The sequence below is a fragment of the Sphaerodactylus townsendi genome, linkage group LG17 (assembly GCF_021028975.2).
Source record: "Sphaerodactylus townsendi isolate TG3544 linkage group LG17, MPM_Stown_v2.3, whole genome shotgun sequence".
NCBI lineage: Eukaryota > Metazoa > Chordata > Lepidosauria > Squamata > Sphaerodactylidae > Sphaerodactylus > Sphaerodactylus townsendi.
The window spans coordinates 18,498,189-18,609,442 of NC_059441.1; the positions used below are offsets into that span (position 1 = coordinate 18,498,189).

Below are 111,254 nucleotides of genomic sequence, written 5' to 3' on the forward strand. Positions count from 1 at the left end.
CTCCATGAACCAAACCTCACCAAACTTGGGGGGTAGCATAAGGACAGTCTCCTGATGATACGCTCAAGGATTTGGTGCTGCTAACTTACTAGGCACCCCCTGCAGGCCAAAAATGGAAAACCATTAAAATACCCAAAAACGAACCCAGCATTTTGATGCCCCCCACAAGGTGATGCCCTGGGCAGCTGCCCACCTTGCCCAATGGGCATTACGCCAGTGAAACCAACCAAACCCTGGGTGACTGCTGGTTATTTTAAAAGTTACAATTTGGGGGCAGCGTTGTGAACAAATTAGATGCCTGTTTGCTGAGCATTCGAGGGTTTACTGATAACCCACCTCTTGCAATGCCCAAGGAGTCTGCAGATGGGATCGCTGTGCATTGCCAAACAATGTAGAAGAAGAGGAGTTTGGAATTATACCTCACTTCTCTCAACTGTGACCTTGGGCTAGTCACGGTTCTCTCAGAACACTTTCAGCCCCACCTACCTCTGTTGTGGGGAGAAGGGAAGGAGTTTGTAAGCCACTTTGAGACCCCTTATGGTTGAGAAAAGCGGGGTATAGGTCCAAACTCTTCTTCTCTGTCACCTTGTTTCTACATAACCTATTTGTGATCACGAAGATAACTCAAAGGCGTTTGCAAAGGCACAGACGTTTCATGTGTCAGGACCATGCCTGTCAGTATCTTGATGTCTTGCTGTGTGTGATTTGCAATTGTTTTCCTGTTTCCCTCTTCCCTTCCTAGCAATCTCCTGTTAGCAATCTCCTGGCGCCAGCCCATCCTCAAAGAGGTGTGAAAGGTTCCCAGGTCCTTTGTAGCTTTGTAGTAGAAACTGCAATGGACATTTGGTGTGGGGCGAAACGGGGGAATTAAAAGATATAAGTCCTGGATCACAGGCTCTCTGGCTCAGATCACCACTTCTATACAATGAAATTACTCTTCGCATCACCTGGAATAAACTGCTTTTGGACTTTCCTACGGTCTCTGTTATTTCCACGTTCGAGAAATTAAGCATCTTGTGCCTAGAATGGATTCAAATAACCAGTTCCACGCGCCAGTCTAATAGGGTCTTCCACCCCACAAATTCTGCCCATTTTTTTTATAAAGTTGTAACGGAAATCCTTTTTAAAAAGTCAGAATATGAGACCTTGATATAACTGGTCTGCCCATTAAGGAATGAAAACAAAACTCACGCTCCATGGATATGTGCTAACTGGCTAGACCTGGGACTACCCACAAAACTTTCCCGATGTACGGAACAAAAAAGAAAAAGCAGCTATTAGGGGCAGTTTGTTTTGTTTTTTGGCACCATCAAGGCACAGCCAAGTCATGGTGACCCCGTAGGGTTTTCAAGGCAAGAGAAATTGAGAGGTGGTTTGCCATTGTAGTAATAGTAATAGTAATAAATGTTTATTAGCCAAGGGCCATATTCGCATACATGATCTTCCAACAGTAACCCAAAGAAACATTTAGCCTAAAAAGTTTAAAATACTAAATACATGAACTGGTAATAAAATCTAAATCTGATTGCACTTTGATGTAAGATAAATGGTTCAGTTAACTATTACTAATTTAACAACATGTAACACATGAAAAACATTCACCAAGAAAACTGAAGAAAAAATAATACATAAACATGACATAACATCTGGTTATTCATAACAAAATGGGTCTGTAGGAACCAGACTTATCACACTTAGCTTTTATAACAAAAGATACAATTTTCATTTAATTAATAACTGAAATTAATAACTTTTAACCCCTTAAAAGCATTTAGGCTCAATTTTTTTTTAATTACCGGAACCTAGAAACCGTGGAGTGCCTCAGTTGTTCAAATACCCTGTTCAAATACTAACTTGGGCCAAGCCTGCTTAGCTTACTAGATCAGATGAGACAGGGCTAGCCTGGACCATTCAGATCAGGGTGTCGCTGTTTAAAAAAGAAAATGGGGAAAAAAGAAACATACAAAAGCAATCTGGTGGCTGTTAAGAACATAAGAAAGAGCCTGCTGGATCAGACCAGAATCCATCTAGTCCAGCACTCTGCTACTCGCAGTGGCCCACCAGATGCCTTTGGTGCTAGCTCACATGCAGGATGTGAAAGCAACGGCCTTCTGCTGCTGCTGCCGCCGAGCACCTGGTCTGCTAAGGCCTTTGCAATCTCAGATCAAGGAGGATCAAGATTGGTAGCCAAAGATCGACTTCTCCATAAATCTGTCCAAGCCCCCTTTAAAGCTATCCAGGTTAGTGGCCATCACCACCTCCTGTGGCATTACATGAAGAAATGTTTCCCTTTATTAGTCCTAATTCCGTGCCCCCCCCCCCCCCCGCACCATTTTCAATGTATGCCCCTTGGTTCTAGTATTGTGAGAGAGATAAATTTCTCTCTGTCAACATTTTCTATCCCATACACTTCAATCATATCCCCCTCAAATGTCTCCTCTCCAAACTGAAGAGTCCTAAACGCTGCAGCCTATTCTGCTGTGTATGTGGATTTACACAGTCACTAGAAACCCGAGGATAACATTATTCCCATCAAGCCCCGTCCTTCCCTTTACTGACACAAGAACTGAGCTGAAAGCATGCTGCCAGGAGACATTTCGAGGCTCTCATGGACATCCTCTTGGTGCAGAATGGGTGCGGCGACACACAACCGACGCTATAAAATTACCTCCAACGAGCCAACCAGAACTGCTGAGAGCTCAGCGAACTGAGAGGTACAGAAAAGCCAGCGGAGCTTAATTTAAACTCCGCAGGATTTTCATTAAAAAAAGGTAAAGATAAAGCCACATATCTTGCGGCTCCAGATATCTGTCACCGTAGGGGACCCAAGAAAGCATCTTGCCAATGGCCCGTTTCATCAGGCTTTGGAAATTTACATCACGAAGGATATATGTTGCCTCCGCCAAAAGATATTTTAGGCATTAATCGGAAGGGGAGGGGTGGGGGAGATTTTTTTCAAACATTACGTGGTAGGTGGTAATTCCCAAATTTTGCGCTGCAAGGAATTTATTCATAAAAAAAAAAATCAACACAAGCCCGGGAGCTCAAATTAACTATCCAAAAGGTAATTTAATCCATGCTAAAGCAGAAGATAATGAGGACTGCTTTGCTGACCTTCCTGGTAATTCATAGAATCATAGAATTGGAAGCGTGCAGGCAGCCTCAGGAGAGGCCGGCGGACGACAGGCGGCTCCGCATGGAGCCACCTCTGCCCCCTTCCCTTCCCCACTCCCCTTCCCTTTCCTCCAGGGGTCGGAGGACAGTGAGGGAGGGGCTTCGGAGGCCAGCAGGCCGACGATGGGGACAAGGTGAGTGGGAAAGGGAAGGGAAACAGCGTGTTCCCAGCGGTGCCGTTCGCACCGCGCCGCCGGGAACACGCTGTTGGGGCAAACACAACCCTTTAAAGGGTTGTTTTTTAGGGCGGCCTGACGCCGCCCTGGGGGAGGGGGAGCGAAGCCAGGTCGGCGCCGCTGTGTTGCAGCAGGCGCCGCCCAGCCTCGTGTGGAAAATGGCTCCCTGGGAACGGTGTTTTTGCTGTCTTCAGGGCGCCATAAAAGGGCTGTGTGGAAACGGCCTTAGAGTCTTGATTGTTCAGGAGATAATTCAGTTTGGAGAAAACGGGAGTGCCAGAATTGGGGTCTTCAGAAAAAAGCTAGGTCTAACTTCTGTTAAACTAGAGCAGGCAAATAAAATATGCTCTAAAGTCTCTTCAGAGGATGCAGCATTCATACATAGGCTCGCACCGTCTCGCACAGCTTGACAACATTTTGTCCCTCACAGCATTTGGCCGGATAAAGTTGTTCAGGGGGTTGAAATTCAGCCAGCCGCCTGCCCCGTGAGTCATCCCTGATTTAGAAGAATACTTTGCAAGAGCGCAACGCAGGCTTTCAGGTGCCCTTGGGCTTTGAAAGAGCTTTGGAGTAGCAGCAACCTGGATTTTAGAAGCAAGGTGACTGGGCAAAAATAGAAATCCTTATTATTAGGCAGAAATTAGCTGCATCAGATCTACTGAAGATGCCTCCTGCGACCCCAGCAGAGAGCAGCAGGGTCTCTAATGGAGTTGCAGAGGAAAATTGAAAGACTATCAAGTTATTAACAGGCTGCCTTAGACTTTCTCTGTTAAAAAGACTGCCAAGGGCTACCTTTAGATGCTACTGTACTGCTCTCCACTAAGGAAGAAAGGCCTTCTGGTAGCTTTCTTGCAATTTCCCTTCCAGCGGGATATAGCTGGCCTAGACTTGAAACGTACTCCGGACTCTAAACTGTCAGAAGCATTAGAAGCAGTGAAAGGTGCACTTAGCTAAAGGGGAAATGCCTGGCAGGGAATTGCTGGTTCTAAAAGACAGGACGAACCAGTCTTCGGTTGATGATGCACAGGAGGCAGCTTGCTAAATCTGCATGTTGGCTGAAAGACCCCTCCATAAATGGGCAGACATTTAACAAGCAAATTTACATGAGGCACACAAACCAAGGAGGGAGAGAAGTTGCTATGGGGAACAGGGCGGGCTTCTGTCTATGCCAAAATTCTTAAGGCAGTCTAGTTATGTGCTGCTGCATGCCGAGGTCAGAGATCCTTATGTATCTCAATTTCTCTCTGTCTTCTTCAAACCAAGTTCTTAGCCCTTAAGGCTCTCAACATAGAATCATAGAGTTGGAAGAGGCCCCAAGGGTCATCTAGTCCAACCCCCTACCATGCAGGAACACACAATCAAAGCACTCCTGACAAATGGCCATCCAGCCTCTCTTTAAAAACCTCCAAAGAAGGAGACTCCACCACACTCCGAGGCAGAGAATTCCACTGTTGAACAGCCCTGACAGTCAGGAAGTTCTTCCTGATGTTTAGGTGGAATCGCTTTTCCTTCACCTTGAACCCATGACTCCTGGTCCTAGTCTCTGGGGCAGCAGAAAACAAGCTTGCTCCCTCACCAACATGAGATCCCTCCAAATATCTAAACATGGCTTTAATGTCACCTCTTCACCTTCTCTTCACCAAACCAAACATCCCCAACCGCAAACGAAACATCTCTCATTGTAAGGCATGGATTCCAGACTTTTTATCATTTTGGTTGCCCTCCTCTGGACCAACTTGTCAATATCCTTCTTGAATTGCGGTGCCCAGAACTGTTTAAGTATACAGGAAGTCACCCAAGGGCTTAAATAAGGTCTCCAGTACTCAAAGACAGAGTGTCTAGCAAAATCCCAGCAAACATACCACTGGAAAAAATTATCACACACAGGAGGTATTTCAGGTTTGCTGAAACAAAGAGAAATTGCGCACATCTGCTCAATGTATACGACTTTTTTTGGGGGGGGGAGTTGTGTCACAGAGTTTTAAAATATGCATCACCCTGCAAGAGGGGCAGGGACAAGCCAGGAGGTTCAGATGGTGGCTCAGGGAAGGCTTTGCTGGGAGGACAGGACAAGGGGTTTATTTAGCAAGAAAAGAAAGGCAGCACCAGCTAGCCTCTCAGGATGGTTGTTGTGAAAATAACATGAAGGAGGAAAGACTAATATTGTGAACCACTTTGAGTTCTCACTGGGGAGAAAAGCAGGGGATAAATTTGTAAATAAATATGGGGACTGTCTGACTTATAGGACTGTTGTAAAAATTACCAAGACCAAACGTTGAAAACCTAGCCACAGAAACGTTAGTGATTTGCTACAGCATTCAAGGACCCTGAATGTGATCCCGTGTCTTTCATACAATCCCCACAGCAATGGAGGGCACTCCTGCAGTAAGGGTGGTAACTTTAGCAGACCAGGCAAGAAAGAGGGATACCTACCAAACCACCTGGCCTGGGAATTGAATTGGCTATTACTGCTCACTGCTGCAGTCTTTGGGTATGTAAACAACTGTGTCCCTATGCAAAGGGGGTGAAAATCCAGGTTAAAAAATGTGCCGACTGAGCAAAACATCTCCCTTTACAGGGAGAGAGGGATTAAGATGTTCAGACGAAGAACAGAGAAAGCTGAAGCAAAGCAGAGTTCAGCTGGCTCAGGATATTTAAGATGCACACAAGGAGGAAATAATGAGGATAAAGCAAAGTAATGAAGACAAAGCTTTCGCCTTTTTCACGGCCGGAAGAAGATATTAGAAGGCGCACTTCCCCGCTGCAAGTTATTGAAAAAGCTGTCAATTTCAAGGGCTTATTGAGATAGATGAAGCAGAGGATGGAGACCTAAAGGACTTCAGAGAAGGGCCTGTGGGTATGTTGTGAACAGAGCAGGGAGAGATACGGAGGCAAGAGATAATAAAAGGTGGGCTGAATCAGAGAGGAAGAGAGCCAAGAATAATTGAATGTCCTTAATTAGTCAGCAAGAGCGACTAAATGCGTACAGTCATTTGGGGTGAATCTTGGGGGAGGAGGAAGGGAGCGAGTATCTATTAGTGGTGGTAGAAAATGCCATCAAGTCACAGCTGTCTCATCACAATCCTGTAGGATTTTCAAGGCAAGAGACATTCAGCGGTGGTTTGTTACTGCCTGCTTCTGTGTAGCAACTGGATAGGACTTCTGTGGTGGTCTCCCATACAAGTAATGTGGAGAGCCAGCGTGGTGTGGTGGTTATGAGAAGGTGGATTCTAATCTGGAGAACCAGGTTTGATTCCCCACTCCTCCACCTGAGTGGCAGAGGCTTATCTGGTGAACCAGATGTGTTTCCATACTCCTACATTCCTGCTGGAAGACCTGGGGCTAGTCACAGTTCTTTGGAACTCTCTCAGCCCCACCTGCCTCACAAGGTGTCTGTTGTGGGGAGAGGAAGGGAAAGGAGCTTGGAAGCCACCATGAGTCTCCTTACAGAAGAGAAAGGTGGGGTATAAATCCATCCATCTTCTCCATCATCTCCTCCTCTTCTTCTAACAAGGTCTGACCTAGCTTATCTTCTGAGACCTGACCAAATCAGGCTTGCCTGGGACATCCAGGTTAGGTTAAGTGCCTATTAATAGGTTAGAGTGAGTGCCTATTAATCAGAGAATTTCTTTCCTTCTGCCCCTTATGATTTCAAAGGTGTGTTTAAAAGTGCAAGGAACAGCTAGTGGATCTCAGAAGCCAAGTCCTTCTTGTGTGTCCTGAGCAGCTTATTATCCCTCCCCATCAATACCAGAGTACTGGGAAAGACCCTGTGCACATGGCAGAATTATATAAAATAAACTATGCAAATAGATTTCAGACTGTGACGCCACCTGTGCTTACACAGCCCCACTGAGCTCCAGTGGACTTCACACGGGATGCTGCTTTATACCAGTCCAGACCACTGGGCCACTCAGCCTAGATCAGGGGTAGGGAACCTGCGGCTCTCCAGATGTTCAGGAACTACAATTCCCATCAGCCCCTACCAGCACGGCCAATTGGCCATGCTGACAGAGGCTGATGGGAATTGTAGTTCCTGAACATCTGGAGAGCCGCAGGTTCCCTACCCCTGGCCTAGATGATCCATTGAGATCAGCAGCAGTTCTCCAAAGTCTCAGGATCCAGCGGAGTGCAGTGGTTAAGAGCAGGTTCACTCTATTCTGGAGAATCGGGTTTGATTCCCTGCACTGCCACTTGAGCTGTGGATACTTATCCAGTGAACCAGATTAGCTTTTGCACTCCAACACATGCCAGTTGGTTACCTTGGGCTAGTCACAGATCTTTGGAGCTCTCTCAGCCCCACCCACTTTCACAGGGTGTTCGTTGTGGTGGTGGGGGGGAGGAGATTGTCAGCCCCTTTGAGTCCCCTTACAGGAGAGAAGGGGGGGGATATAAATCCAAACACTTTTCCTTCTTCTAGCCTGTATTCCTTTTGAAAATACGGAATGGAGCTGGGAGTTCTTGCGTGCAAAGCGTCTCTCCACCACTCTGCAGGGAAAGTGGAACGCAGCAGCATGAATTTTGTTTCCTTCAGCTTCTCCACTCTTTCCCGCCTTTTTGAGACCGAGTGCCCAAATTGCAACCCAAACCCCAATTATTTATCGCAAAGTGCCAACCCGGCAATTTAACCTGAATGCTGAGTTTTAGTTTAGAAAAAATTAGTTGGCTCCCTCTTCCTCTGCCCCACCTGCTCAGGCAGGGGCCAACCTGCTCTAGCCTCCAGCAAGTCCCACGCACACCACTCTGTGCCTCTCTAGCATCTCTGCCTCCTCTGCCTCCTCTGCGTCCCCCCCCCCCGCTCTCGGGCAGCAGCCACCCGGAGCACAGGCACCAGGCCCGCCAGCCGAGTCCTCCCTGCTCACTGTGGTGAACACACGTCGTGCTCAGTGGCGCAGGCCAGTCTAGATGTGTGTTGGGGGGGGGGGTGATTTTCTGTCCCCCACATGACGAACTCTGTGTGCGTGTCCCCACAGAGAGGGCTTCGAGTGCCACCTCTAGCACCCGTGCCATAGGTTCGCCATCACTGATCTATCCCATGAGCACAGATGGAAGGCACGGCCATTTTACAAAATAATTAATTAAGATACAGGCAGCAAACTATCACCCAAACCTGAAGCAGGAGAAGCAGGGAGCAGGAAAACGGCAGCTAAACTTGATGGGAAGCAGTGAGGCACCTTCTCATGTATAAACCAGGAAATGTGGGGAGACCCCACTGAGAAGCACAAAGCTGCAGAGAAAACAGTAAGTGCTCAAAGGGCCAGTGAACACTTGGATTTGGTTCAATGACCCCTTAAGTAGCCATACTGAAGAAACCATAGAACAGTCATATTATCAGTAGAACAAACGGAAGGCTCCGACAGGCACAAACAATCAATCTGATGGCGTGACAGACTCCATTTATTTTAAAGTTAACCAGTACTTGTGGCAGCATGGTGTGAAAAAAAAAGAAAGAAATCCAGAACACTCAGCTGTGGAGTAGTCAGAAAACACTAATGCCAATGGCAAGTCAGGAAGCTCTTTGGTAGAATGAGCAAAAGCAAAATTTAAGCAGTCGAAAAAATATCCCTTGACCTCAGGAAGGACACAGGCCCTTAATGGTTGTTTCCCTAAACCAAACCAAACAGGAACAGAACTCAGACTATCTGCACTCTGTGATTTATTCATGCATACCAAGGAACCATGAGCTGGAATATGAGTATAACTTTCAGTCTCTGTGGAGGGAAAAAACTGTTACAAACAGGAAAATTGTCTAGATACCAAGTGTGACGACACTCAGTTGATTCTGTTGACAGTGGTATCAAAGAGGAATCATTGCTGCTTGGGGGATAAGTTGCTCTTTGTGTTTTGCCGTTGCAGTCAAACAAGTATTGGGTAGGTTATTGAAACAGTGCAAAAATGGGCCAAGAGGCCAAGGGGTAATAATGCCTCTCATGACACCTGCCACCAAAAATATTTTCAGGCTAGATTTGCTATTTTGACAGGATCCCAATCACTGATACAAGTAACATCACAACATGAAGGCTGGTGAAGAGTTTTCAGGTCACAGCACCTTTCTGAGATTATTCTAAATGAACCTACAGTATGCATACATTACCCGCGCTTGCCATATGCCTTACAGTCAATTCAATTCAACCTTTAATGGCATATAATGCCTTACAGCCTCTGAAAGGAGTTAAATGTTCTCCTGCTGCCCATTGTTGTGTGCGCTGACTTCCTCTTTTTGCCACATCCAGTGAAAGGACTCACTAAAACACGACATGTTCATCAGCGTTCCTGGATGGTCTCAGCTCCCCGCTTCTTTTCTCAGCTGCTCCAAGACTGCCTCGGGAGTCACGGGTGCCAGAATCTTCACTACTTTTTCTCGTGATTTAGCACCCTGTCTCAACACATTTTTAAAGAAAGGGTCTTAGACAGTTTCCCAGGTTAAGATTCACAGAACACCGGGGTATTTTGAAAACAATTGATTGACCGTGTGATTCCAAGGGAGGGAGGGACAGTGTTCAATTGTGTAAAGAAATACAGCCACGGTCAATCAATTGGTCACATTTAAGTCAAGTATTTAAAACAACAAATCAACAGAATGTAACAACAGAATTATGCTAATACCTAAAACTGCCTACTGTAGGGGTCTGCAACCTGCGGCTCTCCAGATGTTCATGGACTAAAATTCCCATCAGCCCCTGCCACCATGGCCAATTGTGGTCCATGAACATCTGGAGAGCCGCAGCTTGCAGACCCCTGGCCTACAGCCTTCTACAAAATGGTGGAGGGGATAGACCACAGTCCAACAGTAGTCCCACTATGTTCTTGATGGTTGATGGGATTGTTGCACAGTAGACGATGTGGACTTGGTGTAATTCAATGTGCCATTTTTAGGCCTTTAAACAAGAGTGCAGAGTCTGCATTGTCTAATGTTGATCTGCTATATCTTCAGAAATCCTGAGGATGCCCCTTTGCTTTTAAATTTAGCACATACAAGTGGATCACAGGGATGCTAGTTAAGAAACAACATTGTAAAACAACAATGTTTTAACTGTGCGTAAGAAGAGCCCTTGAGGACAGTGGTAAGCTGCAGTACTGTTGTCCGAGCTCTGCTCATGACCTGAGTTCGATCCCGACAGAAGTCGGTTTCAGATAGCCAGCTCAAGACTGACTCAGCCTTCCAAAGTTGGTAAAATGAGTACCCAGCTTTCTGGGGGTAATGTGTAGACGACTGGGGAAGGCAATGGCAAACCAATAACATAAACATAGTCTGCCTAGTAAACTCTGTGATGTGATTCACCCCATGGGTCAGTAATGACCTGGTGCTTGTCATGAGGAAAGAAAGGCGAGATGAAAATATTTTAATAAACACCCTAAATCACATGAAGGCTCTTCCTCGCTTCAGCAGGTTAAATGAACTCATACTGGTGAAACAAATGCTGTCACAGTGGCCCCTCTCTACTAAATGTGGCATAAGTTTCAACAGCCCAGGATAATTAAATGATCTAAGGACCATGCAACTTTCAAGGCAAGAGATGAGCCATTCCCACATAGCAATGCTGCACTTCCCATCCAAATACTAACCATGGCCAACCCTGCTTACAGCTATGCTTGGACAAGACTGGGCAAGTCCAGGCTGCTACAGAAGCCATGCTATAACAGAACTCAGCACGCCGTACCTTTTCCAACACCACCTCGCTTTTCTTAACTTCAAGGACCTTTGCAAGATAGCGACACAGCTCTGCATTGGCCTCCCCTTCGGATGGAGGTGCGGCAATTGCTACGGCCACTGCTTCTGTTGTCACATCTGTATTTAAAGAATTCCACCCCCCACAAACATAATTTTTTTAAATGAGTGCAATACCCCCAGAGGATGATTTGGTCAAGATGATTTTAAGCCACATTACTCCCAACAGAAATGTATTACATGATGTATTAAATGATGTATTAAATAGTAATAGTAATGTATTACATAGTAATGTATTAGTAGTATTGTATTAATAGTAATGTATTACATTAGTAGTGCTCCTGCTAAACAAATCTTGTACATTGAACAACTGTGACCTTTATGGCAATGAATGACATCCTGTATCAATTCAATAAAAAGCAAACAGAAAGTTTGACTGTTCTATATAGTTAGTTGCATTGGCATAAGCCAGTGATGGCAAACCTTTTTGAGACCGAGTGCCCAAATTGCAACCCAAACCCCAGTTATTTATCGCAAAGTGCCAACCCGGCAATTTAACCTGAATGCTGAGTTTTAGTTTAGAAAAAATGGGTGGTTTGGCTCCCTCCTTCCTCTGCTGCCCCACCTGCTCAAGGCAGAGGCCAGCTCTGCTTCTAGCCTCCCAGCAAGTCCCCGGCGCTTTTGACACCGCTCTGTGCCTCTCTTGAAGCATCTCTACCTCCTCTGCAGGTTCCCCCCCCCTCTCTCGGGCAGCAGCGCCACCCAGGAGCACAGGCACCCAGGCCCGCCAACCGAAGTCCTCCCCTGCTCACTGTAGTTGCACACACACACTCCATGCTCAAGTGGCTGAGGCCAGTGCCTAGATGTGTGTGTTGGGGGGGGTGATTTTCCGTCCCCCACATGACGAACTCTGTGTGCGTGTGCCCACAGAGAGGGCTTCGAGTGCCCCCTCTGGCACCCGTGCCATAGGTTCGCCATCACTGGTATAAGCCTTTCTGGGATAGACCCAACCCGGATCTACATGATGTCTCTGGCAGAGACCATGTTTCTAGATGTCAGGCATTTTATAAAATCACTGGGTATGAGCAGATCACCTCTTCTGTTCTCCCACAGTAAAGTCCCACCTTGCAATAATTGTTATGAAAGCCTTAAAAATTAAGAGGGTTTATGTCTTGCAGATATCAACGTCCTTCAAACAAATTTATCTTAAGAAATTATATTTGGCAGCTGCAGAAACAGGATCTATAAAAATGAGGGCTTCAGATTTATCATATACCTGTTACAGCATTTTGTTTAGATCCAGGTTTGGCATGAACAGCAATGGTAATACAGCCAGTTTTATCAGTTGCCACAGGGCTTGAAGGAACATGAGACGTTGCTGCATCCTTACTCTCAGCTTTCCCCTGAAAAAGAGAGCAAAGAAAACAGTGCTACCTACCTGAAATTTTAGCCAGTTGTACTAGAAGCTGACCACCTAATCAAAACAATTCCAAGAGTTTTTGAAACAAGTCACACTTTTTCTTAGATTTTTCTGCAATGGCTGACAAACGCAAATCGAGAAAGAGAAAACAAGGACAACCTGCCTCACACTATGCCCAACTTCTAGAAGATAAATAACATTCACATGATGCTGTAGAGTATTCAAAGTTTTTGCAATTCTGCAGCCAGTATTATTATCCCATGATGCAGATCTCTCTGTTGCCAAAGCTCAGGGTAAAAAGAGTGTGTTGAATAAGAACATAAGAAGAGAAATGCTGGATTTGGGGCCATTCGTCCATCCAGTCAAGCACCCTGTTTTCTTCAGTGGTCAATCAGTTGCACTGGAGGGCTAGCAAACCCTGATGCTGCTTCCTGGCGTGGAGATCCAGAAGTTTACTGCCTCTTTATGTGGTGATTCGAATGGTATCATCTGCAAATTGCTCCCCTTAATTCCAAATAATTTATGAATAAATTACCTAACACCAAATGGCTGCTTTGGAGGATGGCCTCTACTTATTATACCCCACTGATGTCCCTCTATTCTCGAAACTCTTCCCTTTTCAGGCTGCACCCGCTGAAATCTCCAGGCATTTCCAACCTAGCATTGAGAACTCCAGTTGTAGGGGTTTTATGTGCAATTTCTATGGCATACAGAGGAATAAGGTAGGTGAAATGCTCTATTTTTAAAAAGAGGTTAACACTTTCTCAAGGAGCAGCACAGCAAGAAAAAGAGGTGTGTGGAAGCTTTCCACGTGCACAGCAAGTTTTCCTGTTTATAGGGATATTCCTTTTTAATGGAAAGCAATATCCTAAGCGGGAATCCATTACTGGCGCTCCATTCAATGCAGACTCCGACATTGCCACTACAGGCAATTCTCTCTGGCGCCGCTCTTTCCCTGCCGCCTCTATGCTTTCCCCAGAGCATCCACTTCCGTTTAAAACCGGAAGTGTCCCTTGGTTTATTTCACTTTCCTAATCTGGTCGTTATTCTCCCCCCTCTGAGCGCCAGTCCGACTCGAGGCTCAAAGTCATCTTGCAAAAGCTCACGCCCCGTCTTTACTACCGACCTTCCGGGGCATGGTGTCCCCAAATCGTTCCCTCGCAGAACCCCGAAGAAGCTGACACAAACAGGGACTCCGACGGGAAGCAAAACGGGTCAAACCTAGCATCGCCCCTTTCGCAAATGCAGCGCAATTTGTTCCGCGCATGCGTAGAATAGTGCCGGATTGTACTGCGCTTGCGCAAAGCTTCTCAGCGGGATGTCGCAGAGGCAGGAAAAGAAGGATTTTAAATTGACTCGGGTGAAACTTTGAAGAAACTTTGGCAAATTGCCTGTTCGCTAAGTCTTCCCCCCACCGCAATCCATTTGAACTGAAAAGCGTTGTCCTTGCATATTAGCATATCTGCACATTCACGATGTATGCATTCCTTAACATCCATGATTGTAATCCTGTTGAGTATTTCTGTGCTTTTATAGAATATTATTGGTATCGTCATGTTGGCTTTTAAGTTTCCAGAACTGTAATTAATTTAGATCTGTTCTGTTTATATTATTTTTATTCTTGTAACGCATTATTTCATATAGATGTTTCTCTTTGTTATTAGTGAAAATTAAAAAACATATACCTTATAAGTATCAGTGCTCAAACCTACTAGTTCAAGGAAAGCCCCCGCTCCATCATGACAGGGTTCAACTCCAGACCAAATATTTGAATGGAATTTTAACCACAGCCCATCCATTCATATTTACCAGGAAGATTCTTAGGTTTAAGTACAGTCCCTCCCCTTCCTCAAGGAATTAGGTGCGTCTATTTCACTACTGCAACCTTTTAGGAGCCTGCCACTGAGTTTGTCAGGGCAAAAATTACTAATCAGAACCAGGGGAAAATCTCAGCATTATCTCTTCCCAAACCCAGAATTGTGCAACTAGTTCCATAAAGCCAAGGAGAATGTATACTTTTCACACAGCAGTCCTGCCTGACAAACGTACAGGACTGGGGCAGTTTGAAACACAGAATGAGAAGAGTTTGTTTGTTGAAAGCTTTACGACATTGTAATATCATGCCCCTACACTAAGATCTAATTCTGTTCCACAGAAAGATGATTTTGGCCAGCTGAGGTGCAGCGGTTGAGAAATCTGTATACTTCTGCATTAGAATATAATTCTGAATGAATATAATTCATTTTTGCGTGAAGCCTATATTAAAGCCATTATTTTACGCGCTATTCAACATGGTGCTTTGATACAAGAGTATTTATGCCATAACACATTTTTATTTTCAAACAGATGGGGGGAGCAAGGCTAGGTAGATACTAGGCTCAGGCAGAGGATTCTACAACAAGTTTTGTTGTGCAGTGGAGGAATATACCACCCCACTATCATCTTTCTGTGGAACAGAGTATAGCACTCACTAAGGCTTGTGCATGGACTATTCAAATAGACACCACTTGGGGGCTCCCATGACCACATTTTCTCCGTTGAGAATGTTAGGAAGAAAGCTAGCCTTCTCCCTGACATTTATGCAGAGGGATTTTCAGAAAATGTACAAACAGCATTTCATTATATGAGCCCCCACACCAGCAACAGCGGCATATAGCCCAACCACAAAGGTATAGTTCCGGTAACATTCGGGTCTTCAGGATTTAGAGGAATAATAACAAGCTGGACACAAGATTGCACATTTAATAAAGCTGAGTAGAGGACAGAAAAACCCTGCAAAGCCAAACACCCCCCCCTCCCCACCATATCTCTTTCCCCAGATATATTGCGAGAGGCAACAGAGGTTTGGCTATTAACTTTAAAGCAACAGGCAGAGTTACATTATCTGCAACAGAAGCCGGCTGGGGGACCTTGGGCCGGTTACATTCTCTCAGCCTATCTCACAGGGCTGTTGTGAGGAGGAAATGGGGAGGGGAATGATGTAAGTTGCCTTGAGTCCTGACTGGGGAGAAAGGTGGGATACAAATGAAGTTGATTTAAAAATGTGCTTCTCTGTGAACTTGTAAATTTGAAGTGTTTACATGCTAAGTAAGGCATTCAGACCTGGAAAAACCACCTTCTGATCTTCACTTTATATTTTAAGAATAAATTCATACAACTGCCTTGTGTGATACCAATTTTTTCCAAATACACAGCAATACCCCCCTATTTATGTACAATGTAATTATTAAATTCACAAATGCAATTTGTATGTGATAATTCTGCTTTCCTTTATGACTCAAACTTAAAGAATGCCAGGTTAGTTGTACTGGGCAGAAATACAGTCATACCATCCACAGAGGTCACAACAAGTATAATACAGAAAAAAAATTACAAATACTCTGCTTCAGCTTCCAGGTTATGGGTAGTAACATGTTCAAGAGATTAAGTTAAATACTTATATACACGTAAGAGTACTTTGAGAAGAATTCAACTGCATATACTGCTGCCGGAAGTAGTAAATACTAGTTTAGTGCTTGTCACAAACAATGCTTCAATTTTGTACACATTTGAGATATTATTTACACAGCTGCACAGTATCTTCCAACTGTCCTTTTATAATTTGATCTCTGCTTCATCTTGGTTATCCAAAATTACGTATAAAAAATGATTTCTGGTATTTGTCCATCTTCTATTGAGGTACCATTGTTATTACCTGGTGAACTAAAAAAGAAAAAGCAAGTCTTGCTTGAAGTAGGAGACTCGTGGATTACTTTCTTCAATCCCTTTGTGCCATAGTGAGAATCAGGGCCCTAAATACAATAAATAAATAATTAAAATTACTTTGTCACCTACTAATGTTAGTAATTACTATACAAATCATTAAAGGCTCCATAGCCTGAGGTTAATTCACATCAAAGTATTACAGTAGTAGAAGAAAATCAACACTCTGCAGCGGTGGAGGATCTATTAAGATGATCCACCCCCAGAGCCAGATGGATCCACATAGCTTTCTGATGGCTCTAAGGCAGGGGTAGGGAACCTGCGGCTCTCCAATTGGCCATGCTGGTAGGGGCTGATGGGAATTGTAGTTCCTGAACATCTGGAGAGCCGCAGGTTCCCTACCCCTGCTCTAAGGGATTTTCCTGTTAATATGATTGGTCCTCCTGTTGATGTCCTATGGAATCCGGAAATAACCTAGAAAACTGACACATTCATTCCCACGTGCCTTCTCTCAGGTGTTACAACACAGACAGCCCCTCGGTTTACTGAGGGGCTTTGGGTGATGAAAAGACAAGGGAGATGGCTAGAGCAACAGCGGAGGGAGTGGCTCAGGCTAAATTGAATAGGCTCAGGCTAAATTGAATAGGCCCGCTGTGGTGGCGAACCTTTGGCACTCCAGATGTTATGGACTACGATTCCCATCAGCCCCTGCCAGCATGGCCAATTGGGGCTGATGGGAATTGTAGTCCATAACATCTGGAGTGCCAAAGGTTCGCCACCACTGGATGGGGGAAAGCTCATTTTAAAGCATGGCAGTGAGGGAGGCAAGGAAACACCTTCCCAGCGCTATTATGTTTGCACAGTGTGGGTCAGTGAAGCTGTTCGGCATGGTCACAGGAGGAGGTGGCCTGCTCAGTGGCCTGCTGTAACTATTTTCTTCAGCACTTGGCAGATAACATTTCTTGGATCTATTCCAACTTGGACTCTATTAGCATTGACAGGGTCAGATGGTGCCAGCTTGTCTAATTTTGTGGAATACTTTGCAAAGTATTCACTGAGGATGTAGACAAGTTCCTTGGAGGTTTGAGGCCTTCTACCTGCTTATATGACCCTTGCCCTTTCTGGTGACTTAATTCCTTCAGGGGAGGGCTTCTGGGTTCGAAAGGTAGCTAATGGTCATCCCAGCTTTGAAACAGTAGTGGTGTGCCCACTTCTGAAGAAGCCTGCTCTTGACCTAGAAGATCCCAACAATTCTCGACCAGTCTCAAAGGTTTCACTCTTGAGCGAAGCAATCTTTTGTTTTGTTTGCCATTCGCACAACAATCCCTCCTTCCAAACCAAGGGTTTGTATGTATTTTAACTCTGTTTCAAACTCTCTTCAAAGTTGTTTTAATAAGGTATTCTGGAGAAGAGGGGTTATTTTTAAATGTTTTATAATATACGTTTTATTTAAATTGCTGGCCGCCTTCACAGGCCATGCAATGGCAGAAAGGAAGGCATAAATTGTTAGTAAATAAATAAAAAGGTATAATCTGTATAACACACAAATATTTTAAATGTAGTTGCCCATGTGCAGATTCATACAAGGAAAAAAACACCCTAAACATCTTACTTTCAGGGTCGCGCAAGCAGTGTAGCACACTGTCGGCAGAATCTCTATAGGTTCTTTGAACATGACTCTGAAGGTACTGGCAGTTCCATCGCAGCTAAATCCAGTGTCGTTCTGCCCAAGTGTTTGGTTTTTCTCATATTCAATTATCTGCATTAAGGCAAAATAAGATGTTTGTGAATGGCATGTTTCTAAAAGCCCTTTTCACGTATTTTCAGGATTTGTAACTGGCAAATTAGAATTTTAAACTTGTTACCACTAAGGAATCTGTTGCTCATCTAAACACATGTTCTGTTACCACTAACAGAATCTGTTGCTCATCTAAACACATGTTCTGACAAGATATGGCTAAGTGATTGGGTCCTAAACAGAACTCCCTGGATAATTTCATTAAATTACTGAAACCTTGGAATATCTATATATCTTTTATGATGGTCAGCTGCAAATGTCAATTCATTAATGAGTTACAGACACAGGTAACCTTTAATGGTATAACTTACAAGATTTAAAATAAAGTACAAAAATTAAAAGATAAAGTGCAAAGCAAAATTAAGATCATTTGTTTATGACTGTGCATAAAAACCTGGCCGTTTGCTCTAGAGCATCTCTGGATTCGTTGTTTAGCAAATAAACAGTCTTCAGCAGTCTGTCCAGCACTCTAAGCCCATCAATAAGGTTGAGAGAAACTTTGTTCTGGCCCTGTTATGGGGGCAATAATGCAGAACATGATGTACAGTTTCTGCAGTTTTCAATGAGCAGATGCAAAAATGTTCACTATGAGGTGTTTTGGAGCCTTTTTCATTCCTTAAAACAGAAGGAAGCACATTGCATCTGGCCAAAGTGAAACATATTAGCGAACAACCTTCCGAGGTCCTCCCATTCCCTATCAAGCTTAATGATAAGCCCATCCACCTATCATCAAAGGAACGGGGGAATGCACTGGGCTTGAAGGAAAACTTCTCACCTTACCCAACATTTATCCCCTTCCTCCTCGTATTTTATGCTGAACTTCCAGCCTATTGAAGAACCTTTTCTCGCTGATCTACACTTTTTGGGTCAACTGGTAATAAAGCATATGATCCTACTGGTAGTTTTCTGATTTGCTGTCATTAATATGACTGCCAGCAATTTTTGCCTGTTGAGAGTTCTCAGAAAACATTGTAAAACTGTAATACCTGAATATTAACTTGATAGTCTGTGGGTCCATGAATAGATCCGTATAATCCAAATCCCACTATGGAAATTCTTCTGTTGACAGTGAACCTTTTTAAAAAGAGATGGAGGTCAATGCATTTCAAACCCAAACAGACAAGATTAGAGATTTACCTGCTTCATCAAAACAGGGGAGGATCTGATTAGATCTCTCATTTCTTAAAACATTAGAAAGCAGCCCTCCTCTGGGAGGTGCGGGGTTTGAGAGACAGATTTGGCTTGGGAACACAGCACTCAGTTGGAATGGTGGGAGGGGGAATAACCTCCCCAACACCATTTCTCCACAATGTAAATCACACCTCTGGAGATACTATTTGGTCTGGCAAGAAAAATGTATATTTAGTTCACGTTTTCCCTGTTGGGACAGAAAGCTAGTTGACGAGCAGGAAAATGCTGCAGGAGAGTGCAAGAAGCACTCAAAACCACCCCAGCATTGTATCCCTGATGCAAATTGCACCCCCTACTCTGGCTGCTATTTGTGCAAGTTTAAAGAGATGGACAACCCAAGTACAGATTTCTATGTCTTAGCTACTCTGCTCTAAAGATTCATGAAGGACTGAAATCTATAAATTCCTATAAGTGCTTTCCAGAGGTTTTCCGGTATACAAATAGCAGCATCTCAACAGATGTGAACAGATACTTCTTGCTATTTTAAAAGGAGGCCCAGTTTAATAAAGTGACCACTTTCACACTTAGAAGCTTAGCCACGCAGAAGGGTGTTCTAAGAAACTGCTCCAAATTCACTTTGTGTCTGACTTCAGACGACTGGGAGAAGGAGCATGGCCTTCTCAGTAGTGGCCCCCTCTCCCTGGAATCCCCCTCCTTGCATAGGAAGCATTCCAGCTGTTTGCCCTTACCTTCCAAAAATAAATTAAAACTTCCATCAGGCACTGATTTGGGGGGGGGGGGGGGGGGGAGTTATTTAAAAGAAAGCCCAAAGTAAAAAAAAGTTAGGCTCTGCACTCCAATTCATCCTAGATGTCAGCCCCCATGCTTAGCCAGGGCACTGACAGTACAGCTGCTGCTGCCATTCACCAAATGATCCAGCAAATCATCAGCCTGAAGGGATTTACTTCCAAGCACAACTGTGATAAATGGACGACACAATTTTCCTTGTAAAAGGGTAACCAAATACCTGATGCGATCACTTGTCCCGCTGTATCCCCAGCGACTCTCCACTTGCTGGAATCTATTGATGCTGCATTCCTTTCCTCTAAGGCAGCATCTTGGCCGGTCAATATAGTCAACTCTAGGTTTAGGGTTGACTGTAAAATGCAGAAAGAGATTTACTACTTCCCGATCTGACAAAATTCCAGATTGAGCAGGACCTAGAAAAAGAGGCAGAGCCACTAAGCTGATGTCATACTTTTAAATGTTTTTTCTCCTACAAGGCAAACTGTAAAAGGTGCTTGAGAAGAGATTACTAGTTTACAAACCTACTTGCATATCACTTATTTACTCCACTGGATTAACTAACTTGGATTAACTAACACGGGGCATAGAAGAAAGAATGCCTATAAGGTAAAAACCAAACTCTCGCATGTGTGCATTCACTCATACGTATACATGTTAGTGGGATATGAAGTGAATTGAGGACGACTGCTGCTCTGGCATAAAACAGACTGAGTTGCCCTCCTCAGCTAAACTGAAACTAGCCGAATTAACCACAAAACCTTTGCTAAATGGGCTTGCATACATAGACCACATGGGTTATATACGAGAACTCTTTGTGCTGGTTAGCTTTAATTTGGCAACTAGGGTTCTCTCAAATGTGCCTGTATTTATTTTGTGAATTGATCAGCTGTCTCTTGAGAAACTTTCTTAAAGTAAACAACACAACATTAGAAAAACAATTTTAAATCCAGCAGTAAGGCAAGCAAACTGTAATGACAAAGCAGCATTAAAAATGATATTCAGCTAAGTAATAAGTTTTATATATAGATGATAAATTCACTAACTATTAGCTGTATGTTGCAATATTAATACATTTCTTTTTAACTAAAGAAAAATGACATTCAGCAACATAACAGTGTAATGCTTAAAACATTCAGCAACATAAAATCATAATCCTTCAGCTACACACCTGGGTAAAGAGAAATGTTTTGGCCTGGATTCTAAAAGACAACACAGATGTCTTTTACTAGATGAATAATTTCCCTCAGTAAGTGCTCTATAATAGGTGTGCCAGCTGCAACAGGATTAAATGGGCTCTAATTGCATTATTCTGGTTTCTCTGGTTTTTCTCACACACAAAACAATTTCCTGTGGTGGAGTAGCACTTTTACTTAGCTCAACCTATTAACTAGCTTACACTCTCTCAGATTTGAATTTTAATTTGAAGTATGGTTTTCAGAATGTGCCATTCATGAAAGATACACTTCAGCGCACTTGAATAACTCAACATTCTTTGTTTGTTTCCAAAACAAACATGCCAAACCAAAACTGCTGATTTATTTTCATTTCTTATCCGTTACTTAACCCAGGACATTAGAAGGTTATTTAACCCTGCTAAGAACCAACTCTACAGACAGCCTTCATTGGAAAGTCTTTGACAAGATCTCAAGTTGCTGGTTCAGTATGTATTACATACTTTTTCTCAGCAATTCATCCAGCAAAAAAAATTACCTTTTAAAAAAAAAGCAGAATAGAATAGAATGCAATTTATTAGAGAAAAGTGTGTGCAGGAATGGGTTCAAAGCACAGCCAAACAGTATATATTCTGCTGAACTAACAGCTGACAGTAAAGCGGCAATTTTATGCATGCTTAGTTGGAAGCATTTTCTAGGGAAGTTAATCAGATTTATGATTACACACGCTGAGGCCCAAGAGTCCCACCAGACTGCCACAAAGCCAAGCTCTTTTAGAAGTCGTTATGACTCACATTCTGTCATTCTTCCTTGCTTCTTAGGCTCCCCATGCAAACATGCTGCCAAACAGAAAAATGCCTCTCCAGCACATGCACGCAGGAGTGGAGCTTTAAAATATACTGGTGGCTTTTGTACATTAAGATGCATCAGCTTTCCCCTTTCCCGACAGGACTGACGTGATCCACAACATTACCTGCTGCAAACTCTTCAATAGTCATCAGCGGAAAACGGATTAAGGAGAGGGCTTTGCCAAGCACTTTCTGCTTATTTGCAGAAGTGACAGGTAACTGTTGTCTTTGACATTCTGCTTCAGCCCAGCGGACGACAGCTCCGAAGAGTCGACTCTCTCGAATGCTGAGTGTGTCTCTTTCCAACACTGCGCATAAAGTGTCTGCAGGAGGGGGGGATCATCAAGTTACCAGCAGATATGGAGCTTTCTTTCCAAAGTTAACAATTCCTTGAATGTTTTTTTCAAGAAATGGTTAAATAAAACTATTTCAGCAATGTATTAACCTGCATATTATTTGGGTAAGGGAGCAACAGCCATGTGGGGCGGCTTCAAGCCTTAAAGAACAAAAACCAGATTGCTATTGGGGGTGGGTAGGGTATCTGTGTAAAAAGAGTGAATGGTGAGGCTTGAGGCTAGCCTGGCCCAGTCACACCTGATTGGCAATAGCTCCTGCCATACAACCCAGGAGGGTTGGGCAATCTTCAGGGAGGCAGGAAGAGGAAAGGGCGGGCATGCCCCAGGGAGAACAGAGTAGCCATCCGGCTAGCTGACCCACCACAGAAGAGGGCAGTAGAAAGAGAGGAGAAAGACCAAGGATGCTCTCCAGACTGGGGTTGTTGAGGCCTTCAGGAGGGACACTGGCGGGTGTGTGGGCCCAACTTAACCCTGGTGGTGCAGCAGGCACTCACAAACATGTGTAATGTGGAGGCCAGAAAGGCAACCAAAACAACCAGCATCAGAGAAGTGGCCAGTGGAGGTTCTCTCAGAGTTCACATTCAGCTTCTGTAGGGCAACTTACCTATGTCAATATCTGTGAAGCCTTCTGCGCTTATTGCATCGGTCGTACTTTTGTCGATTGTATCAAGGCAGAGACTAGCCAGCTGTGGCTCATCGAATAAGCGAGCCTACGCAAAGATATGCTTAGAGTCACTGTGCAAATTCCATATTGCATGAAGCAAAATAATGGAGACAGAGGTTCTAAACTGAAAGCCCAGCTCAAGTTCACTTACTTTACTTTAGACATTTTTGAAATATTATCAAAGAATAAAACATGGCAAAAAAACAGAATGAAATAATGAAGATATGGACAAGTTATGAGAATTGGATGGAGACGGGAGTCAAAGAAGACATATGGATAAGAAGACAACAACGAATGAACTTACTGCTGTTTGGTTAAAGAAAAGTGAAACATAATATTAGGGGAGGGTGGGAGGAAAAAAAGGGAAAATGTATTGTTTGGAAATTATGTCAGAAAGATGTAAATAGAACTATTATTTCAAACTATACAATAAAAAGGCTAGCATCTGTGGCTAGCATCTTCAGAGGATCTCTGAAAGAGGATCCTCTGAAGATGCCAGCCACAGATGCAGGCGAAACGTCAGGAGAGAATGCTGCTAGAACACGGCCATACAGCCCGGAAACCACACAGCACCCAAGTGATTCCGACTGTGAAAGCCTTTGACAATACATTATACAATAAAAATATATTTCTTAAAGTTTACTTACTTTAGAGCTTTTTTAAAATATTGAGATATTAGTCATATTAGTGCAACAGAAAGGGACTTTCCTACCAAGCAGGCTGAAATGCACAACCCTTTGGCCAGCCCCCAGTCCCTTTACTACACTTTGTTCACCTGCAATAGCCATGAGACTTAAAACATGAATAAGTGTATAAGTGTATTGCTGAAAGCTTTCATGGCCGGAATCACTAGGATGTTGTGGGTTTTCCAGGTTGTATGGCCATGTTCCAGTAGTATTTTCTCCTGATGTTTTGCCTGCATCTGTAGCTGGCATATTTAGAGGATCCTCTTTCAGAGATCGTCTGAAGATGCTAGCCACAGATGCTAGCCACAAAACATCAGGAGAAAATAGTACTGTAACACGGTCATACAACCCGGAAAACCCACAACACCCTAATTCTAAGTGTGCTTACTCAGAAGTCAGTTCCATTGAGTCTACTGGAACTCATTCCATGTGAGTGAGCAACTACTTTCAAACAGGAAATGTGGGTCTGAAAGAACTCATAGTAAGGCAGAACGTTGTGCTAAAGACACATAAATTACAGGTAAGAAATTTGGTTTCTCAATATTAGAGGCAGTTAATCCCAAAGCTTATTGTCTACAACTGACCTGATATTTTCCTGCAAGGTCAATTTTAGTGTCACATTTCCCCAATTACAACAACAAACTAAAATATGGCAATGAAAAACTCATGACTGGCTCATGATGCATTTTTCCCCTTAGTGATGAACAAAGATCTCATGTATTGTCAACTGTGAAGAGCCACTGCATTGAGATAAACAAATACCCCATGATTATGTAGTGGACTGACATGCACCTCAAAGTATCCTTAAAGTAACTATGCAATACGGAGCTTGGACAAAAAGCCAGCAGAAAAGTAGACAAATGTTTTAATAGTGCATTTTTCCTAAGATGGTGTCATAGATTGAAATCTTCTGTAGAAGCCAAACAGGAAGTTGTGTTCAGCTTTCTATTTTCCACTAGCATTCACACGGCACAAAAGCCCCTGCAGCTAGGCAATTAATATAACACTCCTAATTAGTTCATTAACTTCACAGCAGCATCTATAACAAGTCAAAAGTTAAAGCAATTACCTGAGTTAGCAGCATAAAAGCATTATCTGCCCGAAGATGCTTCGTGAGAAATTCTACACAATGAGCTTCCAGGGCTGGGACGGCATACTTCTTGGCTGTGTAGAGCGTGGTCATAACGGTTTCAGGCCCAATCTGTACTTCGTCTGAATACAAAAACCTAGAAGTCAAAGTGAAGGGTAAGAAGAAGATCCAGGCCAGCTAAACTGTCAGTAATTAAAAGGAACACACAATAAAAACGAAAGCAGTCAGTTCACTACTTCTCAATTTGCATATAATTTAAAAACCCCAAGGAGCAGAGGGGGTTTCCCTGCCTGGCACCGCTGCCTCCTGCAGCACAAGAGGCAGTGGCACTGGGGAGGCCGCGGCCGCCATCCCCCCTCTGCCCCATCCCCATCCCTGCCTGGCGTCTCCGCCTTCCAGTGCTGGAAGGAAAGATGAGTGGAGGGGCCGAACTGGAGCCTCTCTGGCTCTATAGATCTTCGGGGCCGTGGAAAACAGGTGCAAATGGCTCTTTGGGTGGTAAAGGTTGCCGACCCCTGGACTAGATGAAACAGGTAGAAGCTAGAAGTGAGCTCTGCTGTTTTTAAACATGCTCTATAGTCTCTAATCTGAAACAGAAGTTGCCAATTCAAAGGTCAGTACTAATTTCCTGTATAGTTCTAAGAACATGCACATCTTCCAGTCATAAATAAGAGAACTTCGTGTATATGCATGAGTACACTCACTAAACATGTAATTACCTCAAAAGGGTGTTTTTGTTTTTATGATTTTATAACAATATATTTGGGGATGATAATGAACTCCTTCCAATCTGGCTTCAGGATGGGGTTTGGAACAGAAACTGCTTTGGTGTCCTTGATCGATGACCTCTACTGAGAACTAAACAGAGGGAACATGACCCTGCTAGTTTTGCTGGAACTCTCAATGGCTGTCAATATTATCAGCCATCATATCTTACTAAAGGCACCCCTTGTCACTGGGACTGGGGTGGGGGCATCATGTTATACTTGTTTGTGTCCTATCTGGGTGGGGGAGGACAGTAAATACCACCATCAACACCTGCCAGCAATTAAAGCTAAAACCTTTCTGCATGTGTACTTCCACTGACCTTGTCGGGGCTTTCCTCCAAATAAATCCACAAAGAATTGGACTGCAAGTCTCTCAAAAAAGTGAAATCTTTTGATTTGCTGACCAACCGCAAGTTCAAAGACTATATAGCAGATTGAAAACGTGCAAAATGTTCAGCAGCTTCCCCCTACTTGAAAGGTCAGGCACTGTCTTTGGGAATGTAATCTGTCCAGTTCCTTTACTACTCAGATCAGAGGGAATACAGTCCTTATTGTCACTAGAGAGAACACAGGGACTCCAGACTGACGGGAGTGATGAATGGGGTACTGTTGGAGAAACCCTGAATTCACTGCAGTGCTCATACCAGAATGCAATAATTACTGCCTTCTTGCCAGACTGACAAACCCCCTGAACACCCCCCCCAATAATGCTATAGCCATGGGACTCAACCCCCTGAACACTCCCCCCCCATAATGCTATAGCCATGGGACTCAACTACTATAACATGTTTTACATGAGGCAGCTACTTAAGGCACACCATATGATGCACAGACCTACTGAAGGCAAGAAGTGGAAAAATGGACAGCACACGGTTGCAAGGCTTCTAAAAGGAAGCATAGCCTATTTAAAGCAAAAATATATGGGTTCCAGTTGTTGCAGATGCGCCAAGTGAAAAGCATAAACCAACACCAAAGCTTGACTTCTCTGATATGCACCTTAAGCCTTTGTTATCAACATTTAATTGGGATTCCATATTGAAGCTTATTGTACTGCTCATGGGCCACTTGCAACAGGACTGCATGCCACTCCTCCAGTATAAAAAGCAAGAATACCATACCCGTTAATGCTGAACAAGTTTATGTTCTATTTTTCATGCTCGATGTTCATTAATACATAGCATTTCTGAGCAACAGCTGTACTTTCTGGCTACTTCTCACCTTATGCGGACGCATCCTAAAATTTGCCACTGAGCCTTTCAAAACTGATTCTCCCAGCTAGCTCTGTTTCCACCCCCAACCTGTGAGTGAGCTGCAACCTACTTTTGGGTCCTGACTCACAGCCTAAGAACTACTGCCTTGAGGTCTAAGATTACATTCCTCCACGCAAAAGTCAATAGCCCTATTCAAAATCTGTACCAAACCACTCTGTTAACAAGTGAACTGGTGATGCTGCATCTAGACAACTCTCTCTCAAAAAGAGACTACCACAGCCAGCTCTGCACATAGCGTTTATCTTTCTGAGGAGTCGGTGGAGCCCAGCTGCTCAATTCACAAGTCAGGAAATCCCTTGTTCCATTCTCCACTCAGCCATGAAGATTATGAATCAGGTGGCCTCAGGAAAGCCAGCCCCATTTAGATATCACTGTCCTCACAATCGGGATGACAATACTAATACCATGAACCAAGCAGATCATTGCTTTTATTAAATAACTCTGATGCTACAATCTGCAAAATGGCTGCAAATTTTCTATTGGAAGTGTCCCATAAGCAATAGTATGTATGAATCAAGTCTATTTGCTATATGTTACAAGTTTGTATTTTGATGTGATTTTATATCGGTTATGCCAAATAAAAAGCTGAATGAATGAAATACTAATACTGGGCTAGCCTATAAGATTGTCTTATGGAATACCAGAATAATATACGTGTACTATTTGGTCACTGGAAGCCTGCATCCCTCCCTTCCCAGGAAGAGCAGCCCAGCCATGGAAAGTAGCCAGAAAAGAAATAGTTAAAAAGAGCAGGGTCTATCCAACATCACCAGAAAATGTTGCTCTGCTGTCACTGCCTGGTAAGGATATTCTGGTTTCTGCCATCAGTCAGATTTCTGAGGAGCACCAAGAGATTGCATCTCCTCCCTCTCAGGAACACCAATGAGGGCCAATCTACTAAGCACCGGCTGGGTATAGAAGAAGAGTTTGGATTTACACCCTGCCTTTTTCTGAAGAAGACTCAAGGTGCATTATAACCTCCTTTCCCTTCCTCTCCCCACAACAAATAGCTTGCGAAGAAGGTGGGGCTGAAACAGTTCTGAAGAACTGTGACTAGTGAGTCCAAGGTCACCCAGCAGGCTCCATGTGGAGGAGCAGGGAAACAGATAAAGAGTCCACCACTCATGTGAAGGAGTGGGGAATCAAACCCGGTTCTTCAGATTAGAGTCCAGATTAGTGCTCTTAACTGCTACACCTTGGTAGTTTGCTATACGCTGGGTCTAGGATTATGTTTAACTGTTTTTTAATGTTTTATATTGTAAGCTGCCCTGAGCCTGGAAGGGGAGGGTAATTAAATTGAATCAATCAATAAACAAAAATATATGAAAAGCATAATATAAACAAGAACATCCGCCAACTGCTACCATTTTACTTTGCACCTTGCCCTCCTACAACTCTCTCCAAAACCAGAAACCAAATCCATGTGATACATTTATTTTATTAGTGAGGTTAGCCCTAATAAAAGGTACCGAACACATGAAACTGCTTATACTGAATCAGATGCTCATGGTCATTACTGTCGACTCGGACTGGCAGCAACTCCCCAGGGTTTCAAACTGGAGGTCACGGTAACCAGAAACGCCAGGAATTGAACCTGGGACTGTCTGCATGCCAAGGCGATGCTCTACTACAGAGCCCTGTTTGGTTTCTGGTTCTGGAATAAAAACAGCACCAGTCTTTAAGGAACTACAAGAAGACTCCTGTTTTCCCCACACCCTAGTTGGCCATTCCAGCACTCAACCACTACCCAACACTAGTCCTGTTCACAATTTATAACAACGGCACATACAGTCTGAATACAGAATAACCTTGATTTTTCTTCATATTCACATAAAGCAATTCTCGCATTGTGTTCAAAGCTTCTGCAGACCAACATATCATTCGAACTGCACTTTTTACCCAGGCATGGCTCCCTGGTTTCCTTTGCAATGTGGTCTCCTCTGTGAGGTGAACATGCATTCGCTCTGTATCACAAACAGGTTTTCACACTAGGGTGTTGTGGGTTTTCAGAGGCCACAGATGCCAGCTGGAAGATGCCAGCCACAGATGCAGGCAAAACATCAGGAGAAAATGCTACTGGAACATGGCCATACAACCCAGAAAACCTGCAACACCCTAGTGATTCTGGCCACAAAAGCCTTCAACAATACAGGTTTCACTCTACTGTTTTTACTACTGCTGCCTCCCTGCTTCTCTCACCCTGCTGGTCCCCATCAATTATTTATCATGCCCCTCCAACCAGCACTAGAGTTGGAGTGAAACCTATCACAAGTCTTTCAAGTGTAAATTCTCCATGGTAAAAAAAGAGGAAGGAGCTGAGGTAAAAAGGTGTGAATCCTCTCATAAAACTTCCAGATGTGAATATGCAACTAGATAGAATTAACAGTTAATAGGAGAGAAGGGTCCTAATTTAAAAAGCCTGGGGGGACGACATAGAATGTCTGAAACTGTTTTGCACTTTTCTAACTTTTGTAATCCTAGATCTATCGCAGAGTTAACAAGATCCATCATGATATTCAATTACCGTACATACCCTTATGCCAGGGGCCTCCAACTTATGGCTGTCCTGATGTTCACAGACTACCATTGCCATCAGACCCTACAAGCCCAGTCAATTGGCAGAACTGATGGGAATCACAGTCCATGAACATCTGGAGGGCCATAGGTTGGAGACCCTTGCTTTATACCATGTATCCATTTTGAGTCTCAAGTACAAAATGGGTCAATAAAGAATAATAATAATAATGGAAATAAACAATAATGGGTTGATCATCACTGTACTCACTTACCCTCCTATTGAAAATTTCCTGGCTATAGGCATGGTCCTAGCTGACCCCTCCAACACTGAACCACTACCCAACACTACTCCTGTTCGTAATGACAGCACATACAACCCAAATAGTTCCTATGAATGTTCCTACGTGGGTTTTCTGCCATCTTGTTGGTAATTGGTTTTAACTGTAAGAAATAATGCACCGCACTCAGGCTGATAAGTGGACTGTATTTCTGATAAATCTCAGAACCATGTCACATTCAAATGCTATGTATAATCAATTGTCTTATTGCCCTTATTTTTCTATTATCTAAGTACATCTTATTCTTCTGTAATCTAAATCAAATTATTAAATTCAGTATATACACACTAATATCTAAGCATACATATCATCATATAACATTATACATTAAGATTGCCAACTGTTCTCAATATCATAGTCAAACACTATGCAAAGGAATGACCCACGTGCACTCAGTTGGATCAAAGTCAGTTCAATAGTTGCCGTGACTGGGGAAATTTAAAGGTATAGTGCCATCTATAGTCCGTGTCCATTCATAATTCTGTGCTCTCTCTTATCAAATAATACATCATGACCTGTATGCTGCTAATACAAATATTATTTGTGATCCTGGGAGTTCCCTTCCACGTTCGTCCTCAGAACTGTTGGGAAACTCCCCGGTTGAATTTCTGTCTGACGATCAATACAAGGGATGTATAGAACGCATCACTCCGTTTTCGGAAAACCTTCAATAGTATCTCTTTTCAATAATTATTTTGCCATCTAATGGGCAAAATAATTGTTTATAGACTTAATTGGTTGCACCTGAGGTATTTAACTTACCTGCTCCATGCTTCTCTTATTCTCTTGAAGTCTTAAAGTGAATTAATAAATGATATTAAGAACAGTTGGCAATCTTAATGTATAATGTTATATGATGATATGTATGCTTAGATATTAGTGTGTATATACTGAATTTAATAATTTGATTTAGATTCCAGAAGAATAAGAATGTATGTACTTAGATAATAGAAAAATAAGGGCAATAAGACAATTGTATATACATAGCACTTGAGTGTGACATGGTTCTGGGATTTATCAGAAATACAGTCCACTTATCAGCCTGAGTGCGGTACGTTGTTTCTTACAGTATGTTTTGCATTGCACTCCCATTTGGTAATTGGTTGTAATCCTTATACCTTTTCTCCTGTTTTTATATTATTGTATTGTTTTACCATATGTTCGTATGTAAGCCGCCTTGAGTCCCTCTGGGAGACTGGCGTAGTGGAAATGTAAAACTATGGACCTATATGGATTTAGATCTGTTGACTGGGACTTCGCAAATTAACGACACACAAGAAGATTGGTCACTTCTGAAAGAGTATTCTGAGACAACATTTTCTGTATCCTAAAACAAATTATTATGAAAGTTATTTGTTCACTCACCTGTTTTTGGTTTTCTTATACGGTATTCTAATTGAGCATAGTAAACTAAGTTAAGTTTAAAAATATATGAGTTAAGAAGCTAGCAATGGAAATCTAAGTTAAAGTTGGAGTAAAATAACAACGATTGGTTGAAGTCTAAACAGTTTTGAATATAAGTTTGAATAACAGTTTTGAATATAATATATACATTAAGACAAACCCCGGTATGGGGTATGTAAATTGAAACGGATTATTGCTTATTTTAAATGATATTAGATGGCTATTTGTATGTATTAAAATATTTGAAACTCAATAAAAAATTAAAAAAAGAAATGTAAAATATTCATATATAAAAACACAGAATACCCTTCTTTAATTCACACCAAGCCATTTCCGCGTTGCACTGAACGCTTCTGCAGCTCAAGATGAGATCCCAACCCTGCTTTTTAAGCCCGATTTCCTGCGCGCGAAGTGAATGCGCGTTGGCTCTTTCTCACGAACGGCGTCCACGCGTCCGCCGTCACGTGCAGCCGGGGCTGCGGCCTGCCCGCTCCCCTCGCCACAGACGGACCTGAGCAAGGCCAAGAAGGCGGCGGGCTCCACGTCGGGCAGCTCGATCTCGGCCGAAGTGGTGGCCATGCCGCCGTTGAACATGGCGTCGAAGACGGCGCTGCCGGCAGCCAGGACGAAGCGGTGGGCGGGGATGCGCTGCTGGCCGGGCCCGGGGCCTCCTCCGCCGGTCCTCGACCCGCCTTTGCCCACCACGAAGCGCACGTCGCTGAGCAGCTCGTTGGCGAAGAGGAAGGCGAAGCGCTCCCGCAGCGACCGCTTCGTGGCTTGCCAGTTGTACACCGGCTCTCGCTGCACCACCACCGGAGCCGGGGGGGAGGCGGCGGCGGCAGCGGCAACGGCCGCCATCCCCTCAGACTCCGCCGCAGCCGCGGCCGCGGCCGCCGTCGCCTCAGGGCCGCCCGCGGCCGCCATTGCTCAGATCGCCTCAGCGGGACGCGGCGATCTGCGCATGCGCTCCCTGAACCGATTATTACCCGTTCATGCGCCCCTCCGTTTCTTCTGCGCAGGCGCAGCGGCCGGTGAACGACCTGCATTTCTTCTGCGCAGGCGCAGCCGAAGAAAAAACAAGAAAGGGTCATAGAGAGTAGCAAAAAGAGTTCTTTAGCACCACAGGTCTGGTTGGACGCTTCCTGTCCGGCGCTGAGCTTATGTATTCAATGACAGCCAATGGAAGACTCCACTCTAATGGAGGTGGCCGCGAGACAGCCATACGGCTCTCCCCTTCCGCTGATGAGGTTGCCTTTTCCATGTTTACCAGGCTTTAAGGCAGTGCGAAATTGTATTTCTGTTTTGTATTTCTAGGGGGCGGCCTGTTGTGACGCAGGCGCAGTAGATGTTTGGTGGGTATGAATGAAGACAATTGCATTACGGCAGCCTGGATTGTCAATTCATGTTGAAAATAATTTAAAAAAAATTAAATTCATGTGAATTTTTAAATTCAGGAGCAGCAGTGGCGTAGTGGTTAAGAGAAGGTGCATTCTAATCTGGAGGAACCGGGTTTGATTCCCCGCTCTGCCGCTTGAGTTACGGATGCTTATCTGAGGAATTCAGATTATCTGGGGAGTTCAGCTGGGTGACCTTGGGCTAGTCACAGTTCTTCGGAGCACTCTCAGCTCCACCTACCTCACAGGGTGTTTGTTGTGAGGGGGGAAAGGAAAGGAGATTGTAAACCCCTTTTCCTACAGGAGAGAAAGGGGGGATATAAATCCAAACTCCTCTTCTTCGTCTTAAAAGTAAAATGCATGATGCTGATTCGTGTGACTTTAATTTAAAAAAAATAATTTTTTATTTAATAAATTATTTTTAATAAATTATGTTTTAAAGGGGTAAACATGACAGTTTTTGAGAGGAAGTAATTCCAAAGGGATAGTCTTATAGGCAGACTAATTCCAGACTAAGCTCACCTATTGATTTCATGGTGCGTTTCAGAAGTCTTGCTGTGCCTTAAGAACTAACATTTTAGTTCTTTATTTAGCACTTACATTTAATTTAGCAAGGTTTATTTTAGCATAAACCTTCGGAGAGTCAGGCACCGCTTCCTCAAGTGATTTTGCAATCACCTAGATCCACACTGTTTGCTTTGCTTCTCTTAAAAGCGCTCCTCTCGTTTACTTCTGAGTGCCAAGATAGGCCTTGGTCTTGCCATGTCTCCAGGTGAGGATGGGAGAATGTGGCATCCTGGCTGTTGCTGCCAGTAATAGTGTTATTTAGAGCTATGTTATGCTATGTAGAAATGTGCGGGCTAATTGTACTTGCAATTTAAGGGAGTTTGAACCTGGGTCCTTACAGCATGGTCTTGGCCGCTGGTGGGAAGATGAATATGTGCTATTCTGCTCTCCGTACATTATCTTCTACTGTTTTACTACTGTTTTTCTGAATAGTATAACATAAAATGTCTCATATGTTATGCTTTGTTTCCAATTTCTATAATCCTGGTTCTACATGGTTTATTAGTTGTCTCATCCTATTGACTACATCGTTTTATGCTGTGTTATCCGTCCTGGGTCTTGGTGAGAAAGGTGGACTATAAAGTAAACAAGTGCTACTGTTGCTGTTTGGAAGAACAAGAGATATGACATCCACCAGAACCTAATGATACCTCATTTTGTATCAGACAAGATTTTGGGAGAGGTGGGATAAAAAATGTCCTCAGCAAACAAATAATTGTGCTGCAGAGATACTAATTAACCAAATCTGCGTTATGGTAAGCAATTGATCTGCATCAGCAGGAAACCAACTCAAGCCTTATTACTTGAGATGTGCTTGAGTGGGAAGTCTGCTTTTTCCAACACAGAGATCTCTTTTGCCATCTGCTGGATAGTTTTGGAGTACTTTTAAAATGTTCCTGGACCCTGATAGTATTTGCTGTCTTGACTTGGCCAGGTCTGTGGTAGACTTTGCTTAACTGTGAAAAGCACTGAGGTTCTATCTAGGCAAAATTCAGACTCTCTTTGAGAAAGCAAAAATTACTTTAAGAATACCTTCCATGCAGTGCAAGAAATTGCTTTGTATTGAGCTGGGCTTAGGGGAAAATAAGGAAAGATTGCTGCAACTCCTTTCCCCCACTAGTGGTAGGAAAATCCATGTGGGCGATTCAGAGCATTCAAGAATAACAGCAGGAATCTTTTTAATCTTTGGCTGGAAACGAATGCCAGAATATTGTTGCCAGTACGCTGAACATTTGGGGAACCACTTGACATTCTTTCCTGCTTAGAGCTCTACCTCATTAGAGCGCATTAATACATATGTTTCCTCTTTCCGACACAGGATGTTTGGTTAGCGGGTTGTTTCCTTCACCATGCGCAAAATACTTCTTGAAGTTTGCAACGCGGCCAGTTTCTTGGCTCAGAAGAACAGCCTGATTATCGTTCTCTCCATCCTCCCCAGTGTACGCATCTCCTCCTGGGGATGCTGCTTTTCAGATCGCTATAAGCAACAGTCGACTTGAAGGTTTAATGCTCCAAGATTATGAAACAGTTCTATGGAATGGCTCTGGCACAAAGGTTCACTTGCAAAGGATCAGCTGTGGTCAAACAGAGCTCCCCAACATGTACAGTAGAGTTATTCTAAGATCACAGCCCTTGGGAACAAATTCCACTGAATTCACTGGGACTGACTTCTGCCTAAATATGCTTAGGGGAGGGGTTCCAGTAGACAACTCTGTTTAAAACTGGAAAGCAGCAGTGGCGTAGGAGGTTAAGAGCTCATGTATCTAATCTGGAGGAACCGGGTTTGATTCCCAGCTCTGCCACCTGAGTTGTGGAGGCTTATCTGGGGAATTCAGATTAGCCTGTACACTCCCACACACGCCAGCTGGGTGACCTTGGGCTAGTCACAGCTTCTCGGAGCTCTCAGCCCCACCTACCTCACAGGGTGTTTGTTGTGAGGGGGAAGGGCAAGGAGATTGTAAGCCCCTTTGAGTCTCCTACAGGAGAGAAAGGGGGGATATAAATCCAAACTCCTCCTTCTCCTCCTCCTCCTCCTTCTTCTACAGTAGAGCTATTCTAAGACCACAGCCCTTGGGAACAAATTCCACTGAATTCACTGGGACTGACTTCTGCCTAAACATGCTTAGGGGCGGGGTTCCAGTAGACAGCTCTGTATAAAACTGGAAAATGGTACTTCTGCTCATGTACAGAGTTGCCTATTAACCTGGCTCCTTAGCAGCAGCCTGAATAATCATCTTCCAGTGGCTGCAGATTGGTGGTGCAAAAAGTCGTCATATCGCAGCTGGCTTATAGAGGGACCCCACGGGGTTTTGTAGGCAAGAAATGTTTGGAGGTGGTCCGCCATGACCTGCCTCTGAAGATTTCTAGAAGACAGATGGGAGCAGGCAGAAGGGTGCGTGTGAAGAAACAGCAGTCAGTGTTTGGCACGGACAAAAATATTTAAAGAGGAAGTACCTTTAGATCAAGGGTCTCCCTATCCGGATCGGATATGGGGTGGCAGATCAGCTGGTTTGTAGGCGTGCTTTTCTGCAGAGCAGGATTCACACACAAACTGAATAAGCCACCTTGCAGCCTCTGTTTACGAAGGCCTTTTTATAGGGCTTCTTAATCTTGACATAGCTTAGGATCTCAGTATGTCTTAATCAGAGACGTACTGGGCAAAAATGGCACCTGGGGCATGACCGGCTCCCAGCGCGCCCCCCCTTGCCCAGCTCCCCATGCCCCCCTCCCAGCGCCCCACTTACAGCAGCCAGCGGGAAGGCCGGGGGGAGGGGCTCGGTGGTGGGCTGGGGTGGCTGGGGGAGGGGCTCGGCTTCAAGCCACCAAGCCCCACCCCCGGTCTTCCTGCCCCCCCAGATATGGAGGGCAGGAGCTGGTCATGTGGGGAGGTGCACCGCATTATTGTAGGCATACTCCGCGTAAGGTAACAGATCCGCCCAATTATCTTGATGATAATTAGTATAGCTTATCTTCTCCATATCTGGGGAGGGCAGGAGCTGGCCTGCAGGGAGGCAGGGGGGTTAACCCGGCCAGTGAGCAGCGCCCCGCCATGTGGGCAGCACCAGCTGGGGTGCCACAGTGCGGGAGAGGCAAGGCGCAGGGACCCGCCCAGCGTGCGCCTGGTGACATGGAACACCCTGGCTTAATTTGGTCCTGCTTCTATTCTTCCATTTCAGCTCCATCTGTGTATCTGTCAATCAAGCAACTATAACAAGGCACCGCAATGCTCCAGTCATGTCTCTCCTCCAAAGGAAGCCAAACCCAGGTAGCCCTTCCTCCGGAAATTCTTACTGCTTAAGGACACAAACCTCCCGTGCAGTTTTGACCCAGTCTGGACTCTGGCTTACCTAAGCAAAGCATATTCCCAGGGGATAGACGTGCCAATCTGTTAAACCAAAACCGCAATAGCGAAGTATCTTGCGGCACACTCAAGACTTACTGGGAGAAACGTTTGTCAGATGCATAGAAGTGTTATCTGCAGGTGATTTTATACACATGCAGGACTAGAGAAAAAAGACCCGACACCCCCCCACCCTTTGTGATTTTTGTATTGCATCTATCTGCCAAATAGAAAACGTGGCTCCTGCTCCACAAACATGGAAGTCACAGTAAAGCTGTTCGTCTTTACAAGAGGCTTGGTTGCAGGCAGGGGCTCCTTCCGCACATGCAGAATAATGCACTTTCCAACTGCTTTCAATGCTCTTTGAAGCTGTGCGGAATGGCAAAATCCACTTGCAAACAGTTGTGAAAGTGGTTTGAAAACGCATTATTCTGCGTGTGCGGAAGGGCCCAGGGTTTCAAGTCAGTTAGCAAGTCCATTATCACCATTAACCCTTAGGGGGTTGTTAGCCAATAACTGGTCCTGAAATCTCCCTCCAATTACAGACCCAGCTTGGTAAAAAGAAAAAAAACACACCTTTTTTGCCGGCAAGAGGGAGAACACAAGCAACTAGCCTTACCCATTCATTCACTCCTTTGGAAATGCATCAGCCGGAGCTTTGGAGGAGGGTTTTTTGGTAAGAAGCAGGATAATGTTTTAGCTTTGGACGCTTCCCTCCCCTCCCTTGCATGCCACCCCTCACTCTCCCCTCCCCCACCCTCCGCCAGGTTCCGATGCCAGGCCCCCTCCCTCCCTTGCATGCAGAATAATGCACTTTCAAAGCACTTTGCAGCTGGATTTTACTGTGCCGAATAGCAAAATCCACTTTCGAACAATTGTGAAAGTGGATTGAAAGTGCATTATTCTGCATGTGCGGAAAGGGCCTTTGAGAGCCACCAGTTTCATTTATGTATTTGTTCCATTTGCTATGCTTCCGCCCCCCCCCCCCCAAAGGGCTCTGGGTGTCATACAACAGAATACTGAACATCAAATATAACACTCCATAAAAATAGCATAAAGCCATTAAGTTTAAAACAGTAGAACGGCGCAAAGTCTTCAGATAGCGATCAACATTTCGTCCCTCGAGGGCAGTCCAGATGTTACAGTCCCCAGAGTAAAATAAAGGTAGAATAGAACAAAATTACAGAATGACAGGAATGGCACATAATCAATGGCTACCCCCCCCCCTCCAAAAAACCCGGTGGGACAGTTCTGTTTTACAAGCCCTGCGGAATTGTTTTCCCTGTTGGTGGGACATTTTTGTAATCCGCCGGGGGCCATGGCCAGAAAGGCGGCTTATAAAGAAAACAAAACCGCCCCAGAGTGCCCGGGCGCAGCCCCGCTGGCCGCCCGTTCCTCTGGCAAAACCGGCCTCACCGCGGGGAGCCCCCTGCTGCCCTCCTCCGCAGCCTCGTTTTCCCAGCCCGGGGCGCGGCGCCAGGAGGGTCCCGGGCCTGTGGGCACCCCCGAGCTAGGCCCCGCCTCGTCCCCGCCCGCTGGGAGGAGGCGAGAGGAGCGCGGGGGCGCCGGCTGAGTCGGGGGGCGGCCAGTCCCGGCCGGGCGGCGGCAGGATGCGGCTGGGAGGCGCGGCGCTGCTCGGGAGGCGGCGCGCCCTCGGAGGGACCTCGCCTCTCCAAGCGCGCCCGGGCCAGGGAGGCGGCTCGGGCTGACCCGGCTGAGCAGGGCAGGATGAGCGCCTCGGCCGCCACCGGCGTCTTCGTCTTGTCCCTCTCGGCCATCCCGGTCACCTACCTGGTCAACGCCTGGCCGGCCGCGGGCAGGTAAGCCACCGGACCGGGGAGAGAGAGGGAGTGAAGGGCGCTTTGCGCGTCTGGAAAGCGGGCTCGGGTCAGGGCAAGGAGGCTTTTGCGCGCGTCTGTGCCTCGGGCTGCGCAGCGCTCCCGGGTCTGGGTGGCAGGGAAGCTCTCCAAGGGGCGCGTATTTGCGCTTCTCGCAACTTGGTGGATGACCTGTGCAGGTCGCGGTTTATCTGCCCCGTGCTTCATCGCCTTGCTTCCGAGTAAGCGCAGAAGACGCGTGGATCTTGCCTGGAATCGGGATCTTGGTTGGATCTTGGCTGGGTGCGGCGCGCACGTTTGCTCTTTTATGTTTTCACGTAGGTTTTGTGCCATCTTGTTTGTAATGGGTTTCAATGTTTATATCTTTTATCGTGCCTTATGTTGTTGTATTGTTTTATTATATGTCCATATGTAAGCTGCCTCGAGTCCTCTTGGGAGATTGGCGGGGTAGAAATGTAAAATAGAAACAAACAAACAAACAAACAGTTTTTTGGCTTCCAGGGGTCAGTGCTTCTGCTTGGGTTCAGTTTCTACAGCGCCACTTATTCCTCCTGACTGGCACTGTTCAGACGTGGCGAAACCACCCACAAGAGGCTTAAGGAGCTTATTTTAGGCATGAAGGGGGGCAAACCCATGTCTGTTGTTGGATTCCCCCAGTCTTAGCGTCCCTGGCACAATACGTAGAAATATAGCATTGGACGTGACCTCTGAGGTCATCTAGTCCAACCCCCTTCACAACATAGGATATTCACAATGACTCTCCCCATCCCCGCAGTGACCCCTGATATATATGGCAAAAGACTACCCTCTGTATCCAGGCATATGGATCGAAGATCGCAGCGCTTCTACAGTTCCCTGTGAAAATGCTCTAGCGCATAGGTGTCAAACTCGCAGCCCTCCAGATGTTATGGACTACAGTTCCCATCATCCCCTGCCAGTGCCATCCTAAGCAGAGTTATGCATTTTAAAATTATGATCAGTGTGCTTAGATAGGCTGGTAACTCGGCTTGGGAGTACAGTGTAGAAATGCTTTCCCGCTTTCGTGGCATCGCTATAAACCTGGGGACATCACTAGAATATATATTCCATTAAAAAAAAAAGTATTTTCTGTTTTTCCTTCCCCATAAGTGTACAAATGCTGAAAAATACAATATTATTTTAATAATGACATTTGAAGACATATCCTTTCTCAAGGGATGTGCGTGACCTTTCAGAATAGTTGCTTTTGCTCCTTTGTAACCTGTGATAGCCAGAGAACTTTCTCAGTAGGTGTGCTTTAAGTCCAAGATAGCAGGCCTGTTCAACCCACTTTAAAAAACAACTAAAACCTGGGAAGTATATTATAACACAGTGGGAGTAATGGATGTTTTTGTGTGGATTGGTTTTCATTTCCCCCTGCACACTGTTTCTGTCCACCATGTTTTTATCTTGCCCTTCCCACAAAGAGCCCTCCTTTTTTTATCTTGACAACAACCTGGCGAGGAAGGCAATGCTGAGGGAGACTGCTGGGCCCAAGATCACCCAATAAACTTCTTGATGTGAGCATTTGAACCTGCGGCTCCTGAGTTCTAGTCTGACGCTCTACCACACCACACCTATCTCTTGACAGCTGTTTGTTTCTTATTGCTTCCTTCACATCTGTAGATCTTTGACTGCAAAGGCCAAAATGTGCAAATTACCTCCTTGGAATTCTAAATGCATTAAATGCAAAACCCAGTTTAAATGGTGTGCTTGGAAACTACCTCAAACTACCTGCAAAGTAGCCAAAGGATGGCAAAAGTAGATACTGTTCGTTTGTTAGGTTGCTTACATAAGCACTGGTGGTATTTTTAGAAGCAGTGTTGTGTAGCCTGCAAGGGACATTGTGTGAAGAGAGGAACAATAGCTAGTGGCTGGCTTCATAGCCGGAAGTGGCAGGATAGTCACTGATCCAGAACAGGGCTCGGCGTCTGGACCTGTCTGGAAGCCCTAACTCAATATTTAAGGTTTCACACTTATTGGTAAGCAGTGAGAAGAAAGTATGTGTTCCAGAGACTCTCCACTGCTTCTTTGCCTTTTAAAGCTCAGCAGTGGCATAAAAGGATCCTAGCTGCCATAAAAAAAACACAGCTAGACTACTGCAATCCTATCTGTATGGGTCAGTCCTTGTAGAGTGTTCAGAATCTGCAACTGATCCAGAATGATTCACTTTGAATGTTAGTGGTGACTTTCCTTGAGGAGCATATTTCATCTCTGCTTCAAAACTGTCATTGATTACCAGTTTCTAGGCCTAACGATACCACAAATGCTCTGGCACCAGTATGGATCAAGCCATAAATGGCCTGGCGCCTAACCCTATGTGAATCATTCCAGACCCATAGCTCCTAAGATGATGGTTGTTAGAGACCTTCTGGTTGCAGGATCTCTCATTGCATGATGTAGTGGGTTAAGAGCAGGTGTACTCTCATTTGGAGAACCGGGTTTGATTTCCTGCTTTGCCACTTGGGATGTGGAGGCTTATCTGGTGAACCAGATTTGCTTGTGCACTCCAAAACATGCCTGGTGGGTGACCTTGGGCTAGTCACAGTTCTTTGGAGCTTTCTCAGCCCCACCTACTTCACAGGGTGTTTGTTGGGGGTGGGGGGGAAGGGAAAGGAGATTGTAAGCCCCTTTGAGTCTCCTTCCAGGAGAAAAAGCGGGAATATAAATCCAAAGTCATCGTCCTCCTTCTTCTCCTTCTCCTTCTTCTTCTCCTTCTGCTTCTCTCCTCCTCCTCCTTTTCTTTCTGTGGGATTTTAATGCGAGGTGGTAGATCTGCAGCCCTTTAGAAGCATGTAGTGGTGAGAAATGTTTCTCTCCATGGCACACATCTTACCTTGACCTGCCTCTGGAGATGCCAGCCATAGATGTGACTAAAATGTTAGGAGCGAAAACTACCAGACCATGGCCACGTAGCCCAGAAACCCCACAACAGCCATGTGATTCCGGTTGTGAAAGTCTTTGACAGTACATAGCCCTTGTCATTTACATTGTTGTGCACTTGCTATGGTCAGCCCATGTCTGGCCCAGGACATGGGATGCTTCCTCTCCTCTTTTCCCCCTCCCTTTCCATTGCTGTGGTTGGGTGTATTTTCTCACTCTTTATACGTTGGCTTTGCAAACCAGGGGCGTACCTAGGCGAACTTGAGCCCTGGGCAAAACCTGAGTTTGATGCCCCCCCCCATGGGTGGCCACCCTCCCCCACCATGACCAAACAATGATTTTTTCCACCAGGTCGTTTCAAAGTCACCATCACATTATAGAACATCCCCCAACTCACAAATCTGAACATAGCAATGGGCCATGCCACACAGCTGAAATAATATTTGGAAAACATTTTCAAAATGCTTTCAAAATGTTTTATTACTGCTATGAAAACATTTTATGGTGTTGTATCCAGTCCCCCCAGTTGGGGGAAACAGCATCACTTTCAAGCTCATTGAAACCGGGGGGGCCCAGATTCTCCCTTTAAGGTGGATTTAAAAGGAGAATCTGGGCTCCCTAGTTTAAACAAGTGATGCTGGAATCCACCCCCAAACAGCATCATTTAAAATGGTGCTTAAACTGGGGACCTCAGATTCTCCCTTTAAATCCATGCCGAAGGGGGTAGATTTAATAACAACAACAACAACAACAACAACCTTTATTAGGCACTGAGAGAATAAAAGAAAGAAAGAAAACAAGCATTGGTGGGAAGGGAGTGAATTTAAAAAGAGAATCTGGAGAAATTTAGGGGGTGCCTGTTGTCAGGGGTGCAATTATTAAGATAGCAGCACCAAAATTTCAGAGTATCTTCGTGAGACCCTACTGATGATACCACTCAGATTTGGTGAAGTCTGGTTCAGGGGGTCCAAAGTTATGGACCCTCAAAGGTGTAGCCCCCATCTCCTATTAGCTCCCATTGGAAACAATGGGGGATGGGGGCACTCCCTTTGGGAGTCCATAACTTTGGACTCCCTAAACCAAACCTCACCAAACCTGGGTGATATCATCAGGAGAGTCTCCCAAAAAATCCCTGGAATCCCTCACAAACCTGCAATTTTGTCGCCCACCACAAGGTGGCGCCCAGGGCAGCTGCCCACTTTGCCCAATGGGAGGTACGCCTCTGTTGCAAACACTGTGTTATCAACTCATTCGACACCTGCTGTTGCACTTCTGTCAGTGGTGTGCAATGTAGGTGGTTGTTTTTTATTTTAAAAAATAAACTTTATTCATCACATTTCAACATGTAACAACGTCAGAGTGATACAATCACTAAAATTCCGTCAGGTAATATCAACTAAATAAAATGTTCCAAATTTGGTTTCCCTTATAGCTTCAAGAAACTAACTGATTCCTATCGTCTGCAATCTTACAAATTCCATTCTTTACCATATTACTTATTAATTAATTGGTTAACCAAGGATACACCGATCTTACACTGCAAGATAGGTTGTTTTGACCCTGGGGAAGGCCATCTTGTCTTTGGGCCGTGGGACTGGTGAGGGGCCATTCCCCTTTGGGAACGGGTAGTCTAGGGTGGTATCCTGTTACAGGGGGCATGATGTGTGGTATAATGGAGGGCGCCTGTCTGCTTTTGCTCTTGTTTTGGCAATAGATGTCTAAATATTTATTCTCGATGCTGCGTCATAATAAAGATATCATCTGAACACAGAGTCTTGTTATTGAGCAGTTCAGGGGCATGATCTTGAGGTTCGTGTTCTTAGGTACGAGCATTTTGTGGCAGACATACCAATTGTTATGTTCTGGAAAATATTTTTCCCCAAGGCTGAAAATCTGCAAAGGTCTTACATCTATTTTAGCATGTGAAAGGTTGCTTTTTAAAAAACCCATAACCATCTGCAAACTGCTTGCTGCTATCACAGGTTTTAAGAAATGCCTCCTTGAAGCAAGAGAAAATACTAAAATAGTTTTATCGGCCGTTTGGGAGGTCTGTCAAAAATAGAATCATTTTGCATGCTGAAATCTATGAAGCATCTTGGATAACAAAATGCTGCTATTAACTACTGGCACATAAGCAGCAACAAAAGAGAGTCTTTGATAGTGGTAAGGTAAGAACGGAGAGTCACGATGGTGTAAGGGTTAAAGTGCCGGACTAGGATTTAGGAAACTCGGGTTCGAATCCCCGCTCTGCCATGGAAACTTGTTGGGTGACCCTGGGCCAGTCACACACTTTCAGCCTTGATCCTGGCAAGCACTTGGATGGGAAACCTCTAAGGAATACCAGGGATGTGACATGGAGGCAGGCAATGGCAAACCACCTCCAAACCTGTCATGCCTTGAAAACCCCAGCAGGGGTCACCAAAGTCAGCTGTGACTTAATGCAAAAAGAAGAGGTAAGAATAAGGTAACCTCAGTAGAGGTATCCTACCACATAGCTAGCTTCCATCCCCCACTGGCTTAACATTATGCTTAACTCTGGTGTGTGCCAGCCACAGCTTAGTAGCTAACCTAAACTATAACTTGAAACTCCAGATGTATAGGCCAGCTGTGGCTTAGAAGAGGAGGAGGAGGAGTTTGGATTTATACCCTGCCTTTCTCTCCTGTAAGGAATCTCAACGCAACTTACAAACTCCTTTCCTTCCCTCTCCCCACAACAGACATCTTGAGAGGCAGCTGGGGATGGGAGACTTCAGAGAGAACTGAGATGAGCCCAAGGCTTCATGTGTAGGAGTGGGGAAACAAACCGGGTTCACCACATAAGAGTCCGCCACTTATGTGTAGAAGTGGGGAATTAAACCCGGTTCTCCAGATTAGAGTCCACTACTTTTAACCACTATTATCACCACGCTGCACGGCTGCTTTTGGTTTTCAGGACTTTTTGTTTCTCAGTGTAGGGACCTTTGGTAGTAGAAAAGCTTAACTGCAGTTTGTCAGCCCTGCACCAAACTGTGGTTTGTGCTTCTGTTTATCACCTGAACCAGTTAGCTGGTTTGAGACATTCCACTGAAGCATAATTAAATGTAGTGTGGTGAGACGTCTGAAATGAACTGGTGAAACATGGCCACAATATCCGCCTAGTTCTACATCCTTTTATGGACTTGACACTTGCTTTGGTGAAAAAGGGGAAGTGGTGCCCAAGAGTTGTTCCCAAATGCAATTTCCTTTGTCAGTACTGGTACCAGTCAGTTAAGCTGCCTGTCAGAGAATCGTATCCGTTCCCATTGAGAAATTTTTGCTAAGCTTCCACGAAACTGCAGCTTTTTTTAGAACATAGTCAACACGTCATCTTCTGATTTTGGTTGTTATCTGAGGGGATGACCTAGAGAAATCATAAAGATGAGCTTTCCCCCCCCCCCCCCTTCTTCTGGTATTCTTTGTTGTCTCTGTTGCAGTTCCTGGACCATCCTAGCTGTGGGATTGCTGGTCCTGCTCTTAGTGGCTCTCGCAGCTCGATTTTTGGTGAAGAGGAAACCACCCCAAGACCCACTGTTTTATGGTATGTGTTGGTTCCGTACCCTGACCTGGATGGACCAAGTCTTGCTTCAGTCTTGTCAGATCTCAAGGGCTAAGCAGAGTTGGCCCGGGATAGTACTTGGACGGGAAATCACCAAGGGAGTCCAAGGTATTTGGCTTTCAGATGTAACAGCCCTCTGAAATCCTTCAGTTTGTGCGCTCAAGAAACTTTCCTATATTTGTCTGCAGATTTATACCTGTGTTTGCTAATGTCAGTGGGATTTACTTAAAACATTTTAAATTGTTTTTCAATATATAGTAAACAAAACAGGAAAAAAGCAAAAGAAGTCATAGAAAACAGTCAAGATTACATGAAAGCAGAAATCTACCCATCACTATATTAAGTGCCTATTACATAATTGATTCCAGCATAACATTTTCTGTTCATTGGAGAGACCTTATAAGGTCTTAGAATCTTTATCATTTGTTTACTCCTAGGCTTTTTTTACTAGTCCAATTACTATATCTTAAACAGTATTGATTTTTCAGTCCTTGAGTTGTTTAGGTTTCACATAAGTCAGTTCAGATTGAAGACTCCGTTTCTCCTCAAATTTGTCTTTGGAGCGTCGATTTACAAGATTAGTTAGTTTGGCCATAGTAGCATATTCTCTGATTTTGTCTTCCCAGCATTCTATTGTGAGACCTTTATCAGATCTCCAACTTGTTATTAAGTACCAGCACAGTTCATTCAATATTGGGATTTACTTTTGAGGAAGTTGTGTTCGAATTGCAGCCCTGATGTCCTATCCACACTATATTAGATGGCATGTTATGATGCCTACAACGAATGTGTGTATGTATTTCTCTTCTTCTGTTGCTGCAGTCTATGCGGTGTTTGCTTTCACCAGCGTTGTGAACCTTATCATTGGGCTTGAACAAGATGGCGTCATAGATGGATTCATGGCCCATTATTTGAAAGAGGTAGATAAATAACGTTTTGAATAAGCATAACGGTTGGAGTGGATTGGTGGGTGATCGGGGTTTAACTCTTGTTCAAATATTTACTTGAAAGGGGAAGGCGGGGTAAGATAAGGCTTTGAATAAGTCCAGGGAGGTAATTTATGATTGTTTGCTTTCAATGCAGGTGATGAAATGGCTAATGTGATTTGCTTACCTGAAAGCTGCAAAGTATACATTTACATATGGTTTGAGCCTTTTGGTTTAACAGACTGTAATGTTGATGCATAGTTATATTTACAGATCATATTTGGGTAGAACCATAAATCCATCTGTCCCTAAGCTGAAAAGTCCCATTTTCTGAGCTCACTCTCCATTCCCCCTCGCCTGTTTTTTGAACATTTTGAGCATTTCTGTGTGTTTTATTATTTGGGAGGGGTAATCTTTGACGCAACGAGTGTACGAGCGCAGCACGTGGCATATGAAGCACTGAAGTGTCAATTCAACAACATAGTAAAAAAAAAGGGGGGGGGAGCCCACAAAATGGCAGTCAGGAATCATTTCGAGGGGGTGAGTGTGGACCTACATCGTGGTAAAGGGGGGATTGAAAACATTTTGAAAATGTTTTCAGAAATTTGTTCGGAAAGGGCTGTCAAGTTTTATACAGCAAAGCCTCCATTCCAAATTTAAGGACTCGTTTATTAAAGGAAACCAAGGCCCCTTCCGCACACGCGAAATAATGTGTTTTCAAACCACTTTCACAACTGTTTGCAAGTGGATTTTGCTATTCCGCACAGCTTTAAAGAGCACTGAAAGCAGTTTGAAAGTGCATTATTCTGCATGTGCAGAATGAGCCCAAGATAAAACACCTTAAAACAAACTTCCCCATTTCTGGATGCTATTTCTAGTTTCCACATCCTAGTTTTTGTATACCTCCTTCCCTAGCAACACGTTCTCTTAAAACAACATCCTTGAACACTACTTAAGCCCCATTGACTTCGACGGGTTTTTCCTTCAACTTGCTGTGTGTTGTGTTTTTTAAAAGTTTACATTGGAGGAATACGCATAGCTGTACCAAATACGCTTTATGCAGGACAGCCCAGGGTTGTTTTTATTTGTACATCTTTGCATTGCTTTTTAATGACATGACATTAGGTTGCCTGTACGTTTGTTTTCTTAGGGTGAACCCTACCTGAACACAGCATACGGCCATATGATTTGCTATTGGGATGGCTCCGTGCACTATCTGATGTATCTCTTAATGGTGGCAGCTATTGCTTGGGAGTAAGTCAGGGTTTTTTTCCCCCCTGCACTGTTTGTATATGTTGCACACGTTCTGGAAATCAACCCGGAACTGGCTTTCCAGCCATCTTGGGGGGTGGGCAGGCTTTGGAGCCCCCTGCCAGGGCACGATTTTTTCTCAGCTACTTTTTAAAGAAAAACTTGAAACTTTGGGTAAATCAACAGTATTTCAGGTTCTGCATTTATCTGGTCTGTTGATGTGCCTCCTGAAAACACAAGACACTTTCCCCAAACACTAGAAAACGTAATTTTTTCAAAAATTGGTATCCATCTATATATATAAAAATCTATCAGTGCATTTTTCTGCTGAAAGGTAATCTCCCAAACTACTGGACCGATTGCTTTGAAATTTTCACACAATGTCTCATTTGTGTGCGGCCAGGTTTCTATACTGTTTCCACACCTCCTGTTGTGTACATGTCACAACTGTGCCAGTTATTGTGTACATGCCACACATGTGACAGTTGGAACCACAGTTCTGTTCCGCAACAGTGCCATCTGCTGGCCATCAAAGCAACACCCTCTGATACAAGGGAAACCATGCCTTCTTTGAAAACCGCTGCCATCTGGAGTGAAAGGGATGGCCTCACCGTCTGGACATGGCCAGCCCACCCTAGCGGAGGAAGGGGAAGGTAGGGGAGAGTCCGGGGTTTTGCTGGACCAAACGCTCTGAAATTTGAATACAACGTAGCTCATGCCTCCCAGTGTGTTTTAAGCTACTTACCTAGCTCATGTACCTCACTGGCCAAGGTAAACCATGATAACAAGCTACGTTCCACCCAGTTCTCCCACACACACACAGGAACCAAAAGCCAAGTAGAAATGGATAACCTTTCATACACACATCTCTTAGGGGTGCGTTTCAGTCGAACTGTGAGAGGTATTGTGTACCTGCCACACCTGTGACAGTTGGAACCATGATATGGTTCCACAGTAGCGCCATCTGATGGACATCAACAGCAACACACTTCGCCTGCAAGGGAACGGAATGAAAGGAACAGGGTTTGCCATCTGGACATGGGCCACCCACCCTAACAGAAGAAGGGGAACGTTAGGGAGGGAGGGGGCGGGATGCCATGCAAGGGAACGGGAGAGAGGGAGGGGAGCGAGGGGTCCCTTGCCCCTCCCCTCCCTTGGAAGCATTGTTCAATGACACATGTTTGAACCGTTCGCTTTCCCTTTTCTTTCTTTTTCACTTCACCAGACTGAAGCCACAGCAACGCGTGGCCGGGCACACTAGTTGCTCATAAATAGTTACTGATCAGACTTTGGGTTGTTTCCTAGCAACAATAGAATGTCTTTCCTTCAGAATTAAATTGCTATTTGTTGCTCCACAAAGAAGATATGTGCTCATGGCAGTATTATGGGAGCTGTCTAGCACAATGTAATTCAAGGAGACATGCATAATTTTTAGGCCAGGATCATGCTATGCTAATTTGCTTTGGTTTTACATCAATTAACCTTCTATGTCTTGCCCCAGAGAGTCCCGGGGATTGTAGTTTGGTGCAAGTGCCAAGAAATCTTTAGTGCCTCCCTGACAGAGCAATGCCCAAGAGATTAGGAAACAACAATTAAAAATGTATAATTTTGTAGTAATAGATATGAATTTATTAGTTAAGCCTTTAAGAACTTTGTATTGTAGCATTCCATGCCAAAAAATCCTAAAAGCTTATCCTATGGTGTACATTGAGTTGATAGGTAGAAATATTGGATTGGGAAGTGACTTCACAAAACACCGCAAGTCAATGTAAAACAGCAAAAAACCTTAATAAATGCTTTGGGTTGATTCTGATTATTCCCACTATAAAAGAAGAATCTCCCTCTGGAAAATCCACAGAGTTTAAGCCATTAGAATAAAGTGGTTTTGAATGGAGTAACTCAGAGTTGTGCTAAAAGATTTCTTTGGCAGTGGTCTCCCGTTCACTGGGAAGAATATGTGGATCCAACCCCTTTAAGTGTAATATTCTTAAGGATTGCTTATAAAGATCATCCCAGTAAAAGATAGAATCAGGGTTGCTTCTTAATGAGCAATTGTGTATAATCAAGTGTGCATGTCTTCCTATTTGTATTCATTAGGGAAACAGCTGCTCCTGAAACACGGAAATTGAGGGAAGGAATCTAGAATATTTTGTGGGAAGACTATGCCCCTACCTATTGCTAGAATCCTGCATAAAACATCTTATGTTTTCACATGCATTGTTCTGGAAGTCAGATTATTTTGGAACTCAGTAGTATATGGATATGTAAACCCCAGATCTCTCTCTTGCAGTGAGACCTACCGGAATATTGGTCTATATTGGCTGGGATCCATAATGATGAGTGTTATTGTCTTTGTGCCTGGAAATGTTGTAGGTAAGAAGATCACTTAATCCTCTCTGTGCCATGCCAAGACTGACTTATATTAGGATCCTGCATTTGATGTGACCACAAGAATATTTTCTGACTAAAACTCAGACAATAATACACGGTTGCATAACTGAATACCTCTTTGCGTGACTTGGTAAACCAACAAGAAATCAGAAGGACCGTAGATTTTGATCTTGTACCTAGAGGGCATGCATATTTGTGTTTCATGCCTCCTGGAGTAGAGGGGGTGGTGTGGAATGACTCTTTTGTTTGTTCCATGATCAGTTAAGCCTTGAAAGAAAATTCACTTGGGTCTGGTGCAGATAGATGTCCGTAAATTGTTTCACGTGGGGTAACCTGAGAAGAACTGTCCGCCCCGCACCATTTGCTGCTTCGGTTGTTGAGCATTTGTTCTGCCTGCAGAAGATTGCTGGTTCAGTCCTGGGGATCTCTGTTTACAATATATCAAGTAGGAGGTACAGGGAACACAACAGCTTCAGGACACGATAGACCAGTGATGGCGAACCTTTTCGAGACCAAGTGCCCAAATTGCAACCCAAACCCACTTAATTTATCGCAGAGTGCGAACACGGCAATTTAACCTGAATACTGAGGTTTTAGTTTAGAAAAAAACGGTCAGCTCCAAGGCATGCGTTACTCGGGAGTAAGCTTGGTGGTAGTCGGTGGCTCTGCTTTGAAGCAACCGTGCAACTTTTCCAAAGGGTGAATCACGACCCTAGGAGGGTTTACTCAGAAGCAAGCCCCATTGCCAGCAACCGAGCTTATTCCCAGGTAAAGGATCGCGCTTTAGTTCTTCGCATGAAAATCAGTGGGGTTCAACAGCGCTTATCAGGGTTACCCACACTGCTTCCCCAAAACTAGGTCTTAGGTTTAATGCTAGTAATCGAGCCCAACGGCCCAGGCCAGCCTAGATGTGTGTGTGTGGGGGGATGACTCTGTTTGTGTGTGCCCACAGGGAGGGCTCTGAGTGCCACCTTTGGCACCCGTGCCATAGGTTCGCCACCACTGCGATAGACTGATGGTCTGTCAATAGAAGGCAATTTCAGTTAGGGGTTCACACATCTCCAGTTTGTAAAAGTGATGGCTGATGGTTTCCAGCATGGAACATTGGATAAGGTGAACTGCAGGGGTATAGCACCTGGGCAAGGAGTGAAAGTGTCCTGCCCTGTCCCCCGGTCCTGTGTGGTCCCCACTCCACTGAGCAACACGTCTGGATTCTGATTGGCTAGATAGCAACTGCACTAAACTTGGGAGCATGGATTTCTAGGGAAGCGTGTGCGGGATTGGGCTCATTGCCTGCTTTCTCCACCTCCTTTTTTTTGTCAAAGGAGACGCCAGGGTTCCAGCCACCGTCTCAAGCAGAACAAACTCTTTTGCCTGGAAAGAAGCTTGCTGTGAAACGAAAGCCCACCAAAATGCTTTCTTCGTTGTCCAGCCTTACATAATAATGGGGAATACCATAGCATGAAATGCCTTGACCTTGTTTGCCAGCGGTGCATCTCTTACACTTAACAATCTTTTCTAGATCCTTCATGGTTGCTTTTCCCGGTCTGAATCTCCCTCTGATTTCTTGGTCGCAGTCTTCCATTTGGTTGATGATGAAGCCAAGGTGTAGGACAGTGGTGGCGAACCTATGGCACAGGTGCCAGAGGTGGCACTCAGAGCCCTCTCTTTGGGCACACACAAACAAAGTGCCCCCCCACACACATCCAGGCTGGCCTGGGCCGCTGGGCTCGATTATTAGCATTAAACCTAAGACCTAGTTTTGGGGAAGCAGTGTAGGCAACCGTGTTAAGCGCTGTTAAACCCCACTGATTTTCATATGAAGAACTAAAGCGCAATCCTTTACCTGGGAATAAGCTCGGTTGCTGGCAATGGGGCTTGCTTCTGAGTAAACCCTCCTAGGGTCATGATTCACCCGTTGAAAGAGTTGCACGGGTTGCTTCAAAGCAAAGCCACCGACTACCACCAAGCTTACTCCCGAGTAACGCACACCTCGGAGCCAACCGTTTTTTCCTAAACTAAAACCTCAGTATTCAAGTTAAATTGCCGTGTTGGCACTTTGCGATAAATAAGTGGGTTTTGGATTGCGGTTTGGGCACTCGGTCTCGAAAAGTTTCGCCATCACTGGAATAGGAAGTCTTTGGTCCCTTCCACGCATGCAGAATAATGCACTTTCAATCCACTTTCAATGCCCTTTGCAGCTGGATTTTACTTTTCGGAATAGCAAAATCTGCTTGCAGACAATTGTGAAAGTGGATTGAAAGTGCATTATTCTGCATGTGCGGAAGGAGCCTTTGACAATTTCCGTTCCTTCATCGTCAACCTTAAAGTTGTGTGAATCTACTAAGAGTTCCTAAATTGACTAACAGCCCTATTTACTAACGGTTTTCATTGTTGCTGAACAGGGAAGTATGGAACGAGAGTCTGTCCTGCGTCTTTATTAAGTATACCGTACGTTTGTCTTCCAACGTGGGCTGGATTCAGGATCTATAATCAACCGCCAGCGATGTGCAGCTCTACAGCCAAGGTAACGTTCTGGTTTTTTTTTTAAGAAAAGAAAAAGCCAACGAAACGCATCTCTTTTTGATTTCAACATTGAGTCCGTTGTAATCAACAATTCCTTGGAAAGCACAAAAATAGAATATGCTTTAGGGCCTCTCGTCCTTCGTATGTTTAAATAAGGAGGTGAACGATTAAGGATGACCAGGCTTCTATATACAGCACCATACAATTTGTCTATCGAGCTCAATAGTGCCTCCCACCCATTTCAAGAAATCTCGTGTCGAGGATGTCTCTGTTAATGCTAAATGGAAAAGAAATTGAATTAGCTTTGCAGTGTTTGCTAACGACAGCTAAATTATATGGGACAGCTTATATCCCAAGCGCCTGAAAAGCCTTACTTTAATATTAGATTAAAAGGTTTTTGACCATGTGTTAATCAAATGTTTTTGCCTGAATTGTTGGTATTAAAGTAACAGTGTGGGAAGGAGACTCATTTGTTATTTCGTTCAGCCTTGTCAGATTTTAATTGATGAGCCTTTGCCCTGGGTGAAATTGAACATTTCAGCCACCTATCAACCGAGGCCAAGTTTGTGTCTGCAATGGGATGCTAAATATAGGGCCCTCTTATTTGATCCTCTTGGCTTTTTTTGGCTATCCTCCTATGAAATCTGCGTTTCCTCTGGGAAAGAACTTGGTTCTTATCATTCAATTTATGGCTTCTGTAGCAGACGAGAATAGCGGGACTCTAATTCGGGTGCTTAAATGGTCAGGAAGCTCAAACAAAATGACCTGAAATTACTCTCCCAATAAACTGTTGGTTAGAATAGGGGGCACTGTAAGCAAGGATAGGAATCAAACTCCCAGATCCGGACCTAGCCCAATATCCTAGCCACTCCATCACACTGCCTCTTGTATACTGCTGGCATTTGTGGAGCATTTTAACTATTCACATCCATCGTAATCCTTACAACAGTTCTATAAAGTAGGCCAGCATGGTGTAGTGGTTAAGAGCAGGTGCACTCTAATCTGGAGAGCTGGGTTTGATTCCCTGCTCTGCCATTTGAGCTGTGGAGGCTTATCTGGTGAACCAGATTAGCTTGTGAACTCCAACACGTGCCAGCTGGGTGACCTTGGGCTGGTCACAGTCCTTCGGAGCTCTCTCAGCCCCACCTGAGTCTCCTTACAGGAGAAAAAGGGGAGATATAAATCCAAACTTCTACTCCTACTCCTCTTCTTTATTGTTGCTTTGCAGAGCCGGTGCTCAGAGCAACTGGTCAGGCGGAGTTCAGCCGGCGAGACCATCTCAGAGGAGAGATTTGAAATGGGGTCTTTTGGGATTGCAGCTTGTTAACCATGCTGTACCAGCAAGGCTGGGAAAGACCCCTAGGCAAGCTAGGGATGCCAACCTCCAGGTGGGATGTGGGGATCTCCTGGAATTATAGCTCCTCTCTAGGCTGCAGAGAAGAAGAAGAGTTTGGATTTGTACTCTGCCTTTCTTTCCTGTAAAGAATCTCAAAGCAGCTGACAAATTCCTTTCCCTTCCTCTGCCCACAACAGACACCTTGTGAGGTAGATGGGACTCAGAGAGTGGTTAGGAGTCGGCGCTCTAGAATGCCTCATTCTGGACATTTTTGCACTCCTAAAGAAGGTATACAGCTATTGTAACCACTAACTAAGAACTCATAGATTACAATTGTTCCTATGTATACAGTTGTCTTTTCTGTATAGGTGTATTGTTAGTGGTTTGTATTTTTTTAACTTTCGGCTATGTGTACTCACAGCTGTTTTAGATAATAGACAACTGTGCACGTTTTCACTTTTTGACTCACTTAGTAAATTAGTAGTAAGTATCGAAGTTTCTCCAGTTCTCCAGGTAAAGTCCACCGCTCATGTGGGGGAATGGGGAATCACGCCAGGGCTCTCCAAATTATAGTCCACCTCTCTTAAACACTATACCACGCTGGCTGTCAGTTCTACTAGAGCAGGGGCCTGCAACCTGTGGCTCTCCAGATGTTCATGGACTACAAATCCCATCAGCCGATTGGCCATGCTGGCAGGGGCTGATGGGACTTGTAGTCCACGAACATCTGGAGAGCCACAAGTTACAGACCCCTGTGCTAGAGAAAATGGATGCTTCGGAGAGTGGACTCCGTGGCATTGTACCCCAGTGATGTCCCTCTCTTCCCAAGGCTCCAATCCCTAATCACCCAAAGTTTTCTAACTTAAATCTGGTAACTCTATCTCCCAACTCCACTAGGGGCAGGGGCAACCTGGCAGATGACTGACTATGAGGCAGCTTTGGGCCAGTCCCAGGGTCTGCTTAGAGAGCACCGAGCACAGTAACCTCGTTAAGCGTGAACAGATTGGCGTCTGATCGGCGACTTGCTGGAAGACCTCCAGGGAATCCCATGAATCCCAGCTAGAGTTGTATGACGGGAGAAAGGTGGAATATGAAGTGAGAGCCAGCGTGGTGTAGTGGTTGATTCTAATCTGGAGAGCTGGGTTTGATTTCCCCCTCCTCCACTTGAGTGGTAGAGGCTTATCTGGTGTACCAGATGTGTTTCCGCACTCCTGCATTCCTGCTGGGTGAACCTGGGCTAGTCACAGTTCTCTCCCAACTCTCTCAGCCCCACCTGTCTCACAAGGTGTCTGTTGTGGCGGAGAGGAAGGGAATGGAGCTTGTAAGCCATCTTGAGTCCTTACAGGAGATAAAGGTGGGATATAAATCCAAACTCTTCTTTTTCTCTTCTCTAAGGCCCCTTCCGCAGACGCAAAATAATGTGTTTTCAAACCACTTTCACAACTGTTTGCATGTGGATTTTGCTATTCCGCACAGCTTCAAAGAGCACTGAAAGCAGTTTGAAAGTGCATTATTCTGCCTGTGCAGAATGAGCCCAAGTTTGTTCAGTTCTCAGAATTTAGGTACCAGAAAGGTACCCTTTCTTCTGTGGTCTGCACATGGAGCCTGTTTGCGTATGTGGAGCACGCAAGTTAACGTAGGTGCTTACCACACACATGGTGTAAGGAGAACTAGCGTGCTCCAGTAGTGGCATCGTCTCTCCCTTCCCTCTGGTTGTTTGCTTGTTTCAAAACACAGCATGCATTTAGGGACGGATGACAACTGCTAACTAGGCTGGCTCTCGAGTAGGCATTGATAGACAAGGCCACCCTGTTGGCAGATGTTCGAATGATTGCTTGCGCAGCCAGCGTTTTATGAGTGTCACGCAGCCATTGCTCCGCCCAGCCCTGTGTGTTGCTGGGTTGGATAGTAAACTGGCCGGCTCCCCTGTGTGGATGACTGGCCCGCAGCAGGGCCCCCATAGACATGGTTGAGGTCCTTCATGTGTGTGTGTGTTGGGGGGGCTTTCCCCTAACATGCAGAAGAGCATGCCCATAGTTTTAATAATAAAGAACTTTCAGCTGTGGTTAGATTATTTGTACTTCAAATGAATTTTTAACAAAGTCATATTTGTTTGTATGCTTATTGAGTCTCCAGAGATATCACAGGGTATGAATGTAAACAGACAGACAAGACAGACAGACAGACAGACAGGTACATGTTTCATAACCGCTGGAGCAAAGCTGAAATTTAATAGGTATTCAGAGGGAAGTGTCTGCTCACCTGCCCCCCCCCCCCCCGCCCCATTTGTTTCACTGTAGAAGAAGAAGAGTTTGGATTGATATCTCACCGTTCTCTCCTGTATGGAGACTCAAGGGGGCTTACAAGCTCCTTTCCCTTCTTCTCCCCACAACAGACACCTTGGGAGGTAGGTGGGGCTGAGAGAGTTCTGAGAGAATTGTGACTAGCCCAAGGTCACCCAGCAGGAATGTAGGAGGGCAGAAACACATCTGGTTCACCAGAGAAGCCTCTGCCACTCAGGTGGCGGAATGGGGAATCAAATCCGCATCTCCAGATTAGAATCCACCCGCTCTTAACCACTACACCACGCTGGCTCTGTATGGGGCCGTCAGCTGACATATAAAACAAAAATATGCGGTGTAGAGAAGCTGGTTGCAGTGGTAAAAACCCCCCAACAATTTAACTCCAATATTCTTCATATGATAAGATATCTACACAATTCAATTGTTAAGGAGACTTAAGGGTAGAATATCCATACACATCGTGGCAAATGTTTTGCTGTTTGCAAAACGGACTTGCCTTTTTTTCTGTACTGTCTTGTTTAGGTTAAGCAAGGACAAAAGGACATTCTCTGTATAGCTTCCTCTAGGGACAGCCACGCAGTTTCTGCCAGTGACTGCAGATCCTGTTTCTGAAATGTCAACTACCCTAGTTGACAAGTTTGTCTTTTTAAAAAATCCATTGTAAGCCCCGCTAGAGATGCTTCTGGTCATTCGTATTTTTATCTTCGTTATGCTTCCATTTTGCTTCTCCAGTTCAAACCTCCTGGTGCAGTTTCTAACGACAACCAACATTTTGCAGTAAAAAACCAACCTGAACACTTGATCTTAACCTGTGGAAGAGGACATTGTTTATTTATTGATTCATTTGTGTTCTGTCTTGCAATCCAAACATTATCTAGGCAATGTACAAAAAAAGAGATTAAATCACAATAAATACAACCAGCAATCACTAATCTTAAAATAATAAAACAGCAATCTAAGCATGTAAGTCAGGATGATCTGGAAGGGAGTAAGTTTTTACCATCTGTTTTCTTTAACAAGTAGTACTGTACAGTTATTATTGGGTGTGTACAGAATGGTTGTTTTAATTTTTTAATGATCCTTTGTTATTGTTATTGTTAATTGTTATTAATCTGTTGTGACCCGCCCTGAGCCCTTCTGGGATAGGGCGGGATATAAATTTGAAAAATAAATAAAATAAATAAATAAAATAAATTGTGGAAAAGAATTCTGAACAACAAGGATTACACAGCATTCTCCATTACAGCCAAATGGCTGTTCTCTAATAGAATAAAACAGTTCTTTTGAATTGTATGATCTTGCTCTCTCTAAAATACTCAAAATGAGCTTGGTAGGTGGGACCTCCATAAGCAGGAAATTCCATGAATGCCACAACAGAGAATACTCTGGGCTGGATACAGTGGCAAAGCTACCAGGGGGAGCGGGGGCGCGCCGTGCACCGGGCGCACGGTTTTGGGTCACGTGGGGGGCGGAAAATTCCCCCCAGACCCCTCCCCCTCCCCCCCGCAGCCCCTTGGGGCCCTCCCCCCCCCGGCGTCCCCCCTCACACTTACGTTACAAATCGAGCAGGCTGGGAAAAGGCTTCAAAGGCCCTGATGGGAACTACATTTCTCAGGGTCTCCTGGGAAATGTAGTTCCAACCAGGGCCTTTGAAGCCTGGAAGGGAACAGGCCTCTTCTCCAGCCTGCTTGGTTTCTAAAGTAAAGGGGAGAGGGGGCGCGAAAAAGCCAGAGTGTGCACCGGGCGCACTCTGGCCCAGCTACGCCTCTGGCTGGATAGCTTTCCTACTACACATCAAATAGCAAAGGAACTTACTGTAACCTCTCTTTAGGTATGGGATGAACCACAAAAAGAGGCTGGGTTCTTCTTAAAGGAGAGAACTCTATCCAGTAAAGATATTATTTCTCCATTATTTGCTTACAAAGGTTATATCTTTCTTTCCATTTCAGTATCTGGTTTTACACCAAACATATTTCAGTGCACAGAACTGATTGTCTGGTCCAGCTATAACTGCTGCCGCATCTCCTGCAAAGTGTGTTTTGATTGTGGTTTGCCTTAGCACAGAAATTGTTCTTGTTGGTGGTTTCTCTGAAATACGACGTTATGTTGCAGGCAATTAAAAAAGTGCAGCAGAAAGAACTGCTTAGAAGACCTCTAGATCTCTTCTTGGCTGCATACTTTGTCTTTGCAACTGGATTTTGCCTGTTTAGGGGCATGGTGAGTAGATCGTAAGTAAGCCTCCTGTTTTGTTTTTCTGGCGAGCTTTGGTTGGGGGGTCTGGACTTCATAAAGTGAAACGAGCGTCATCTTCAGTCCAAGAAGGACGGGCCACATTTCCTGACAGCGGCGGCCCCTCTTGACTTAGGGATGCTAACAAAGAATTTCATACTAGTTAAGCTTCCCCCAGATCATTGTGGTTTGCTCTAGGGAAAGTAAGCGCCATCTAACATTCCTCCATAGAAGTAACTGTCTTTGGTCTTCTCTGTTGAGCAGGGCCTTATTGCTTACTTGATCCGACTAGTTTTAGAATCTTCCTAACATGATTGGTTGACGCTTGAATTTGGAGAGGCGGTCTCAAGCTGGTTCAATACCCAAGTGACCCGTAACTCAACATAAGGCTGTTTCATGGAGCTGAATCAAGTTAAGGCAGTGGTTCTCAACCTGGGGGTTGGGACCCCTTTGGGCAGTGGTGGCGAACCTATGGCACGAGTGCCAGAGGTGGCACTCAGAGCTCTCTCTGTGGGCACGTGCAAACAGAGTCCCCCCACACACACATCTAGGCTGGCCTGGGCCTCTGGGCTCGATTATTAGCATTAAACCTAAGACCTAATTTTGGAGAAGCAGTGTAGGTAACCCTGTTAAGTGCTGTTAAACCCCACTGATTTTCATGCAAAGAAATAAAGTGCGATCCTTTACCTGGGAGTAAGCTCGGTTGCTGGCAATGGGGCTTCCTTCTAAGCAAACCCTCCTAGGGTTGTGATTCACCCGTTGGAAGAGTTGCATAGTTGCTTCAAAGCAAAGCCACCGACTACTACCACCAAGCTTACTCCCAAATAACGCACGCCTCGGAGCCAACCGTTTTTTCTAAATTAAAACCTCAGTATTCAGGTTAAATTGCCGTGTTGGCACTTTGCGATAAATAAGCGGGTTTTGGGTTGCAATTTGGGCACTCAGTCTCGAAAAGGTTCGCCATCACTGCCTTTGGGGGTCAAACGACCCTTTCTCAGGGGTCGCCTACGACTCTCTGCATCAGTGTTCTCCATCTGTAAAATGGATAAATGTTAGGGTTGGGGGTCACCACAACATAAGGAACTGTATTAAAGGGTCGCGGCATTAGGAAGGTTGAGAACCACTGCCTAAGACTCTCTGCATCAGTGTTCTCCATCTGTAAAATGGATAAATGTTAGGGTTGGGGGTCACCGCAACATGAGGAACTGTATTAAAGGGTCGCGGCATTAGGAAGGTTGAGAACCACTGCCTAAGACTCTCTGCATCAGTGCTCTCCATTTGTAAAATGGATAAATGTTAGAGTTGGGGGTCACCACAACATGAGGAACTGTATTAAAGGGTCGCGGCATTAGGAAGGTTGAGAACCACTGCCTAAGACTCTCTGCATCAGTGCTCTCCATCTGTAAAATGGATAAATGTTAGGGTTGGGGGTCACCACAACATGAGGAACTGTATTAAAGGGTCGCGGCATTAGGAAGGTTGAGAACCACTGCCTAAGACTCTCTGCATCAGTGCTCTCCATCTGTAAAATGGATAAATGTTAGGGTTGGGGGTCACCACAACATGAGGAACTGTATTAAAGGGTCGCGGCATTAGGAAGGTTGAGAACCACTGAGTTAAGGGCTGGCTTCTGCAGCTACCTGGTGTCTGAAGAAGGCAACGAAGGAGCAGCAATCTTGGGATAGCCGAAGGTCTTGAGCCACCTTTGGACAAGTTTCTTTACTGGGCAATTCCAACAATGTGCCTTGTGCTGTACAGACATTGGACATCCGAGGTCTTCTAAATGCCACGTGGTTCTCTTTAGGTAGCCTTGGACTGCCCAGCTGAACCGTGCCAGCTCTACAACCAATTTCACGAGCCTTACCTGAAAGATCCCGCTGCATATCCGAAACTTCAGGTAAATATTCTGCAGTGAGAATCGATAAACGGGGACTCTGGAGAATACTGGAGAGGGAGAGGGCACAGACAGGCAAGCTGAAATTCATTGTGACCGTCCCAAGGTCACCCAGCAGGAGGAGTGGGGAATCGAACCTAGTTCTCCAGTCCACCACTCTTAACCACTGCGCACAAAGGTGAGAGCGGGCTCAGTTTCTCTCACCCACATCCCATTTTCAAGTGAAGAACCTCTCCCCACTGTTCTTTGTCCATGAATGGGGAAGGGGGAAAAGGCCCCCAAACAGTATCTTCCCTGATGTGTCTCATGTACATCTGGTTCTGAAGGGGCAGGCCTGTTAACTTTTCCTCTGTTATGCAGATGCTGGTGTACCTGTTCTACTCCGTGCCATATTATGTAATGACGCTTTATGGCTTGCTTGTACCGGGATGCTCCTGGATGCCCGATTTAAGCCTTATACACGCCGGAGGACTTGCCCAGGTATTACCAAGAATACTTCCCACGTTGATATCTAAGGCCCCTTCCGCACATGCAGAATAATGCACTTTCAATGCCCTTTTTTCAGCTGTGCGGAATAGCAAAATCCACTTGCAACAATTGTGAAAGTGGATTGAAAGTGCCTTAGGCCCCTTCCACACTCGCAGAATAATTCATTTCCAGCCCACTTTTACAACTGTTTGCAAGTGGATTTTGCCATTCCGCACAGCTGCAAAGTGGATTGAAAGTGCATTATTCTGCATGTGCAGGAGGGGCCTTAGTCTTACCATTTAGTGTGTTTTTTTAAACTTAAAAAACTGGGGTGATGGAAAGAAACAGCTTCATGAATGACACAAGAAACAGCCAATCAGCACTCTTTACAACTGGAGAAGGAAGGCGCTAGTCTTACAGTAGCTAGCTGATCAGCTGACTACTTCCATAAGACCTCTTATTTGCACCTGTATAAATTGCTAGGCAGACTGAAATAGGTTGTTGGGTGAAGCGGATATCTTGTTAACCCGTTAGCCTTCTGCGAAGAAGAAAGAAAAATGGCGGCCTTCAATTGAAAAAAAAATATAGTTATCCCTTCTACGTCGTTGGGGTTAATGTTGTGGCATCCCCCCCCCCCCCGCCCCCGATCTGGAAATCCACATAAAAAATTTTGACCCTCTCTTCGTGTCAGAGAAGAAATCTGATTTTTTTCCTTTAACTTTTTAAAAGAAAATGTGTATATTTATGGTATTAAAGAAATATGTTGGTATTATGCACTACTATACATATATATTTATGCATTTCTGTGTTCTGCGTCATTTGCCAGTCTCTGCGTGATTTGTACGGTTTCTGCAAAACTCCCCCCAAATTCCCATTTATGCCAACCTGCAATATGTCAAAGTCGCAGTGGGGAAAGTCGCGATGTGCAAGGGAAAACTGTACTCCTGATAGTGTGGGACAGGAAGCCCTAGACAGGCCGCAAGTCATGCAGTTAGATAATTTTAGACCCTGGATTAATGGTCCGATGGAAGTCGCAATGGGTGCTTCAAATGCGAAGTTAAATCTAAATGTTGTTTCTGGTGAGCTCATGAACTGGGGTCCCCAAGTCTGTCCCTAATGGTACCCCTGAGCAGTCTCTTTTTGGGGACCCCTTTCTGCAGTTCAGGAAATGTTGAGTTGTTCCTTTTCTCTTTGTTGACAAAAACACAGTTTCAGTCTGTGCTTGGAATGTATTCTCAGTTCAGGGCTCAGCAATCATAGTATATCAGAGCAGCAGTGGCGGCGTACTGGTTAAGAGCAGGTGCACTCTAATCTGGAGAATCAGGTTTGATTCCCTGAGCTGTGGAGGCTTATCTGGTGAACCAGATTAGCTTGTACACTCCAACACATGCCAGCTAGGTGACCTTGGGCTAGCAACTGTTCTCTCAGAAGAAGAGTTTGGATTTATATCCCCCCTTTCTCTCCTGCAGGAGACTCAAAGGGGCTTACAATCTCCTTGCCCTTCCCCCCTCACAACAAACCCCCTGTGAGGTAGGTGGGGCTGAGAGAGCTCTGAGAAGCTGTGACTAGCCCAAGGTCACCCAGCTGGCGTGTGTGGGAGTGTACAGGCTAATCTGAATTCTCCAGATAAGCCTGCACAGCTCAAGCGGCAGAGCTGGGAATCAAACCCGGTTCCTCCAGATTAGATACATGAGCTCTTAACCTCGTACGCCACTGCTGCTCCCTCTCTGAGCCCCACCCACCTCACAGGGTATTTGTTGGGGGCGGGGAGGGAAAGGAGATTGTTAGCCCCCTTGAGTCTCCTTACAGGGGATATAAGTGCAAACTCTTCTTCTATATAGCATTATTCAGGGAGCACTCCCTACATACATAGGTTTGAAAAGGTTAGAAGGGCTGTCCTGGATCAGACCAAAGCTGTACAGCAGCCTGTTTTAACAGCAGAGCCATTTTTGCTGTAACGTACGACTCTTGGGATATTTTTCTCAAGCCTCCAGCCCCTTCTCTGACCTTTCTGCAAATGTCTTCCGAACATTTGGCAACTCCAGGGGAACAGAACTGGCCCATCTTTTCTTTTAATGGCAAGACTTTAAGACTCGTTCCGTGACCCCTTTCTCCTCCTGCAGAGTTTTGTGGTCATACGTTTGGGCATGAGATATTTAATGCCAACGATCCAGCGCTTGAAATAGAGGATAACAGATGTGAGACAAAAGACAGATTCAATCCCCGAGTGCTCCTCTATTGCTTCTATCTTTACATGTTTGTTTAGGCTAAAAATATTCCTTGGCTCGGCCATCTCTTCTCTGTACATAACCTTTTGATGTAAATTTATACTCCAGAACAGTCCCAGTGGAGGCTGCCCCAAAGGCCCGACTCGTCTGTAACAGTGACAGAGTAAAAACTGTCTTTTTAGAGAAGGAAAACCAGCACATATCTAAATTGACCAAATTCTGAATATTCCAGAGATAATAGGAAACCTGTAAACCCTAACTGAAAGGCATTCAAAGCAGCAAGTACATGATATAATCATGCCAATGTCCTAAGGGGCAGCCCTTGGTTACAGCTGACTTTATTTGTGCCAGGTTCTCCCAGATTATATAGACAGAAAATCCCATTTTGGTAGCCTTTAGCAGTTCATGGAATTAAGCCAGTTTGCACGTATGCGCACGAATGTACATGATTTATTCTGCTTTTTGCTAGCAGAGGGATTAGGTAGGAAATTGCGCAGAGTGCTGAACCCTTACCTTGGACAATGGGATCCTTGCTTAGCCTGCCACTGGGCTTTCACCTGGCACCATTTGCGAGGTTACTTTTTTGGCCTCCAGGACTAGAAACTTGACTTTCAAAAGCTCCTGAAGTCTTGGATTCTCAGGTTGCAGAATACTTCGTCCACTGCGCCATTCTGTGCCGGAGTGCTGTGATTGGCAAGGTGCTGATTTAGTTGATTAAAACAAGTTTTTGATTTAATGAAGACAAATTTTATTGATCGGCTGAATTTTCGATACTTGGGGGACTGTGTGTGTGTCAAATACAGGCATTCAAAGGTTTATTGCTAGTTGTTTCTCTCTTTATACAGGCTCAGTTTTCACACATAGGTGCTTCTCTACATGCTAGAACACCGTACACCTACAGAGTCCCTGAAGAAGCAAGAGTATGGTTTCTAATCATCAATGTAACCCACGGACTCCTTCCTCAGCTACTGGCTTATAGATGTATCCAAAATCCAGAGTTTTTCTTGAAACCAAAGCCTGAAGAGAAGGCGGAGTGAGAAGACAGAAATTATGCATTTACTTTTGCATAACTGGACTGTTGTTACAAACCAAGTTTTTAATGTGTCTTTGCTGCAAATAAAGGCTTATTCTGCCTTTCGTAGTACTTTTCAGGAGTTTCTCCTCACATTGTTAACTGTGAATATGCTGTCTGACATTGAGTTAGAAATTATAGGAGCTCAGCTCATGGCATTTATCCTTACCCTTGGGTTAGTGTAGGCCAGTTCTACACCTAATAGGCATGCAATAAACCTGTCTGTTCCCTGGGTCACACTGGGCCGTTCAATTTTTGAACCAGGTTGAAGGAGGACACCTATTGTTACTTCAACATGGCCTGGTAGCAAAAGGAAATATTGGCAAAAATCCCACCACTTACATTTGGTTGACATGGTCCACTGTGCCTTTCTTGGAAATTCACCGTTCTTGTTTTCCTTTACCATTTCTTGTGCCAAGCCACAATGGACTCACAGCGATGCTGTAGGGTTTTCAGGATAAGAGAGGAACAGAGGTAGTCTGCCATTTTCTGCCTTTACATAGTGACCCTGGGTGGTCTCCCATCCAAGTACTAAACAGGCAGCCCCATCCAAACAGCCAGGCGCCCAGACACGGTTCCCAGGAGGGGTTTCCGGTGGCACAGAGAGCCATAAAGGCAAATTGTGAACACCCGTCGTCATCCTTGGCTTTACTCAATTTAGTTTAAAATTCTTCCATCTTCCTCTAGTTGTGAGAAGGGGGATTGGAAAGGGGCTCACGAGTGGAATAGCCTAGGTCAGGGGTCTGCAACCTGCAGCTCTCCAGATGTTCATGGACTACAATTCCCATCAGCCCCTGCCACCATGGCCAATTGTAGGGGCTAATGGGAATTGTAGTTGCAGACTCCTGGCCTAGGGCCTCTCTTCATCTAAATCCAGCACTGTATATAATGAGTCAACACCTGTCTTTGATAGGTCAATGCCATAATAAACACCTAATGCAGACAGGAAGTCAGCAGTAATCCATCCTTTTCTATCGTTTATCTTTTTCTCACCTATTTCTATTTAAGACATGTCATCTCCCCATTTCATCCAAACGTATTTCCTCATGCACCAATTGTTTGATACTGCACCAAATGGATCAAGCTGCACATCAGGGTAGACGGGTGATTCCTAGTGCTGGGGCCCTTGGGTGCCATGGGGGGTCACCTGCTTCTTGAGAGCCAGTGCAGTGGTTAAGAACAGGCGGGTTCTAATCTGGAGAACTGGGTTTGATTCCCCACTTCTCTACCTGAGTGGCAGAGGCTGATCTGGTGAACCCGATGTGTTTCCGCACTCCTGCATTCCTGCTTGGGCTAGTCACAGTTCTTTGGAACTCTCTCAACCCCACCTGCCTCACAAGGTGTCTGTTGAGGGGAGAGGAAGGGAAAGGAGCTTGTAAGCCCCCTTGAATCTCCTTACAGGAGAGAAAGGTGGGGTATAAATCCAAACTCTTCTTTTTCTTTTCTTCTTCCCAAAAACACTTCTTCCTTCCCCAAAGCAGAGTCAATCCTAGTTCTCCTCTACCTTGCTGGAGAAGAAGTTGCTTCAAAGGAGCTCAAGAGGCATCACCTATGGGTGTGCAGAGAGCACCCATCCAAAAATAACCGCCCCTATCATAGGAAGAAGCTGGGCTGGACCCTCCAACATTACATAATTACCCTCGTGCCAGCGATTTGTGATTAGCCACACCTCCCATGGGAGCCATTTTGTGGTGGTATTCATTACTCCCCCACCCCCAAATTCCATAAGCATCCAGAGCAGTGGTTCTCAACCTTCCTAATGCCGTGACCCTTTAATACAGTTCCTCCTGTTGTGGTGGCCCCCAACCCTAACATTTATCCATTTTACAGGTGGGGAACACTGATGCAGAGAGTCTTAGGCGACCCCTGTGAAAGGGTCGTTCGACCCCCAAAGGGGTCCCGACCCCCAGGTTGAGAACCACTGGTCCAGAGGCTGACCAAGGATGAAGACTCATGGAACAAACTAAGTTCAGTCATCCACTCCTGGGGTAGGTACCCACCAGCGTAAGTGATGGTTAAGAGTGACAGACTCAAGAACTGGGTTAGATTCTGCACTAGCCTGTCGAGTGACTTTGGGCTAACTCGGGTCTGCAACCCGCGGCTCTCCAGATGTTCATGGACTACAAATCCCATCAGCCCCTGCCAGCATGGCCAATTGCTGGCAGGGGCTGATGGGAATTGTAGTCCATAACATCTGGAGAGCTGCAGGGTGCAGACCCCTGGGCTAGTCAGTTTTCTCAGATCTCTTTTAGCCCATACAACACAGGCAATGGCAAATCCCAGCATGGTTGTAGTGGTTAAGAGCAGTGGACTCTAATTGGGAGAACTGGGTTTGATTCCCCACCTCTTCACATGAAACCCTTTGGGTGATCTTGGGCTAGTCACAGTTCTCTGAGAACTCTCTCAGACCCACCTGTCTCCCAAGGTGCCTGTTGTGTATATGGGCGGGGGAAGGCGATTGTAGGCCACTTGGGAGACTCCTTAGAGAAAAGCAGGGTGCAAGAAAGGTTCAATGGCAGAGCATGTATTTTCAGTGCAGACAGTTCCATGTTTGATCCCTGGAGGCCTGCTACAGTCAGAATAGACAAGATGATGGATAGAAAGCAAACTTGGTATGTATGTAACAACAGAATCAGTGGTGGTCACGAGCTGCAGAAGATTGTTCTCGGAGCTACTACCCGAGTGTCACGCACAAGAAGAGCAACAGGACGGAAACAAAGAGATCTTCCCCTAAATTTGTTTTCTATTATAGCCAACTCTGTGTTAACAGAATGCTTTGCTTTAATACTCAAGTTACATGAATACCTCACATTGTTACACGTATGAAGCCAAATACGACGCTAACTTAGCTGCTTACAACCTCAAACCTTACTCCCGATACACATTCCAATAAATTTATTCTGTAAAAACAATACTTTTTTTGGGTTTTTTTTGTTTTTTTTTTGTACAGTAAACTTTTCAACTACAAACCTTGAGTACGCGAAATATGGTCCAAGGACAAGCATAACAAGGGTTGATAAAACCAGACTAAACCCATATGTTTTCACAATAAAAGCTGGCATTAAAAAATAAATAAAATTCTCTATTCTCACAATAGCAACAATAATGTACACAGAATAATGGAGTTTGGAATGCTTACTTACTAGTCTAGATCTAGTTTTGAAAGAAGGGGAGAAAAAGAACAAAAATTATGAGAGGATTTTTTTTTCTTTACTAAGCCTTTCTTTTAAAAAAATGGGTGTTTTGGTTTGGTTTTCCATAGGGCTTTCGTATCACAATAAGCTAAAAAAACAAACAAACCTGAAGGCATCCTCAACCCCCCCCCCCCCAATTCCGTGTCAAGCTCAAATCGTGTTGGTGTTGTAAAAACTTGTACTTATCTAAGGAAACACAAAAGACTTTCACTAACTCCACATATAGGAACTAAGTCAGAGAACTTACGCTACATCATGATTTTGAGAAGTATTAAAGAGTATAGCTAGCTAGGTATTTCTAATAAGGAAACGTATTTTCTTACATTGTTGAGTTTTGATCAGGGATCGCAACTTGAGTAGATGTTATCAGATCTTCAAGAGGAGATGGCCGTATTTTGTATTCTTAGTTGGAAGCAGGGGAGCAATTTAACCCCCAAACAGAGAGAGGGCGGGAGAGAAAGAATTCTGCTGCACATGAAACTTGACTCTCTCATGAATGGGTGGACGCCATCATAAAGTGGGTGTTATTTTGTATTAACAGCTTCACAGAGCTCAATCTCAGGCATAGCATTACATACAAATATCTACATTTACACGTGGCATACAAAATCGAAAGAGAGAGGAGGGAGTGTCTCCATTTCTTACAACTTGAGTTCCCCTCGTTTCCCTACAAACGAAACCAAAGGGCAAGCCGTTGTATTTTGTTTTGTTTTACCACTTGTGGGCTGCTATTTAGAAGGGTCACAGAAAATAGCTTCAGGGGCTGGATCCATGCTGTCAGAAGGCCCATTGGCCTTTACACATTTAAAAAAAAAACCCCAAAAGATATATTTTTAAAATCACGGTTTGTCAGTTGATTGAATTCTTGAGGCTCTTTATGAGAGGGTACTTATTTCCAAGTGTGTTATAGCTTTTTTTTGTTCTTTTCGAATAAAGGCAGACAAATATCAAGAATGATTTAAAATTTGGAGCCAGAACAACAAAGAGTCTTGCGGCACCTTAAGGACTAACAAATTTATTGTGGTATAAGCTTCCCGTGAGCCAGACCCCGCTTGGTCAGATGCAGCGGCTGAGGTTTGAAGTCGTGACCCCGTCTTGTTGGAAAAGGCATCTAAATGTGGGCACGCTGGCAATTTTGCTGCACGTCACATTTCCTGGGCTGGAAAATGGCATCTTTATGCAATTAAATAAAATGAAGTTCATAGAAGAGGTCCCCTCCCCACAGGGGGTGGGGAAAATCACAACGAAGTCGGAAATTGCTTTCGGCAAACAGGATGGGTAGGAATGTGGATAAATGTGCAAACGAACAGATGCTGCTGATGAACAGATGTGCTGACTTCTATCAAATCCAAGAATATTAGACAACCAAACATGTAATCATCTTGTGTCTTCCCTTAATAAGCAGCAGTCAATATGTTGGTTAAGTCTGCGGGGGGGAAAGGAGGAAAATATGAAGCAACTTTTAAAAAGCGTTACATAACTCAGCTGAAATGGTCCCAGACATTGATTGACCAGCTGGGAGTGACCCAGGCTGCTAAACAGTGAAAACCCATTGATTTCCAGAGAACAGATTTAAGCGCGTGCTTAATATTCCTGCAGAAGTCAATGTGGCTTCACAGTTTAGGGCAACCTGGTCCAAGTGGATGACCATTAAAATGACTCAGCATGGAACATATCACTTGGCAAAAACTGCACATGATCTGCCACAGTTCAGCAAAGAGGATCCAGGCAGGGAGGCAGCTTCTATGCACAGACACCTTTTCTGGGATGGAAGAAATATACAAAAGTGAGCCACATTATAACACAGTGATGGTGAACCTTTATGAGACCGAGTGCCCAAATTGCAACCCAAACCCCACTTATTTATCGCAAAGTGCCAACCCAGCAATTTAACCTGAATGCTGAGGTTTTAGTTTTAAAAAAAACCGGTTGGCTCCCCCTTCCTCCGCCCCACCCACTCAAGAGGGGCCAGCCTGCTGTAGCCTCCAGCAAGTCCCGCACACACCGCTCTGTGCCTCTCGAGCATCTCTGCCTCCTCTGCACCCCCCCCTCCTTGGGCAGCAGCCACCCGGAGCACAGGCACCAGACCTGTCACTGTGGTGCGTGCATGTCGTGCTCAGTGGCCCAGGCCAGCCTAGATGTGTGTGTGTGTGTGTGTGTGGGGGGGGGGATTGTGATTTTCTGCCTCCCACATGATGAACTCTGTGTGTGCGTGCCCACAGAGAGGACTCCGAGTGCCACCTCTGGCACCCATTCGATAGGTTCGCCATCACTGTTATAACACATGCTCAGAAGCCAGGCAGCCAGTGGGGTCTCTTTTACAGCTTAACTGATGAACAGGGATATGCGATCCCAGGTAGAGGCAGCTTGTCCCCATGCTCATTTTACATCTGCATGCGTCTACTTGGGGGAGAGTTGAGCTGGGCAGACACCAATACAAGATCACGCTTCTAGTGGATGCCAGGGAGGCAGCAGAACCAGTGCACTTTGGGAGTGGGTGCAGGCTGATAAATGGAAGATTAATCCTGCCAAGATGGAAGTCCTACTGGTGAGCAGAGAAGCGGACCTGGGATTTCAGGGGTCACCATTCTGGATGGGGTCATACTCCTCTTGAAGGAGGAGATCTGTAATCTCTTGGACCCAGGCCTACTGCTGGACAAGCAGTTGGCAACTGTGGCCAAGGCCCCTTCCACACATGTAGAATGATGCACTTTCAATCCTCTTTCACAATTGTTTGCAAGTAGATTTTGATATTCTGCACAGCTGCAAAGTGCACTGAAAGCGGATTGAAAGTGCATTATGCTGCATGTGCGGAAGGGGCCAAAGAGTGCCTTTTACCAGTTTTGACAGCTTAGACATCTGCAACCTTTCCTGGGTAGAAAATATCTGGCCGCTGTCCTGCACGCCCTTGTTACATCTGGATGAGATGGTGGCACAAACAGAACCAAAAGAATTCGAAGAGCCAGATGGGCTTGCTGCAGACATCTTCTGCCTGTTGCCAAGGTTAGTGGAATTCATGGCTTAATTCCTCTGGGATATTTTTCACTTCCTGGTATTCAGCATGACATGAGTATACAGCAGGACCTGAAATGCAGTAGATTCCAAACACAACACAGAAGCCTAGAACACTGTTCAGTGTTGACGATCAATTATGTCTTCTGTTTGAATGCTAGAAAGGAATAATGTGGTGTGTGAGTGAAAGGTGTGTGGAGGGGGAGAAAGGGGTCTGCATATGGTTCTGCAAAGGACTATGCGATCTTTAATCCAGATTTATGGCACTCGGACCCAAGCCCCTTCCGCACATGCAGAATAATGCACTTTCAATCCACTTTCACAATTGTTTGCAAGTGGATTTTGCTATTCCACACAGTAAAATCCAGCTGCAAAGTGCATTGAAAAGTGGATTGAAAGTGCATTATTCTGCATGTGCGGAAGGAGCCCCAGTTAGGAACAAATACACTAATAGCCGCATGCAATGTGCCAGGTACCTGGCCATGCACTGTGGACGCACTGGCTCGCCATTCCCAAGGAGGCTTCCCAGGGGCATGGGAAGACTTAAAGTGTCCGCTAAAATGCCCCCGTGCGGCTTCCACCAGCTGATTCAGCCTCCGGTCCTTTGGATGGGGCTTCAAGAGAACCCAGGACTGGAACCATCTCCAGTCCTGTATTTTCAAGCCTCATAAGGCCTGGCTCTTTATCTGGCTTGTATTTGAGATGATGAAGGATTTATGCAAGATTTTAAATCATCTGTGGGCAGAGAACACCCTGACCTGTCCAGCGTATGCTAGCTGATTCACCAAATTAAAGGCACAGTGCCCGTGAGGGAGCGGGAAAACTCTGAATGACTTAGGGTGCAGAGCATGGGCCTGTCAACTGCATCCATATAAAAAAAAGCAGTAAAAGAAGGAACACACAGACTTCATTATCTGGGAGCAACAGCAACTGTTTCTCTGGCCCCTTCCGCACATGCGGAATAATGCACTTTCAATCCACTTCCGATGCACTTTGCAGCTGGATTTTACTGTGCGGAATAGCAAAATCCACTTGCAAACAATTGTGAAAGTGGATTGAAAGTGCATTATTCTGCATGTGCGGAAGGGGCCTTACAGTGCTAAGGACCAAGATGAACTCTCCTGGGGCTTTTGGTAATATCCAGTCACTCCCTAACCTGTCAGGAGCTGTTGTTTGCTCCATTTAAGGCGGCAAAACAGCCACAGCGACAGTGATGACCAAGGATTTTTTCCCAGATGTCTTAAAGTCCCAGTGTGGCGTCAGGGATACGGAACTGAACTCAAACTCACGTTCAGCTACAGAGGTCACCAGGGGACAACAGGCCAGTCACTATTATCTTATCACAAAGGTGGTGTGAGGGTACAATAAGGTGAGATACTTTTATCTATGGTGTTCTCCTTCAACAAAGGGTGCGTGCGTGTGTGTGTGTGTGGGGGGGGGATACGAAAGAGTTTGAAAGTTTAGCCAGATCTCCAAACCCCACACTTTTAATACAGCACTAAAAATAATCCAAACTTAATTAGTCACAGGAAGAAAATGTACAGAGGGCATACATCCAGAATTGGCCCCGTATGCTAGAGAGTCCAGAGCAAAGCATGGGAGTTTTCACATGAAGGCCCCTTCCGCACATGCAGAATAATGCACTTTCAATCCACTTTCACAATTGATTGCAAATGGATTTTGCTTTTCCGCACAGCTGCAAAGTGCATTGGAAGCGGATTGAAAGTGCATTATTCTGCATGTGCGGAAGGAGCCAAAGTGCAGGAACGGTGATGCCACCCCAGGGGTTCAACCTCCGCAGATTCAAGCCAGCCTTACCCCTTCACTAGTTTTCTGCGAGTCTGAAGAAGTGTTTCTCGTGTCGTTGCCTGCCTCCCCGGCATCCGAACTGCTCTTATTTTCTTCCTCTTTGCAGTCCTTGTCATCTTCATCACCGGGAGATTTCCGTGACTGCTTGGAAGATTTCTAAGTACATCACACAAGGAAAAGCAAATTAAAAGCAAACAAGCGTTTTAAGGGGTGGGAGGAAAATTCAGATTGAGATGGCGGGTCTGTGCTGCATTTGATTTCATGATTGTCCCTCATTGTCCCAGGGCTGGCAGTAATCTCCATGCATTCAAACATCTCCATGCTTTCTCCTCCAAGAATCATAGTCTTCATTTTTAAAGATAAAACTGGGTTTGCATCATTATACCCCCACGGATGGATGGATAACTTTCTGGGGAGTCTTTCTAAAACTCTTTCTATTTGGGACTGGTGGGAAACGGGACTGCAAAGTGGCCAGATTTATATTTTAGAACACCCCCCCAAAAAAGAAAACCCCAAAATTAGTCTGGGGTCAATTGAATGGGCAAAGCCAGTGTGGTATAGTGGTTAAGAGCAGGTGGATTCTAATCTGGAGAACAGGGTTTGGTTCCCCACTCCTCCATTTGAGTGGCAGAGGATTATCCGGTGAACCAGATGTGTTTCCACACTCCTACATTCCTGCTGGGTGACCTTGGGCTAATCACAGTTCTCTCAGACCTCTCTCAGCTCCACCTACCTCACAAGGTATCTGTTGTGGGGAGAGGAAGGAAAAGGAGCTTGTAGGCCACCTTGAGTATCCTTACAGGAGATAAAGGTGGGATTCAAGTCCAAACTCTTCTTCCTCTTCTTCTACCTGGGTACCCAACACAAATTTCAAAGGACAATGCACTACTAATGGGGAACACACCAATGGCCCAGAAGAAGGAAAGGGAGAGATGGCTGTCCAAGCCAACTGTGGCAGCACAAAATAAGAACAACCGACAGAATTGCCAGATTGCAACCTGAAGATTTCCCTCTGTACCTTTCAGTCTTCCAGAGGTTTTGCAGGCAATACAGCTGCAATTTCTCCTCCCCCTTCTTCCAGGAGGTCCATTCACTATCCCCTTCCTCACAGGCTAGAGAGATATGGGGGGGGGGGGGGAGAGGCTTGATGCAAGGACCAGGGCAAAAAAAAAAGGGGGGGGGGAGACTGAAAGGTACAGGCAGAATCCCTGGGGGTCAACCAGACACTTCAATATCACTGATTTTATTCATGTACTTGTTAGATCTACATCCTGCCTTTCCATATGCAAGTTCAGGGTGGCTAACAAAACAACCACTGGACGGAACAATTCAGCACTCTGACATTCCTCTGAAATGCCACAGATGCAGCCGAAACATTAGGAGCAAAAACCATCAGACCACAACTGCACACCCCAGAAAACCCGCAACATCCAGTTGATTCGTCCACGAAAGCCTTTGGGAACGGTCAGACAGAAGACGATTCTCACAGGAAACATGGAGAGTGCAAACCGGCCACTGTGATGGGCTGTTTTTGAACACCCCTCCCTGGGATGCTGGCAGCTGGTGGTCTTCACTCGGGGATATGTTGTGGCCTGCACCATCCCCACTCCGTTTGTGATTGCAAGGAGAAGATGGCCGGTTTGCACATGCCCTGATTTATGTTATGTGCTTTCCTGGAGGAATGGCTTTCCTGGGGAATCAGTGACTCTTGTTTGCATCTTCCCTTTTCTTTCAAGGTAATTTTTGCATAATACCAAGGAAAGGGGAGCCATGCAAATGTCAGGGGAAAAAATCTAGAATTGCAGCAGCAGGAATGAGTAGCAGGAACAGCCATACATACAACTGAATGGCACTTGTTCAGATAGTAACAGACAGGTTTTCCATGCTGGGTCATTTTTGTTCATTAACCAACTGACAGAGCCTCTTCAATCAACAAAAAGGAGCCAGGTATACATAAAGAGCTGCCATCCCCACCCCCCACAAAACCACAGCTTTTTCTCAATTGGATTCAACTAATCCTAACCTGGGAAAGATCTGGGAATGAGAAATGTTTGCCAGGGGTCTGCAACCTGCGGCTCTCCAGATGTTCATGGACTACAAATCCCATCAGCCCCTTCCAGCATGGCCAATTGGCCATGCTGACAGGGGCTGATGGGAATTGTAGTCCATGAACATCTGGAGAGCTGCAGGTTGCAGACCCCTGGTTTAGGCAAACCCCTCCCCAACCCGCTGTGCTTCTCTGCTCCACACCGATGCTGTCTTTAAATGCCTTTATTTATAATTAGCACTAAAGCCCATTTTAATTTTTTTTTTAAAAAAAATGGGCTCAAGAAGTCTTCCCTCCAGAAGAGCACCCATATTGATTGGGGCTGGGGAGGTTCCTGGGTTGAGGGAAGGTGGGCGGGGATGGGATGGAATGTGTGAGTCCTGCACACCCATTGGCTGGGGGTTCGTTGTAAGACATTCCATCCCTTAGGCAATCATGTGTAAGCATTCCGTTTTCCATTTCAAAAGACAGAACTGTTAATACAGCTTATATTACGGGGTCTGAAATTGTAATTGCAGCTCCAGATAACATGGACTACAAATCCCATCATCCCCTGCCAGCATGGCCATGCTGACAGGGGCTGATGGGATTTGTAGTCCATGAACATCTGGAGAGCTGCAGGTTGCAGACCCCTGGTTTAGTACATTTTCTTTAGTTTTACCTTCCCGTTTCAGCTGGCAACGTAAGGACCTTGTTGCTGCTTTCAATAAGACAAATGAATTACCTTTGAAGTGTAGGATTTTTTCCGTTTTGAGCCCGCTTTTTCGTTCTTCCGTTTGCCTTTCCCGTCCTCTTCCACCCGGTCCCCTTCCTCTTCACTGCTGGCATCCGCTGTATTCCCCCCTTCGCCCTCAGTCTCTGACGAGCTCTGTTGCTGAATTGCCTTTGAAATTAAAAAAAAAGACAGTCAACCCCTCACACTAATCAGCTTTTGTAAAATCCTGCACTAAAGGTGGAAACGAGACTATCAGCTCTTTTAGAGGAATGTTAAAATAAGTTCTATTTTGTATTTTAACTTTTTACCTCTTTGTAAAAATTTGGAATTTGGCCTTTTATGAATGATTGTATTACTGGTTGTTAACCATAAATAAACATTCATTCATTAATGAACTGTCGTCAACTGAAGTACAGCTGTGTATACTCCAAGTTGAAATTTCTGCAATCTAAAATTCTGCAACATGAAAATATAGATTCTGCAATCCTGCAATCCTGCAGACTAACTATGCATGCCAGTCTGATCTGCATATTCTTATCTTGCAAGTTTGAACTTTCAAGACAGGAAGGGAATACAACCTCGGAGCCCTTCCCCGTAATTTATGAAATCTTATTTAAGCGGTCCAACTGTTCAAACTTTGGTCAAGTAACCTTGGAAGGGAGATAAATGATACAGGGAAGAAAAGAGAAGAAAACCTTACCTGGTATCCGGTAAACTTGACACCAGGGTTATTTTCTATTTCCCACAGGCCTTCATTAAATCCTTTTCGCTTGTTTGACTTCCCAAACTTGTCTTTATATTCTTTGTATGGGAAGAGGTCTTTTGGCCCCAAGAACGCGCTGTGTTTTCAACAAAGGTCACAGTCAAACAGGAGTTCTCTTTGACACTTCACTGCAGTTATTTTTTTAAATGATGTTTTCCGTATAGATAGAGATGAAGTCTAGTGATAACATACTAATTTTTTAAATAAAAAAAATTCAACTCCGAAAATTTACTCTAGGCTGTTTTGTCTCTATGGTTCGAATTATATGCACGGTACCTAAGTATGAACGTGCCCTCAGATGGTGAAACCACAAACTGCAGTTACTTATTGCCTGCAATATAAAAGGCTGCCACATGGGGAGGCATAGGTTTTTAAAAAAAACTAAATTGACTGCAGGTGCATCACAGATTATTTCCCCCCAGTTTTCGACGCCCTGTATCATGAGCACTGGCTGACTGTGGTAATTTAATGGCGAGGAAAGTATGCTCTACACAAGCTTTTCATTTTAATTGTTAAGCGACTGTGCTTCTGAAAGTAAAACAAATAAAACCAAAGTGCCTTTCCATCCAAAGCCACGCAGTGCAAGGAGAACTTTACTAGATGGTTCTCCTGAAGGATTCCTATGGAGGAATGCATTTTTTTTTGGATTCAGCAAAACCTTCGCCATTAGAAGAAGAAGAGTTTGGATTTATATCCCCCCCTTTCTCTCCTGCAGGAGACTCAAAGGGGCTTACAATCTCCTTGCCCTTCCCCCCTCACAACAAACACCCTGTGAGGCAGGTGGGGCTGAGAGCTCTGAGAAGCTGTGACTAGCCCAAGGTCACCCAGCTGGCCTGTGTGGGAGTGTACAGGCTAATCTGAATTTTTAGTTTTAAAAGTTTTAAAGTTTTAAAAGTTTTTCTTTCTCTTGACAGAGGGTGGAAAGTTGTTCACTGGCTTTCCCCACCTTGACTTTGCAAATGCCAGGGGCACACCTGGCTAGCTACCATGAGATGTTCACGTTACACGTACACACACTGTCCAGCTAGACAGGTGACATCTAGCAAAGATCTGAGTTTTGGAGCTGAAAAACCTAGAGAAGATTTTTTCTGGGGGTGGAGAAAAAGCTTCTTTGACTTGGCCTGACCTGGGCAGTAGGAGGAGAAAGAGCGATGATAAAACTCCTAGGTATAAGTTTTGTGTTGATACCATCCCAGAAGACGGAACTCTTACCTGAGGTCTGCTGGAGGCAGCCAATGCCATGTGCAAGACTCCACACCTGAGCGGAGGCTTCAAGGCAATAGAAACCCTTTAAGGCAAGTGTAACCTTTTAAGTGAAAGAGTCTACCTTAGGTTAACATCTGCTCAGGCCATGCTGGCAGGGGCTGATGGGAATTGTAGTCCAAAACATCTGGAGTGCCAAAGGTTCGCCACCACGGTGCTAGGGCATGCACAGAGGGAGAGATGCAGGAATTGAACTGTATTCTTTTCTTTTGGCTCATTTGATCGGTGATTTGGAATATGTTGATGGGTGTTTGGAATATGCTGCCACAGGGGATGGTGATGGCCCCTAACCTGGATAGCTTTAAAAGGGGCTTGGACAGATTTATGGAGAAGTCGATCCATGGCTACCAATCTTGATCCTCCTTGATCTGAGGTTGCAAATGCCTTAGCAGACCAGGTGCTCGGGAGCAGCAGCAGCAGCAGCAGAAGGCCATTGCTTTCACCTCCTGCAGGTGAACTCCCAAGGCACCTAGTGGGCCACTGTGAGTAGAAGAGTGCTGGACAAAGCTCTTTATTATGTTCTTATTTGCTCAGTCTGTGGCTACACTGAGTGTATATATGTGGACATTTTCTTGTTGATAAATGCTTTACAACTTTCAATGTTGGGAGCGGTTCTCTATACTACATTATACTGCCATTGTTCCAGGCACGTTATTTAAAAAAAGAAAGTCAGAATGAAGTGGGAAGGCAGTCAGTTCATATGTGTTCCCCCCCACCCCACCCCACCCGCGGTGCGACCACAGGCTGGATATCAGGAGACACCGTGGGGAGGGGTGGTCTCAGAAGAGGGATGGAAAGTTGGGAGCTCAGCTCCTCTCAGTGGGCATTTCCTACAAAGGCCAGGTAGTGGTAACAGTTGAACCAAGAGATGGAGAGAAAACCTCCAGGTGGTGGGAAAGCCAAGGGGATTCCATATGCCAGGAGGAGACCCTGGTGCCCAAATGCCTCAGGGGATACTGTGGAGTAAGGCCAGCAGGCCAAAGTGGATCGATTCCATCACACTTCCTTACCCTTAACCCTCTGTCAGTGAAACATAGCTAGTTTCCACAAAGAGGCAATATGGTGTAATGGTTAGAGTGCTGACTACTATCTGGGAGACTCAGGTTCAAATTCTCCACCTACCCTGAAGCTTTCTGGGAAACCTTGGGTAGGTCAGTCTCTTCAGCCTAACCTCTCTCAGAGAGCTGTTGTGGAGATTAAATGGAAGACGGGAGAAGAATGTGAGCTGCCTCAACCTCCTTAGAGTAAGATCAGCAGATTTTGAACACTTTGGTAGGTTTATGGCTTTTAAAGGGGATGATGTTTTGTCATTTCAGAAGAGGGCTGCCGAGAAACAAAGTAGAAAAGCCCCAGCTTTTGATTTAAAAACTCTCAATTAAAACAACTCTCTCTAATCCAGCTCTGCACCACATGTTTTCCACACTCGATGCAAACTGTCAGTTGTGTGAGACAACTCACAAGGAGCGTGACAAACAACCTCCTCAGAAACTGGGTCTCTTTCACCACCTGGCAGGCTGCAGCACACAGATAGAGAGGGTGCAGGGGTTCGGTTGGGTGGGTCACAAATGTTCTAGCCCAAACTGAGAAACTCTAAACCAGTCTGAACTCCTTGCCATTAGAAAAAGGATTAAAAAATGTGATATATAAATATGCCAGAAAGGAACTTCCCAGCTGAAAAGTAGTATTTTTGGCTAACGTAGCCACATACTCTTCTTGAGAAGAATTTTTACGTCCTTTCCAGGAATCCTCCCAAAGACTTCTTTGGGAAAATAAGAACCCGGCACTGAACTTCAACCTCAAGTCAAGCTCAGTTCAAGCACAGCTCAGCTGCAAAAAGTTGGTGTGTGTTTTAAAGAATACGGTTTGTTTACTTACGTTTCGTGAGTCCCAAAAAAGAAGATAGGATACTTGTTTGCTGGTGGCTTCACAGCTCCCTCAGGGAGTTCGTCGATCTGTTGAACAGAAAGAGAGGTCGGACCGTTACCCAACGTAAAGTGTCTCTGACGGGAAAAAGGAACAGCCACTGTGTTCCAAAAGCTGGGAAATCTCCAGCCCCAGCCCAAAGGTTGGCAACTCTGTTATCTTATACTATTTCTTGTTTGCATTGCTTTTTATTTTTGTCGTCTTAATCATGTCTGTATTATTTACTGGATGTCTTTTGCTGTCTGACTGCATAGTTTTATATCTGAGAATCCAACTCAAGAATTCACCAAGCAAGGTGGGCTACAGATAAATATAGGAAGGTTAAAACCCCACTTTGCTTTGTCACTTTGTGTCGATCCTTCTCTTTCGGTAAAGCAGGGAATGAAAAATAAAATGTTAAAAACAGCTCTTCATCTAACAATGAATGCTAATTTACATTTATGAAATTATTAAGTATTTTATGCTTCCGTCGATAGTCTGAAAGGCGGAGACATAAGTAAATGCATTGAAATTCAGCTGATTACTTAATCAGTTAATTGATTAAAAGGCCGCTGATTAATCATGAAATCATTTAATTAGTTGACAGATCTAAAAATATACTTACTCTGCATTTTAATTTGGTTGCACTTGGGTTGAGCTTTTAAGCAAAGTGGAATTAATTTTACAAAACTCTTATTACGTGACCCCTGTTGTCTTTTTTGTTTCTAAGCTAAGCGTTCCCTTGTAGGGAAAGCAATTTAAACCACACTGGCTCTCCGAGGCCCCTTCCACACATGCAGAATAAAGCACTTTCAATTCACTTTCAATGCACTTTGCAGCCGGATTTTACTGTGCGGAACAGCAAAATCCACTTGCAAACAATTGTGGGAGTGGATTGGAAGTGCATTGTTCTGCATGGGCGGAAGGGGCTTAGAGGAAGGATGGGATTTAAATGCAGTATCTATCAGTAGTACCCTGAAATCTGCACTGTGCAGAGTTACTCCAGTCTAAACCTACTGAAACGCCAGACATATTTTAGGACCCAGTCCGAGGTACTTAAGTAGCCCAAATCTATGCTTCACTGATCTGTGACACCTATAAACAGAAAGACCGAAGCAGCGCTTTAAAGACTAACAACATTTCTGGCAGGTTATCATCTTTCGTAACTCACAGCTCCCTTCCTCAGCTACGGTGTCTGAAGAAGTGAGCTGTGATTCACAAAAGCTGTTTAAGGTACTGCTGGACTCGTGCTCTTTCCTACTGCTGAAGACAAACACGGCTACCCATTGTGATCTAAAGAAAAAGGCGGGGGGGGGGGTGGATAAATCTTACAGCAATCCTCACACAAAGGCTTGTTCTAAACAAAACCCCCATGGGCCATCTTATCCAAGTGCGGACGCCATAACTACCTGTTATTTAACCAGCTGAATCACCTCAGTACTGGCAAGAAACCTGCTGTTATTTTCCATGCAGAAACAGCTATGGCTAAGAGCAGCAGCCATTACAGGAGACCCCCCCCCCCCCCCCAACACACACATTGCAGCTGGAAACGGCTGTAACTCAGCCCCCCACTCCATCCCTACGTAATGCCCCCCTTCCCTTTCTCTAAACTGGATTGGCCATTTCTCTCAGTGTCAGCAAGACCATAAGGAGAGGGGGAGAAGAAACCCCCTCAGGGCTCGAATCCAGGAACAAAAGAGAGTTGACAGAAACACCGCTCCTGCTATCTCCTGCGCCCCCAACTTGCTTTTCTCTGCCTTTCGAAACAGCCCACGCTCGGTTCTGTTGGGCTACTTCTGAAAGGAAACAAACACATCCTCAGGTGACGTGACAGTCACAACCTGCAATTGGGCTTGGGGATTTAGCATTCGGTAGCAGAGTTGACTTTTGTCCCACCTGCTACCCCACTCTGTGTCACACATCACCCCACTGTGGACAAAGATCATATTCGAGACAGCAATGTAGGCAGGGCTGACAACGTCCAGGTAAGACCTGGAGAACTTCCAGAATTGCAACTGATCTCCAGACTATGAAAGATCTATGGCACAGGTGTCAAACTCACAGCCCTCCAGATGTTATGGGCTACAGTTCCCATCATGATGCTGGCAGGGGATGATGGGAACTGTAGTCCATAACATCTGGAGGGCCGTGAGTTTGACACCTATGATCTATGGCATTACATCCCAGACTCCCCTATCTCTCGGTTCTACCCTCAAATGTCCAAGAATTTCCAAAGCTGGCAACCATAAATGGAGGATGTGGTTGCTTCCATGATCTATCCTGAACTAGATGAAGAATTCTGCAGAACAAACTGGAACATAACGGTTCAGTCTCCCACCCTGGCTGGCCCAAACAAGGAGAACTTGGAAAAGGGGTGGGAAAGATTAAATATTTTGGGCCACAAATATTTTGGCCTTGTCCCCTCTGATTCGTACTTCTTCACCTTGGAGGGGGGCAAACCCAAGCCAGATGAGAGCTCAAGATCTACCCCCACACCAAAAGAGCAGATGGGCTAGTATGGTACAAATATAAAAATCTTAAACTCTTAACTCTCAGCCGAATATATTCCGTCCTATCAGAGCAAGGCTTAGAATGTATGAATGGCTGCCAGAAAATCTAAGGAGGAAGCCACAGCTGAGTTTATGGAGTTAATCTGTTTAACCTTTGCGCTACACAGACTTCTGAGTTGCTCCAGTTTGAACAAAAGCCAACATTTTAAAAAGGCAATGTTATCAAAACCAGACACAGGATAAAAAAGGACATAATAAGCATACAGGAAATGAATGACTTACAAACGGCCAGTATCAAAGTCCTAAAGCGTTTGGGGCTTTAGGGGAATAAGTAAACAATGCAATAAACATATGTACCTAGATGTAGCTAACCACATCGTATGGGCTCCTCCAATTACATAAAAATCACATTACATAAAAGGCCTATGGACAATGACATTTTAGTAAACCTGGTTTGCTAGATTTAGAACAATGTCAAATGGCCTTCATTGGCTAGTTTAAATGCCAAGAACCCGCCTTGGAAAATCAGCCAGGCTTTTTTAAGATAGTAAGTTACAGAACATTATGAGTGAGGCGAGAGAGCATTGTATTTATTTGAAAGGAAGACAATGTTGAAAATTAAGAAGGCCAAACATTTAAAAGTTGTAGACAAAAAGTTTCTTTACAATTGGACATAAGTGTGAATGCAAATTTAAGATGGCCTCCTTAAAAAAATTTTTTTTAATGGCATACTCGGAAAAAAAATGAGGCCCCTTCTGCACATGCAGAATAATGCACCTTCTATCCACTTTCACTATTGTTTGCAAGAGGATTTTGCTATTCCGTATAGTAAAATCCAGCTGCAAAGTGCATTGGAAGTGGATTGAAAGTGCATTGTTCTGCATGTGCAGAAGGGGCCTAGTCTTGTATTTGAATAAATACTGTATAGTAGAAATACTAAGGAGAACCTTGTACACAAGAAATCTCTTGTTGGTTTCTGTATTGGTTTTCAACCAAAGAGCTATGAGCAAGAACTGCAAATCACCTGTGCCAGGTTTAACAGCAGCTAATAGGAAACTGAAAACCAAAGAACTGAAGTCTCCTAAAAGAGAGGAACATTCCTAGAGCTTCCTTCAAGTCTATGGACAAAAGAAAGGCTGAAGTTCTACAAAACTGGGCCAGCTGTACTGGGCAAGGCATGGGACTTTATGAAACTCAGCTCTTATACCAGAGACTGATAGAAAGGCCGATCCTTTGTCATTAGAACTGGCTATGCATTTTTACAGTGGGTGGTTCCAGATCAAGAGTCCTAAAGGACAACTGCCCAACAGGCCCAAAAAACAACAAGGTTGAACACTTCACTGTGGCCTATGCCCTGGGAAATGCAAGCACACCCTCTAGAAATCCATGCTGGGGAAAATCATTGCTGGCACTGACACAAACAAGAGGCTAAAGAATTGGCAGTTCAGTGGATGCTGAGATGATCTCAGATACCACTGCTGGCAAGAACATCTAGCAAAAATATTATTTGCTAGACAAAGACCTAGGGTAGAAATTTGAGAGCTTAGTGGATGGAAGACTCTGTTTTCAAGCATCAATTGGGAGCTCCATCAGCAGTATTGTCCAGTGTGGACAAATATATCACCTGGAAAAGCTCTTTGATCCCAATGGGACTTCTGCAACTATAAAGATTGATACTGCATTAGATCTATCGATCTATCGATCTATCGATCATATAGATATATATCATATCATTTTTAAATATATATAATATATACAAAATAAAAATAGTCCATATATAGTATCAGATCAACGGTCCATATATATTTATTTGTTTACTTCAATTATGCTCTGCGTTTCTCCCAAACCAGGTCTAAATTATAACATTTTCCTGTCTTCCATTTTACCTTCACAACAATAGTATGGGACAGGTCAGGCTAAAACTGTGGGCTAGTCCCAACAATAGTATGGGACTAGCCCACAGTCACACAGAAAGCTTTCGTGGCAGCATGGAAATTCAAACTTGGTTCTCCCAGATCCTGGCTTGAAAGCTCTAACCACTACACAACACTAGCACTCTAGTCCTGCCTCCTGTCTCCCAACACTGGCCTGCAGAATGCTACAAAAAAGACTACAAGAACCCTGTGGCAACAACACTTGTCTGTGGATCTGAAAGTCAAAAGGACTCTGCTTCCAAACCCAGAGCAGGAAGTAGGTTTGGGCTACACTTGGCCCAAGGTTATTCAGTGAACATCCATAGCAGAGTGGGGATTCAAACCAGGTCTCCCAGATTCTAAGTCTACCATTACATCATGATACTCTCACCAGGAACACTTTAAAAAGTCCTGAAAAGCAGGAGTATTATATTCTACATATATTATAATCTACAAAGTATTATAATCTACATCAGTGGTTCTCAATCTTCCTAATGCCGCGACCCTTTAATACAGTTCCTCATGTTGTGGTGACCCCCAACCCTAACATGTATCCATTTTACAGATGGAGAACACTGATGCAGAGAGTCTTAGGCGACCCCTGAGAAAGGGTCATTTGACCCCCAAAGGGGTCACGACCCACAGGTTGAGAACTGCTGATCTACATAGCGCAAACAGTGCTGCAGCTCGGAGAAAGTTGCTTTCCTAAAGTAATCGAGCGTGCTTGTGGCTCATGTAATATTTGAACAAGCCGCTTCCTGAATCACGAGTCATTCTTAGCCATTCAGCAACATCAGCTCCATATAAAACTTTTGCTTCGTTCTAAAATCTACTCCAGGTACTTTCCTCACTTAAATCTTTTTGTGGGTCTGGTTCTTGTCACAATGCAAAGGTTACACGAGAAGCCACAAGGGAGAGCTCTGAGTTTCATAAAGTCTAGGCAACCATATTGGGTTCACTGCTGAGACTAACGTCAAACTGGAAGTTGGGTGATTCCCACTGCAAAGAGGAAGGAAGTGAAGAATTTGATCCTGCCTCCCTGAGAAAAGGGGTGGGAATCAACCAAACAAGATGGCCTCCTGACCTCACAGGAGAAGGACCATTCACAGCGAGTATCCAATGGTTTATTCTCCTACCTTCAGTGACACTGACCTCTGGAGACACAAATGATACCATCCAAACAAAAAAAGGTCAAGATCTTGGAGCAATCCAATGTTACTTGAAAAAGAGCTATTAAACTAAAGCCAATGGCAACATCTGAGTTGACTGAAGTTGGAGATCTTTGGAGCAGAAGATAAATAGCAAACACGGGAAAATTTGATTCAAGTTCTTCCTTTATTGATAGCAAAATTGTTTGTGTGCGATATGCAGACTTGAAGGTGTTTTTTAGAGCAGAAATAGCCAGTTTCTTAAGCCTGGAGAGGTGATCTGTGAAATCCTATACAGAGATACTACGGTTTAAGCTCACGGGAGTAACTCTGCATAAGATTGCATTGCTGTGCATTCAACCCAGCTGAATGGATAACAGATCCAAATAGCTCTTAACTAGCCAGTTTTCAGCCTTGGAATCAGAATCAATCATTCAGTTCCACTGTGCCCACAAATACCATCCACCTCAAACATTTGCAACAGAGGCCAAGCGTAGAGAATACAGTACAAGCTGTTTTAAGCTTAGTTTAGTGAGTATGTTAGTGACTAGACTAGGACTTATTTATGTTAGGCTTAGTTTAGGAATGTGTTAATAGTTAGTGGCTAGGCTAGGAATTTTTATATAACTAGTGAGGACATTGTTTAGTAATATTAGGTTGTTTAGTAGTAGCCCAGAAAGGCATACCAGAAGTTATTAGATCTGTAAGGTTGGAGTTATTTGATATTTTAATATGTTCTTTAAAAGATGTAATTTATTATTTGTTGTGGTTGTTGATTTTGTTTGTTGTTGACTTGTACACCACCCAGAGCCCTTAGGGGATGGGGCGGTATATCAAATCCAAGAAATAAATAAATAAATAAAAATAAAGAATCCACAGGCCTGGTCTATAGGTTCATTCCAGAGATGTGAGAAGTGAAAATGCATGCCCCTTACACACCAAAGCGCCAATGGGCCATTGTCAGTAACTGGTGTTGAGAAAGAACAAAAATCCTTCCAAATCCTTGCCCCTTCCACACATGCAGAATAATGCACTTTCACAATTGTTTGCAAGTGGATTTTGCTGTTCCACACAGTAAAATCCAGTTGCAAAGTGCATTGAAAGTGGATTTAAAGTGCGTTATTCTGCATGTGCGGAAGGGGCCCTAGAAAAGTGACCTTGAAGCCCATCTTTAACATATTTCCTGATCCGTCTTTAGATCTAAGCGGTTGAGACAAAGGCAGAAAATTTGACAGAAAAGGATATTTATAAACAAAATAAGCCTGGCTCTCCTCTCTGTTTTACACAGATCACTGCTTGTTTACTGTAATCGGAATGCTTTAGAATAATGTGTATTCTAACCACTCCCAAAGATGTATTTGCTCACAACTACTGCGGCTTTATACGTGGATGCACACTATGAGGGAGACCACTGCTAAATGGCATCTTTATGTTTACGGCCAACTTTGTGCATTTCTAGCCACATGTTATGGGGGGGCTCAATGCAAGGGGCAGCATTTTCATCCCACCTGCAGACTGCTCCATTGTGTTAGGCACAGAACAAAATAACCAAGCAAAACCACAATTAGCTATTTCAGTCAAACAAGGAAGAGATTGAGAAAGAAAAAAGCCAAGGGCCCTTTCCGCACGGGCGGATTATGGCGCCCTGGGGACGGCAAAAACGCCGTCCCCAGGGAGCCATTCGCACAGGGGGCGCAGCTGCTTCGCAGCCGCGCCGCCCTCGCCCCGCCCGAGTGGCGCGAAGCCGCCGTTTCCCAACCTCGCTTGGGAAGCGAGGTTTATGGGAAACGGCAGCTTGGAGCCGCTGCCGTGCGAACAGCAGCGGCTCCAAGGCGCCCTCCCCCCCTTCCGCCCTCTACCTACTGTGTCCGTGGCCGTCCGGCACGTTGCCGAGGCCTGGGGACACGCCCCCTGCCCTGCGACGCCGGAGCACTCGCGCAGGGCAAGGGGGGCGTGTCCCCAGGCCTTGGCGACGCGCCGGACGGACACGGACACGGTAGGTCGGCCGAGCGACGGCACTCCGTGGCGCCATCTTCCCGGCTGTTTCTGAGACCGTTCGTGCGAACGGTCCCAGGGGGGTTGGGTTAGCGTGCAGAAACGGCCAAGGTCTCCTATGCTAGGACTATACCATCCCCATTCTAGGGAACTCTTGAACCAACATTTACGAAACAGTCTAAACACAATATTTGTTAGCCTGCGGGAACTTCTGAATCAAAATGAATGGGGGTTCTGTATGAGAAACGGAAGTATAATTTCAAAAAAGCTACCCATTTCTGTAAATTTACATTTGGCTATCCTTAGGGCTCAAAACAGCAAACAAAGTTTTCTTGTTAGAAATACAATTCAGGCATTAAAAATAAACTATTAAAAGCTAACCGCACAGGAACAGGTGAAGGAAGTACTCTTATAAATTAAGGGAGAAAATAATGTATATGTAATTCCAATGGGTGGTCCCATCAAGCAGATTTAAAACTCCAGCAAGGCTTTTGATGGCTTACTGGAGGTTTGATGGGTGGTGCAGATTTTAAAATGCAGCAACTTGCCACCACAACACAAACATCTGCACTGTGTCAATGATTTTGTGTCTGGCTCCGCCTCCTATGGCAGCCATTTTATGGTGGCCATTTTGTTGCCGCACCCACCATGCCATATCAGAATTCCAAATGTTCCTACAGGCTCAAAAAGGTTTGGGATCCTTGCTCTAACTACTATACCACACTGTGGCTCTTGTCTGCCAGGTGGTAAGCTAGATTGGCGGCAGCTGGCAAGAGTGGAAGGCCAGCCAGTCCAGAAGTCAGTGGGAGAAGAGTGGGAGGCGGGGGCTGCTGTGGAGGGTAATAGTGGGAGCAGGGGAAGAAGCAATGGCAAAGGTGGTAAATATTGGAGGAAGATGAGGAAATACCTACTTTAGAGGAAGTAAAACGGCTGCAAAGAGCATCTCTAAGGCCCCTTCCACACATGCAGAAAAATGCACTTTCAATCCACTTTGCACCTAGATTTTACTGTGTGGAATAGCAAAATCCACTTCCAAACAATTGTGAAAGTGGATTGAAAGTGCATTATTTCGCATGTGCACGACTGAAGATTGAAAAGTGGGACCCAGAGTGGAGAATGCTTGTTTACTGATTCCCATACAAACCATGTGCTAACTGCCACCCACACTGCTCTGAAACAATGCCAGTTCTAGTACACCAGGAATACAAACACTCAGTGGAGATACCAGAAAGACAACCAACTTCCCTCTTGAACACATGAAAATGCCTCATATTACATCCCATCATTGGTCCATCAAAGATCAGGATTGTCTATTCTAATTGGAAGCTCCTCTCCACGAGTCTTTTAGATCATGTACTATTTGAGCCTTTAACTTGAGATCTGATATATATCGAACCACATCTCGAATGGCCTTCCCTACTTTTCAGATAAAGAGACGGTTCGCCATCTTTTATCAGACGACCAGCCAAAAAAAATGGAATGTGGCCAAGTTCTTAATCGAAGCTTTGAAAATTTCCAGGATAAAGTCAAATAACCGGCCTTTAGACCCGTAATTTTAAAGTAACAGAGCTAATTTTTACATCCACATCAATTTTATATTTTAAATTGAAGATTGAAATGATTATTTTAACCCAAATACTTATTTATTTTATGTCATCTTACAGATTATTGTAACCCATTGTCCTTCTATGCCAGTGGTGGTGAACCTTTTGCACACCAGTTGTTATGGACTACATGGGGGGGGGGGGGGTGGGGGGGGGGGGGGGTGGGGGGGGGGGGGGGTGGGGGGGGGGGGGGGTGGGGGGGGGGGGGGGTGGGGGGGGGGGGGGGTGGGGGGGGGGGGGGGTGGGGGGGGGGGGGGGTGGGGGGGGGGGGGGGTGGGGGGGGGGGGGGGTGGGGGGGGGGGGGGGTGGGGGGGGGGGGGGGTGGGGGGGGGGGGGGGGGGGGGGGGGGGGGGGGGGGGGGGGGGGGGGGTGGGGGGGGGGGGGGGTGGTGGGGGGGGGCGGGGTGGGGGGGGGGGGGGGTGGTGGGGGGGGGGGGGGGGGGGGGGGGGGGGTGGGGGGGGGGGGGGGGGGGGGGGGGGGGGTGGGGTGGGGGGGGGTGGGTGGGGGGGGGGTTGGGGGGGGGGGGGGGTGCAGCCCCTGCCAGCATGGCCAATTGGCCATGCTGGCAGGGGCTGATGGGAATTGTAGTCCATAACAACTGGAGTGCAAAAGGTTCACCACCACGGTTCTATGCCATTGAAGGTTTTGGAATTGGAATTGGAACTTGAGAGCTAGGGATTGAACCTGGATAGATTGCCACTAAGTCACATTCTCTTCCCTTGCCAACATGATTCATTCCGGAGTATCAGTAATCAGAATGACCGAGGAAAGAGGGAGTATGAAACATTATACAGAAAGCAGAGTGTTTACTGATAGATCATTGCTGACGATAGACTCTTTGAAAAACTTGGAAGTCATAAAAGGGCAGAATGGGGCTAATGCCCTGGATCTAGCATCCCTAGAGTACGGCATGATAGCAGTATTTTCAGTGACTGATTGCTTGCTGGTTATTAAAAAGAGCTACTGGCCTGCTTGGCCTTGTTCCAGACAAGCTTTTTAAGATCAGAGTCCAATTCATGTATTTTAAGGAGTTGCAAAGGACTGCATCGTAGTAAACCTAAGCCAATAAAAGAATTGTTTTTTTAATTTATGCAATAAACGCAAATGCCATCCTGCCATCAATGTGCACAGGAAGACTTCACTGCTGAGCATAAAGTATGCAGAGAATGAAGCAAGAAGGAAGAAAAAGTTCCCTGAAAATAAAAGACTTGACTCGGTACTTTATATGGTGCGAAATTTCGCCCCAGTGGGATCAAAATGGAATTCCTCCTTATCAGTCGTAGACAGTTCAAGACTGTATATAGTTCATGTTCTACTGTAGGCATAAGGTCATAGGTACAATCTTTGGTGGTTCTTTCTAAAAGGGATCTGAGGTACTGAAGGACATGGGATATACACAACAAGGATATTCCAGTTAAAGGCAACTGTGGTGTGGGCGTATGTCAACTGGATCATGGACGTGCCGTTTGGTAACCTTTTCCCCCTTAGATCATTGTTTCTGAGTTAAAGATCCCCTCTATTTATTGCTCAGGGGGAAACATAGATACCATAGGCATATTACAAGGATTTTCTTTATGGCCCAAAATGAAAGGTGATTCAAATCAAGAAAATATCAGAGGGCACCATAACCCCTGATCAGATCACTATAGTCCCTTTCAAAACTCAGCTGCTTTTAACTTTGCTTTAAAAACACACACAAACATCCAAAGACCTCTATAATGCGACCCTGGAAAACAATCACCATCACTGGATCTACACAGACCAATGGCCTACCTTGATACAAGTTAGCAGCATGTGGGTTCAAAAGTAAAATTCAAATAAAGCACAATCCATATAAGTAGGACCAACCAAATTTATTAGGACCAATCGAATTACACATTCACTAGGCTGGATGTTACCAAAATAAACAAACAAAATAAATATTTTTAAAGGAAAAAGGAAATTCTTCAGCACATGATAATAATATAAGGCAGTTTCAGATTTCGGCATGTTGCACATCCAGTGCACATCCCAGTCCAAAATGCACAATGTCCTCCCACCAATCATCACTGTGTTTGTGTTTTCTGTGGGTTTCCACTATTAACAAGGAAAGGTGAGAAAAGATGTAATGCTAAAACATCAATGTGCATTTGTCTTGCTGCCCTTCCCATTCCTCCAGGCAACTGAGAAACGTCCCTTTGTGTTCTCAAGATCCAGAAACCCCCTAGAAACACATGGGCCTTTCCCCACCAGTGGGTTTACATAGGGTGTTGGTTGTGTTAGACCTGCTTAAAATCCAGTTTTCATAAATCCAGACAACATAAAGCAAAGACAGATCTAGTTTCACAGCTTTGGGAAGCGAACGTTTTCTATCTCTTGTCTCCTTAAAATGGAAGCAGAAGCCAGCAAAGTCATACTGGTGTCTGCGCCATCAACACAAACACAACCATTTGCAAGCTCCAGTCCACTGGAGAAAGAGCAACATTCTAGAGCAGTGGTGGTGAACCTATGGTACTCCAGATGGCCAATTGGCCATGCTGGCAGGGGCTGATGGGAGTTGTAGTCCATGAACATCTGGAGTGCCATAGGTTCACCACCACTGTTCTAGAGGATGCATCTTTATTAAAGTTTACTCATGACAGGGTTATAGGAATCTGCAAATGTCAAATTCTACCAAGACGTGTTTTGCAACACCTACACACAAACACAGATAACCCAGCTCTGTGTTACTGTAGCAGATATTGAATATGGATATGACAGATACAATAGGATCCTTAGTCTGCGTGCCAGTTTCCCATGATGCCTTTCGAAGCCATGGCTGTCTCTGAACAATCTGAAAGGCACACTTGCCAACTGTCCGGCAGTATCTAAAGTTCTCTTTTCAAGCAGCAACTTTCCCTCCAAAAAGGTTTTAAAAATCAATTTTTAAGAAACATCTGACTTCAGGTAGGCATGCAAAATCTGAAAAGATGGGCAGTGCTGGGCCTGAAGACAATCCTAAAGAAAGGACATCAAACTCTCCCCTCCATAAAACATTTCCATATTATTGTCCTAAAGAACAAATAAACTACAAAATGTACATACGCTTGTGTGTTTCAGCACAATTTTTAGTGCAATAGAAATCAAAGTGGTCATCAAAGAAATCTCATTTTGAAAATATGAAGCACTCATATTTTGAGTTTCAAATTCAGAAGAGTGACTAAAATGAGTTATAGGGCAGTGCTGTGCAGATCTTATCCTTCTAAGCCCTTCTGTTTCCATGGATTTAGAAGGGTGTAACACACACACACAGCTTGGAGCAGCAGGGTGCTGATACAGCATCATTTGGTGCAGAGCTGAAGTCGATGAGCCTAGCCTGAACTAACTTTGCATAAGAGAGCACCGCCCAGAGTGAAGGATGCCAGCCAAAAGATATTTGAAAGCTTTTTCTATAAAAGATCATCCAGTGGAACAAGCTGGCTGGTTTTAAAAAGAAAAGTACACACAGTAGAAACTTTCAAAACACCAACAATGGCATTCAGGCTTTTCCTCCTGCCTCTCCTGGCACCGGGTTTGCAGCTAAAGGCTTAGTCCAGTGCAGAGCACACAACCACCATTAATTTCAAGAGGATTTAACTTATGCATAACTGGCAATAGACCACAGGCAAAATGTTGCGGTATTGTAAATGCTAATAATAGCACTTTGCATGTATACCGTGCTTTTGCACTTCAACCGGCTTTCCGACGCCAACAGTGGAATCCGAAGCAGAAGAATTTTTCTCTCTCTTTCTCACAATACCAGGGGGCATTCACTGAAAATGCTGGGGGGAAGAATTAGGACTACTAAAAGGAAACACTTCTTCACGCAACGTGTGATTGGTGTTTGGAATATGCTGCCACAGGAGGTGGTGATGGCCACTAACCTGGATAGCTTTAAAAGGGGCTTGAACAGATTTATGGAAAAGAAGTCGATCTATGGCTCCCAATCTTGATCCTCCTTGATCTGAGATTGCAAATGCCTTAACAGACCAGGTGCTCAGGAGCAACAGCCTCAGAAGGCCATTGCTTTCACATCCTGCATGTGAGCTCCCAAAGGCACCTGGTGGGCCACTGCGAGTAGCAGAGAGCTGGACTAGGTGGACTCTGGTCTGATCCAGCTGGCTTGTTCTTATGTTCTTATGTTCTAAGATAAATCCAACGAGGCCTGTTGTACTTCACCAGACTTAGAGGGGGGGTAACTGTGCTCAGGATTGCAATGCAATTCTTATTATAGCAAGAACCCCTCCCATTCCCTGTGGCTGATTTCAGCATACTTCCTCTGAACATGGAAGACCCACAATTATCACAGCAAACAGATGCTGATACAAATGAATGAATGAACTTTGCATGCACAAAGTCCGTGGTTCTAGACCTGGCATCTCCACTCCACTAACAGATCTGGGAAAGATTTATCTGCCCCAACACACTAAGGTGGATCAGTCTGGCCTGTAGAGGACTGAAGGGACTCTGGTGGGCTGAACAGAAACGGCAGCTTCATATTCTCCTAGTTCCATGGTGGCGAACCTTTGGCACAGTTGCTGACTGTGCCAGCCCAAAGGTTTTTGGTACCATACTCAGGATAGAGAAAAAGAAGAGATAAGCATACTGTCTTAAAGTACAGAAATTCACTTCCATTTAATGTGGCAAAGTCTAGCTCCCCAGTTGACCACCTAGTTTGCCAGCCATGGTTCCTGTTCCCAATTTGGCTGGAGAGGTAGAAGGGCAAATTCCACCACTGTAGAGGGTACACAGATTCCAGCTATAAAATTTCCTTTGATGTTAAAAACCAAGCATCCCAAGCAAACAGAAGACTGGTGCAGAGGGGAAACATGTTCTGTGCTAGCTTTTATTTTAGAGGGAATTTTTTAATTTGGAGGGACATTTGAAAACTTGGTTCTCTACCTGCTGCAGGTACAGTCCAAGGCCTTGTCCAGACAATACTGAGCTACTTGATTTTTATTCTACCCTTTTGCAAAGGTGCTCAGAGCAGACCAACCATCTTTCCCCTTCCACTTTTCACCCTCAAAATCACTGTGTGAGGAAGGAGAGGCTGAAGAGGAGAGAAAGAGAGATTGGCCTAAGGTGAACCAGCCAGCTTCCCAGCAAAATGAGGAACTCAAGCAGAGTCTTGCAGATCCATCACTCTTAACTGGTGAAAACCTTGCTGCTTACCCAGGGCGTTGGTGGTTGACCCCCTGGGACCCTCTCACTGACGGCAGCCACAGGGGGTGGGGATTTTAAATGGGGTTTTAATGGACTTTATGTGTTGTTTTAACAATGTTTTCATGTTTTTATGCTGATTCTAATATTGTATGTTTTAGCGGAGTCCCTCCCCATTTGTTAACCGCCCTGGGACTGTGGTGTAGGGCAGGGTATAAATCACAGCAAATACATAAATGAATGAATGAACAAATAACTACTACACCACATTGGATCCCAAAACTGACCTTGGCTGTTTGTAGTAACCCAACGTTTTTTCTTTTCATGCAGCCTAGTCTCTGCATCTTCATCAAACAAGCCAGATAGCTGGCATCTTCTAATGCATAGGTGTCAAACTCGCAGCCCTCCAGAAGTTATGGACTACAGTTCCCATCATCCCCTGCCAGTATGATGCTGGCAGGGGGTGATGGGAACTGTAGTCCATAACATCTGGAGGGCTGTGAATTTGACGCCTGTCTTCTAATGAGTCCAAAGGTTAGCCTGTCAAGATTGGTACAATCTGCTCTAACAGCAGCTCTCCAGAGTCTGGAGACAAGTTCAACTCCTACTCTATCTCTTTAAGTGGAGTTGCCCGGGATTGAACCTGGGACCTGAAGCATACAAAGCAGATGGTCTGTTATTGAGCCGCAGCCCTTGCTGTCTGCAGGCCAGCTGAGCTTGTGTCAAACCTGTGGCTTAATCTACCGGTATGTCACGTCCCTTGTTCCTTTCCAAATAATAGTACATCAGTTATTCTGGGCTGGGCTATAGCCTAAAGCTGTCTTCACAAGTCACACATAAATTGGGGTGGGGTGGCATTTCTCTTGGGTCTGCATTGAAAACGAAGCCTAGAACATACTTCCAGATTCAAAATGACCTACTTTCTGACCTTCATGAACAGCATTCACAAGTGATGCGTTCCGGACTAAAAGGATCATAGTCTGAAGACATCCTAAGGTAAAGCGCCATCAAGTTGCAACTGATGCATGGTGATCATGGGGTTTCCAGGTAAGAACTGAGTAGAAGGGAAGTAACTGTACCACTCTACTCTGCATTGCTTGGACCTCACCTAGAGTACTGTGTTCAGTTCTGGCCACCGCAATTTAAGAAGGATATTGACAAGCTGGAACGTGTCCAGAGAAGGGCAACCAAAATGATCTGGAATCCATGCCTTATGACACAGGTGTCAAACTCATGGCCCTCCAGATGTTATGGACTACAGCTCCCATCATCCCCTGCCAGCATCATGCTGGCAGGGGATGATGGGAACTGTAGTCCACAACATCTGGAGGGCCATGAGTTCGACACCTATGCCTTATGAGGTCTGGAATCCATGCCTTATGAGGAGAGACCTAGGGAGCTAGGGATATTTAGTCTGGAGAAGTGAAGGTTAAGAGGGGGCATGATAGCTGTGTTTAAATATTTGAAGGGATGCCATGTCAAAGAGGGAGCAAGCTTGTTTTCTGCTGCCTCAGAGACTAGGACACGGAGTAATGGATTCGAAGTGCAGGAAAAGAAATTCCACCTAAACATTAGGAAGAACTTTCTGTCAGGGTGGTTCGACAGTGGAATGCACTGCCTTGGAGAGTGGTGGAGTCTGCTTCTTTGGAGGTTTTTAAACAGAGGCTGGATGAACATATGTCAGGAGTGCTTTGATTGTTTTCTCCTGCATTGTGGGGGGTTGGACTTGATGGCCCTTGGGATCTCTTCCAACTCTATGATTCTAAGAGGGTTCCCATTGCCTTCCCTGCTTAGCAGCGTAGAGGCCCTCAATCCAAGCACTGACCATGAGCAACCCAGCTCAGCTTTCCTAGATCTGCGGACACTATTTGAAATCTCAATGATGTAGCCGCCGTTCAAATTAAGGCAAATTTGCAAACAGCCACTGGCCTGCAATGAGGGATCAGACTGAAACGAAGCAAGAAAGACAGCTTTTTGTAACCTGAGAAAGAGCTGCGTGGGAAGAAGAGCTGGTAAACTTCTGTGGACTGGTTTGAAAGATCTTGTTTCTTGGACCTTTCTATTTGATGTGCTTCTAACTCAACTAGCCTATAATAACAAATCTTCAGCTACAAGCTGAATTTTCCCATGTTCTTTGGTTGTTTATCCATTTAGGGACCAGTAAATGGTCTTTGGACAGCCTCAGCAAACGCTTGAGGGTTCAGAGAGACTTCTACAAGCTCTCGGTCAATTTCCAACAGCAATGACAGAAAGGAATAATAGAACAGCTTCCTGTTCTACACAATGGCCCTTTGGTCTTTGTTATCTTAGTGAATGCGTGAATTCATTTGTCTTGTGTTTATATATGCACGTGGCTCATACATGTACACAATGCATTTCTTCCTTGTGCTCTAAATCCAGACTTGTTTTGCTACCACCATGGACGGTGAACTAATACATCTGACTCTCAGTCTGATATTATTGGAAATTAGAGAACAGCCCAGGGGAAAATTTCTCTAGATCGGTGGCCATCAACTTGTCCTGATCAAGAACCCAGTTGTAATTCCCAGGCAGCAGTATGAAACCCTTTAAATTGTGTGTATGTGACATCATAGTCACATGACATCATTGACAGTGGAATGCACTAACTAGGATTGTGGTGGAGTCTCCTTCCTTGGAGGTTTTTAAACAGAGGCTGGACGGCCATCTGTCAGGAGTGCTTTGATTATGTGTTCCTGCATTGCAGGGGGCTGGACTTGATGGCCCTTGGGGTCTCTTCCAACGTTTCTATGTTTCTATGAAAAACTTCTCCCAAACTACTATCGTAAATTGTTCCCCCTCCTTTTTTTCTGCACACGTGAGTCACATGACAGAAAGTGGGACTGAAGAATAAGCCATGGAATCGTCCCATCACTAAATGGCCTTCGCTTTGCCACCTTGCTGCTGGAACACAAGAACACACGAAGCGAAGGCTATTTAGTGATGGGGTGAGGAACATACTGGCCCAGGAAGAAACTGTACATTCAGGCCAAAGTGTGAATGGTTTCTCCTCCTATGATTCACTAGGCATGGCAAGATACTAAACAGGGTGAACAGATAGTAAAAGCACTAAAGAAATGCTTCCCCAGGATGCTTGAGTGATAAGATACCGGTTTCCTTGTCAAAATAATTTTAACTAATTTTTTTGCTTGGTGAAGTTAAACGGTGATCCACAACTCACCATGACTTCAAAAGCCCTCCAAAATACTTCTGGAATATGGAAATTGGCAAAATGGGTTGTATTTACTCTAAAATATGCCAACTGTATCTGGACTAATTAGTAAGAAAGAAAGAAAGAAAGAAAGAAAGAAAGAAAGAAAGAAAGAAAGAAATCCAACATATTGAGGGATTGTGTTCATTGCTGGCCTTGTGTGTTGTGAACTTATGAGGCTGAACTGTATTCTAAACATTGTCTCACACATGGATAGAGAGGCTTTTGCTAAGCATGCCAACTGGTTCAAGAGGGGAAAAAATGCCCATCTGGCCTGCTCTTGTGCCTTCAACTGCAGCATGATCAGCAGAAATCAGCAGCATGAAAGATTGCAGATGAACCCCACCAGCAAGGGTTGGGTGAAAAGTTGGCAACTCTTCCCCTCTGCCCACCCTCAGTACCTACCCAGGAGAAATCAACATTCACTGTAGGGTTCTTTTTCCTTTTAAAAAACGCCATTTCAAACACAGAGAAAGTGTGTGGATTTCCAACCCACCTCTTCATCCCACCTCTACGTACCTATCCACCTGCTACACACACACCTGACCTAGAAGCCCAGGGGCGTCTACATTTCTAAACCAGGTCCCAATTCTAATCCCAATGATAGCTGCAAGATTTGGGTCAGATCATAATTCTTTTAAGCAAACACCAGCTGCAAGATTATATAGGTTCCACCTCCTAATATTTTCCCTTCCTTGGTTTTGGCAAACATGTGCCTATATGGGATTTTAATGGCAATATAGCAGGCGAAAGGGGAGGCAGCCTGCCCCCTCCCTCTTCTACCGCCTGCAAAGGAGCCAGGGGGGCGGGGAAGAGAAGGTGGCAGCGGTCGCTTTCAGCCCTGTACTTGGGGGGTGGGGGGAGAGGCTGGGAGAAAGAGAGTACAATAAACCGGCGTCGTTATAATGCAGCAGCAGTTTCTGCCTCCCTCCCCTTAAAATCAGTATTTTCAGGTGCAATCTTGCCACCATCTCTCCCACCCCCCCCATGCTACCCAGGAGTGGGGAGGGGCAGTCACTGATAAAGATGGGAGAATAATGGGCTATAATGGGTGAGTGGGGGATGGATGGATGCAGAGATAAAAGGAAGGGGGAAGCAGAATCCCCCCCCTCATTGTGAGGCAAGAAAGAATGGTGAGATGCAGATGGCATGGGGGGAGGAAGGAGGAGGGCCCCCCTCCCAACCTCATCCCGTTCTGCCTTTGCAATGGCTAACACGCCCCTTGCCAGAAAGGCGATGGAGAGGAAAGGGAAGAAAAGGTGGTGTGGAAAGGGGGGGGGGGGTTGTTATTAAAAATAAATAAACCCTTTGCAGCAGCAAGGAAGACCTGGGCCGCGCTTGGACCTGGGGGGGGAGGGGGGGTTGAGCTCGAGATCCCGGGCATCTCCCCCCTCTCTCCTTGCAATGCCCCCCTCCTTTCGCCCTAGACCCCCACCCCTGAGTACTCACCCTGGCCGGCCAGTGCGGGTAGCCTTTCATTTTGGCAAAAACCAGGTCTCCGGCTTTGTATTCGCGGGGCCTCGGTCGAGCCATCGGGCGCAGCCCTCCCCTTCCCGTCTCCGAGTCCTTCGCAAGCGGCCCCCCGCCCTCCCCGGCCTTCTCCCGGCCCCGTTCCTTCCCCAGCCTCCAAACCCCCGGGCCGGGGGGCGGGTGGGTTTGCAAAGGGCGGAGGAGCAATCGCCCCCTTGTCTTCCCCGGGTTGCAATCGGTTCCGGAGGCGAAGATGGGCCCCGGGCTGGGAGGCGGGGGGAGGAGGAGGAGGCGATGGTGGCGAAGAAGAAGAGGGGAGCCGGTGTGTGTGTGAGTGAGTGCGTGTGCGTGAGTGAGTGTGGATGTGCAACCCAGAGGGAGGGGGGGGAAGGCCCTGGATTCAGCACCGCCACCAGCCCCCGAGATCCAGGGACCCAGCTGCTTCCTGTGCGAGGAAAAGGCTGGGCTTTTTAATTTTTTTGTATATTTTAGGGAGGGGGGCTGCAGCGGGAGGGGCAGATCCCCCTCCCCCAACCTCTGGCTCGGCAACAATGTTGCAAAAAAGGGGGGAAATGTAGCCGCCACCTCCCGCCGCGCGCTGCTGGCTACATTGGCGCGCGCCCCTCTCGCATTCGCTGCCGCAAGAGAAAAATATGGATCCTCCTTCGCCTGCAAAATCCACTCCTTTGGGCAGCGACTGAAAACACGATCTCCCCCCCCCCCCCGCACTTCCTCCCCTCCCCGAAATTTTCTCCCTCTTTTCCCCCCCCTCCTCTTTGCTTGGCTTTATTTTTTTAGGGACACGAATCAGTTTCTGTGCAAACAGGAACAGCGCGCGCGCCTGGACAAGGAGACTGTTTTTGTGCGTTCCATGCACACTGGGCGCAGGGAAAAAGATGGGCGGGAGAGGCTCTTGATTCCCCGTTGCTTGGGAAGGAGGAAAGAAAAGAGACAGCCATAGATCTATGGGTGGTTGAATTCTGCCTGGTGGTGTTTTTTAGTGGAAGCAAATGAAATGCCGCTTAATGGCGAGGTATTGCAGGCAGCCACCCCCTTTGCTTTTGGATGCAAAATTTGGACAGCTCTGGGAGACGGGTGGGAAGAAAAGAGCAAGCGTCCATTTTTAACATTTGAACTGGAAATAGGTTTTATAGCACATGGGGGGCGGGGTTGGATCTGTGTAGGCCTCACTGTAGGACTCTTAGCTTTTCTGCACTTTCTCCACTTTCTGCATTTCAGGATAGGATTGCTCTTTGAATAACATGGCTGGGAAATGCAGGTTAGAAATGGGGAAAATAGAAGCCATCCCGGCAGGAATTAGGATTTCATCTTGTCACAATGCAGCTAGTTTTCCTGGATGGCCATTTGGAGAATGAGGTAGAAGACCCACACCAATGCACACAAACATATATGTTCCTTGGTCCTGTTAGCAAGTTCTTTTACCATAGATCCCCCAGCCCCCCATCACCTGTTTCATCTGGTGATGGATAGCTAGACAGTGTTTTCCAGGGAGCAAATTTAGAACAAGATAATCCACAGGCCATCTAATGCAGCAATTCACAACATAGTATGAGTTATGCTAGCTAGTACTCGCTGATTCCAGCTTTTCCTTACCCCACTGATATAGCCAGGGAGCAAATTTAGCACAAGATAATTCACAGACCATCTAATGCAGCAATACACAACATAGCTTGAGTTATATCAACTGGTACTCACTGATTCTGGTTTTTCCTTATCCCACTTATATATCAGGTACTCAAGAAGCACCACCTTTGCGTTTCCGGGGAGGCTCCCCATTCAGCAGCACCTGCCTACATCCCAGGAATATGTTTGGCTTCTGACCCCCCCAGGATTTTGTGTCTGGCACCAGCACCCCATGGCAGCCATTTTGTGACTGTGGCGGCCATTTTGTGGTGCCGCCCACCTCTCGAATAGCCAAAGTGCTCACAGGCTTAACAAAACTGAAGACCCTTTCTCTAATGTCAAGCCAGAAAAAAAGTTCCCTGTTTTAAGAGCCCTTCGGGGGTTGGGCGGTATATAAGTTGAATAAATAAATAAATAAAAAATAAGATGGACACTCCTCCCTGTTCTTTAAGACACATTTTTCAAAAGTTAAAACAAGCAATGTAAAATAGTTGCTATTTTTTTAAAAATCTCATTTCCCTCATTAAGGAAAAGGTGCTCTTCAAATGCTCAGAAATGTTTCTATGAAGTCATTTAAAAATGTTTCTATCATTAAAAAAACTACATATGGAGCAAGATGGGTAAGCACTGACCTTTAGGTGCCAGAATTGTCTACAGTATTCACAGGATGCAGACAGAGCCAAATGTACCATGTCATTGGGCAATACTAATTTTAAGGCACAATGAGAAAGGAAACACATAAACTGTACACCAGATTCACAAGCATGGTGTCTCCCAAAGAATCCTGGGAAATGTAGTTTGGTCAAAGTGTGGCGAGCATCAGAATGAAAATCCTCCTTTCCAGAACCGCAGTTTCCAAGTGGAAAGGAAATAACGATTAAACCCACTTAAGTTGATGAGGCAGATATGCACAGAGAGTTGTCAGGCCCTACATTTACCTGAACAACTTGCCTCAGGTAAATTTTCAAAGTCAGTTCTCTCAGCTGTCTAGTGGAAACAAAACAGCGAGTTTTGCCTTCCTTGCATGCTTATGACCAACAACGAAAGAAGGGCTGAAGCAAAAGATATATTTCAGGCAGGTTCTCCTAGGCGTCAATTTCCCTCAGCCCAAATTTGCACTTTCACTTTCCCGCCTTTACACTCCTCATTTTGACTGGTATGGGATTGAAGAGCGAGAAGGCGTACAACGGTTTGACCTACATGTAAGCCGCCTTGAATCCCGCTGGGAGATTGGCGAGTTATAAATGTAATAAACAAACAAACAAACAAATAAAAATAATTAAATGTAATAAATTACATATATTTGATGTAATTTATATGACACTGAAAAACGGTTGCTTTAGAAATAAAACACAAGTGTGGCTGGTTCAGGCAGACCATATAAAATCTTGCCAAAATCTCGTGCTTTTTAAAAGTGAATAGAGAAGGAAATTACTGAAGTACATCTCCCCATAAGTAGCTCTATTTTGGACATACATCGGGATAAGGTAGCAAAATTAGTTTCTCCACTTCAGGATAGCTAGGGGGAAATCCCTTTTTCAACTACACCCCAAATAGGGAAAAAAAATCTCTACTCTATTATTATCTCCTCAGCCATCTTTGTTTTTTTTCCAGTTCACCTAAAGCTAGCTGCCAATGGTCTGTCTTCCAAAGCACTGTATGTTGCTCTGCTACGAGTTTATTTGTTGCAAGATGTGTATCTTTAGCTTTTTCCTGCAAAACTCAGAGTTTAGGCCTCATGTGATTTTAATTGAAGATTTCAATCCTTTTGTTAGTATGTTATCTATTGCTGGTTGGTGTGTGTGTGTGACTGTATTATGCTACTGCTGCCTCCTTGGTGGGATTTTATTGTATTATTGTTTTTGCAACACCATTGCTTAGTTTTTTCTAAGTTAGTTGTTGCCTATTGTTTATTTGAGTCTTGCTCATATCTTGGCTTATAATTTAAATAGATAACTTCCAGCCTATCAAAAATGAATAGAACCAGCCTTTGCAGAAAATAGTTCAAAGGACTATCACAACAAAAATATCCATCTTTTTATACACACAAACGCACACACAGACACACACATATATACATATAAATATATATACACATATATATACACATACATACATACATACATACATACATACATACATACATACATACATACAGATATCTCTCTGTGTGTGTGTGTGTGTATACACACACATACTTTATATATATATGTGTGTGTGTGTGTGTGTGTGTGTATGTATGTATATGTGTATATATATATATGTATGTATATATGTATATGTATATATACAGAGGTGGGATCCAGCAGGTTCTCACCAGTTCCCAAGAGTGGGTTACTAATTATTTGTGTGTGCCGAGAGGGGGTTACTAATTGGGTCCGCTTTTCCATCTCCACGCCCTCGCCTCCCCGAGAGGCATCCTGCCTTTGAACGTGAAGGTTCTCTATAGCAATTGCGACTAATAATGTAACTCCCTGAACAGGGTTAATCCCTTTCGGGTACTGCAATTCATTGATTCTCAGCCTTTCATACCTTTTATCTCACCAGTCTCTATCAAAGAACCTGTGTGTTTCACCATTGCTGTGTTCAGATTTGTGAGTTGGGGCATTTTCTATAATGTGATGATGATTTAGAAATGACCTGGTCCAAAAAAATTTTTTTGGGGTCGTGGTGGGGTGGCTGCCCATGGGGGGGGGCATCCAACTCAGGTTTTGCCCAGGGCTCAGGTTTGCCTAGGTACGCCTCTGCCCCCTTTGCTGAGGGGGGACTGGCGAGGGAACCTGTTACTAAAATGTTTGGATCCCACCACTGTATATATATGTATATATTTATACTTTATATATTATGGACACTTGGACACTTGATTATACTATATTTATATATTATGAAGATGGATATTTTTTTGTGTGTGTATGCGCGTGCACACACACACACACAGATTTTCTAACAGACATCATATCTCCCCTGGGTCATCTTCAAGGTGTTGGTGTTGACCTTTAAGGCCCTCCATGGCCTGGGGCCCTCATACCTTCGAGACCGTCTTACCCCATATGCCCCAACTCGGCCTCTGCGTTCTGCAGGGGCAAATTTACTGGCGGTCCCCGACCCCTTAATGATGCGGCTAGCCTCTACCCGGGCCAGGGCCTTTACAGCCCTGGCCCCTGCCTGGTAGAATGGTCTTTCTCCAGCTGTTGGGCCCTGCGGGAACTTGGTGAGTTCTGCAGGGACTGCCAAACTGAGCTGTTCTGCCAGGCTTTTGGGGAGGCTGGCTGCTGATTGCCCACCCTCCTTATAGCCCCCACGTACCATCTAATGGTTCTCTCCTGCAGAGGGATTTCTTGGACACTGCTAAATTGTTTTTATGGAACTGTTATTGGATTTTAATGTATTTGTTAAACTGAATTATTTTATGTTTGCTTTGTGTTGATTGGTTTTACTCTACAGCACCCAGAGCCCTTCAGGGGTGGGCGGTCTATTAAATGTAATAAATAATAATTTATATAAATAATAATACACACACACATATATATTAGTCTGGCTGGCATTTCCAGACAATGGGTGCAGACATTTTATTGCTTCCCCATGCAAAAAAAAAAATTACAAATAAATGAAAATAACTTGCTAGGAACGAAGATTATAGCCTAGCCTTTTGCATTCGATGCTGAATTTTCCAACTGTAGGAAAACCACAAATGTCATCGCTCCCCTGTTGTGGGTGTGCAGTTATTACTTTTGCTTTCCCCCTTCCAGAAGTCACAGGCAAGTATTGGCTCACGGCAAACTGAGAAGACAATCAACATTCAACATTAAGTCTAGATGATTGGAAAAAGGAAAGTACCCACGGTGCCGGCTGCTTCTCAGGTAACCTCTTCAATCCCCAAGAGGATTATTCAAGAGCCACTTTAATCATCATAAAATTTTCCTTTTGGTGCAATGCTCACACAATGCCAGCAGAGGCCTCTGTGTGCTAACAATTAAATTGTTATCTTGTGGGTTACAGAAGTCCCAAAGTGAGTTGTCATTCAAGTGGTTCGATTCCTGACACCCCCATCCCCCCCCCTCACTGAGAGGGGGGAAATCATATGCATGAGGCTAGGAATGTGAGGTCCGAACAAATTGGGAAGCTCTGGATCATTCATCTTTTATCCTCAGGCATTTTACCTGCCTAGTCTGTATTTTTGTCTTGTGCTTGCTGTCCAGTCTTGTACTGCACAATCAGGTATTTTGAAGTGGGCAATAAAAAAAATACTCATAGTGCAACACTCAGAGTTATGTTTCACTAGACACACTCTTTACCTAGAAAATGTAGCTTAGGCTTCATCCCTTGACTTTCTGAAAACTCATCAGAATATGCTGCTGATTGGTTAAAACCAGCTTTCAACTGACCCAACCTGGGTGTCCCAAACACAAGCTAGCAATTGTAATCCAATGCCCAACACACCAACCTGGCTAGGGGTGCCAGTCTCCAGGTGGCACATGGAGTTCTCCCATAGCTCTTAACACTAAGTGGGAAAGCGGTCCCATGCCTTGGTCTCGTAGCATCAAAAACAGTCTTGCGGGGAAGGAAATTTGGGGGGATTTTTGCTTTGTTCTTCCAGTTGAACCTATGAACCATTAAAGCCCCTCCCGCACATGCAGAATAAAGCACTTTCAATCCACTTTCAGTGCACTTCGCAGCTGAATTTTACTGTGTGGAATAGCAAAATACACTTGCAAACAATTGTGAAAGTGGATTGAAAGTGCATTATTCTGCATGTGTGGAAGGGGCTTAAGTGAGCCATTTGGGTCATTTGGGCAGGTTAAGCTGAGAGAAAGATTTCACTTTTCAGTGTATAATTTTAAAGGTGCTTGGTCAATGGGTGAATCATGGAATCAGGGCAGGGTCAGAGGCAGCAAATTTTTACAAATGAGGGATACATTCTTGTCAACTGCGGAGTAGCTTGATTTGGCTAAAGGTAAGTTAGCCCAGTCTCACTGGATTTCAGAAGCTGAGCAGGATTGGCCCTGGGAGACGACCAAGGAATGCCAGCATCCAAACCCCTTCCAAACCTTGGAAGTCCTCTGGGTCTGCGACTTTAAGGCACTTTGCACAGACACAGCTATCAAATTCAAGTTCAAAAAACCTTTATTAGGCATCATATGAATACACGGTGTAGCAAGTAGGATAGGTAAAACCAGTGGTGGGATCCAAAAATTTTAGTAACAGGTTCCCATGGTGGTGGGATTCAAACTGTGGTGCAGCACCAATGGGGCTGGGCAGGGCACGACAGGGGCGTGGCCGGGCATTCCTGGGGTGGCGCATTCCTGGGTGGGGCTGTGGCAAGGACGCAGCCATTGCGCCGGTCCTTGGGTGGGAAACAAATGCACGTAGGCACAGGCTGCCACACATGTCGGTGTACCTCCTGCTAGACTGCTTCAAGTTCTGCGCGCTACTGCTGAGAGGAGGGGCGTAATTAAGGCAAAAATCATGTGGCAAAATCATCAATTAGTAACCCCTCTCGGCACACGCAAATAATTAGTAACCTACTCTTGGGAACCTGTGAGAACCTGCTGGATCCCACCTCTGGGTAAAACAGTATACTTAAAAAGATGTCAGGTACATACATACATTGTTCAGTTGGGCTGGGGGAGGTACCTCGAGGGATGCTCCACAATTTGTATTAAGAAATTGGCCACTGTTTCCAGCATCTTATGATCCTGGTTATTCAGGAGATATTTCATTTTAGTGTTGGAAGAGAGCGGACTAATCATAATTGGGACCTTCTGGAAAAGGCTAAGTCTGGGCTCAGTGAATTCAGGGCAGACAAGTTGAATGTGTTCTAGGGTCTCATCGAGCGTTTGGCAACATGTACAAACACACATCTGATGAAGAGCTGACTTAAATCTCTCTGGTGATAAGGTGGGAGGGAGTGTGTTAGTTCTTGCCCTGGTGGTCACCCATCTCAGCCTAGGGTGAGCAATACACAATACACAGCTATCACAGATGCATTTTTAAAAAAATCATGAGAATGCAATATCCGTCAGCCAGAAATGAGTGAGCACAGTTCAAGAGTATTATTCCTTTGATTACCTTCTGCCAGTAGTGTGAATTCACACTATTTCCTCTCTTAAAACCTTCTCTTGATGAACACTTATCTGTTTGATGTTTCTGAAGCCCTCACCTTACCTAAACACAGTTCAATAATAACTTCCAAATCTACCAATTTTATGACGTCTCCATTTGCTCCCATTTAGGGGTTTTGCTTTGGATTATGTACACAAAGAATCAGGGTTTTCAATGTATTGTCGAAGGCTTTCACGGCTGGATTCAATTGGTTGTTGTGGGTTTTCCGGGCTGTGTGGCTGTTGTCTGGTAGATCTTGTTCCTAATGTTTCGCCTGCATCTTCCCTCTGTGATACACCTCTGAAGATGCCAGTCACAGATGCAGGCGAAACATTAGGAACGAGATCTACCAGACCACGGCCACACAGCCCTGAAAACCCACAAAAACCAATCAGGGTTTTCCTTTTTCTTCCTCCTCCCCCCCAATTATCCTTTCCAAAGAAAACATTTTTTTTTCATTTCAAATGTTTCCAGGTGGATTTAAAAACAAAAAGATGGAAAAAGAACATCTAAACAAACCACTCTAGTGTGTGCCCATGTTATTGTTAAATACAACACCTGGAAAAATATTTGACACTTTTTCCTGCTGAGGCATGCTGAAATTTGCCTACTCAAAGGAACACAACTTTCCATTTGTCCTGGTTCACATGTTATTTAGGCAGCAAACCATTGTGCACTTTAGACGGAAGAGCTCCAGTTAATTCTGACTTCCCGATGACTGCACCTCTTATTTTACTTATTGATTTACTATATTGATATATTCTCTCTCAGATAAAGATGTTAATATGGTCAGTTGAGGTGCAGCGGTTGAGAAAATTGTATGCTTCTGTATTAGAATATAGTCTTAAACTAATATGAGAATCATCATTCATTTTTACTTTGTCAAAACCATTGTTTTATGCATTTTTGAACATTGTTCTTTGATACAAGAGCATTTGGAGCTCATTGAACGATGATCATCAAATTTTCAAGCGGATGTAGGGAGCAGAGTGAAGTAGGCGCTAGGATTCAGGTGAGCCTTCTACAACAAAGAAGTTTCGGCATATTGAGTTCTGTTGTGGAGGAATATTTACTAACATCTTTTTGTGAGACAGAATATAACCCAGCTTTTTACAAAATACTCAGAGCTGCAAAGTTTGCTTTCACCTTTCCCCTTACGTACAAAGAAAAAAAAAAGAATGTGATTGAGGGGGATAGTTTTCAGTTCAGCAGAGAGCTCTTGATTATTGTGTTTGGAGTGTGAATCTGTCTGATTATTACATTATATATTCTAGCCAGAAATGGAGAGGGGGCATTTTCCCACAGGAATTTTGGTTGAAATATGTAGAGAAAGGAGCAGGCCTGAGGGAGGAAAATTGTTCAATTCATGGAGTCACGCACTTTAAGGACATTTCCACGATGTCAGCGCTTGTAAGGGTCCATATGCATCCCACCTGTTGTAGTCTTGCCATGACCTTTAACCTCTCTGTCACAAAGCTGTTTTGCAAATCACGAGTATGATTAATTCAGGAGTTTGCAGGTGCGTCATTCATGCTTTTCAACACATTTTCGATAGTTTCATACCAGCCACTACTGTCAGTTTCATTCATGGATGGAAGTGCTATTCGCTATTTGGGTTAGTGTTTATAATACATCTGGAGCAGGCCTGGCCTAAACTTGACACAAGCTAAATTTCTAGATTAATTTTTGAAATTTCATTTTAATATATCGCTGCAGGTAAACTGCATGGCCTGGAATTTATGTCAAATATTTAATAAATCAATGAAGTATTTATAAAAACCAATAATTTAAGATGCAATCCAGCCAACGTTAAACACTGTGAACATGTGCTAAATATTCACAAGTCAATGGGAGCTAGAAAATGCTCCAGTTATTTATTATCTGTCAAATGAACTTCTATTCCATCCTTCTTTCAAGTAACTCATGTTGACATACATGGTCTCCCTTCTCCATTTTATATTCACAACCACCCCCCTGAGGTAGTTTTAGGCTGAGTGTGTCGACCGACAGACAGACAGACAGACAGACAGACAGACAGACAGACAGACAGACAGACAGACAGACAGACAGAAGAAGAAGAAGAAGAGTTTGGATTTATATCCCCCCTTTCTCTCCTGCCCGAGACTCAAAGGGGTTTACAATCTCCTTGCCCTTCCTCCCTCACAACAAACACCCTGTGAGGTAGGTGGGGCTGAGAGAGCTCTGAGAAGCTGTGACTAGCCCAAGGTCACCCAGCTGGCGTGTGTGGGAGTTCACAGACTAATCTGAATTCCCCAGTTAAGCCTCCACAGCTCAGGCGGCAGGGCTTGGAATCAAACCTGGTTCCTCCAGATTAGATATACGAGCTCTTAACTTCCTAGATGGATGGATGGATGGATGGATGGATGGATGGATGGATTGATAGATAGATAGCAACAGATATCATACTGGAAAAGTATGTTGGACCAAACTCCCAAATACTAACAAATGCAATCAAAGTAATGCCTCTCTGCATTTCTCTTTTCCGAAGTTTCTAACCCTACTACCATATTTACTCAAAAAGATGGTGACTTTGAATGTAAGATGACCCCCCATCCCACCCCCAATGATTTACCTACTTACGTGCCTTCAAGTTGCAATCAATTTATGGCAACACCAGCTAGGGGCTTTTAAGAAAACTGAGATGTGAAGGTGGCTTGTCTTTCCCTTCCCCTGCAGAGTCTTTCTTGGTGGTCTCCTATCAAAGTACTGACTCTGTTTAGCTCCCAAGTTCTGACTAGATCAGGTTATACCCTGCCGCCTTGTCTCACACCCAGGCCCCTTCTGCACATGCAGAATAAATGCACTTTCAATTCACTTTCAATGCACTTTGCAGCTGTGTGGAATAGCAAAATCCACTTGCAAACAATTGTGAAAGTGGATTGAAAGTGCATTATTCTACATGTGCGGAAGGAGCCCCAGTGTTATACCAAAAATATTTTTACTGTTAAAACTATAAGTGGTATGCAAATTTAAGACAACTCTATCATTTTTATTTATCTCTATTCATTTTATTTATCTGGAGGGAAAATCTAGTCTTGCATTTCAGGAAATACTCCGTCTGCTTGATTAAAACCATTATGGGGCAAAGAGTATGAACAGCTCTGTTGTTGAATAGAAACAAAATCCAAGTTAGTGGGATAAAACTGTCTGTCCTTCATATGTGGACCCTGCTTGGGAATTAAAATTATTTAAAATCTGCTGTATGACCTTTACTTCACCCCGCATTTGAAGCAGATGATATTCCATTAAAACTATTATGTCAAAAGGAAAGGGAGAACGAAGTAATGTCCCCTCCTCTCGAATTCAGTTGCGTGTTAATTTCAGGCATGTGCATGACAGCAGGAATAGCTTAATAGACCATAACTTGACTGAAGGGTTATTGGGAGCCAATAGAAAGTCACACATTACAAATTCTTCCCATCTAGAGTCTTATAGACAATGGGTCACCATCTGAGCAGAAGCACCACCTCAACGGCTTTTTGCGGCGGTATCATATGGGGAAAGAGCAAAGTTTTAAAGCCTGATTTTGGATGTATTTTCTATTAAGTTGCAAAATAGATGGTTTGTAAATCAACAAAAAAGCCTCGAAGCACCTTAAAAACTGCTTTATCATGGCATACATTTTCATGAAGGCTTATGCGGTCATACAGAGGTCCCCAACATTTTTGACCCTGCAGTCACATTTGGAATTCTGACATGTCGTGGTGGGTGCAGTCACAAAATGGCTGCCACAAAATGGCTGCTGCAAGAGGCGGAGCCAGCCACAAATTATTGCCATAGCTTAACTTCAGCGATACAGTGTAGATCCTTGTGTTGTGGCAGCAGCTGCTGCCAAAACCACAGCCAATCAAATCTCAAATAGTCTCTCAGAAGCCTTGCTGAGCAAAAAACTCTACTTCGTCTCACCTACTTACTAAAAACACTTGGTGGGCAGCAGAAAAAGGTTTCAGTGGATGCCATGTTGCCCATGGGGCACCATGCCATAACACATTTGAAGTGCCAATTCAAAGGGCACTATGCCATAACACATGCCATAACACATTTGAAGTGCCGCTAAACCTAAAATAAGCAGGGTATCCTAAGAAGCGCATTAATAATGCCAGGTTGTTCCCAGTAATAGAATCCTGGCAGAAGACATGTTAAAGGGGTGGGGAGATATATAGATGTGACGTTCTGGGTCAAACTATATTGTTATGCAGAGAGCAGTGCTGGGATTCTCTTGATGTTTTTATTTTTACTTTAAAGCAGGTGTCTGCCTGTATTTCATTGCCTGTGGGGCTCACCAGTTTGATGGGAGAGCTACTTAGATCAGGAAAATGGTACAGAGATCACCCCCCTTCCAGCTTCATTGCTTCACTCAAATTTGGAGCTCTCTTCTAGATAATATTTAAAAAGTAGGAATGAGACATTTAAAACTACAGCCCACCCATTTTTAATAATTCAATCTGTGGAAACTCTCAAGGACCGTATAAACATAAGACAGCAGGCACTGTGATTTCTTCCGTAATCCATCCTTCCCAGTTTTCTTTTTCTTTTTTTCTCTTCTTTCCCAAAATTTGCCTCCCACCAATTAATCAACTTGAGCTTTAGTTGATTAACCTATCCAGTTAAAGCTCTCAGCTCTACAAACTGCTCATAATTGTTTGTGTGTCTTAACAAAGTATTCCTCCCTTTCAGTGGGATAAGACTAGCCAAGAAAATAACTAATTCTGTATGTGCCCTTTAGGCTTAATGTTCTACTGCTGGAGTTAATATTGGGCCAAAAAAGCATTGGGGAATTTTCTGTCTTTCTGGCATGCCTTTGGTTCAGCAGGCTTTTCACATATCGAGCTAAACATCTCTATGCCTTGGGATTCTCCTTTGATGTGAAGAATGCATAAAGCTAGATGCCCATTCTCTTTATGAATCTATCTAGTCTCCCATGTCCACTTGAGAGATACCTGTGGGTTAACTAGTCTAGTTAGTAGGGAAGACAGTGTTGTATAGAACACAGAAAATTGATTAACCTTGAAAGACAAAAGAACAAAAAGAACCCAAGTTGTCAAATTCTAGAACGTCTGTTGCAGCAAAGAGTCTTACAGTTATTAGTCTACCACCAATTTATTATTTCTGCTTTCATTATTAATGTCATGAACTGGACGGCCATCTTGCTTTACTTATGGATGTCTGGAGCAATTCACACATTACTCTTTGCATCTGGACGTGAATGTTACAGCGCAGATGCTGGCTCTGGGGTTTAAACAGAGGCATATCTAGGGAAAATGTAGCCCGGTACACCCCCCACCCCCACACGTTTGGGCAGCCGCCTTCCCCCACCACGACCAAACAACATTTTTTGCACCACGACCAAACGACGATTTCTCATCCCCCACATGACTAAATGGCCCCAACTCGGGGATATTTGACCCCATATGTCCCCCTGGTTGGTACGGCCCTGGGTTCAAGTCAAGATTCAAGTCAGTTTTTATGGAAACTGGTGGTGATGGTAGAAAGTGCCATCAAGTCACACCAATGTATGGGGACCCCTCATGGGGTTGTCAAGGCAAGAGACATTCAGAAGCGGTTAGCCAATGCCTGCCTCTGCATAGCAGCCTTGGCCATCCTTGGTGGTCTCCCATCCAAGTATTGACCATGGCTAACCCTGCATAGCTTCCGAGGTTTGATGAGACTGGCCTAGCCTATGCCATCCAGACCACTGTTTAGCAGTCTAAGGTCGTTTCCCCACTTTTAAAATGACGTCGATACTCACTGGTTTCGTTTGCTCCAGGACCTTTTTAGCATGGGGTCATGTTCCCCACCACAGCTTCCGCCCCTTCATCCAATGAGCGCGGCAGCCGCGCAGCAGCAAGGCAGGACTCCCCACGGTCTGCTCAGGGGGTGTCCTGATTGGCTGCTGCATTGTGCTGCGGCAGGAATTAAAAAATTTTTTTTCAACTGGACGAATCAACGTCCCGATGAACCCACGTCTATTTGTGGACACACAATATGCATCTATGCTTATGTGCACTAAAAACACCATGCAGGCGTGGATTCCTTGTGTTAAAAATAAAAAAAATTAAACCAGCTGCATGCGCATCACGCACACCCCGCCATGCCCTCATTGAATGGGAGGGTCCACGTCACTAAGCGGTGGGAAAATGGAAACCCAGGGTAACCACCTGGGTTTCCCCACTGCCCCGCGCTCTGCCCGGGGTCATCCAAAAGGCGCTGTTCCGAACAGCGCCAAAAATGACGTGCGCTGAGGGGGCGCGAAAGCGGCAGAGTCAGGGCGGCTGCGTTGTCACTGCCCCTGTAGTGGGGAGTGCCACTGGACCCCGTGTTACTTGGCGAGAGTAGCGCGCAACAAATGGTGAGTCGGGAAACGGCCTAAGGCCCCTTCATCACATCCAAAATAATCCACTTTCAATCCACTTTGCAGCTGGATTTTACTGTGAAATAACAAAATCCACTTGCAAATAATTGTGAAAGTGGATTGAAAGTGTGTTATTCTGCACATATGGAAGGGGTCTAAGTGAGTTTTAAACGGCT

At 44.8% G+C, this 111,254-nt stretch overlaps 4 protein-coding genes across 9 annotated transcripts; 1 reads left to right on the forward strand and 3 right to left on the reverse strand.

The window, feature by feature from the left end:
* Positions 1-8,983: 8,983 nt before the first annotated feature.
* Positions 8,984-13,694, reverse strand: LG17H15orf40 (linkage group 17 C15orf40 homolog). The gene is made up of 4 exons (XM_048482219.1): positions 13,566-13,694; positions 12,296-12,422; positions 11,012-11,139; positions 8,984-9,726 (listed from the first exon to the last, which is right to left on the reverse strand). Exons 1-4 carry the CDS (start codon positions 13,665-13,667, stop codon positions 9,634-9,636), a joined length of 450 nt encoding a protein of 149 aa, XP_048338176.1. The 5' UTR covers positions 13,668-13,694; the 3' UTR covers positions 8,984-9,633.
* Positions 13,695-15,687: 1,993 nt separating this feature from the next.
* Positions 15,688-31,964, reverse strand: BTBD1 (BTB domain containing 1). The gene is made up of 8 exons (XM_048481966.1): positions 31,502-31,964; positions 24,673-24,829; positions 22,858-22,963; positions 22,023-22,220; positions 20,098-20,290; positions 18,926-19,013; positions 17,754-17,900; positions 15,688-16,230 (listed from the first exon to the last, which is right to left on the reverse strand). Exons 1-8 carry the CDS (start codon positions 31,912-31,914, stop codon positions 16,072-16,074), a joined length of 1,461 nt encoding a protein of 486 aa, XP_048337923.1. The 5' UTR covers positions 31,915-31,964; the 3' UTR covers positions 15,688-16,071.
* Positions 31,965-32,101: 137 nt separating this feature from the next.
* Positions 32,102-63,300, forward strand: TM6SF1 (transmembrane 6 superfamily member 1). Of its 6 annotated transcripts, none has more exons than XM_048481968.1 (10): positions 32,102-32,237; positions 44,483-44,586; positions 45,427-45,524; positions 46,681-46,784; positions 49,072-49,154; positions 51,578-51,699; positions 57,450-57,554; positions 59,371-59,463; positions 59,821-59,940; positions 63,002-63,300. In XM_048481968.1, the coding sequence occupies exons 1-10, from the start codon at positions 32,170-32,172 to the stop codon at positions 63,191-63,193; spliced, it is 1,089 nt and encodes a 362-aa protein (XP_048337925.1). In that variant the 5' UTR covers positions 32,102-32,169; the 3' UTR covers positions 63,194-63,300. The 6 variants fall into 6 exon arrangements, with proteins under 6 accessions (XP_048337925.1, XP_048337926.1, XP_048337924.1 ...); XM_048481967.1 differs by lacking the exon at positions 32,102-32,237 and adding an exon at positions 37,810-38,111; XM_048481969.1 differs by lacking the exons at positions 32,102-32,237; positions 59,821-59,940 and adding an exon at positions 37,795-38,111.
* A 2,663-nt stretch (positions 63,301-65,963) lies between these two features.
* On the reverse strand, positions 65,964-97,605 carry HDGFL3 (HDGF like 3). Its single transcript, XM_048481973.1, has 6 exons — positions 96,939-97,605; positions 77,907-77,983; positions 74,706-74,844; positions 74,015-74,173; positions 71,253-71,399; positions 65,964-67,848 (listed from the first exon to the last, which is right to left on the reverse strand). Exons 1-6 carry the CDS (start codon positions 97,020-97,022, stop codon positions 67,843-67,845), a joined length of 612 nt encoding a protein of 203 aa, XP_048337930.1. The 5' UTR covers positions 97,023-97,605; the 3' UTR covers positions 65,964-67,842.
* Between the last annotated feature and the right edge of the window lie 13,649 nt (positions 97,606-111,254).

Bases quoted from the DNA above. Each gene is read 5' to 3' on its own strand.
- LG17H15orf40 (XM_048482219.1), bottom strand. From the start codon at position 13,667: ATGCTAGGTTTGACCCGTTTTGCTTCCCGTCGGAGTCCCTGTTTGTGT. The intron at 12,423-13,565 runs GTCGGTAGTAAA...TCTCTTTTTCAG, and splicing joins GGGACACCATGCCCCGGAAG to GGGAAAGCTGAGAGTAAGGA. The intron at 9,727-11,011 runs GTACGGCGTGCT...GTGTTGAGACAG, and splicing joins GCGAGGTGGTGTTGGAAAAG to GGTGCTAAATCACGAGAAAA.
- HDGFL3 (XM_048481973.1), bottom strand. From the start codon at position 97,022: ATGGCTCGACCGAGGCCCCGCGAATACAAAGCCGGAGACCTGGTTTTT. The intron at 74,845-77,906 runs GTAAGTAAACAA...TTGAAAACACAG, and splicing joins TTTTTTGGGACTCACGAAAC to CGCGTTCTTGGGGCCAAAAG. The intron at 74,174-74,705 runs GTAAGGTTTTCT...TTAATTTCAAAG, and splicing joins TCAAGTTTACCGGATACCAG to GCAATTCAGCAACAGAGCTC.
- BTBD1 (XM_048481966.1), bottom strand. From the start codon at position 31,914: ATGGCGGCCGCGGGCGGCCCTGAGGCGACGGCGGCCGCGGCCGCGGCT. The intron at 24,830-31,501 runs GTCCGTCTGTGG...TTTGACTTCTAG, and splicing joins GCCTTCTTGGCCTTGCTCAG to GTTTTTGTATTCAGACGAAG. The intron at 17,901-18,925 runs GTATTACAGTTT...GCCTTAATGCAG, and splicing joins ACTATCAAGTTAATATTCAG to ATAATTGAATATGAGAAAAA.
- TM6SF1 (XM_048481967.1), top strand. From the start codon at position 38,020: ATGAGCGCCTCGGCCGCCACCGGCGTCTTCGTCTTGTCCCTCTCGGCC. The intron at 49,155-51,577 runs GTAAGAAGATCA...GTTGCTGAACAG, and splicing joins TGTGCCTGGAAATGTTGTAG to GGAAGTATGGAACGAGAGTC. The intron at 59,464-59,820 runs GTAAATATTCTG...TCTGTTATGCAG, and splicing joins CTGCATATCCGAAACTTCAG to ATGCTGGTGTACCTGTTCTA.